We start from the raw sequence: 107,334 nt of genomic DNA, 5'->3' as shown, positions 1-107,334 counted from the left end.
TTTTGATAAAGGTATATTTTGAAATTCAAAGGAGTCAGTCTCGGGCAAAGATAGTAGATATCATCATAAACAAATATTTAAACATTGTTTTGTGAGTCTATTTTACACCAGGCAAATGTCGCAAAAGCCAGAATATATCTTGCTCTTTCTAATGCAAAGAAACAGATTAATGCTTCCTCCTGTCTTATTGAAAAATCCTAAATCATATGCCAATTTCATCGATTCAATTTGTTGTAAAGCACTTTGAGCTGCATGGTATGTATGAAAGATGATAAGGTTTAATATAATCATCAGCTGTAAATGGAAACTAATAGCTGAATCATTTTAAAATCATTAAACATATGAATTGATTCATATTCACTGCAGTGTCAGTTTCTTACCTTTAATATCACAAGACATTACAATCATGTAAAATGACTTTACATGATCAAATATTACATTTGGTCCAAACAATATTTCATATACAATACTGTCACATGTACACGTATGTTAGTAAGTTTCCTGTATTGTAAAGAACGACCATCATTTCTCTAATTTTTCGACACTTAAGCCTGTGAATGTTCTCATGTGTCCAGGTCATCGTTCTCCTCAAAGCAATTTCAATCAAAAGTTATTTATCTAGGAATACGTTTCACCTCTCATCAAAGAGGCTTCATCAGTTCATGTAAGCATCTGACCAGGCTGGGACTGGACCAGGACCAGGACCCGTACCAGGCTGGGACTGATCCAACTAACTGGTTTGGAGATCCAGATATTTAACCTCTAACAAGGCCGATGATGTCACTGGAACTCTTTGTGCTCCAAGTGCCAAAGACCGTCGTTTTTCCCCACTACTTTCACTGACTTGTGATGATTGAAGTGTATTCTGACAGTCCGTATTGTAGGACTGAGGACAAGTGAGGGCCAGAGGCTAGCTGTCACTCAAGAGGCCACGCCCCTAATAACTCATAAACTTTAAACTCCAATAAAACAAAAACTAGCCTGGTACAAAAAAAATCACCCTCTCAGTGTTGTCATGGAGATATGACCCAAACATACAGACTAGAATTTTTTTTTGTACCAGGCCTTAAACAGGTTTAATGATGCTGTGAAAACGGCTGTTTAACATGGGGGTCAATGAGAAACTGCTCTGTTATGAAACCTGAGAACACTCAGAGAACTGACGTTTTTGGCACTTCTTGATTGGATCAACCAGGAAGTGGCTATAGTGGGGGCTTGGATTGTTCACATCTTCAAACATTAAAATGAGGGGAGTGGAACTAATGCACGTGCATGATGGGCCATGCATGATCTCATCCTGTTTACTCTCAAATGCAATGCTCAGAATTTCTTCCAAACACTTGACAGGCTGCGGAATGAGCTGCATGCTTGCGCGACATTTGGCACCTGGTGTATGAGAGGGAGTGGGGAGCAGAGAGGCAGAGACAGAGGGAGAGACACAGAAGTGTGAGTTGGAAAAAAAGTAACGAAGAAGAACTGTGTCTTCTGTTCTTTTACTGTCTCCATCATTGATGCTGCTTTAGCTTAATTAATGACCATTGTGAATTGAGGAACGCTCGCCACTGTTTGTAACACTGGCACTCCTTTTTCACATCAGTTTCATCATTTAACGTTCTTAGACACTGCAGCAAATTCTGCTTTATCAAAGTGACCTTTTGAGCAAGAGACAATGACTGAGCTTTATTGCATTGTTCTAAGAGGCTGGTACAAGATGTGCATTTCACGTATCTCTGTATGTGAAGGTAAGAAGCTCACTAATTAACACGTTATATCTAATTTTTTATCTTTACATAGATCCAGACTGGCTGTTTCCCTCTGTTTCAGGTCTCCATGCTGAGCTGTCACCTGTGAGACAATGGGCCCCTGGGCACAGGCATGTAAGAGGCCCCCAGCATTGTGTCATTTTGAGTCCCTTTTTTGTTGTATTACCTCTATTTTTTTCATCATTTTGCATCTCTGTGTTGGTTTTATATCTGTTTTAGTAATTTAAAAAAATTAATTGGTAGTCGTTTTGCATCTATTTCTAGATGCATCACTTTTCTATGTGGTCCTTTTGCATCTCTGTGGTGGTTTTGTGTCTATGTTTAGTATTATTTTGTTTATTTTAGTCATTTGTAGTAACTTCGTGGTCTTTACATCTATTTTAGTCATTTTGCATCTCACTGTAGTGGTTTTACATCTATGTTATTCATTTTACATCCCTCTGTGGTGTTATTTTTCTCTCTTATTAATCATTTTGTGTCTTGTTTTAGTCCTTTTGCATCTATTTTTAGATGTTTTTCCCCATTTCGCCTCCTTTTGTCGTCATTTTGGATCGTTTGCGGTTGTTTTGTGTATGAGTGTGGTCATTTAACATCCCTTTGAGGTCGTTTTGTTTTTCTCAGAAACATTTCGTGAGTCAGGGCCCCTGACCCTATATGGACCCCTGGGTATGCCCAGGGGTCCATATAGGGCCAGTTCAGTAATCCATCCATATAGACGTGGTAAGTGCTGTCAATCTTTTTTCATCTAACTCTTGCCAACTAAACACATTTCCCAAAATGTTAAAACGATTCCTGTAACTGTTTCTGTACTACATCTAACAAAACATGTGCTCTTTTCCATAACTCAGGGTTAAGTAAAAGAATAACACGTTGTTGATAAAGCATGCCATGGAACAGTGAAATGTTTGGATAAATCCGAGATAACTCTCCTGACCAGCCTTGGCTTTTATAACCATGGACAATAGGATCCAGGTGAGCTTCTACATCTGCTGTTAGGAATGCCTTTGAAGCTACACACCCTAGAAACCACTCTTCTCTGGACTCAGTATGATAACAATGTGAATACATGTCAAGTAACTTATACAAGTCAATGTTATGTCGATGATGTTGTTTGTTATGTTATGACATCAGATAAATGTTCATTCTGTATGTTTGAGAGTATTACATGAGTGAGTTAACAGTCAAAAATGAAGTTAACTTGCTTCATAAATGCATCACACATAACGCCTAAATTATATATGTTGAATTGAATAAATATGTATACTGTATATGTATATTCATTCATCTTCAACCGTTTGTCCCAATCGGGGTCGTGTGGGGCTGGAGCCGATCACAGCTGACATCAGGTGTAAGGCGGGGTCCACCCTGGACAGGACGCCAGTCTATCACAGGGCAGAGACAGACAAACATTCACACTCACATTCACACCTACGGGTGATTTAGAGTCATCAATGAACCGAACACCTGCACGTCTTTGGACTGTGGGAGGAAACCGGAGAACCCAGAGAAAACCCACGCAGACACGGGGAGAACATGCAAACTCCACACAGAAGGGCCCCAGCCCGGATTGGAACCAAGAACCCTCATGCTGTGATACACCACCAAGACACTATACATACAGAGTAGGTAAAGACAACGTCTATGACATGCTACATTAAAGCTACTCTGACCAATATTCTTATTTTAACAATGGATCACATGACTTTGTGTGGAAGGTTTATCACTTGAATGTGCAGGCCATTGTCTGTTTAGCTCCTTTTTTTGTTTCACAGTGCTTAACTTTACAGTATGCTGTATGCTGCTCGCTCGTCACTACACACTCACTGCAACTTTGTGATTTATAGCTGACAGGTTTAGCCCTGGATGCTCTGAATTCCATCACCCACTCTGTGTCCTCGTGAAAACAATCTCTGCTCCATCAGCGGTGAAATTATGTAGAAAACAAAAAGGATGGCCATTCAAAAATATCTCTCAAACATGTCGATAGTCATTTTTCATCTCACTGTGGTGATTTTATGTCTATTTTGTTTCACTTCGTAGTCGTTTTACACCTATTTTCACTCATTTTGCGTCTATTTTTTAGTGATGATTTTGAGGTTGAACATCTGTTGTTGGATGTTTTACCTCATTTTGTGTATGCTCGTGATCATTTAGGGGATTTCTGATTTAAAAGACTCAGCAAATATCCATGTATCATTTTGTCAGACCTGGGCATTGTTTTCCAAAGCAACTCAGAGACTTTCATTGGGACTTAGACCATCTTAGCTGTATGGTATTTCAGCCAATGTGTTGTTGCAGAATTATATGGAAGTCTGTGAGCGCCTATTTTAAAATTAAATAATTTAATTAGTTGGACATTTTATTTTCAGGTTCTGTGTGCACTGGGCAACAAATCTTAAACTAGGCCATGGCTGTAAAAAAAAAAAAAGAGGCCATTTCCATGTCATTAGCTAAAGTCAGGATATAATTTGAATGCAACAGTACAATTTATCATTTTATTTCAAGTTTGAGGTTTAAGTTTCTTTTTTTTTTCAATTTGAAAATTTAAATGAAATTTCACACTCAATTACGTCATCATTCAAACATGGATATAATAGAATATTATATATATATATTTATTTTTTTTCTATGAAAATGTATAAAAAATAAGAAGGGATAGAAACTTCTTCTTACCCCTACATGGGCAATATTATTTGAGTTGTTTATTTGTTTTTTTTCTTTTTTAAATGATTGCTTAAAAGTTTTAGTTTGTGTTTGTATTATTTGAATATGTTCAATAAATCGACTAAATTGAATATATATATATATTTAAAATTGGGTAATGATTTGGAAATTCACTGAAAATGATTTGACAGTGGAGTTTTTATTTTCATTCTAATTTTACCAGAATTTTTGGATGGAAATTGCTTTTCATTTTCATTTTCTCTTTAAAAAAAAAAAGATTAAATGTTTAAAAAACAAAAATCCATTCAGCTAATGTCTCAAAGCGACTTGTGATTTGCTCAGATATTTTCCAAACCCCTCTTTGACGCGTCAATGTAAACAACACCAGAGCACAGACGTATTTTAGAGCTGTAATTTGTGGCATTCTGATGATTTAAATTTTGTAAAGCCTGTAATTTACCCCAAAAGTACAAAAAAAATAATACAACAAGGGCAAATTCAGCTGGAATGAATTGACTTTACATTTTTGCGTGTGTGTAAGTGAGCGCGTGTGTGTGTGTGTGCTATTGAATGCCACGCTCATTACATCCCCACCCACACAGAGTCCGTGGTTTCTGTAGGTTTTGTGTGAAAAGCCTCAGGGTCTCAGGATTGTTTCTGAGACAGGCTGCAGGAATCCCTGCCTGAGCATCTCTGCCCTGACTTATTACTGCTCCTCAGACTCAGACTTCAGTCTCCCAGACCTCCCCCGAGAATCCTCATGTTAGCATTACATGATGAGGTTATTGCAACATTCCTGGGCCCTTAAACCAATGGCCCGTCATCAACGAGAAAACGGCTTTCACCGTCATTACTCACAGTTATTCTCACTTGAAATGTTGGTAAAAGGACAATAAAAGGGGACATAAGAACACGACTTCACTGCTAGTATTTCTGTTTTTCTGAAGCGTCACTTCAGCTGAGCATGTTGTTGGCTAAACTTGTTAACCATCTGACTCTGACTCCTCCCTGCCCCTCCTGGTGGCTGCGGTCATCGTTTACCGTAGGTGATTACTTTCAAGATCTTACATAACGTACAGACGTGAACGATGATGTCAATGTTATATTAATATTTGTTGACGGATACGTTTTGTTACAATGAGCATAAAGGGGAATTTCAGTATCTTTTTTTAACTTGGACCCTATTTTCCTATGTATTTCTCTGTAAGCATGGCCTCTCTCCAAAACGCCTGCTTAAATGCCCTCTAGGAGCCAGAATGTGTGCTAAAGGGCCCTCTAGGAGCCAGAATGCGTGCTAAAGTGCCCTCTAGGAGCCAGAATGTGTGCTAAAGGGCCCTCTAGGAGCCAGAATGCATGCTAAAGTGCCCTCTGGGAGCCAGAATGTGTGCTAAAGTGCCCTTTAGGAGCCAGAATGCTTGCTAAAGTGCTCTCTAGGAGTCAAAACACATGCTAAAGCGCCCTCTAGGAGCCGGAATGTGTGCTAAAGGGCCCTCTTGAAAGACAAAATGTGTGCTAAAGCGCCTCTAGGAGCCAAATCGCGTGCTAAAGTGCCCTCTTGGAGCCAGAATGTGAGCTAAAGTGCTCTCTAGGAGTCAAAACACATGCTAAAGCGCCCTCTAGGAGTCAAAACACATGCTAAAGTGCCCTCTAGGAGCCGGAATGTGTGCTAAAGGGCCCTCTTGAAAGACAAAATGTGTGCTAAAGCGCCTCTAGGAGCCAAATCGCGTGCTAAAGTGCCCTCTTGGAGCCAGAATGTGAGCTAAAGTGCCCTCTTGAAAGACAAAATGCGTGCTAAAGTGCCCTCTAGGAGCCAAAACACATGCTTAAGTACCCTCTAGGGGCCAGAATGTGTGCTAAAGTGCTCTCTTGAAAGACAAAACGTGTGCTAAAGTGCCCTCTTCAGTGGCGAGGACGTCCTACATGTGCCCTTTTTTTCCCCTTCTCGCCCCTGCCCTTCAAAGAGTCTGTGGACGCCACTGCTCAGACTGTTATTAGAAGTGTCTGACTTTATTATGGAAAGATTGAGGAGTTGCAGTTATTCTGCCACGCCCTCATGTGTAGCTACTGATGCAGGTCAACACAGTAACTTTAGCTGATAGCCTTAGCTCTGCTCTGTCTGCAGAAAGTGTCTCCACTCCTGAAACAACATTCTTCTTTAGTAAAATGTGCTTTGGCAGGATGTCTTCTCCTCTGTGACTGGCATAGAGTCCTGGTCAAACTGCAGACCTGATGTTCTGTAAGGTGCAGTGTATCACGAGGAATTAGGATCCATCTGTAGCACATCTACAAAGGAACATTTATGAAAGCTGTGCAAAGTGGAGCTCCATGTTTTGTTGGCACAATTCAGAAATGCACAAACAAAAAAAACCTTATTTATATTGCAAATCTTTTGGATAACACTGGACATAAATTGTTGTTGCCCTGCTTGTTCCCTGCTTTGATTTTTTCACTTATGTCCTATTACAATGATTCTAATACTGTATCTGCTCCCACTTTATCTTCCCAGGGACTACAGGCGGAAATTAGCAACTGTTGCTAACCTGGCTCAAAGCATCTCTTCTTGTTTCACTGTTTTAAATAAATAAAATGCATTCATTGCAGTTCAGTTCACAGCAGCCAGGCAGCAGCGCTCACACTCAATACTGGAAGAATTTTTTTTAAAGTTGTTGTCATTAGTGACTTACACAGACATAATGGGGAAATAGGGTCCATGATGAGAAATACTGAAATTCCCCTTTAACTTTTTAGTCATGTGCGCCTGACCTCGTGCAGACTCAGACAGGCTCACAGGAGTGCCATGGAATTTCCTCCGCAGACTCTTGCTCACCTGCAGATCTACTCTGTCCATTTCACACTCTCTGTGATGTTTCCTCTTGCTCCAGCATCCACGGTGCACAGAGGATGACTCCTCATGACTTTGGTCATCGCCTGACTATTCATCCACCTTCACCATCACCTCACAGAAGATAAAGCTTGGTAAAACTCTGTGTACATGTGAAATTGTGCATCCACACTAGTGTTTCAGGCGGTTTAGAAATAGTTCCGCACACGCAGAAATGCCTGATAAATCTCATTGTCTGACAGCATCACTGCATTGTCTGCATGCATTGATTAAACCACTGGGAGTCACTAAAGTCACACTTCCTACACATAAGGGCTTTAGCTCAGCTGCCTCAGGCTAACACCGCAGCATCATCAACGCGTCAGTGATCACAAATGATAAAAAGTACACTCATCACACACAACCGTCTGACTTCATCAGCCCAGCCTTTTGGCTATCCCCCTTGTGTGTTGTGAGGTGTACATTTCCATTCTTATGCTTGGTGTTAGAGCTGCCCCTGCTGAACATTGTATTGTCACGAGATCTGTTGGTTCTGTGTGTGCCGTCTTTACAGGCTTTATTGTCTCTTTGTGTGTGTTACCTGCACAGAGACCACAGATGAAAAGAGCCTCACCTAAGAGAAGTTATACTCCAAGTTCATTTGATCAAGTTAACTTAAGGTTCAAGTATATTTCCCTAAGTATACTCAAGTATACTAATATCAATGTACTAGTAGTATACTTATAAATGTACTATTTTAATACTGCTTGGGACTTACTTGGCCCACTTTTTAGTTTATAAAAGTAAACCCCTTATAAGAGTAAACAACTAGTATATTTCTAGAATTTATTTTTTACATTATACTATAAGTGAACTTAAGGTATACTTTTAGCTTACTGGTAATAAACTTCTAGCTCACTTTTTGGTTCATGAAAGACAGCATACTTTGGAGTAAACTACATGTTAACTCATAGGTACACTTTTCTTATATATAAGTATATCTCTATGAAAAGATCAAGTACAAGTATAAACCAAGTTTACTTAGACATTTCTTTACACTTGTAAGTTAAGTATATTATAATTGTATTAAGTATATATTTGATAAATAAATAAAAAGTAAACTGAAAGTATACTCTCCTATTTTTCAGTTTAAAAGAAGCATACTGATAGCATACTTCTTTATACTGATAGATACTGATAGCATACTTCTTTTTGGTAAGGATAAGTGGCACACTTTCAGAAATGTTATTAATATGTGCTGTCCCTGACAAATGATGTAATAAACTAAACTCTGCACCTTCACTGTAGGCTATCATGTGGTAGATGATGATGAGTTCATTACTTTACCAGTGATCTCACTTACACGAGGTCTTTTCTAAACTTCTCATGACCTGTGTAGACACACAAGTTATCAACCATCACTGGCGTGCACAGGGGCGGGGCCCCCCACCATGGCCCGATTGTTGAAAAACTTGTACTAAAGTGCCCTCTAGGAGCCAAAACGTGTGCTAAAGTGCCCTCTAGAAGCCAAAATGTGTGCTAAAGTGTGCTCTAGGAGCCAAAACTTGTGCTGAAATGCCCTGTAGAAGCCAAATGCGTGCTGTAATGCCCTCTAGGAGCCAAAATGTGTGCTAAAGTGCCCTCTTGGGAGCCAGAATGTGTGCTAAAGTGCCCTCTTAGAAGCTAAAACGTGCTAAAGTGCTCTCTTAGGAACTAAAACATGTGCTAAAGTGCCCTCTTAGAAGCTAAAACGTGCTAAAGTGCCCTCTTAGGAGCTAAAACATGTGCTAAAGTGCCCTCTAGGAGCCAAACGTGTGCTAAAGTGCCCTTTTCAGTGGCGAGGACGCGCTATAGGTGCCCTTTTTTTCCCTTTTCGCCCCTGCCCTTTAAAAAGTATGTGCACGCCACTGTCAACCATTAATATGGTAAAACAATGGCCTCTCATCTGGGCACAGACAGTGAAACTATATATTTTCACAATAGTTCCATTAATTCAAACATCTTCATATTGCTATCTTTATACTGTGACTTAATCGTGTGAATAATGCTGTACTTTAACTAAACACACACACTGTGGTGTAACACTTTGTCAGAAAACAAATAAACAACATTAACATCAACATTTGATGTTCATTACCAACATTTGAGCCATTGTAACAACAGTGGGAAGGTTATCTTTGTCGATGAGAAACGTCATTTGTCGGAGACACATGTCCTGACCGTCACTAGGTGGGTTTTGTTTGCCCCCATCCCTGGAGGTCCCGCCTCCAGACAGCGGGGGTGCTGCTGACCGAGCTCCATTTCGCAGCGGACACACAGACAGCAGAGACAGTCACGGACCGGACGAGCCGCGCCCGCCGCACAAACCTCCTGTTGCCCCGTTTTTCTCCCTCTGCCCGGGTCCACCCGTTCATTCCCGCCGTGATCATGAGTGCAGCGGTGGCGGAGAGCTGTTTTCTGTCCGCCCTGCAGCCTAACTCCTCCTGCACCGCCTATGTGGTTCCCTCGGACGGTCCGTGCCCGGACCCGGTGGCTAAAGCCAGGAGGGTCCGAGAGCAGGTCCGGATGCGGCTGGCTGAGAAGAAGTCCTCCTCCCTGCCCCGGCTGGACGACTCTCTGATCGGATCAACAGGTGAGCCACATCACGCTCAGAAGCGGGCTCCAGATGAGCTCCAGCTGCTTCGATCCATGTGTTGAGCTGTCAATAAACTACAGGCTGAGGCACCTACTGCTGCTGCTGACAGACCAGTGACTCCATATGATACAAGGTCACCAGGGACATACTGACAGGAAGCAAAGGCTGCTGACTGGGGTGGAGTGATGTAAAGTTGTTTTTTGTTCTGTTTACACTGATGGGCCAGAACCAAAAGTTTCTGAAGCAATAGTTTCACTACAGGAACCAAAGTTGAAAGCTGCATTGATTTTTTAAAAATTATTTTTATCACTTAGTGGAACAACAGCAGTGACTTCAGGGGTGTTCAGAGGATGTTAGAGGGGCGGGGGCTCAAACTCAGAAAGGGGGTTTTCTCAGCAGCATGAAACATTTGGAGCATTAAAGGTTGAATATGTAGAATTTAATTAAAAGCTATATTTAAAAAAATATAATATACCCACGGGGCGTTTTGAGGGGTAAAGAATGAAAGTGTTGCTTTTCCATAAAAAAATTATTTAGCCTGAGGGGTTTGACAATGACTTTGTGTCATGGTAGCAGTCAATAGCGCTGGGCAATGCTGGTTGCCAGGGTTGTCTGTTGTTGGGTGCAGCTACTGTAGGCTGGCACTGGCTGAAATGGAGTTTGCCAATCCTGCAGCTGCTTGGGAGTCTCAGTGAAGGGGGCGTTCTTTGTCCCAGCAGCTGAGTGAGCAGAGACGGGCAAAAACCAGAGTCACTATAGGCCAAAGCATTCACTCCATGGACTGAGAGAAAGGAGAGGAACGCCATTCAAACGCACGCCCACATGCAGGGCTCCAGACTAACTTTTGTCACTAGGAGCACTGTGGCCCACAACAAAAAATGTTAGGGTCACACACGATAAAACAGTAACAGATGCAGAAATTACAATGTGCTGTTTCAAATTCAGTGTCACATTTTCATTGTGCTCTTTTGAAGATGCAACATAGAAGGTAAACCGACAGCACCATCGCTGTCATGACAGTACATTATTAAAAAAATGTACCATACATTCAGAATAAGGGGTGTGACAAGAAGGTCCAGGAGACGCAAAAAGATTTTAACACTATTTTAAAATGTCAGTATTTTCTTTACAGGGGGGTTGATTTTAGCAGAGAGCTGTGGTGGTGCTGCAGGTGTCTTTGCATAGTTCTTGTGTTAGCCGCAGTGTTGCCTACAGTTCTGACGACGGTCCCAGCTCGTCACATATGGAGGCTTCAGGTCCGTCAGGTCCCGATACTGTGACTATAACTTGTAGCCTGATGTTAAAGAAGCTGCGGGAGCTCATGTGTTCCGTGTTTGTGTTACGGTACTGACGGCACTATATCCTCTTACATATTGTTCCTGTCTTTCCTGTCACTCTGTTGCTGTTTAGCCTCTCACATTATTGATATGTAGGGACATCTGGTTGCGCATGTGCGACTAGACGTAAAATTCAGTCGCACACTCTCAAGTTTTGGTCACAAAACGCAACCATTTGGAGGCAGTCTGGAGCCCTGAAAGGACTACGTTTCTCCTTGGTCGCTAACATCACTTTCATCTTTACTTAGCTGGAACGGCTAACGCTTATGGCTAACGCTAACTGTCAGTCAAACTCCTCTAATACTTGTTTTTATGGTGCGATTTTCCGGAGGGGACGGGTTCAAACTGACTCAAACAGACTCTTGTCTCCTGTAGGCTACTGGGCAACAAACCTGGCAACCCGACTGCTAGAATTATTTTTTGTTGTTGCTACTAAGATCTTGAGACACTAGTTGGCAGTGTTCTGCTCATTCTTCATATTCAACCTTTAAACTCTTGATTTTCTGCTCCAGTTTCTACACTTTCTGCATCACTTTAGGGTGGAAATGTCTATTTGTGTAAGTAAAGGAAAAGACAAAATTCAGGCGCCAGGTTGCATCCACAGTATAGAAATATAGTATAGAATATAATGCAGTAAGGCTCTCAGGCATTCTGTATTGCTTTCAAATATTTTTTCTACTGAAGTTCAGCTTTTCTTATTTATCTCTGTTGAGTCAGCACACGTGAATGCATGATTTACTCTCCCCTCCTCTTTCTGTCTTTTGTTTGGAGAAGTAACCTCTTTAAAGCCGGGGTAGACAGTTTTTTCTGCATCATTAGGAAAATAAATATCCAAATAAATCTTTCAGCGTATTGAAATTCCGGTGGTCTGAGAAAAACGTCTGTTCAGACTTTTGAAAATTTAGCATTAATTTGCGTACATGTCCCCTGACAGTGAAAACCTCATTCAGCGGCAAGATTACTGCTCATGGTCAAAACTTTCTGCACACACTTTCTCCCTCTTGGGAGCCAAAACGTGTGGTAATGTGCCCTCTTGGGAGCCAAAACGTGTGGTAATGTGCCCTCTTGGGAGCCAAAACGTGTGGTAATGTGCCCTCTTGGGAGCCAAAACGTGTGGTAATGTGCCCTCCTGGGAGCCAAAACGTGTGCTAAAGTGTCCTCTAGGAGCCAAAGCGTGTGCTAAAGTGTCCTCTAGGAGCCAAAACGTGTGCTGAAATGCCCTCTAGGAGCCAAAACATGTGCTAAAGTGCCCTCTAGGAGCCAAACTTCGTTTAAGTTCCCTCTTATGAGGAGCCAAAACGTGTGCTAAAGTGCCCTCTAGGAGCCTAAATGTGTGCTAAAGTGTCCTCTTAGGAGCCCGAACGTGTGCTAAAGTGCCCTCTAGGAGCCTAAATGTGTGCTAATGTGCCCTCTTAGGAGCCAAAATGTGTGCTAAAGTGCCCTCTTAGGAGCCAAAACATGTGCTAAAGTGCGCTCTTACGAGCCAAAATGTGTGCTAAAGTGCCCTCTTAGGAGCCAAAACATGTGCTAAAGTGCCCTCTTAGGAGCCAAAATGTGTGCTAAAGTGCCCTCTTAGGAGCCAAAATGTGTGCTAAAGTGCCCTCTAGGAGCCAAAATGACCTGCCCATTAGTCTGCTATGCTTTATGATATTGCTCTGCTGATATGGTAGTATTCCCCCCGTTTGCGTCTCTGCATGAGACAAAGTTTAGGGAAGCAGCCTTTTATCTCCCAACTGCTGAGGAAAACATGGTTTAGCTATGTGTGTGTGTGCGTGTGTGCGTGCGTGTGTGTGTGTGTGCTGTTTAGTGCTGAGCAGGTAGCATACAGTGGCTTTATCAGAGCTTTTGTGCTAAAAACTGCTGCCTGCTGCTGAGAATGAGGTCGAAGAGAGTAAAGTGTGTAGAAGCAGAACAAAATGTTTGCTGTAGCCGAGGGTGACTGCAGTTTGGCAGTTTGACATTACACCTGGTCACATGATCTGTTGTTAATATAAAATATTGATTAGTGCTGCTATATAAGTAACATTTTTTTTCCAATGAGCAACAACACTTTTACCTAAAAACCTTGATACAGACGAGTCATTTAATCGATGAAATGTCTAAACAACTGCACAAAAGTCCCAACAAATGTTCACATGTGAGAGGCAGAATTGTTTAGCACCAGTACAAATGAAATAATGGGTTTGGTGAACCACTGTCGGCTCTATAACACTCTTTCTACACTGACTTCACCACAATGTTCCTGTTATAACCCCACAGCATACCTGACACTATGTTTACTGTAACCCTATCATACTTGATATGATTGTGTAATATTCTGCAGCCCTGGCTTTTGTTACAATTATATTCCAATGAAAGTATATATACGTTTTTTTATCATGCTATTATTTTCACGTTCACATTCTTACCTGATTTATTGTGTCATTACTTATCCTCACCATTAACACCTCATTGGTAATTGTCTCATGAAACACGACGTAACATCTTTTCTTAGAGCTATGCTTGTGAGTTTGGTGTTCATTTACCAATAGGTTCATTAAATATTAAACATAAACTCATGCAGGTTAATACGATTTTCTGTCCAAGTTCGAGATGGAACAGCAGGTATCAGTTTTAGGCCAGTGTGTATGCCATTTCTCTTTTCTGACAACAGTCATCTGAGTGGTAAGCATATCTCTGTATGGTGCCATCCTACTCCACTTTCTTCTGTAACTGTGCACCATTTAAACACAGGGGGCTCCAGGGTTTTGGGGTTATGGTTTGGTTTATTTTCAGTAAATGTGACCATTAAACTGTTGCTCATTCTTACTGTAAAAGACAAGCCACAAGACCACACTCAAGCGCCGGAGTAGGGTTTGGCAAAGTGAGACAAAGTGCAACGTAGCAAATAGTTCCAATACTACTTTTCCTTCCTGGTACCGATTCCGATACCTGTACTCGTGCTACCGGTGATAGCGAGTTCTAATCAGATACCAGTGGAGCTGTATCCTATTAACCTGTATGGATGTGACATCATTGTTGCCATTGTTGTATGGCCTGGCTCAGGTTATACCCTTAACCTTTATACATGAACAAATACACACAGAGAATAAATGCCACACACTCTTCTTCTATTATCTACTGCAGTATGTCCGTCAGTCATAACGGAAAAAGAACATAAACTACTTTAAAGTCCCACTCCAGACACATTTTAAAGTATTAAAAAACTGCTCTGCTATGAGTGGTATTTTGTTCAACATGGTTTAAAAAAAAAATCTCAGATAAGGGGCTGGAAGCACATCTACTCTTTCTCCCTCATTGAGATTTTCTGCATCTGTCCTCGCCCCGCCTACTGCTGCCTGCACTTGTGCTCGGTTGAGACCAAGCCCCCACCACAGCGACAGTTTGCACAATAGAGCAGTTTCTCATTGACCCTCATGTTAAACAGGCTGTTTTCACAGCATCATCAAACCTATTTAAGGCATGTTTACATAAAAACACTCGAACCTGTGGCTGCTGCCTCAAGGACCTTCAGCCTCTTTACATGGGGCGACTGCACTATCTGCTGTACCACCGGCCACCCAACTAGTCTGTATGTTTAGGTCATATCTCCATGACAACACTGAGGGGGGTGGATTTTTTTTGTACCAGGCTAGTTTTTATTTTATTGAAGGTTAAAGTTTATGAATAATTAGGGGCTTGGTCTCTTGAGTGACAGCTAGCCTCTGGCCCTCACTATTTGTCAGGATTAGCATTAGCACGCTAACTCCGTCATCTCGACCTGGACTGTGGTCATTCGTGTGGTGGTGTTACCATAGGTGACAAGATGGTTTGCTCTTCGATCGACTGTACAAACAGATGGTTTAGGAACACATAGTGTTAACGTTAGCTTTGTTATGCTAATTAAATAGCTGCACTTGCACCAGGACTTGCAGTACAGCCTGCTATCTATGACACATACACTAGATGCTAATCTGGAGCAGCGGGAGGATTTGGGCCATGAGGGTCGGTGTTTTACAGTCTATTAGCATGGTACTGTTTTGAATATCAGTTTAAATCATAGATCAGAAACGCTGCCTGCACTTCACTCCTTGAGCCGGTGTAATCTCTGCTAGAGAGACGGGACTCCACTCCTGTTTATCTAGTAACGTGTTCTGTTAGACTAGCTCCCAGGCGGTGGAGCTAATGTGGCTAATTCTGTAATCGTCACCCAATCGTATCTCCCTCCCCCCCAACGACACATACATGCCCTTTTTTGGTAAGAGGAAATGAGGAGGAGTCTAAGTCTGACAAGATGGCGCCTCCCAGAGGTGAAAATCATTGGATCAAATTGAGAGAATGGACCCCGATGGAGAGGTTACACCATTTTTTATACAGTCTATGGTTGAGACTCTTCGGTGACTACTTTCTACTAGCTTCTATTTGAGGTTGATGAGCAGGCCACCGATAAACGATAAGCGGGAAAAACAGCTATTTGTCTGGTATAGGAACAGGTCTTAGTGTGTTTTGACTTTCGTTTTTGTCTTTAGAAAATCTTACTCTTACGGTCTCTTGACTCAATCAACTAAACAGACATTTGTGTTAAATTCTATGTTGGGCTAACTTTTGCTCTGACTATAGCTGCAACACATGCACACGCTGATTTTAACGCCTTTTAACACTGATTAATTTATCCATGAGGGGATTGACCCTTAATATGAACCTAACCATTAAATTGTCTGATTTAACACAGACTAGCACGCTAACAAGAACATTCTGGCAATCCGCTACAGTGAGTTGGAAAAACATGAAAACCATGATTCCTTTAATTTTTTTGTCATTGCAACTCCCACCCCGCTCCCCCAACGCTGTAAACCTGGGGGAAACACTGTTGTGTATTGTTGGCCTACTACCCACATTCGTATGTGTGAGCTGTGAGAACACAACGAGTGTGTTACTTCCTGTTCATGTCCTGTTGTTTTCCTCTCTATCGGAACTTTGATTGTTACATCACAGATTCCAGTCAGAAGGTGGTTCTGAGTTATAACTGTTCACATGTTGAACTAGAACTGCTTTTCCATTCATTAAGAAGTATGACCCATAAGTGATCATTAAGCACACAGATCCACCTCATGGTCTCTGTGTTGACATGTGCAGGTTTATAATAGTGGCCGGTCAGCCTGGGAACATCTGTCTCATCTCAGGTCGTGGCCTTCGTTTTTCAAAAGTAGAGTATGGGAAAGGAAGGAGAAATCCGTCCTCCTTATGATCGCTACTCCTTCTCCTGTCTGATAAGACAACAGCCAACAGGGAGTCAGTTAGGATGTTGCTTGAAAGTTGCACGTAATCCTATGTGAGATCTTTTTTCATTTGTAAAAGGACTGCATATCTCCAAACAAACAGTTGTAATTTCCATTATACATACACAGTCGGCAGTGGTTGCACAGATGCAAAACCAGAAGATTATACAATTTTAATATAATTTGAATAATGCAGAGGGAATTTAAAACATCATTTTTCCATTCTATTCACCCACTGACCTTAAATTGTGGAATAATGATAAATAGCAGAAACTGAGGATGTTTTATGCCATGCATTAATCTAAAATTATATTGATTTCTAAGTTACTCAAACCACTAAAACCACACTTTTTTGGTAATGGAGCTTGGCCCCATTTAACCCAAATGACCCATCACCTCAGCATAAAGATGTTTTGATGTTAAAAATAAAATAAAAAATAATACCAATGAGTTTGCAAGTTTAAGCTCCTTAACTACAAAACATGTATAACTTACAGGGCTGGCCCTGTACATCTGGGGGCCCGAAGTAGGATACGTTTGAGGGCCCTATCCTCACAGCGGACACACAGTTAAGTGTATCCAGTATTCAATAACCAGCTTTCCGATGCACTGAAGTGTTTTTCTGTAGCATTACTGTCTATAGTGAAGGCTCAATATGTGTGTATGCCAGTGCGCCCCAAGTGTGTGTGTGGGCCCTGTACTGTTACATTCCTAGCACGTAAGCGTGGCACTAAATTACTTTTTTCTGGGACAGCATGATGAGTAAGAGGGGGCCGCCCCACAGAGTAGCTATCTGTTTTGCAGGGCAGTGTCACTGCATCCAGAGCTGAGCACCACCTAAGATGATTGTGATTGGTTTAAAGAAATATCAACAACCCAGAGCATTTTTCCCATATCCCAGAATGTTAATTCATGCAGCCAGACCATACTGCAGCGCTGACACAGCACAGTGGAGATAGGTCTGACAATGCAGGACTGGTTATTTACTCATGGACCATCTCCAAATCTAGACCCATAAAAGACAGCTAACGCTCACTACACTCCATATTTTGTATAACGTGGGACAAACACAGTGAAACAATAACAATAATTATTGTAGTTTACATTTTCTCACACAAATTATAAGGAGCATAACATTTGAGATGGACTTCAAAACAGAGCAGAGCAGTATGTGATTTGTGGTAAATAGGCCAATATGAACAACTGATAGTGTTTTAAGTTAAACTAGAATATTTTTATTTAAGTAGTTTATGGTGAAATAGGTCTCATTCCCATGTTGCAGAAATAAGTACAATTCTCTCATGAGATCAAAGACATTGTGACCTAAGTTTGGAATTGGTTTTAGTAGTCATTTGAAGCTGAAAGGAACCGAATGGGCCGAAAAGTTTCTGCAAATGGGATGAAGTTCACGCATCGTGGTCTGAATTCAATATAGCCTGGATGTGTTCCAACCACAATAAAAACGAAAACAAAGGGAACAGATGGAGAGGGTGTGGAGCAAAATAATGCAGTCACAAGAGATGCTAGTGTGAATGAATAGGTTAGGTTTTTAAAAAAAAAAACACACATTGAGAGAAATGCCAGTGAGCCGATGTCTGCGCTAACACCCCTCCTAAGCTCATTGACCACCTTGTGTGTGGAACATTCCTTTCCAATCTCCTCTTCACAGTACGTTATCAGAGTCTATTTTAGACTGGTTTGTGCTGGGGCCAGTGGGGTCAGGCCTGCTGTCATTGTCTGATATTTGCATCGGCTGTACAACCTGAAGGCTAAACGTCAGAGAAAAGTGGGAATACTCAAATCTGATGACATCTGACAGTTGGGAAAGGAATATTCTTCCTCAGAAATAGCAGATATAAATGACCTGAGGGAATAAAAACCACTAAGTTTGAGATGTCGTCAAAACACCCTTATCCACAACAGTTAAGTGAGATAAGAAGAAAAGGGCATAAGGAATGTAACCATCCCAACCACCAAGGCCAAGGTTGAACTTTCAAGCTGACATAATGATAGGAGTCAATTCTATTCATGCAACCCTGAGGTAGGGCTATTGGCGTCAGGACAATATAAGAATGTCTATTGTATATACAGTTTTTTTCTATATTGTTTAAATCACAGTGTCTGTGTCACGGCCAGTGTTGGTTACTTCTGAAAGTTACTAGTTACGTTACAAGATTATGTTGCTTATCCAGAGGACGATCTTACAATCTTCCTTTGAATGTGTGGCTGTTAAGTCGGGACCTAACGCTCTTTCAAAATATGATTTCCATGTCCAAGCCGTTCCGAGCCTCGTTTTTCTACAATGCCTCAGTGCCGTGTTCCCTGATGTTTGGACGGATCTGAGTTTTTAAAAAAACAACGTAATTGTCACTTTACCTCTTTCTTAGCGATGAAAAAGACGTCTAACTGACAAAAGAGGTGATCGTAATTGTCCACATATTCGGCCGTTGTTGTCCGTTTTTTTTTCAAAGGAGTGTTTGGACCCGGAAATCGTATTTTGAAATAGTTTGCAGTGGTGATTGCAAAGCCCATCTTGGGCTGCAAATCTGTAACTCTGCAGCCTAATAACATGAATGACAGATGCAATGTCCCCTTCATATCTCTTTATTAAAGAGATATTTAACTGATTTAAATGCAGCTCTGTCGTGGCAGTGCAGGCATGTGTGAGATGAACGGTATGTGTATTGCTCTGTGGCTGCAGCGTGTTGGAGCAGCGGAGGTCCTCAGTGCGCCACAACTTCCATGTACTTCCATGTACATGGAAGGCTAAATAGAAAACCTCAGGGGGTAGCAATCTGACAGGGAGCTGGGAAAAGCATACTAAGCTATTTCACTGTGCACCTTGATGTCTGTCCTCTACCTCAAATGCAAAAAAGTCACCCTGGTGTCAAAGTCTGCTCTGGTGACAGCATCAGGTGGTGGTAGTTCAGTGGTTCTTACAGGGAAAGACTATAATTATTTAAAAGTAAATTATTTATAAACATAACTTAGTAACTGATTACTTCAATTGCAAAATGAACACGTTGCTTTACTCGTTACCATAAAAAAGGTAATCTACTTTACGTACTCTAACTTCTTTGTAATGAATTACGCCCAACACTGGTTACAGCATATCACTTATGTTAACGCCATTTTTTCATCTTTAGACAGCACGTTACGTTCTGATCCTTGTATGTTATGTTAATTTTGCGCTAAAGTTCTTAATAAAATAAGACAAAAGTCTTTTCATCTGTCAAGTATTTAATTCACACAGGCATATACAAAAAGAGGCTTTACCATGTGGTTATTTTATATAGGCTATTTTTTTATCGAATCACTAGAAACGGGCTACATTGTGATTTATGTGGTTTTGGAGTTATAAAATGACCTCTATTGGAATAGAAGATTTTGGCCATATCGCCCAGCCCTACTCAGTGGATGAACCATTTCCATTTTGGCTTTCTGCAACACTCAGGGTGTTAAAGCAACAGTTGGACCCTTTTGGGAATAATGCTTTGCACTCTCTTACCAAGTTAGATGAGAAGGTTTACACCACTCTCATGTCTCTTCACTAATTATAAAGCTGCAGCCAGCAACCGGTGTGGCCACAAAAGTTCCCTATTGCATGTCTATTTTGATCATAGGTCCTTCTTTTAGTGCAAGACCTTTAAGACCTTTTAGTCTCAACCCACACTTTTGCTTTGTGGGGAGTGATTAGTGTTGCAGAGGGTTAGAAGACAATGTTTATAGTGTGGGGAGTTAAGACTAGTGTTGGAGACCAATATGTTTTCTGGACATCGTGCGACAAGGACTGTAGGTTTAGTGGAAGATGAAGATGAGTTTGCGATAAAGAAGGACTGAGAAAACGTGGTGTTGAGAAAGGTTTGGCTTGGTACCATGACCCAATAATGGCTCATGGTGAATGAGAGGAGCTGTGCACATTCCATCCGCAATACAAACATAAATCACTGAGTGGCTTCTTGTTTTGAAGAAGCCAAGGAGAAAATCATCTGGGCTTAATCACAGTCATAAAACTGTGAGAGAGGAGTTGAAAACAAATAGAAACACTCCCATATTCTGTATTTCTTATGGCAGTGGGTGTGTTTTGTTCACAAACACTATTAGCCGGCTATCTACTATTTGGCTATCTTTCTTATTTGTTTTAGTACTATTTAAAGTTGAGACATACCAAACCCAAGGAGTAAGAGATGAATCAACATCTTCTTATTTTTGCCATGGTATCGAAAAAAGTATCGAGTATCGTTGTTTTTACTAGTGTCGTATGGAAGGATAACACTTTGGTATTGTGACAACCAGCCCTCCAGTGAAGATCTAAAAGACATGTCTAGGGTAGAATGGAGTCGACACTAGACACCCTGATAGAGAAGTCTGGATATTTGCTCGGCCATGGGAACAAGGAAAGGGGAGTACCAACAGATCCACTGCTGGAGACGCGCCCCCTCTCCTGGATCATTGCCAAGATAGATAGCTTCTTCAGAAACAACCAAAGTAATGCTTGTGTTATGCTTGATCAGAATTAGTTTGTGTGACGAGTCGTCTTACCACGTCTCAAATAAGAAGTGTTTTTTCTCCAAGGAAAAAGTCATGTCCATCCAAATGTTAAAAGAGCCCCAGCATGAGACTGAAGCATGGCATTTTGTTTAATGTGTTTATTTTTGTGTTTCATTGTCTAATGCTCTGGTCATTGCGTCTCCATAGATATCAATCCTTAAACCTACTAACAGATGGGCCATCCAACATTGTATAAGTAGACTCAGAAGAAATTATTAACATCCAGAAGCAGCATATTCCAGGAGTCTTGGCCAACATGACTCAAATAGCACACCTTAAGAACTACTTTAAATGGTTAGGGTTAAATACTAACAAAATAATCATTATACCTTTGATAAAATGATGCGATATTGGTATGGACAGTAAATCCTAGTTTCTACCACTCCACACATTAATAGCTTAAAGAAGACTCTTCCAATCTTTAAATATGTTTGACCCAATAGTTCTGTTCTGTGATTACGTAAGTAGTAATGATGGATGCTGTGAATTGTTCTTAGCTTTCCTCTCATTATGGGCTAAAGTTGTTTTTGCATGACCCAGACTAAAATGACCACTAGCCGTTCCTGCTCTGACTTGACTGGGATTTTAGATAAGCATCATTGTTACCCCACGCCCTTTCTGTTCCAGAGCAGTGGAGATAGCTGCCGGACGTTATGATGTTAACAAAAATGTCACTGGGTGGATAAACCTGGGTGCTCTTGATTTCTTGTTTCAGAGACAGCATGGATGGACTTTAAACCACAAATTAATAGTTAACTCTGGATGAGATAGAGATACGTTCTAAAACAGTGGAGCATTCCTTTAAAAGATTGCTGCATCAAATCTGATAAAATGGCTTTTTTTGTGTGTGAAAACTATTACTATGAATGAAATAAGAGTCATTTAAGGCTTTATTCATCTGTGGTCCTGTTGCTGTGTAATAGGAGATCCAGATTACATGTGCTGTGTGTCTTATTGTGGTGGTGGTCGTGTATGAGCGTACCTTCCCCCACCCCTGACCTGGTGATGCAGATGTTTAGGCATGCAGGCCAGGTCCCCTCCCAGCAGCATCTCCTCCTTCCTTCCTCCCGTCCTGCTGGACTGGATGGCTTGTGTTGTTTTTCGAGCCATTTACTCTACTTCAAATAATGCTCCTCCTTTCCTCTGTTCACCTCATGGCACCTTATGTGTGCAGTGTTTTACAGTAGTATGGGCTCTTGAGTCTGAGAGGAACATTAGAACATTATGAGTAAAATGGAATTTGGTTTTTAGTAGTTCTTGAATCAAATATCACTATATCTTTGGCCAAATAACTCAATGTAGATATTGCGAAGGTATTGCAGTTTTGACTTTTGTAAAGATTTTAGTGCTTTCGCAAAAATATTGACACAATGAGATTTTTGATAAATAATCATCAGGGGCCATATTCACAAAACATTTTAAGGCTTAGAGCAGGTCCTAACTTTCTGATTTAGGAATAACTTAAAAATAAGGGCCGTTTTTTGGAATCCTAATGTTAGGACTCCTAACTTTTTAAGAAAGGTGTAATTCATGAAGCCTTTTAGTGCTAAAAGTAGCTCTTAAATCTATAAAAATGAAGGAACTAAGACTAAATGCAGTCAACATTTTGGAGCTTAGGTGGTCAGTGATGCCATCACATAACCGACAAATAAAAACCACCAATATCACCGCAGATTAAAGTTGGTACCACTCTCAGGAAAATGCAGCTGTGCAGCTCAGACGATCTTGGCGTCTCTCGGCTGTCGGTCAGGAGGATTCTGCTCCAGACGATAAATGTCCTGTCCAGACCTCACATAGTGCTGCAGTTCATTCACTTCCCATTGAAGTGTTTCTATCATAAATTCACTCTAAGGGACTCATTCCCTCTCAGCCAATCACTGTGGGCATAGTAGGGATGAACATGATGTCATCCATAGCAGCGAGGTCACCCCTCTAGTCTTCTCTCAGGAGTCCCTCCCACTCCTTAGTAAAAGTTGGTCTCAGAGGCTTTGGGAATAGGTTTGAAGAAATTACTCTAACTAAGAAGTTTTAGTGCTCCTTTGCAGAACTCTTAGTGCTGCGAGAAAGTAATGTTCATATAAAGACTAAAGGCAAACAATAGAACAGCTGCAACAGTCTGGTCAGTTCAGAAAAAAGATCTCACTTTACTGTAATGCAGCCTTTAAAATTAGGAAAAGACAACCCTTACGTCATATTACAATATCCAAAATACAAGACAGTATCTCGTCTCATATCAGTCCTTTCATCCTAGAGCTTTGATTCTCTATGGAAACCCGACTGGGCCCAACCTGACCCACTGTGTCGGGGCCAAGCTGCAAATGTCTTGGTGTTTTAAAAATGTTTTATTTCCAGTTGAGCAGGAGTGCTTTGTGCTATGATCAATAACGTAATATTATACATCACTTGATTATCAACATTTGACTATAATAGTCTCATTAATGTTTTGCTGCTGTTTGAAAACCATCACTGACAGCAAATGGTAAATGGACTTATATAGCGCCTTTCTAGTCTTCTAACTACTCAAGGGCGCTACACTGATGGCAGTGGACATCTATATACCATCTAATCTAACCATTCACACCACATTTACACACCCATATGCAGCACAGGGAGCAATTCGGGGTTCAGTGTCTTGCCCAAGGACACTTCGACATGTGGACCGGGGGAGCTGGGGATCGAACCGCCGATCTCTCAAATGGAGGACGACCAACTCTCCCACTGACAAATGTAAAACAACCACTGTTCAATATGGCATAGGACAGTTTTTGGGATGTGCTGAACATTCAAGTAGGTACAAGCCAGAGATTGTGTCACAAATGTGGTTCGGGCTCTGGTCAGGGTTGAACAGAAACTATGCAGAAAATATTACTTTCATTTAATGCCATGAAACTGTGACACAAAATGGTGACAGTTAGGTTTAGGCACCAAAACAACTTGATTAAGATTAGAATAAGGTGGTATGGCTTAGTACTTTTGGACCAAGAACACTACTACTCCCTACATGGAAATTAGCGATCTTATACTACAGCACCTCATTTTATAATGTGAAATACACATGAAAAAAAAAAATGTGGAACACACACAAATTGCATCACTGTGCATTTCAGTGGTAGTCTAAATGTATGAACGGTGAATGAGAACAGTCTGCTTAAAGAGACACCCCGTACATATGGACTATGTAGTGGAGGGATAGTCTGGATGCGACAGAGAACGTGTGGTTACATAGTTCTCTTTAGCTTGAGGCTGCTCAGAGACGGGTTCTGATCAAACTATCAGTGAGTCCATGATGCCAGCACAGGTGCTTTATGGATTGACTGTAGGGTGTGGCTGGGCAAGTTGGTGTCTTAAAATACCTTCCCTTAAAATGTCTCCTTTTGTTTTGTTCTACAGACACATCTGTATCCGCTTCACACACACACAACAACTCTCTTACACACATTCCAACTCACTTACACATCACGTCAGTGTTCCTGTATGCCCTCCGTCTGTTTAAGGTCTTGGCAGTGTAATTGTTGTCTGGCTGTATGCATTTATTGTAAGTATGTCCTCATGAATATTTGTTGTATCACTGTCTTTTGAAGTGAAAGTCCGGCGTCCAGGGTATTTTTTGTCACTTTCACACATTAAATAAGCCATTGAGACAGTTTTTTTTGTGTATAAACTATTAACGGAGATATCCCGGAGAGTCGCTAACAGCTGAACGTGGCACAGCTGAACACTGATTAGCTTGGGGCAGTACGGTGAAGGCATTAAAATGTCTTTTTTAACCACTTATACTGCTCAAAATAACAGCAAACCTCTGCAGCAGCATGAGAAGAGTCCCTACACACAAAACAAAGCACCAAAAACGTAGTTAGAGAACCCAGAGTTTATTAAAAGAGTGTTTTAAAGACTTACCCACTGGCCCCTGTACCAGCTCCTCTCATAGTAAAGTCCATTCAAGTGGATTACCAAAGTCAATCCACAAGGAAGGAGCCCATTGGTGCTTTGTTTTATGTGTAGGGACTCTTCTCATGCTGCTGCAGAGGTTTGGTGTTATTTTGAGCAGCACTGCCCCGAGCTAATCAGTGTTAGCCACATTTGGCTGTAAGCTACTCTCACGGATTTTCTCAGTTAATAGTTTACACAGGAAAAAACTGGCTCGATGTCTTATTTGACGCATGTAAGTGTCGACAAAGAACATGGGATGATTTTAAGTCCCCCTTGTGTTTAAACTTTACACATTTAGAAAAAGAAAAATCTTCATTGCACTGTTGAAGGATTAGTCCAAGTGTCTCTCCATGAACCCTTTTTCATCTGCACGGTACACTGTATCCATCAGTGCAGCTCAGCATAACATGAGGTGGCATTCTGAGTATGAATCTTTTTTTTGACACAGTGGCATAATAATCAAAAACACTAATATTTGACCTTTCTTCTCTTTATCTAGACTACAGCCTTCCTGAGGCAAAGAGCTTCACACACACCCTTGGTTTCAGTTCCAGATCCATGATAAACACACCCAGTCGCGTCATGGCTGTGAGTACCGCCTGTCAGTACTGCATTACACCATAATACACGCAAGAAAATGTTTAAAAGGAGTGTCTTCTACAGAGCAATGTAAAACTAGTGAAGGTTGAAGATAAATTTAGTGTGGCTTAGCTCAAAGACTATTTGGTGGTGTGTTTTGGTGTTTTATGCTGTGTGATGGAGCGTAACAATGTTAAAGGGATAAAGAGGGTTTTTTTGAGGTACCTAACCATAGTCAGTGTATTACCCACAGTAGATGGCAGTCAGCACATCCTCAGTTTGGAGAAGCAGACAGGAGTACTGACAAAGAAGCTAAGCATATATTTAGAACCTTTTCACTGCTTTACCCTACTGTCAGACAGTCCTTTCCAACGGGGAACTAAAGCCATCATACTAGGGGTCTAAGGATTCACTGATACGAATGGGAAACTGTCTTTAGCGTTAAATATGCAACTATGATCGATACACGGACCCCTGTTCTGGTCAAAACGCACCATGAACTGGCCGACGCCCCGTTTATAAAGTTATGAATCGGTTGACTGAAACTTTGGTGACACTCGCGGAGTCTCGCTCCACTCTCATAAAAGATAAAAGGTCAACGCTAGACACTGCTTGTGAGGAAGAACGACATGGTTGACAGCGTACACAGTGCACCATATATTTTAAATATCATATCGAAGCTATGTATCTAGATGGAATCGTCTTATGGGAGAGATGCACTGCCCTATGTTTTATCCATACATGCTCTTGACAGAAACCTTCATTTTACCTCGTTTTACACCTAATTTCAGGACTCCTAACTTTTTAAGAAAAGTGTAATTAGTAACATAAAGCATTTTAGTGCGAAAGGTACCTTTAAAAGGTTTGGAACCAACAAAGCTAACAAACTAACTAAGGCAGTGGTAGACCAGCAACTCAGTTTTCTCTTAGGTAAAATTACCGTCTGGTGGCTTTGAAGAGAGCATAGATAACAGCGCTAGTTCCCCGCCCTAAAGGCCGTCCGATGGCTCCTGCCTGCTTCTCCAAATTGGGGCCGTGCAGACCGCCAATCTACTGTAGGTAATATGCTGACTATGGAGAAGTACTTCATACAACCACACTTCAAAAATCCCAACTGGCCCTTTAAGCTCTGTGAAGATTCACTGTGGTCTCCGAGCCAGAGCCTTGTGAGTTTGACTGATGGTTTTCTTCATGGAGATTACTCTTGCAGTCCAAAGATACAGTCCACTCAGAGATTGCACTCACCAAGTTAATTGCTAAACTCTGGTCTGTAGCCAGGATTTTAGAAACACTGGGGTCGTGACTCCAAGTCCCCTAAATGCCTCCTGCTTAATCATTTTATGTTTATAGCACTGGGTAACAGAACATAGCACTGGATGCTTGGTGAGATTCTTAGATGTTTCCTGATTAGATAACTTGTTCTTCTCCTAACTCTATAATTGATTTAATCCAGGCATCTTTTTTATTGAACACTAATGCGTCCATATACTTTGTTACATGAAAAAAAGGGTCAGAACATATCTGTATTACCCAAAGCAAGGCATCATACAGGCCAAGTCTCTAACACATTTTAGATAAGATAAAATGCTTTAATTTGAATGCAGTTAAACATAAATGTTTAAGCAGCATATATAGATAAATACAAATAATAATATATATGTACACATATATAATATATATCTCTACATATATAGAACTATAGTTCTCTAGTTATTATTTGTTGTTTGCCTAACATGACCTCAGTGTCTCAGTAATAGCTACGACCCTGGCTGAGATAAGTACCCAGGATAGCTAAAATGAGTTGGAAGACATAAGAAAGACACATGGTAAACGTATTAGCCATATTGTTAACATCATCCAACAGTTGATGGAATGACTGGTTTAAACTTTGACCTACTGTATTGAATTGTGAGCGCAGGTTTCCTGTACAATTTTGAGCAACATTCCAGGTTTACTCCCTTCCAGTTTTACCTCCAGATAAAGTGGCTCAATCTGAATAATCTGGATAGACTGTTGGCTTGTTTATGAGAAAGACAAGAAAAAAAATCTGGTGTTAATACACAGCCCTGGCTCTGTAAATGTAACTCTGACCGAATCACACAGGACCACTCCATTAGTGCTGATGCACTGGACAGAGGAAATACCATGGACGTATACAGTGAAAGGCAGTGGCAGTGAGAGGGACGTTAAATCACCTTCTGAGGGATCAGTGGATCATACGACAACCACTCATACGACAGATCTGTTCTGTATGGGTGATTTAGGAGAACTTGGTGCATTCGCCAATTTTCTCATATTCTGAATTTTCTCTGATGTACAAACTCAAGTTATGATTAGTCCAAAGTATTAATTCTTGATTTATTCTGAAATATTGTTATTTTTTATTGTTCAGAACTTGATAGAATATCTGCTGTGTCTATACCACTGCTGTACTAGCTAGCAAGTTTTTTTTTTTTAAATAAATAACCCAAATCCTTTATTTGGGGAAAAAGCAGTGATCAAAATGAGAGAACAGTGACCCTTGTGTCAGAAGAGAAGATTTCAACAATGTTTTCTTCTGTAGGATTCAAAAAAGAACAGGAAGTGTAGAGGCCACAGCTTTGAATGACTTCAGCCCATCTGCTCCCACAGGACATCACTAGTTTCTCAAACAGTATATACTGTATATATATATATATATATATATATATATATACTATGTAGATATACATTTTTCCAAATACCAAAATTTTAAACCAAATACCTACCTAACGAACAAAGGTGACTATAAGACTGTAAAATCATCATTGAAAAATATAAATACAATTTCCCTCTGGGAAAAAAAGCATGCAACATTTCTAATACACCATCATTTAAAGAATCGGAATCGAGTATCGATAAGAACAGGAATAGAAAAGAAGAATTGGAACCGTAATCATAATTGTTAAAATCAAATCGATGCCCAACTCCATCCACCTTAAAGTATAGTGAACTTAAACATGACTTTTTCCCTAAGGGTCTTCTCACACTGCTCAAGCATGATTCACAGTCTAGTTCCTTTGATCGTTGTGAGCAAACTGTACAGGGCTTATCCGCTGCCCAGTTGAGAGAGGTGGCCATCAGCACAGCTCGATTGTACGTGTATGAGCATGAGCATTGACGGCGGACCTGAGGACTTCTTATATATGTCTGTTCCATGTGAAGATGCCAACGAAGGGTTTGCGGTGGTCTGATACTGTTTACTACAGTTTTTGCCAGATGAAAATATTCATAAGCAGTTGGACAAAAAAAAAACCTTAAGGGGGGATCACGTATAATTAAGTAAAAATTGTGTAGCGGCCTGGATCATTTGAAGTAATGTGAGCGCAGGCCAGGTCGTGGGGGAAGGGGGGGGGGGGGGGGCAATCACGCTAAAGCACGGGGCATGGCTCAACTTACAGTATGGATGATAAGTGTGAGTAGACCCTAGAAGAGCAGGGCAAGACTGATCATTTTCTTTCCTTGATTGGAGGCCTGTGAGTCACTTGTAAACACATACACACATGCATGCACACACGCACACACACACACACACACACACACACACACACACACACACACACACACACACACACACGTACACGCACACACACACACACGCACACACACACGCTGTAAAGCAATGAGTCAGTATTGTGTATGAATAGTGTATCCTCTCTCGTCTAATCACCAAACACTGCTGACCAAATTCCGCACAATGTAAACAGGACACTTGTCTGCTGCTTTGTACTGCCCAGTCTTAACAATGCAAAGGCAGCGGTGAGCTTCCTGTCACATACAGTAGCCAGGCTTTAATGAAGGGAGAGCTGTTGAACAGGAAACCTCTTAAGAGCTTTTCTACTACTAGTAGTACTTTTTGCATTACTGAGGAATTTGTATGAACATTTGCCTTACAATATCAGTAATTCTGAAAAAAGAAAGGGTATTTGTCCCTGCCTTCTGCAGGGTTTCTGCTAACTTTTTACTTACACCACCCTTCCTGCAGATGCCCACAGCACCACTTCGCTCCTCTGGTTTCTCCTCTCGCTCTGCTGTGGAAACTAGTTCCAGAGTGAGCCATAGAGGAACCAGGATGGCCCAGAGCAGCTTCCAGTCCTCCCAGTCACAGAGCAGAAGCAGACGCTCTAAGTCACTGTGCCAGGCAGATCAGGACGCACATCCTATCACTGTGTTGGTTCCTCCAGAGAACCCCTCCTACCAGATCACTGTGCCTCCTCCCGGCAGCCTAAGGCGCAGCCTCAGTGGGACACTGGCCCAGGAAAGAGGCCACTGGCAGGAGGAGGAGCTGCCGTGTCAATACACCTACAAAGGCCCCTCCCACCGCACCATCAGCCGTATCACCAACCGACAGCAGCACTACCAGCAGCAGCAAGGCTCTGCCCTTGGCCAGGAGGGCTGGGTGGGGACTGGCAGGGGGGTTCCCATGGCAGGGGATGGCTGGGGGACGCAGTGGCAGCAGCATGTGTCCAGGGCCAACCATGTCATGGGGACAGGGCAGTACCAAGCCTCTCTCCACCGGGCTGCCTCGCTCCGCAGTGTGAGGAGTGTCGGGAAAGGAGTAGATATCTTGGATGGAGCATCGATACACAGCAATGACCCCCTGGAAGAGTGAGACATGTTATTTGCTTACGTCCATGCATTGATGTAAAACATCTGGGCCACCTCTGGCCTGGGTCAGCTTTATTTCTAGCTCTGTCAAATATAAATTACTTGTAGAGTGGTATGTGACATATTATTACTGTCATTCATGTTAATTTTTTCTGATTTTGTTACAGACAAGATGGATAATTGAAAATAATCAACAGATGAATCAATGCTGAAAATGATCATTAGTTGCTGCGTAATGTGATTACAGTTGCACATTGACGATTGAGTGGCTGTTATCAGTTGTTATCACTACCATAGGTGTGAGGCAGTATGGCCATACTCTACCTCCTACATGGCTCAGTAGGTTGTAATTATCTATTCTATTGGTAAGCTGAATTCAGCGACAACAGTAGGAAGTATCAAAAGACCAAAACTCTGCGTAAGGAAGAAGGTTGAGGTGGTGGATGGCTCCAATAAACACAGGACTTTCACGCAGAGCATCTGTGGCTCTGGAGGTATTTCGATCCCCAGCTCCTCCTGTCCACATGTTGAAGTGTCCTTGAGCAAGACACTGAACCCCAAATTGCTCCAGATGGTTGACCAGCACCTGCCGTCAGTGTTTGATTTTGTTTGTGAACGAGAGGCTAAGTTGTAAAGCACTACAGTATTTAAATTGCAGTTCAGTTACAGTCCATTTACTTACTGTGATGTTTTTAAAATTATTTAAGTTAACTTTCTTAAGTAACATTTACTCAACATTCTCAACTAATTCCATGAACGTTAGTATTTTAAACCTAATCAGGATATTTTCCTTAACTTACCATGTGGTTCTGTTGCTTTAAAGTAAGGTTAGTTTTTTTTTTTTAATTCACAACGGGAATGCCACGGTCATGTCTACAGCAGATGGTAACCAAAGATTTCCAATAGTCTCACGGGATATTAAAGGTTAGGCATAGATCTGCAATAGTTCAGGTGTCTTGCAAGAGTTTTTCTAGGGTCACCAAGTAGTCCAAACCAAGCTAACGGTGGCCCTTACCATATGAATAGATGATAATGGCCTTCTGAACCTACTGGTAGGTGTAGCTCCTCCTAACCCATCTCTATGAGGCTGATAACCACTGATGAACACCCATTCAATCAAAAAGGGTGACCATACATTACTTGTTATGGCCACAGTTAATATACAGCTTAGTGTGTGTGTGTGTGTGTGTGTGTGTGTGTGTGTGTGTGTGTGTGTGTGTGTGTGTGTGTGTGTGTGTGTGTGTGTGTGTGTGTGTGTGTGTGTGTGTGTGTGTGTGTGTGTGTGTGTGTGTGTGTGTGTGTGTGTGTGTGTGTGTGTGTGTGCGCAGTGTGCAGGGGCTGGACATGGCTACAGCTGTCAGATATCTGTCTGAGTCAGATGCTGGCCTGCAAGTTCTGGGAGCTGCATACATACAACACCAGTGTTACCATAGCAACGATGCCAAAAATCAGGTTGGTGTTTGGTCATATATCCCCTATCTGCTGTATATCTATTTATGTATGTTATTGATTGTCCACTTGTCCATCACCAGCAGCTCTTCCCATATACAGTATGTTTGTTTTTACAGTAAGATGTGTGTTGTTCACCATCTCCTCTCAGGTCCGTGCTCTGCATGGCGTCCCAGCTCTAGTTCAGCTTTTCTCCAGTGACAACCAAGAAGTGCAGCGTTACGCCACTGGTGCCACACGGAACCTCATCTACGAGAACGCTCACAACAAGGCGGCACTCATAGATGCTGGTGGAGTGATGCGTCTCGTCAGCATCCTGAGCAAACCTGACGAGGAGCTTCGGAAGACCATCACAGGTAGCTACTGTCTCTGCCTTCAGACTGGTTCGAACCCTGCTTACGTCCATGCATTGATGTTTATCTGTAATCCAGTCACATAATCCAGGCGTTGTTACTGATTCATCTTTATCCATTTGTTGCTGGTTGAATGACTCAGTCCTGTTTGTTGTGGCTGCAGGTGTCCTGTGGAATCTGTCCTCCAGAGACAACCTGAAGGAGAAGCTGTCCAAAGAAGCTTTATCGGAGCTGACAGAGAAAGTACTGGTTCCGCTGTGCAGCAGCATCCCACTAAGCCCATCTGAGAGAGACATCTTCAACAACACCAGCGGCTGCCTCAGGTGACTCCACAGAAGGCCCTTGTTTGCTGGTCTGTGGGCAGTCTTCGACATTGTCTTCATTCAGTATTCCAGCGGCCTGACTGTAGATGCTCCTCCTGAGCCTCTCAGTGCTTCCCTGGTGTATCCAGTACCTTCTTACCGAACTCAACATGGGAAAAGGCTGATACCAGGGTGGTTTGGATCTTTAATGATTATCCTAACCTGGTGTAGATATCCCTCAGACAGGGTAGGGCACTGCCTATTGTATGTTCACAGACAATGATGAAAAGGTGTGCCGTCAGCAAACTTGATGATGTACAGCTGAGGTTGATAGGAAAGTCATGTTTTACAGATATTGTTTATCAACCAAGGTAATGGAAGAATCCCAATCTTTACGCAATGCTGAGAGTATCTTTAAACTTATTTCAGTTTATCCTGACAGAGATGTGAACTTATTTACTAAATTTCATGGCAATCCATGCAATAGCTGTGGAGATTTCAGACCGAACCAAAAACGACAAACCTGCTGGTGTCACAGTAGGGGTTCCTGATCTTCTTAGGACACTAATGCCAGGACACTATTTCATGGCAAACCACACAATATTTGTTGTGATATTTCAGTCTGGACCAAGTGACTGACTGACCAAATAGAATTGGTTGAAGAGATTGAAGAGTAACAATCTGATCCAAAACCAATGTTCCTCCGTGTTGTTTCCCTCAATTTGGTCTGCTGAATGGCACTAAATACAGCATCCATGAACCCTATCTGACATCGCTATGGAGACAGCAGGCAGAGGCACACACCCGAGTTAAGAACAGGGGCAGCATTTGGTTGACTCTCTTTATGCTGACTTTACAGAATGAAACATAAAGCATTTACTGCTGCTGTTATCTCAACGGTGGAATTTGGTCAAGATCATAAAAGCAGCATTCTTCATTTCCACCACATGGAGCTGACGTTAAATTCATGTTACACCTTGTAAACATGTCTCTGAAGAGTTTCTGGACAGAGATAGAATTACATGTAAGAGCTGTGAGCTCCAAAGAAACCTTACTTTTTCAAAGTAATGACGGTTCTGCTGAAGGGTCTTAAGAGAGCTAAATATAGCTAAAATTAGTCAAATATAAATTTTGAGTAAGACAGCTTTACTACACTGTGTTCTGATAGCATAGCCTTGGTTTAAATGTCTCTATCTGTGTGTGTGTGTGTGTGTGTGTGTGTGTGTGTGTGTGTGTGTGTGTGTGTGTGTGTGTAGGAACTTGAGTTCAGTGAATGAGAGGACGAGACAGAAGATGAGAGACATGCGAGGCCTGGTGGACTCCCTGGTGTCCTACATTCAACAAGAGGACAGGGCAGATGACAAGGTAGCTGTGACCTGCACTGTAATAACCTGTGACACTTTTAGACACCGTCAATATATTATGGTCATTATGGCAACAGCACACCGCGCTGCAGGCCTTGCAAAACACCGGTTGCTATGAGCACCAACCACCTCAGCTGGAGATAAAAAGACCAGAAAAGCCAAGATTGCACAAAATGAGAGATTTCACAGCATCTTATTACATTTAATAATGTATTCACAGTGAAGGATAAGGTTTGTGTTTTCTATATTTTTCTCATTGTCAACAAATCCTATGACTCAAGACCAAAACCAACGCTGTTATAAAATCATTCCAGTCTTTTGGGGGAAATACATTCATCAAATAAGCCATCGAGAATTTTTTTGTGTAACAACTATTAACAGAGAAATTACGGGAGTCGCTAACAGCCGGACGTGGCTAACACTGATTAGCTCGGGACATTAAGGTGAACGCATTCAAACGTCTTTTTTAACCACTAATACTGCTCAAAATAACAGCAAACCTCTGCAGTAGCATGAGAAGAGTCCCTACACAGAAATTGAAGCACCAACAACGAAGTTAGAGAACCAGGAGTTTATTAAGAGTGTTGTGAAGACGGCCGGTGGCACAGTGGTAAGAGCAGCCGCCCCGTATTCTGGGGCGATGGAAAAAAAGTATACGGTGCGGTTGATGAGGGATGGGGAATCCTCCATAGCAGTCACACAGCGTGTTGTGGTATTCAATGATTCCAGGCCACGGCGATAAATGTCCATCTCTTGTTAGCATAAATATTCTTTTTCGGTGCCCACGGGCTCACAGTACCCACAGGCACACCGAAAAATGCCAGCACAGCGAGACTGCTAATGCTAACACTATCTGTAGCCCCTTCCAGCAACACACGCCCCCACCCCCTCGTTCGACATTCCGATGCTGCGGGGAAATTTGCTGTCTGACTTTTCCAAACCTTTTACATCTACTATTAATGACTTATATTTCACCAAACTGCCACAAACCACAAAATGTACGTGTTTTTCTGGAATAAATCATCTATGGGCTCATTCATTTTGGAATTGCATTTGGTAATTGACTTGAATGGACTTTACTATGAGAGGAGCTGGTACCAGGGCCAGTAGTTAAGTCTTTCAAAACATTTTCTTTAATAAACTCCAGGGGCCAGTTGTTCAAAGCATTTAATCTGGATCAAAATTATCCGGATTTGGAAATCCCATTTTTTGCTGTCCAGAATCAGGTAATCTGTCTTACTTTTATGCCGGCTTTTCAACATTGGATTGGATCACTCTGATCCAGATACACAGTTTTCAAGATTACTACTATATTATTACAAACAGCCACTTCCATTCATAATTTCTTTTATGACCCCTCATCTAAGCCACAAGAAATACAAAACAAATATGCAAATGCATTGTGGGTATTTTAAAAAAGGTCTTAAATGAAAAAAAAAGAAGAAGAAGAATGTTCCGGGTTCTTCGTCATTTGAGTAGGAGAGACCAGCATTTTCAAGCCTTTCTTTAGGAGGCAGATCTGAAGTTTCACTTTGGTTTGCTGCAGTTTGGTCAGCTTGATTTGTTCCTCTGCTAGGAGGATATGTGCTTCTGCTCTTTCAGTTTCTCGTTTGAGAAGTGATTGATAGGCATCATCATCATTATTATTTGGCAAAGGACGCTTCAAGCCTCTTTTCTCAGCTCCTATGACTGCTGAAGGACCAGACCAACCTCTGGCGTTCTGTCAGAATGAGAGACTGACTGGACGTGTAGTGAGGGATGCCATTGTTAGACATTATGTTCATCTGTGATGATTGTTTGTTTGAAATTAATATACAGTGATGACAGAAAAATTGAATATTATTTTTGTTTGTTATTGAAATCTGGGGGATTGTTTCATTGTTTTAACAAGATCATTTTTATTTTATTTTATTTCGACTTTACTTTACTGAAAGGCTTATTTGGTAGCTTATGTACTTTATTTACTTTCTCACTTTAACGGTTAAACAAGTGCAAAATATAAATAAAAGTATATACTGTACACTAAATGATACAAAGATCAAAGTTATCCAAATCCTACTGAAAAGTTTTGAACAGCACAAAGTGAAGATTTGATCCAGATTCAAACTAGGATTGGATTCCGTGATCTAATCCGATTTCAGAATCCTTCTTTCCCTTTTGAACAACCCATTTTCAAGATTTGATCCAATCCGATAACCATAATCCGATCGGATTACCTTTGAACATCTGGCCCATGGTTCTCTAACACTAACACGTTGTTAGTGCTTTAGTTTCTGTGTAAGGACTCTTATCATGCTACTGCAGAGGTTTGGTGTTATTTTGAGCAGTATTAGTGGTTAAAAAAGCCATTTTAATGTGTTCACCTTACTGCCCTGAGCTAATCAGTGTTAGACACATCCAGGTGTTAGCGACTCCCGTAATATCTCCGTTAATAGTTGTTAGACAAAAAAAATTGTCTCAGTGGCTTATTTGATTAATGTGTTTGCCGAAAAAGATACTGGGATGATTTTACGGCGGAATTACACTTTAAGTTTAATCTATTTTTTTTTTTAGAAAAGCCCTCAGTAATTTACTATTACAGCTGGACAATGTCACTTTTAGCAGCCGTTACTTAAACAGGAGGAAACAGTGCGTTTATTGGGGACTATTTTAGGTGGTGGATTTATTTGTGGCAGCAGGATTGTGTGTGAATAAACTACAGTGCGTTGATGGTAATGAAGGAACAAGTCACGCAGCGCAACAGTGTGGCTCACTGATGTGTTTTTAATGCAATTGAGCTCTATGGCACAGAGGAAGAAGATATAGCAGGATTTGACTACTGAGGTGGATCAATGTGTTGTCTCTCTGGGTATTTTCATGAGATAAGTTGTAAATAAGAAACCGTTAGAATAGCACCAGCATATAGCACTGCAGGTTGCATTATTCTGTGTTGTAGCTTCACTGGCAGCTACACTGGAATTGCACTGAATCACTAAAGAATGTTCGCTTGTAACCCAATTCAGACCTTAATCTCTCAGTGGCTCATTTTGAAATGACATTCTTCTTCGCTCATTGTGGTTTGGCACGTCACCCAGCATTGACTCTGGTTAGGAGAACTGTCTTTGCATACACTTGGATAAACCTTTAACCAACTGGCAGATGATTAACAACTGCTCTGCTTCCATTAGACATCAACATGAAGTTGGATTTAAATCAGCCACATATATCTTTAATGTCATAATCCATAAGAATTGAGATACGTTGTTTCTGAGTCTGTTCTTTCAGAGCCTCCATTCTGTCACGTTCACAGTCAATATGTGTGTTGACTTTAAATTTTGATTGATTTTTTTTTTTGCTCTTTTCTAAACTTTATTGAAACCCATTCACCTCTCTACTTCCTGTCTGTCCCCTATATGTTCCCCTCTTCAATCCATACAAACACACACACATGTTCCTATCACACTTCTGCCCTTACTACAAGCCTGACCCAGAAGTCGGAAGTTCAGGATTTCTGATTACAAGTGAACGCAGCATGACTAGCTTCATATGACAATACAACTGCTGTCAGCAGCGTCACTAACACAGCGATGCATTTGCATTCAGAGAGGGAATGTCACCACAGACACAGCTCAGAACACTCGGCAAACATTAATGCCTCCCAGACAATGAATCCTAACTTTGTATTTACTTAAAAAAAATATGATGATAGCTGAAAGATGCCAGCTATGTTTCTAGGCCAAGGTAACTTGGTCACTTCAGGTGTTGCTTTCAGGGGTTATTTCGTTAAGCAACAGTGTCTTCCTCCTGATACATGAGATTAAATCCAGATCCTAATGCCCCAATGTGTTGCTGACTGTCATATTTTTGTCAATATTAAGATGTACTCATAATGCTGTTGGTTTGAGTTTGACAAACCAAGAGGTCAAGAAGCAAGACGTTTTTATGCCTCTGTCACCTGTTAAACATTAGGACATCAGATTTCATATTACTCCCCACAGGAGCCATTGTTTGTAATAAATAATAAATATGAGCTCACTGTATAAAATGAGCTGTTGTGATAATCACAGCCTCATCAAACTTTACAGCCACAAACTAGAGACATTCGGGCATTCAGAGGATGGCTGGCTTTCCTAGGAATATTGACGATAAGGGGGTTTCTGAGCAGTTTACACAACAAAGTGTTCACCATCCAATCGCCCTAAAATAGATCTTTCTTAGGAGTTTCTCAAGGTCTAGGTCTAGGTTCTTGTCAACCTCTCTGTTTGTTTCTTGTGTCTGTCTGACTTCATGTTTAGGGTTTGGAGAATTCGTTATGTGTGATGAGGAATCTGTCCTACCAGCTGTACACGGAGCTTCCTCCCTCAGTCAGAGTCCGTCTGGAGGGCCCGACGAGAGGCTCTGCCTCCAGGGGCACTGACGCCATCGGCTGCTTCACAATGTATAACAAAAAAAACAATGAGGTAAAATGCATCACACTCATTAAATTACACACTAGAAACACGACTCAAAGCTAACAGGGGTTGCAGAAGTCTGCAAAGTCTGAAGGTGTCAGCATGGGAAGAGCAATGGCTCTTTATTTAATGTTAAAATTTTAATTTAATTAAAAACATGCTTAAACGCATAATCCGTAAGAATTGAGATACATTTAGCGGCCTCTTTGGCAGTAAGCTTCCATTAGTGGGTCATATGATCATTTCCCCATTGTTTTAACCATAGACTGTATGAAAATCAGAATCAGAAATACTTTAATAATCCCAGGGGGAAATTGTTTAAAAATTGACGTAGCTTCTCCGTTGGGGTCCATTCTCTCCACTTGATCCAATCGTACTCGCCTACGGGATTCACCATCTTGTCAGACTTTGACTCCTCCTCATTTCCTCTTACCAAAAAATCGCACGTATATGAAGTTGGGGGGAGGGACATACGTCCTTCTGGCTGACGTATACTGAATAAACAACATTAGCACAGGGCAGAGACTGACACGGCACTCCGTGTCTCGAGTGGAGATTACACCGACTCCACGAGTTAAGTAGAGGCACTCCCGTGTCAGTCTAGTGGAAAACACACCGGCTCCGGGGGTGCAGCCAGCATTTATGATCTCTGATTTAAACTGATATTCAACACAGTACCATGCCGATAGACTGTAAAACACCGACCCTCACGGCCTGAATCCTCTCGCCAGATTAGCATCTAGCGTATGTGCCATAGATAGTAGACTGTATTCAAGTCATGGTGCAAAAGTGCGGCTATTTAATTAGCATAACAAAGCTAATGTTAACACATTGTGTTCCAAAACCATTTGTTGGTTCAGTCGATCGAAGAGCAAACCATCTTGTTACTTATGGTAACACCACCACAGAAATGTCCACAGTCCAGGTCAAAATGACAGAGTTAGCGTGCTAATGCTAATCCTGACAACTAGCCTCTGAGGAGAAGTCTGGGCCAGAGGCTAGCTGTCACTCAAGAGACCACGCCCCTAATTATTCATAAACTTTAAACTCCAATAAAATAATAACTAGCCTGGTACAAAAAAATCCACCCCCTCAGTGTTGTCATGGAGATATGACCTAAACATACAGACTAGAATGTTTTTTTGTTCTTAAACAGGTTTAATGATGCTGTGAAAACGGCCTGTTTAACATGGAGGTCAATGAGAAACTGCTCTGTTATGAAAACCTGCTCCTAGTGTGAACTCGGAAAACTGCAGTTTTTGCCACTTTCTGATTGGATCAACCAGGAAGTGGCTGTGGTGTGGGCTTGGTTTTAAATTACTCTTTGATAGATAGGAAAGACAATTAAATAGATGAAAATATTACAGATCATATCTTTAAATGCATTTCAGCAAAGTTTTGTAATGGATATTGTGTTATTCTAAATTTTGACACTAACGTCTTTATTTTGACAGCAAATATATATCAGTTTCAAATATCGGTCGACTCCTACAAGCTAATGCTAATGTTGCTCTGTGTCTACAAGATTTGTCAATAGCCAACTGTTTGCTAGAATATTCAGATTTAAATAGAAATGATCAGCATGGTTACATTCAGAAACATTAAGTAGTTGCATGCAGGCGAATCTGGCATTATGTCATATGCCACTTTTGAACATTTTATATGTTTATGTATTCATTTTATTTTTACTTACATTATTTACCCTTGAAGCCAATCATAAGATGTCCCAAATGCATGTCCATGTTTAGATCCAAAGTTTATATAATCAGAAACTTGTTGGATATTATGTCATTATGTATTTGTCTGCCACAGCCACACCCATCACATGCCTCTAAGTGATGTCACTGTTACTGCTATTCCTGCTGGTGATCGTCCAAAGCTTTTCATCTGAATGCTCCTTTGGCAACAAAATCCACATACACTGTTTAATGAAGGATTGAAAACATATACATGCAACTATATTTACGGCTGCTCGACCATTTTCTGCTGATTATATACCCCTCCCATTCTCTTCTGGAGTCTTACAGACAACATAAACACTATCCAACCCTTTATTTATCCTCCTCTGGCTCGAAAACATACTCATTTTGCCACTGGGAGCCTCTATTATATCCAGGTCATCTAACTGCCTGTCTTGTAAAAATGACGTCACCAGATCAACTTCAGACCACTCTGTTAATCTGCATGCATCTCACCCCATCTCAAGTTCTGCTTGTCAGATGCACCGCCATTATCAGATATTGATATGTGCTTGAGTCATTTTTGTACAAGTGATTTTAAAGATATAGAGCCTCAAAAAGTTAAGCTTTAGGTCAGCGTTCTCTCAGGTATCTCAGTAATAGCCAGTTAATAAGTGGCCCCACAGATAGAAACCCTAGAAGTGGACTTGGGTCCACAGGGAGGATCAGTTTCCAATATAACAAACAACCAGTAGATCACATTACTAATTTCAATAGCAAGCAGTGGAGGCTGATGGAGAGTAAACATCAGGCCTACTGTTACATGTATGTTCCATAGTAAAGTGAGGATAAAAGGACTCGTTTAAATATATTAGGGTCTTTTCCATGTGCTATGCCCTTGCTTAGTGCAGATCATTTGGCAGATCATGTGGAGGGTGAACAGGGAGGATTTATATCCTGCTTTAGTGAGGCCTGGGGATAGTGTCCCTCTGTTTGTTCATCTGGCACTACACTATAGAGACAGATCTTGACAACTCCTGGCTAGACTGTTGAGAAACCAGGTTTATTAATTCAGAGTCTCTGAAGACAAGATTGTTGTTTTTGGAATTTTTCCCTTGACCTGCATTTGGTCCATGACAACCAATAACCAGATTGACTGTTACACACCTCCTCAGAGCAGTGAGCTTAGCAACGGTAACAGGCGCTGCAGGCCTGTCAAGCTTTGTATTTCCTCACCTACTGAATGACAATGTACAAGGGTCTGTACTAAGAGTGATACTCTGCATTTAAGTATGGAGGATATATTTAAGCCTTTCCATAACCAAAAACACTGAGCCAAAAGTGAATGAATTAAACAGTGGGTTAGTCGGTTAATCTGCTAATGTTCTGTGAAACATACATTTTAAAAATGTGGACAATAAAGCATACGTCTAACCTCGTTCCTATTTCTCCAAGGGGAGCGTTCCTTTGTTCCCAGGGTCCTATGTTCCCCGCTTTTCACAGAAAGGGTCCCATGTTTCCCGATCTGTTATTTTTCCCACAATCACAATCATTCCCCCGCAAATAGGTCTATGTAGACCCTAACACTACTCCCTAACCGTAACCCCTAACCCTAACAAAATGCTGAATTAAATCAGCGGAGGCAGAGGCTTATGCGACCGGGGAACATAAGACCCTTTTGGGGGAAAAGGGGACCCGGGGAACATAGGGGTGACCCCTCTCCAAGTATGTAAGCTAAGTAGCCAAACAGGGCTAAGATACACGTATAAGACTAGCTAGCTTTACACTTCAATACCAAAACAATGCTCTTTCTTTGTTTCTATGTCATCTACACGAGTCAGCAACTGGAGGAAACTGACTTTTTGCCTGAGACATGATGTAGCTTTAGCATCGGTCCTTTAGCATGTCACATACCATGAGCATAGCCATCAAGTTCATATTTGAAGCGAAAGTAAATGTCTTCCTGTGCTTCATTTTAACAGGCTATGTACCATTGACTGTAAAACTTTGATGGGAAAATGTAGACTCTTCTGGTCTGCGTGCTGGAAATGGTTCTGTCTGATTTAACTTTAAGACCTTTTTTGAAGAATAGATTTTCATTTCTAAAAGGAGTCAGTTACAGTAAACAACATTACAACATTAAATGAGTCAGCCAGAGACAGGTTTTTCAGCTGGCTGATCAAGCTAATATTAGCTTAAGCTAGCTACAGCTAATTAGGAGCTAATACAAGGGAAAAACCGATATAAGTAAAATCTAACTAAATATACTTACAGCTGTGTAGCTACAACGGAACATACTGTATGTAACTATACAATAAATTAAAAATGTATATTTCTTTTCATCTCCACGACAGCGTAACCAGGATCTGTTCATACTGTCGGAGGTGTCCCGTCAACCGAAGGGTGCTGAGTGGCTGTGGCACCCTAACGTGGTGGGAGTGTACAAGCTTGTCCTGCAGAACAGTGACTGCAGCTCCACAAGCCGCGAGGCTGCCATAGGAGCCCTGCAAAATATCACTGCAGGAGAAGCCAGGGTAGGATCTCACACACCATATAAAAATCAACTATGCACGTTTATTCATATTCCAGAATAATTTGGATATATTATTATTATCTATGATTTTTGGTTGCTTTGGCTTTTTTCAGTTTTTTCATGTGATCTTTGTTCTTCTGTGCCAGTGGTCATCAGTGCTGAGTGGTGTGGTGATTGAACAGGAGCGGATGCTGCCCATCCTGCTGGATCTGTTAGACACCAACAGTGACATGGAGCTGCGGCCTCTGACCGGCCTGCTGAGAAATTTGGCCAGACACTCCCGCAACAAAGACCACATTTGTAAGATGCAAACTACCGGAGATCCGTTAGATGCGTTCTTACTTACTGGAAATACTCTGGTTTTGGTTAGGAGGGTGGTACCTGGGCAGAACATGCAGGAGGCAGGGTATGACGCAGACTAGAGCGTATTTTACACAGTCTATGGTCTGGTCCCATGAAAGAGAGACAGCTAATGCTAGTAAGGCCCCTCCTTTGTGTCATGTGGAACCAATATACAGCAACACAGCTGAGTGTGTGTGTAGTTGTCATAATAACATGAAGGATAAGTACCAGTCCAGTGCAGGGGTTTTCAGAGTGAGACGCAGACCAACCCCAGGGGGCTCCAAACAGTTTCAGGGAAGGCTCAGTAAATGAAAGTGAAACTATATAACATTAGTTATTATTACAATAGTCTTTAAAAGAAGATCACATTGAATAGCCGTGGGGTTTGGTTAAAGACATAGTTCAGAGATAGCCTCCAGTAGTTGAGGAATGTGTTTCCCTCTTTCCCAGAGTCGGGAACTAGTAATTAGTTATAATTAACTCTTATTTATGTATTTGGTGAAGTCTGAAGTTATGTCAAACAAAATATTAGGCGGTCTTGTCTCAATTGTTGAGTTTTATCATGATCCCAAAGGTATTCAGTAATTGAGTGAAAATAAGAGGGGGTGGGGTGGGGGCTTTTTCCAAGCTTTGTCTGAGGAGAGGCCCACGGTCTCACACTTTGAAAACCCCTGCTCAAGTTTGAATCAGTGCTAAAGTTAGTAAGGCTATAATCTTCCACTTCCCAAGTGGAATAGAAACGTAATACCATAATGGGTCTTCCCAAATGTTGAATGTTATAAAAGGACGGAGGCTGTATTTGATTGCTAATGCTTTATGGACACTTATATGCTCTTCTAAAGGAATTCCATATAAATAAGTCCTGAAACAACAAGCCGGCAGAGTTGGACCTTTTAAAAGTCAGAGCATTAAACAGTCCAGTAAGACAACCTCCCTTTTCTCTTGTCCTTGCAGCTAAGAACATGGTGAACGTTCTGGTGTCTAAGCTGCCTAGTGACGGCCTGCAGAAATCGCCCTCCAGCGAGGTGGTGGTCAATATCTGTGGAGCCCTCAATCACTTGGTCACCTGCAGTTCTTTGGCAGCCCGTGACATCTCATACTTCAGTGGCCTGCCCAAACTGGTGGGCATCAAGACATCCCATGATAACAGGTAGGATGGATCTGTGGTACAGTAAGAACAGTAAAAGTAAGAGTAAAAGTTATTCAGTCACCATAAAGGCTCTGTGTGTAACTTTTTACATGTATTAATCCTTTTTCATTAACAATGGGAGAACAGGTTATAACATAACTTAAAAAATGAGACCTTCCCCGACTTTTTCGGTTGCCCATAATAGCCTGTGGACTGTCTTCTATGTAAAGGACTTGGGAACAAATTTTCCAGGAAAATCGAAAATATGTGATATTTTGCACACTCTAGAGTCCCTTGCCTCTCTACAGCTCCGCTACACTCAACAGTGGGCAACATTAGCTAATGTGAGCTTAAAAATTAAAGTCCGCTAACATGAGCGGCACCCACCACAAGTGGAGTCCACACATGCTCTGTTTCTGTCAGATCCAGTGGGGAGTCGAACTCTGGGCGGTCTGTGATCAGACCCCAGGGGCTGGGGTTCGGGTCATCCCTATGTCCCCCGGGTCCTATGTTCCCCGGGTCCGGGGCTCGGGGAACATAGGACCCTTTCTGTGAACAGCGGAGAACATCAGACCTTTTTTTCTTGGTCCCATACAAAGCGGGGAACATAGGTATGCTTCCCTGGGGTTTACCATGGCTGAGGGTATTGTATGAATTGCAAGCTAGCAGACATAGCAAAATACTCCCTTGAGTGGATAACGTAAACTCAGTAATTCCCGGGGCTGATCTGACTAGCTTGCTGTTTGCAAATGACTTTCATCAGCTAATGTTACAAAGCTGCGTAGCTAAATTACATCTAGCTGGCTAACCTTAGCTTACCAGGACCTAAGCCAAGATTGGATAGCTGGCTGTGGCTCGGCTATGCAGCATGAATCTGTCATCAGTTGCTTTGTGGCGTTGGTGGATGGAGTCATTTTTAAACATCAAGCTAACGTTATTCTAAATGTGATTGTAATGAATTTCACAAGATTCTTTCAACATGACAGCAGTCATTCATGTTCAATCTCACTATTTTGGCTGATACTAGCTTGCACCTAAGGAGTGCAAGCATGCGCGCGTAAGGAACAGGATTCCAACTGCAGTTCACTTAATGGCCACCATTAGTAATTAGTTTATTTATTTTCGGTCCTACAATCTTTCAGCCTCTGTTTTCTGTCAATGACTTTACATATTTTGGAACAGTTACTGTCCTCCCCTCTGGCCGTTGACCACCAAAAAATAACCTTTTGCTAATTTGCAGGTCAATTTAGAGTGTTCACTTCCCTTCTGTTTATGCTCTGGTATTTCCTCCTTGTTTCTAACTGTCTGACCCTGTGTCTTGGTTTAGCTCTGGGAGTCTGAAAGCTGCCAGAGCAGCCTCAACTGTCCTCTGCAACATGTTCCAGTACAACAAACTGCACAAAGACTACAAACTGGTGAGACACACTGCTGATGCACGGACATTATAAAAAATCATCCAAATATTGCATACATAGCTACAAATGTGTCACCTATAATAAGAGAGAGGCACGTGGCTAGACAGGAACAACAGGAACTTGAAAACAGAAAATGAGGGCCGCAACTATCTTTTTATTGTCGATTCATGAGTCAATTATTTTATTCTTTTTCTCCATAATTTCTCCCTTTTCCTTCCTCTTGAGTTCAACAAGATAGATATCCAGTGTTTATCCAGTAATGCTGATAAAACTCAAAACCAATTCGTCTGTGAGCTTCAGTTTGAAAATGTGGTGAAAGTGCAAACACTCACGTACTAAGCTTTGAATGAACTGTCGCTGCATCCCTGACTTACAGTATGTGCCTTTTTCTTTGGGGCTTGGAGCAGGGGCTTTTAGTGCCTTTTAAACTGAGGGCTATTGTATGTTGAACTTGAATGACTCTGACTCCAGTAGATCTGCCACTGCTCAACAGCAAAAATAAAACTTTTTTTTCCTCCAAAGGGGCCGCTCCGCCAAATAGGGTAAATGGGCTGTTGCTGCGGCAACCTTAGTCCAGCCTTGTGCATGTCCTTGCCTTTACATTGCGCCAACCAGAACTCTAATTTACTCAAACTGAATGCTTGTCCAGCTTCTCCGTAGGCTAACTGGGGCAAGCTACACTTCTATGTGAACTCAGGTCTTGTCTAAAGAGCTGTAACACAAGTGCAAGTCTGGGGACACCTGTGGTGGGTTTGGGTATAAATATGGGTTTTATCAATGATATGATAAGATATACTTTATTGTGCCCACTGGAAAACCTTTCTTGGTTTCAGCATCACTGCATCACAGTTTTCATCTCCACCAGCTAGAATAGCTGCTACCTTACAATAATTCACACATTAAAATAAAAAGGCCAAGTATGGTTCATTCAGCAGTAAAAACCAATCAAAACAATAAAACCAGCAAAAATGGAATAAAGCACATTTCATTCTCTTTTTAGCTCTTTTGGTCTCCACTAGGGCTGGGTATCATCTAAAAACTAGAATATCAGTACCAACACCAGTTCCAGTACCCTTACAGTGATACCGATAACAATAGAGTACTTAATTTGATATAGTCTACTTTTTCCTACTTTATTCAGTTCCTATCATGTTAATCATGTAACATGCTTGACTTCACCACACCACAGAATGTTTGGTGGTAGCTAGTGATGGGTAAATGAGGCTTCATCAGCTTTACAATAACCTGACTCCGCCAGATGGATTGATTCGCATGCTTTGCATTGGCTCTGCATATCCATCTGGGATATCTTGTTTGGAGTTCCTTTGGGAAGGGGTGAAAACACTGGTTGCTGACTGGATAAACCATCTCTCTATCACCAACATACAGGCCATACCAACCAATCCGATCAACGAAGCGTATGACATACTAACAGGGTGTCGGGCAAAGCTCAGAAAGTAAACAACATGTTGTAAAGGATATTTTCTGTTTGTGTAACATGAATTTACGAATAAAAGGCACAATTTCAGGAGCCCGGACCATAAAAGCCTCCAGTTCCGATTCTTGCTCTTCTTTCAGATAAAGAATACTCTCTAATTCTGATAAAACTTGCTCGGTAGCTGCTCATCTCATCACAATGTTGTTTACACTGAACAGTTGCTTCTCACACTTAAACCCGCCTCAAAACCAACACTGATTGGACGTTTGCTTGGCAAAAGGTGGTGCTGACATCGGGCGTGAGGCGGAGTACACCCTGGACAGGATGTCAGTCTATCACAGGGCAGAGACACACAACTATTCACACTCACACCTTTGGGCAATTTAGAGTCATGAATTAACCGAACATAAAAACGGGGTGAAACTTCATGATTGCCAGCCGTGAGCGACTCACTACTGCACAGACTCTGGTTGCAAAATTAAAACCCGCTGGTACCAGGTTCGGGATATTTTAGCTTTGCTTTTGTACAGTGGGAGGAAGTGATATACAGTCTACGGTCGAAAGCAGAAGATTGACACATTTTAACTTGACATTTTAAAATTAGATGTCAACTTGCATTTGAAGATAGGGCTCCATAGATAGAGCACCTACACGTACACACATTTTTGTGTGCTGTAAGTAAGTGTTTCATCTCTGGCTGACAGCGGAGCAACCACAGGAACGAAGCACACTAGAGTTAACTTGGTGCACCAGAGTTTGTTTAATCTGCAACATCTGAAGAGTTTCTGTGCGGCAGCAGCTGTGAGGGCTGTTATTTCTCTCAGTGCTTCTGGTTCCTTGCACCAGTGATTTGACTGGGCTCTTCTCTCCGACAGTGTTTTGAGCAAAGGGCCACATTCTTAAGTACATCCATCATAAGAAAGATAGATTACAGTAAAGGGGTTTGGCTTTGGTCCTGACAGTCAGAGGCAGCCAGAACATCACTAATTGGTGTCAGTGATCTCTACGGTTCTGTCACTGCCCTGTGACTTGACAGCCACCTCATTGTGAGAGGCTCTGGGTAAACTTTAGTTACGGCTCAGAAACCAGATCACAAAAGTCGTCTTTGAAAATAGTTGACCCACAGGATTGTTAGACAGGCTTTCAGGACATTCAACCATTTTGCTCCAATTAGTGGTCCTGTTCATGGTGTTTGTGATTCACCGTGTTCTGCTCAGTCATGTTTTATCAATATCTTCTTTCATATCATTTGCTATTAATATATATTGGGCCTCATGCAAAAAGAGATACACAAACAAGTGTTCTCTTATTTTTGTTCATATCCACGATTTGTTCTTGTTTTGTTAGTACCCAGGTTTCCAGGATTGACCCATGTTGGCTTATTTTGCTCTTCTCTGAGCTAAGAGAACTGTTCATGAGTGGTCGAGAGCACCAAGATGAGAAAACAACATCTTTTCACAGCCCACAGATTGTATGTCCATTGCCAGGAAAATTTGAGCTCAACACTCATCACTTGACACATTTTCATTACACTCTCACTCTCACTACCTTATAAACTTAATTACTTATTGTTCAACAAACTGATTACACTTCTGTATATACTGTATACATATAGCACTGTCGCCTCACAGCAAGAGGGTTCCTGGGTTCGAATCCCGGCTGGGGTCCTTCTGTGTGGAGTTTGCATGTTCTCCCTGTGTCTGCGTGGATTTTCTCCGGGTTCTCCAGCTTCCTCCCACAGTCCAAGGACGTGCAGGTGTTAGGTTCATTGATGTCTCTAAATTGTCCGTGGGTGTGAATGTGAGTGTGAATGGTTGTCTGTCTCTGTTTGTCTCTATGTGTCCTGTAATAGACTGCCGTCCTGTCCAGGGTGTACCCCGCCTCAAGCCCGATGTCAGCTGGGATCTGCTCCAGCCAACGGGACAAGCGGCTGAAGATGGATGGATGGATATATATATATATATATATATATATATATATATATATATATATATATATATATATATAGTATATATATATATATATAGTATATATATATATATATATATATATATATATATATATATCATATAATGACTATCATATCATCAAATTTATATTATTTTATTTATATATTAGATTATTAAATGTTAAATGAATGTTAATGATAACATTTTTTATTCAAACCTGTTCTAAAAACTTGAAAGGCAGACAACAGTTTAGGAGTCAGTGTGACAAAACGTGAGGTAAATTTTAATACAAATATGGACTTGGTGTAAATGCTTTGACTTTGTTTCACTGAAACTTTAACAGCATGTAACATTTTTGGTACCTGCAAAGCAATTAAAAAAAAATACCTAAAAACTACACTTTGGCTCAGTAAACTCTCTAAATTATACAGGTAAAGGAAGGCAGCTTTATCAAGTGAAATCTTGGTGGTGTGTTAGCCACAACTGTCTTAAACTCTATGAAGTTACTGATTTTACTCAGCTGTTAACCGTAGTTGAAAAATATCATGTAGTGAACTGACAACGTGGTAAAAAATAAGGGGTTATTTAAAGCCAGTCATGACTCCTGCTGACTCGCTGAGCAGAATGAATCAGTCTCATCTTTTGACTCTCATGGAATTCATCCAATTTGGTGAGGTTAATCTACCTTATAAGTCACATATTTCAGTGTATTAAATTAAAAAATATTGAACTACATCAATACAAATGTTGTGTTTGTGTGCTGTAAAATGTTTTGGTTACTGATTGACAACCGGAATCAGCCCACACAGATTCACTGTGTTCCGTTTACAGTGGGACATTAAAACCTGCACCACTTAACGTGTAACAATCTATTTAGGTCACAAAACCCCAAACCAAACATTAATATGGTGTTTTACGCTGCTGCGTGTGTGAGGGAAGACATCAGGCCTGGGGTTAAAATGGAGAGCTGAATGTGTGGGTGTTGGCTGATGTTGTGCTCTAAACTTTTGTCTTCACCAGATGGTTTTCTACGTCTGCACACATCTGTTTTTGATCCCACTTGACCTCTGCACCTCTCTTCCCATTGGTCTTCATCTTTCCTCCTTTTTTTCTGTTTTGAGAGTCTGTTGTCTGGCTCTGGGCATGTCTTATCTGATTTGGCTCTGCAAATGCAAATATTTTCTTTGCGGCTGATAGCAATTAGATTGTAGAGTTACAAAAAGTTCTTCCACACGTTGGGATGGTTTTCAGTCTGCCATCCCACACATTGGGAAATCAGTGGTGGTGGAACCTTTACTCTAAACATTCAGTTTTAAATCCTATCAATCATTTTGTGTTAAAAATACACATTGGAAAACAATCAGCAGGAACCAGAAAGCAGTGACGACGGAACTGCATTAACAGCAGATCTAAAGTAACCTGTAAACTATATTTAGGAAATATCTAGAGAATTTATTATGATGCAAAATCTGTTGACTTTACAGTACGTAGACAGCAACGGAGTCAGGATCCTTGAGGAAGATAATCTGTTGTTTTATTGGTTTGCTAATGAGTTACACAAGATTTAAAACAATATTAACCGATTTTTTGGGGCACTTTGCAAAACACAGCACAGCATATATGCGTGTTAGCAAACAGTGGCCTATTTTACCACTATTTATCCAGCAGACACATAATCATTCATTTAGTTGTGTAAGTCCAATATTCACTTTTAGCTCTGTTTTGGTTTCCATCTAGCCTTGTGAGCACATCCTGCTCTTGTGAGCTCCATTGTATTTTTCTCTCAGATCAGTCTGGTATTGTACAACAGAGAGAGACAATTTGGAGAAGTTTGCCCAAGTGACCGAACCAATCAGCTTTGGTTTTGAGGCGGCTCGAAGTGTGACGAAACGAGAAGTGACTGTTCAGTGTAAACAACATGGAGGCTTCCCCAGATGAGAAGAGCAGCTATGGAGCAAGCCGTTCACTAACTCTTTTTTTTCTGGATCCTTCTGTTGAATATGGACCGGGCTCCTGAAATTGGGCCTTTGATCCGTAAATTCCCGTTAAACACAAAAGGAAAATACCCTTTACCCACATGTTGTTTACTTTCTGAGCTTCACCTTGACGCTGTTAGTACATCATATGCTTCATTGATCTGATTGGTTGGTTTGGCCTGTCTATCACAAACATAGGCGGTGATAGACAGGCCAATGATGATGATTTAGCCAAGATCTCCAACCGAGAGTTCCCAGATGGATATGCAGAGAAAATGCTAATTATGTGACTCAATCCATCGGGCGGAGTCAGGACAGTCTCCACCCACTCCTGAGAAAAACATCTGGCTCTTTAGCTGCTAAATGCTCCAATGTGTTCACCAGCTAGTTGCCAACATTATCTGTCTGTGGTTTGGTGCTGAGCAGGTAGATAGGTCGATACAGTGAGCTTCTAAAGTCATGATGAAACTGCAGTTAGAGCTTTTGCTTCCATAGTTGTTCAGATTAAACGGAACTTTCAGATTTCAGTGTGAGAAAATATATATATTTTTTATATATCAGAAGATAAAAATGTATCTATATGTATCTATATATTTATTTATAATTTTTAAAAATGTATATTTTATTTCAGGGGGTCCTTAAAGTTTTCTTTTTGTTGCGTGTTTCTGTCCAACAATAACCCAAACGATGCTACAACACTGACAACACACACCAATCCGCTCTGGTTTCATCACCACCAGTGTAATTTATTCCAGACTCAATATCAAAATACTGTTTTGAGCAGCTTTAATGTTGCTACCTGGTGGCAATCTATTGTTGCTTTTCCAACAACTGCGCTGGATGAAAAATCTGACATGTTAAAATACAACTAGAACAAGTTGGTTTTCCCCAGTTTGAAGTTGATAAAGATCCAAAGTGAGTGGTTATAACAGGATTAAAGCAGCCTGGGCACGAACAAGAGCAGCAGCTCCTTTTATAGAAGGATGTTGTACCAATCTGCTGTGGAATGCCACCTGATTTTAGAGAACATGTTCTGCTACTGCCTGCTGTTAAGGATGTGTAATTGTGAATGGAAATACAGAGGAAAAACAGTAATATACTGTAATTTTAGAAGTATAATAAACTCCTTTGTTTTGGTCTAACATGGTGACGACACTCCTCTGTGCCTTCTTCGGGGGATCTCTGCTTTATCTCCTGAATACTCTACTTGTGTCCGTCACTGCCAGAGTCTGGCCCGGGTTTAAGTTTCTGAGTGAATGCTCTCAGCTGGAATGCAGAGAATCTGGCTGAGATATTTTGGGTTTGTCTCCTTTGTGCCTTCTGGGATGAATAAAGGAAGAGTTTGGCTATGTGGACTGTTATGTTCCTCCTGTATAACTCCACCCTCCCCCCGTACACACACATCAGCCCCCGCCGAACTGCACCTGACACAGCAAAGAAATGTGTTTATCTGGCTGCTGGGTGGCCATAGTGAAGTTATTACATTTGATAGATATCCTGTTGTGTGTCTGTCTTCAACCCAGTCTCATGTAGTTCACACAAAACAAGCTACACACTCTGGGCTGTCTTCACACGTCACAGTACTAACAAACTGGTCCAAAGCGAAATATCTGGAAAACTACTGGACAGAAGTTTGCTGCTTTCTGTTGCTTTTCATGGTTCCCAGAGGACGAATCCCAAATATTTCCTCATCCTAAACAAAGGCCAACATAACATTTCCTGAGTTACCCAGAGAGGAACAACATAATGATGGGGTGAGGGCCACTGCACGAGGCATTTAATCACCACTGAATGGCCGTGGAAAAAGGAGCCTGGGTGTGATTACTCATTAAAGTTGCATTCATCAATATTTTCACATTAACAATGGTTCAGGGGACTATATTTAAGGGGAATGGTGTTTCACTTAGTGATGAACCCACAGAGAATTATCACCCAGATTTTCTCCTTACGGAGCATTTTAGCATCTTTTAGCTCATCGTTTTGGTTTTTGGGCCACAACCACTCTTCTCAGTGAAGAGGCTCTCATTATTCCATCATAAACTACTTGCTCAGCCCCAAACTGCAGGTGAAGTTAGAAACTATCTAGTTGAGCTAGACAGTGGAGCGTGTAGCTGCTAACGAGCCAGATATTTTTTTCAGGAGTTGGTGGAGACCAAAGACAGAGCTAAAAGAGGAGTGAATGTTGGACTTACAGACGCCACGTGTCCAAAAACATTCCTCCAAATGAATTCTAATGTTACTCCGTATCTGCTGTATATGAAAATAAGCAACTGTTTCCAAACATGTTCGTTGAAACTACTTTGGCGATGGCTGAATGATGATAGTGTCAACATTTTAGTTTTAGCTTGTTCTAAAACAATGAATGGCAAAGGACTGCTGATATGCAGCATTGTAGCAAATCAGACCAAAAAGATGAAATAGTAGTAGATAAAGAGAATACGCTGGTTTATATGGAACACACCAACCCCAAAGCGTTATCTCTGTAATGCCTAAACATAACCTAACCTACCTTACCCTAGCCTCGGAGGGCAGTGCTGCAGGAAACACACTGGAAAACACTATTCAAAGGGGAAACACAAGGGGACAGTAAAGATAAGGACAAGACGCTGAAAGTCATTAAGCAAGAATCATGTACTGTAAGTCAGATGTTGCAGGGTCTTTACATTTGAAGTTTGATTTGTGGGAACATTTTAAAGGAATTCATGTGACGATGACTAAAGAGAATGGGAGGGAAAACGTGGTGTAAAAGTTAAGCAATGGACTATTGGGTTGTTCTATTGAATGCATTATAGGTGAAGGAAGTATCAAAGGAGTCTTCGCTTATTAAATACTCAAATATGCAGGTGAAAAGTACATTAAATAAATGTAAATGGGAAGTTAGAAAAGAAAGTATCTCATGCCGTTCCCCCCTCACACGCTATGGTTCAGTATTTGTATTGTGTCTTTATCTTTTCCAGAAAGGATTTGCCAGACGAGACTTCACAGATGTCACCATCTAGGCTGCAGCACAGCGCGTGATTCGATTCTGAGCTTTCAACCTCCGGATCAAGGAAAAGACGAGGAACAATTTTTGATGAGCAGATTCAAATAACTGCGATGGACCTACAGGAGGAGAGAAATGGTGTGAGCCGATGGAACGATGGCCTTAAAGTTTGTCCTCTTTCAGGTGGCTGTGTGTTTAACTTGGCTTAGCCCGCAGTAGATAGCCTGTGATGACGGGAACTCAATGGTGTCCACACATACAGTGGACTTCAACCCCCAAACTACCAGAGGCTCTGTGTGTATATTCGGTTTGACTGATATGTTTTTTTTGACACGGATACTGATACTAATTATTTTGAACTAATGTTGTGAATAGCTCATATATGACACCAACATTGGAGAAAGAGACATATAATAGTGTCTGGTATGATTTTATACAGGGCTAGCAGATTCTAAATACAGTATATCTCTAGATGCGAACAAAGTCGAAAATATAACTTCCCACCAACGACTGTCACTCTAACGACGGTCGTTGGCACTTGGAGCACAAAGGCTTCCAGTGACATCATCGGCCATCATCGGAAGGTTAAATACCTGGATCTCACACCAGTTAGTTGGTCCAGTCCCAGCCTGGTCAGTTGCGTACATGAACTGATGAAGCCTCTTGGATGAGAGACGAAACGTCTTCCTTGACAAATAACCAAGTCCAGTTGCTTTTGAATGAAATTGCTATGGGGATCAGTCCACATATGTGGTCCAGACTGTAATGTCTTGACAACTATTGAATGGATAGCCAGATTCCAGCCGAAATCATTATCCCAGTTCCTGACTTTGCTGATGATCAGGTCAATTTTTTTTATTTGTCTAATACTTTGGTAAGTAACATTTGAGTAATACATTAACATCAGACTCGGCTGTGTGTTTAGTGCTTATTAGCAAATGTTAGCATAGTAAAAAAACCTTTTCTGCTGAATATCAGCATGATAGCGTTTAGCTCAAAGCATCAGTGTACCTAAATACAGCTTCACAGAGTAGCTAGCATGGCTGTTCAGTGGTCTTATTAACAAACAAATTCAGACATGTTTTTCTTTCAGATATGAACCACCTGTGGTGTAGCCGTTTTCAAAAAGTGAACAGATCAGCAGTTAGGAGTATATCAAGTCAAGTATTTAGGTAAAAATAGAAACAGGAAGCACCTTCAGAATTCATTTACGTTTAGATATCAGCAATAAATAGGCAAACGCCCTTAGGTGTCCCCCATGGGACCCTATTTCTGAAAATATATGTAACTACTGTAGTGTTTGAATTGTGCCATGAATTACACGCATGACATTTGTCAATTAAAAAAGCTAATTTAGCAAGTCAAGAAAGTTGCAGTTTGGCGTTGTTTGTTTTAGTGTGAAAGACCTCAGTGAACTACATTTCTTGCAAAATATACGTCTCCTTGCTCGCTAGCAAGCTAGATAACTTAGCTATATTCCACAACACACGTAACAATATCTAATCTAATGTGTTTATCCAGCGACTCTTTTATCAGCCAGGAAGCGAAGGTACGAGAAAAACCTGTTGCCTGTATGAGTAATATTACACACACACACACACACACACTGTTATTGTTTCTGTAATTATTACTGCAATTTTGGAGCAATCTGGAACAAGAATTTCCTTCGGGATTAATTTAGTTCTACCTTATCTTACACACACGTATCTGTAGCTTCAGCAAGGCGTAACTTTGAGGTGAGTACTCACTAATTACGTATTTTCTGTTTTATAGTTCAACAATTTTATGATAAACTGGAGTCTTGATTTGCAAAAGGATCTTTTAAATTAACAAACGTATAATTCATGGCCCCACCACTGCATTTTTCTAAATATGGTCCCATGGTGGTCTGCCTGAAGGCTAGTGACTTTGCAGCTCTATTCATATTGTTCTATTGAAGCGTTGCATTTGTTCATCTACCTTCATTTTTTTTATACTTGTATCTTTCCTGGAAATGGGAATGCTCTTAAGCACAGAAATGAATGTATTTAAGGCTCTGCTTGGTAAAAGACCAGAAAAGAGTACATGAGGGGCCACCAGGGCGGTCTGCGACAGGAGCATCAACTACCCTTCACCAAACATCAACTTATTTGATCTCGGGACAGCTGTGCCCAAATACCACTAGAACTAAATGTGGAGTCAAAGGGCAAATGAACCCAAACAAGGCAATTAGCATGTCTTCACAATACAGTATCTTGTGCTCACAGTGAGGTAAACCATGACCTTGGAAAAACACTGTATTTGCAGTAGAAAAGGATCAAAGATCGCAGCAAATACTGTGTAATTTGAGAACTAAATCAGATACTGTCCTATGTAATCTACAGTTTATAGTCAAACGAAATTTGATGATAAGGAGAAGCCTCACAATAATTTCTGCTGAGGGGCCGGTAGGAGCCAGTGAGGGGATTTCTCTGGAAGGATGTGTGGGGGGAGTGCTGTAACCTCCAGACCTGACGGAGGAAACAGCGAACCAGCAGCAGCCTCACAGCAGATGGAGGAAGGGAGGGGCTCGCCCTGGCTGTGGAATAAAAGGTCTGGACCTACGGGGGGGGGGGGGCTAGGGGGGGCTGGAGCGGGCTTCAACAAAAAGACCACCCACTCCCTGAAACACAGACTGAGAGAATATAAGAACAAGGCGAAAAAGGTCGACATTATACTGCTGAACTTTAACATCCATTCTCTTCCCAATGCAACTGATTTAATGTATCTCCCTTTACTTTCTCTTATCAATTGTATCACTTGTACTCCACTTTTGTAACCCACACATGCCAGCTTGCTTTTCACTGTTGTTTTTCTCAGCGCTCTTCAGGCTGTCATCTATCACCATTACCCCCAGATAGTGTTGTTTACAGCTTGTTCTGCCCTCATCGAGCAGCCAAAAAATCAACTGTTGCTGCTTTTAGTTGAGTGTGCATGGAGTTATGAACATGATAATGAGCATAATAAAAATGAGCACTGTTACTAATTGGCTGCTTAAGCTCAATTACTGTAATTGTATTCATATGGGAGCTGACTGGGACAATCTCCACAGTGGGGGACAGAAACTTTGTACATGGCAACAACTTAGCTGAAGTAAAGCACAAGTACCTCATACCTTACTGTGAGTGTTTCAGTGTTACGCTACTTTAAACTTCCACTTCAAGGGAAATCATTGTACCTTTTACTCCACATTTATATGTTAGCTACTCATGGGGGCCCATAAGGTCAGGGGCCCCGACTCATAAAATGTTGTCGATCGAAACCCAAAATGGTCACTTAGAGAAGTATACACAAAATGATTATAGGAATGCAAAACAATAACAAAGAGATGCTTAATTACAGACAAAGACACAAAACGACACCATAGACAAAAAAACGATGACATGGACAAATGGATTAAAAATAGATGTAAAATGGCCACAGAGAGAAACAAAACCACCACAAAAAGATGCAAAATGTTCAAGGAAATTGATGCAAAACCATCACAGAGATGAAAAACAATGACAAAGACATACAAAACTAATAAAAATGGACGTAAATTAACCTAGAAAGAGAAACAGAAACTGCAAAACGGCTAAAAGTAGACCCTTTGACTTTGGGTGTCTTGATTGTAGATAGAGCCGGGGGCCTCTTACATGTCTGTGCCCAGGGGCCCGTTGTCTCATAATCCGCCCATGGCGACAGTTACACATTTTCAGATTGTAAAAAACATGTTTATGAAATAAGTATTATTGTAGATTAAACTACTCAACAGTATATGATGGCTTCCCTGGGCACACTGACCTCTTGACGAGCTCATCTGCAGTAACAGGCAGTTTGATGTTGACGTAATCTGTAACCTATCGACTGTTGCAGTGTTACCACCGGCAGCAGCAGGCTGGGATACACTGCACGATATACCAGCATGAATCTGTCCTGACTGGACCCAGTCTCCCCTCAAGGAGCTTCAAAGGTCCTTCCACTTTATTCACAGGCTCACAGAGCAGCCTGTGGATGTGTCTCTCCCCCCCCCCCCCCCCCCCACCACCACCACAGAAACCTCGGCCTCAGACCGAGCATTCCTGACCTCAGTCACACATTCCAGCAAAAACACCCCAACCTGCTTTTGTGCACTAAGGCTCTTGACTGATACCTATAGAATAGAATAGAATCAGTGACCAAAATATCACATCCATCCTGAATGTGTGTTTTCTCCTTAGGACTATTTTACTTCATTTAATTTATTTTTTTCAGGACTCAAATCGACAAAACCATGCCTTACAGAGTCTATTTTTAATTATTTTTAATCTTTTTTTGTAGACTTGCACAATGTGGGAAAGACAGACATGACATGCAACAAAAGTTTTACTCACATGCCAAAGAAAAGTAATTAGAAACTACCACCTAAGTAGACTGCTGTGGTTCACACTTTAGATCAATAGGTGGCAGCAGCAGTAATGGCAAAAAGAAACAGAAGTGGCACAAAACAACCACAGAGTTACAGGGAGAGGAAAACACGGAATTTGTGGAAAAAGAAGTCTTTTCGAGTTGTAGTCCATAAGAGTTCTTTTTGAAAGCAGCTAACTGTATGGCACATTCAATTTTAGTGGGGGAACCACACACACTTAGATCATATGTCTTGGCAAAGCAGGGTCATATCTCCATAGTTTTAACTCACTCACTGATAGATAGTAACTTAGCAGACAATTAACTAGATACAAATCTTACAGATTATATCTTTAAGTTTGTATGATTGTTAAACAAACAAACAAACCACAATACATAGAGTTGTCTTAAGGGTTCTGATGTATTCACAGAAAATAATCTGATATAGATCATCCAAATTGCACACAAACTTCCTGCAGTGATTACCTTCACTATTTGGGTTCATTGTGCAGTGTATCAGTTGTTCTGTACTGTTATTGTCATGCATTTAATATATGAATGTATATATGAATACATGAAGTATCCATAAATAAGTCACTTAGGGGTCATCAGTTCACTCAGTTATAGAAAAGGAATCAATTAAGGAAAAAGGTTGTTCTGCATTATAAATATCCAAATGAAATGTCATTTATCTACAGGGCACTGGTGACAATAGACCATAATGCCATTTTCCATGCCCTGCCACAAGACCATGACACACGCCTGGGACAGTTTAAAGAAAAAGGTGTGATGAATGGTATTTCAGTGTGCTTTCAACTCTTTGTTGAACGTAGAGCGCCATCTAGTGGACTCAAAGTAAAGAATGCGTTATAGACCTTTTTAAAGATGTAAACATAAACATTCTAAATGTGTCCATGTTGGATTCCTGTTGCAGTGAATGTGAAGGACATCAGCTCACAGGAAGTTCACAAGGACCAAGGCTGTTGCCTAGCAATGGAATTCCATTCAAAAGATCTATATAGCTTAATGAAGCCTCTATATGATCTTCTAGATTTTCTTGTCTTACGTTTTGAGATGATATTTAGATGATTTTAGAATTGAATGCTATTTATTTGATTACATTCTGAAATCTGTTTAATGTATCAATTTGGCCTGGTTCTTCACAAGTAAAAATCCTATAGCCTGAAGGTAACAGGATTCAGATAATTTAGGGATGATGCTTAGCGAAAGACATGAGCCTTCCCTAAAGGTTACGGGTCTGCAGGGAAGACATCTCATGTTCGGGTTTTGACAGAAGCAGAAGTTTTATTTAGAGAAATACCTTGATCAACATCTTTCAGTGAGAATTTTCCCCACTTCACATCTCCATTAACATACCTGCCATTTTAGTGAATAAATAAATGCTTAGTTTGCACACACACACACACACACACACACACACACACACACACACACACACACACACACACACACACACACACACACACACACACACACACACACACACACACACACACACACACACACACACACACACACACACACACACACACACACACACACACACACACACACACACACACACACACACACACACACACACACACACACACACACACACACACACACACACACACACACCAAGCAATGAATGGTACAAGACATTTTTAATTCATTCACAGAAATGGAGTCCAATCAGATCATTTTCCTAACAATAAAATAATCATCACATTTTTATAAAACACCATAGAACAGCAGATAAATAGTGATATCCCTCTCAAAAGCGCACGATCAGTTTGGTAGCAAAAATACCCGACATAAGCTCACATGGCACTAGATAACAGCACCTGACTGTTCCCATATAAATCATCTGACCCTTACACATCGCAATAACCAAAAAGCATGACTAAAAACAATCATTTATCTATAAACCAGATTTCCTAAAGTGTGGAAAAGGGTTTCCGGTACTCTAAAAGTCTTTTTTACTCGTGTTTTACAAACTTAGAAACTAAAGGACATATCTTGTTTTTCGCAAAATGTAGAACCAGCACAGTCAGCTCAGGCTAACATGATGTGGGTACGTTTGAAATCCCTGCTTGCATGTGACCAAAAACAGAAAGAAAAAAAAGAGTTTTCTCCTACAATGTTCTCTAAAATATTACCATTCATAGTGTTTCTCCGTTTGTCATCAGCAGATGAGAGAGATAGCTGGGATACTTTGAAGTGTGGGAGTATGAGGTACTTATCTTAGTCAGTGTGATGGCGCACCCCCAGTTTGGAGAACGGCCATGGAACTGCTGCAGATGGGGGCTGCAGCTAAATGTGTTTTAGACACCTGAAAAAAGGTCCACCAAAAAAGTTGGATTTCTGTTTGATTGTGTGCTATATTTACAATATCTTCACAGCTTTACCTCGCTGTCAGACAGATGCTGGGCTTCCGCTGCCTTGATCGTTCAGTTAGTAAGTTTTATTAGGTCCTAACCAAGCCCCCACCACACTGACTTCCTAGTTGATTCAATTAGGAAGTGCCAAAAACGTCAGTTCTCTGAGTGTCCACAGCAGTTTGCATAACAGAGCAGTTTCTCATTGACCCCCATGTTTAACAGGCCGTTATCACAGCATCATTAAACCTGTTTAAGGCCTGGTATAAAGAAACATTCTAGTCTGTATGTTTAGGTCATATCTCCATGACAACACTGAGGGGGTGAATTTTTTTGTACCAGGCTAGTTTTTATTTTATTGGAGGTTAAAGATTATGAATAATTAGGGGCGTGGTCTCTTGAGTGACAGCTAGCCGCTGGCCCTCACTTCTCTTCTGAGGTAAACGTCAGCCAGATGGATGTATCTCCCTCCCCCAACGTCACATACATGCCCTTTTTCGGTCAGAGGAAATGAGGCAGAGTCAAAGTCTGACAAGATGGGTGTCGTCATTGACATGTCTGTTTCTGTTGTGGGACGGCAGTGACAGTGATTTGATGGTGGGTCTGTTCACCGAGGCTACTCAAAATCACTCTAATGCAGGACACATTTATCACATGTATCAATGGGACCATCCACATTCACTTACAACAGGGAGACGGCCGCAGAAAGACAGAAGCAACAGAAATGATCCGAACAGTGCTGGTACAGAGACATTGTCAGTGTTTTTGAAAACTTTCTGTAGTAGCCACTTTCAACTAGTTGGGCCAGTGTGCAATTCAAGTGCGTTTACAGTACAGTGATGGTCGCTCTCTACAAACCCTGTATGAACAGCAGAAGCACCTCAGAGTTGTGTTGTGGGAGGACTTATTCCCAGTGTTCAGAGTTTTGGAAGTTAAAGTCCCCTTCATTTTCTGCATAGACAACAGTAGATGTTTAAATGATGGGCATGAAACCCTGGCTGAATCTTCATAGAAACGTGATGCAACTGTGTTAGAAAATACCTGTATTGTGTTTTTAAAAATAAATAGTCAAAGGTACATAAAAACCTATGGCAATATGCATTATTTTCCTCAAAAACAAAGTATGAACTAATACAAAAGTAGACAGAACTTGACATGACCCACTAGAAGGGATGTTCGTCAACTGCTGCTACTTTGTCCCACCTCTCTGCATCTGATCCTGACACACAAAGTATCCTTTAGCTAGCCTGTACACCAGCTTCATTTGCTCTGGCCAGTATGTCTGGCCCCTCTCACGTTCAGACGGATGAAAAGGAATGGGGAGTTTATTTTGAAACTTTGACTTGGACTATTGTGTAATTGGTAAAATTAACAATGTAATTACACAATGCAGGGGCCCAGGAACGGGCAAAACAAAATGGTATGTGGCTGTTGTTGAAGAATTAATGAACCAGTGCTTCTTGTGCTATGACATGCCAAAATACTGCTGTGAAAAAGGTCTACTGCAACAATGAAGCGCTCTGAATTGGCTACAGCTCTGATTTGTCCCTTTCGGCTTCCTTTCAATCTGCAGAGAGGCTGAGGCTCATCCCCACAATGATGGAAAAATAGGATTTCTTAGAAACAAAACTGAAACACTCAAACTGAAGGCCATAATATAAACCGATGGTATCTTTACATTAGCCAAGAAATTCCGGGTTCCATGTGAAGGATAATATAAAAATAAACCTTTGCAGGTTTATTATATATACAGTATATATAGTTTGGGAAACCATGACAAGTCTAAAAAAAAAAGGACAGGCCATGGCTGCCTCTTTGCATAAAGATATTAAAATCCCCTGTAGAAGCTAGCACGATGGAACTCCAGGACATTCAGCTGGGAAATTTGTTGAATCTTGATTGGCTGATGCAGCACGTCTTTTTCAGGTATTCTTATGTCCTCTCAGGTCTTCTGCAAAATATGCTTAGACCCAAGATCTGGAGAAATTAATGTAGGACCACACCCCGAACTGATGCGGACCTGAGAGCTGCTGGATCTGCCGACAGCCTCCAAAGTGGCTGCTAGAGGTTGTGTTGCAGCAGCTCTTGTTCTTCCATACAGCTGCTGCTAAAAGAATGGTAGAGATGCTCCAGTGAGCAGCTGGCTGTAAATGTACTTTCTTTCTTTTTTTGTCTTGGAATCCTGAGAAGAGAAGAAAAGAGGAGAGAGGAGAGGAGAGGAGAGGAGAGGAGAGGAGAGGAGAGGAGAGGACCCCCCCCCCCCCCCCCCAGTACAGTACTTGACCTCCACTGGTTGATGAGATGGAGGTTGAGGAGTGGTTGTAATTTATGTCCAGAAACTGTCTTTACTAACAAGCTGCGTTTATCCAGGAGCTTGTCAGGTCCGATGCTCTCAGCGTGTCTTCCTGTAGTAAACAAAAGCTGCCACCAATGCTACTGATGCTAATATGGCTACTGTCCTCCACTGAGAAAAACCATGGATCACCCCCTCCTAGAAAGACCGAGACAACAAGATTAAGGGCTTTGGATCCTACTGATGAGTCTATACATGACACCATAAAAACCTTGGACCCAGTTCAGACCAAACATTTGTGGAACTGTTTCAGAACGTTGCCGACCAGTGTATTGCAAGTTTCAACTGGTCTCTCGATGAGATCTTTGATCCGAACTGGGCTTTAAACCAACATTTCAAACGAATAGAGCACACAACTGACAGATCTTTTGGACGATGCATCACTCACCCAGCCTCCCTGCTGTTGAATCCAGGTGTAGAGTTGCTCCCTGATGACCTGGAGAACCCAGCTTATGATGAGTCGGATGTTCTCTAGGTGGTTGGTCGTCAGTGCCTTTCAAACAAAAAAAGTTGTCAGCTATTGAAACCAGATTTCTGTGTACAATGTAAGTTAAAGGTTTTTTTTGTTTCTGCACAGTGTGTAAAATGTCTACATCGAGAAATTGAGTCATTGCAATGTGGACCAAGGTATCTCTAATCAAAAGTAATGTTCATGACAGCTGCCTGCTCCGTTAGCTGTCTTGAGTCTAGGGCTGGAGCCGACTATTCAAATATAATAATATCGTTGTGTGGGTTTTCGGATTTTTGGGATTTGGATATTAATTTTTTGATATAAAAAAAAGATATATTTCTTTGGTGCTTAATGTGAGCTATCAAAAAAGGCTAACTGCAAAATAAGTTTTTCCCGTACATTATTGTACTATTTATTCTGTTTAATTGCTCTTTTAATTTGTGGAAATAAACCATCTGATCATCTGCTGTCACAGCAGTGCTGTGTAGTTAGCTGGGTTAGCACAAATATCAAGGAAATGTGACAGGAGAATGTTCTGCTGTTCCATCCTTGAGATTAGCCTACATATAGCCCGGCGCTAACTGGCACGAGAGTGAGATTTGTTTTTAGATATTATCATTCTGAAGTTGTGCTCTCTTTTGAACTTGCTTTTGGTCACAGGGCGTAGGTTTAGGAGATATCAAAAGTCTCCTACTGACAATATTGCTTTAAGAAAAACAAAGATATTTGTATTATATCATCCAACAAAAAAAAAAAGCTCAAGAGCGATGCACATAGACAATTCTCTCTTGCCTATGACCAACCATTAATTATTTTTATTTGTTTTTATGTTTCTTTTATTTGGTTGGTATGAATTGTCTTCATTTGTTTGTATGCATTCTAAACACTGCTCTTAATTGTTTTTAAACCACTTTTACTGGCTTGATAGTGGGTGCCCACTTCAATCCATCAATATGGGCTTGTGAAGCCCATTGGGACATGTAATGCAATTTTGGTCTATATAAATAAATAAACTTGATCATGGAGTGATGATGGTGCTGCTCCAGAATAGAGACTGAATATAGCACAAAATGCATTGCAGAAGTTGCATCATTGAATACTGTTCTATTATCACGGACATGAGGAGAATTATCATGGCTAACAATATTGTGTTGAACTATACTCTTGTTATATTACCCAAGCATAACAGAGAGCAGGGTACAAATGCAGTAAAACTCACCAGTTGAACCCCAATGGGCAACCATTGAGCAAACCACTAGTTATCAGCATCTTAGGCCTAGTCCACACAAACACAGGTATTTTTGAAACCAAACTTTAAATAAATTCCAGTCCACTCCACCGGTGTGATAAAAAATATCTCCGTCCACATGAAACCGTCATGCACATGGCAAAGTAGGTGGCGATAGCACTCCTAACACGAAGGCCATTTTAGCCAATCACAAGGCTGGAAAAATTCACACCTGAAAAACAACAATGTTGAACAGAGGCTGGGCAGATTCCTTCGTGTGAGACACACACAAAGTGCTGATGAGTTGCTAAATAGCACCATTATTTTGGCCCAGTCTTCCATAAGAGCAACTCTGTCAGCTGGTCACGTCTAGAGTGCTCCACACGTCTCCATGGATACAACTTGCTGTTTGCCGTCGCACAGTGTGCTGTCAAACAATGTCAACAAGAAATGGCGGTTTTCCTGTCCACACGACACCGCTGAAACCGGACTTTTCCAAAAAGTTCCCTCTGGACTCCAGTTACAAAAAAACTCTGGTTTCAGGAGCCCACAACTGTGGTTACATGTGGATGAAAGGCCCAACTGTGCAGAGAAACACATGGTTTCAAAAATACCCTCGTTGGTATGGACGGCCCCTTAATAAACACAAATTGCAGCCCTGATGAGAAGCACTGCTCAGTGAGGTATCTGCTTCTGTGTGTTACCTTGTGTATGAGCCTGTAGGCCAGATGGAAGAGAGCCACCACTCGACCCCAGTTGATGCCATCAGCAAAGATTTCCCTGGCCACCCTCATGAAGATTTCCTGAGCACAGTCTCCCTGAACCTGGCTGAGCAGTCTGACAGGGAGAAATTGTAACAATATTTTGATTTGATTTCACTTGTGCTCAAATTTCTCTCAGTAGTGTTCATAGTAGGTGTTCTGGTTCGGTCTTTTTACTCTATATTGTGCTGAAACTCAAAACAACTCTAGAATTTCTATTTTCATCACTACCGTGACTACAGTAGTATACCACCAAGTGTTTTATCGGACTGACACGCCCCTTTATTCTTAGTCTGCCAATGATTGGTTGCTTCAGCTAATTGGATTGCTCCGTTTTACCACCGCTTTATACCAGAGCAAATAACACATTCAAGTCAGGTGAAATCTCACTGACAGGTTTAGATTTTATTTGTCTTCTGATTCTCCATTTAATTTAAATAACTGGATCTGTGGTAACTGTGGGTCTGATTCATAAAGGGAAAACAACCCACTTGACAAAAAACACACTTACAAACAGATTTGCATTTGAGTGTTAGTGTGAACAAAGATCATCCCTCAGACAAGCAAACAATGGTTTGTGTATTATTTCAAACATCCAACATGCCCGCAGCTGTAGGTATACTATTAAAGAGTTATTGCAGACTGACATTCAGACTCTGTGATTAACTAATAAGTGAAGGATGTTGACTGTTGACTGATTGATGCGGTCCACAAGTTGTGTTTGTACATGATGTTCAGCTCACCGTTGGAGCTCAGCGTTCCTGTTTATCTCATCTGCAATCTTGATCAGCTGTTGCACCACTTCTTTGACATGTGGCTCCCCTTGTTCATTTGGTCTTCCTCCCAGATGCTCGGAGGACACGTGTCGATCGGGTTCCTCTTCGTTTAAACGTTCGATCACGTACCTAGGGCGGAGAAAAAACGTTTCACAGAGAAAATACCACATATCTAAACATTCAGGTACTAAAAAGACTCAACATGGTACAACTAATTGCAAAAATCAAACGCCATTGTATAAACATTTCTTTTATCCCTTCATATGAAATATGAAAGACCCGGAGATATTGAGTTCATTACCGCAACACATTTTAAATAAAAAATATGTAACAGAAACCCTTTTTTTTTTTCACTTTTTGACACTCTGAATTTAGTTTATAATATATTTCAACTTATTCTGATAAGTTGTCATGGTGAGACTTACCCTCTGAGAACCACTGCTCCTTGCTCCAGGATGTGATCATCAATGACATCTGGAACAAGGAGAAGACAGAAATTCCAGAATATTATTCAAAACATAAATAGAAAATTAGTCTACAGCTAAAATACCATAAAAGCATTACAAGGGCTCGTCATTGCGACTTGTACAATTTCCATGTGATGAGGACACTCTTTACTAGGCATTACTTTCAATAAGCTTTGTAAAGAGACAGTTAAACATTATTAAAAAAATGTTTATGATGGTATACTTTTCCCAGCAGTAGCACAATTACTCGTTTCTTTTGAATGGAAGAATACAAAGTATGCAGTAATGCCTTTGTTACTGTCAAAGGAATTATAATAGTGTAGGATTAAAAAGGAAAATTGGGCGTCACCCATTGGTTTGTGGAATACTGTTTTGGAGCCAGAAGTGACCTAGGGGCACAGCTATGCAAGTGACGTGTCAATGGCGCTGTACTAAGCTAAACGCCAAAAAGGGCTGATGCCAATCCTTAGGTCGACTTTTGCTCGGGGTGAGCAGAGAGCTTGCAGGCCTGGCTTCGTTAATCCGCATTTGCTGTAAGGGTTATCAAGCTGGTTGAAAAGTTACCAGCTAGTGCTAGCAAGTTTGGTTAGCCTAATTCCAATGAAGTTGGGACGTTGTGTAAAACCTAACTAAAAACAGAATACAATGATTTGCAAATCCTTTTAAAACTATATTCAATTGAATATGCTACAAACACAAGATATTTAATGTTCAAACTAATAAACTTTTTTTTTTTGGGCAAATATTGACTCATTTTGAATGTGTTGCCTGCAACATGTTCCTAAAGCTGGGACAGGGGCAACTAAAGACTGGGAAAGTTGAGGAATGCTCACAAACACCTGTTTGGAACATTCACAGGTGAACAGGTTCATTGGAAACAGGTGGAAACAGGTTTAAAATGAGCTTGTCCTGTGTTCCTGGTCCTGTGCCTGCACCACAGCCATCACCGCCTCACCAGCACATGGCTCAGCTGAATTTATGAAGCCTAAAAACATGAACATTGTGTAAATATTGTAAATTGTGTATTTTTTTTGTATATAATAAATATTTGGTTTGGAAGAGAAACAGTTGTAATGCTATTTTTCTTCATTTGCACACATCCCATGGAGCTAGATCCGCAGTATGAAGTCCCATTTCATCCCATGGTGAAAATAGAGTGAGAGACGACCCTTTTTCTCAAAAAGCGATATTGACAAAATTCATTTTACATGTATCTACTATTTTATTCATATATAACACTGCTTCTGTGATCCTAAGACTTTGGGAAACTAATTTCAAGCACTAAAACACTTCCTCCACATGAGTAAAGGTATGTTTTCATAAGAGATAATCTCTTTACACATTGCTCTAGGACAAATTTGGGCCTCACTGTACATAAAGCAGAGTTTGTTCTGAACATTTCCATATAAAGCACTTGGGTATTATGTTACATGCAAGTATGCAAAAGGGAGAAAATAGCCTTAGACCTCAGAGGGTTAAAACTAACTTTACTACGTGAGTGATGTGGTTAGCATTAGTTAACAACATTTCACTTGGCAGAGGGTCACGTTAACCTTCCCTTAGCTAACACAATCCTCACCAGACTGCAGACCTGAAAGTCTCTGTGTAACAGCTCTCAGGACTTTTGTAGCTTCAGACTGAAACTCTGTGGTCTCTGAAACTCTGTCTTAGTTTCTATGTTAGTACTTTTAGAAATCGTCTATATTCAATTTAATTACCATTTTGTGTTCTTTCAGCTGAACCCTTTTAGCCTGCTGCTAATAGAAACCTGACATGTACTGATTTTGGCGCGTCACAATAAAAGCTTTAAGACAAAGTAATGGGGGACTTTTATTGTGAAGAATTTATTGGAAATAATTCTGAAATGCCGAGAGTCACGTGATCGCCTGGACAGAGATGGCAGCTTGAAGTTTCAGCTCCCGGCTCAACTTATTCATTTACTAGCTTTACCTGGGAAATATCATATTATAACTTTACTGCGAATTGTGTAAACTCTTTGAAACTGACATGTCTCAAAAATCCAAGACCAAGGCTCAAGATGTGGACGCTATTGCGGAGGCTTTGCTGGCAAAATTGGAGCCTCGCCTCGCTCAGATTCAACATGTGGGGGAACACAACGAGCGAAAGCTAACTGCTATCCACCAGCAACTAGCAACGCTAACCGCTAACCTCAATGACGTTAGATCTGAAGTCGACACTCTCAAAGTCACTGCGCAAAGTAATTCTGAGACCCTGGATGAACAAGCCCGGTCTCTGCGAGACTTGGAGGAAAAAATGGCAGAAATGGAGGACAGAAATCGGAGATGCAATATCCGAATCATTGGATTAGCAGAGGGGCTGGAAGGATCGAATGCAGTCCAATACCTGACGCACTCCCTCAAGACATGGTTCCCTAAGCTGGCAGACGACGGCATCGAGATCATGAGAGCCCACCGAATATACAGAAACGCTACAAAGAAGTCAGATACCGCCCCAAGAACCCTGATCTTCAACGTACTTCGTTTTACATCGAGGCAGGCTATCCTACGGGCAGCGCGTGGAGTGGAGCTGAAGGTTGGGGAGCGAGTTTTACGATTCGCCGCCGACTACAGTAACCACACGGTGAAGCGTCGCCAAGCCTTCCGTAATGCCATGGATTCGGCTCGCAACAAAGGTCTGGAGTTTTTCCTCCTCTACCCTGCGATACTGAAGATCAAAGAGGGCGGCCGTTTCAGTTCGTTTACATCTGCAAGACAGGCTGAGGACTTTGTGCGTAAACGTCGGGCTCCCTCCCCTCTCCTCTTGGAGGAGAGGACGCCCGCCTCTGAAGAGGATGCTTCGGATGCGGCTGGTAACGTACAGGATGATGATTGACATGTCGACCCAAGGACATGATATGCTCAGGTTTCTTATTCGTATTACCCTTTTGATGCTTAATGTTCATAACCGTTGCAACAGCCCATGATTTGCCCATTTCCCCCTTGCCGTTAAATGATGCTGAGTAGGCTACACTCTGGGCTGTATCGAGCCGTAGCAGTGTTATGCTCTAGCATGTCCTTACTCTGAATACTCTTAGAACATTGTAACCAGGTATTTAGCTGGAATATTTTACCTTCATATTGTAAGTTGGGCCGGTTCCTCTCTCGCTGCCCGTTTCCATTGCTGGTCACAGACCCACTTTCAGTATTTGCCGTTTGGCTTTATATGTTTTCCCCTTACGTGTATTACTCCCCCGTGTATCTCCGTCTCGTCTATTTTTGTATGTTCGCGCTCTACATGTTCCGTGTAACGTCAAATCACAATGCTCTTCTGAACTGTTCTGATGATGTAAAAGGCGGCGTTGGCGCGTCTATTTGTGCGCACTCTCCGCTAATACGTCTCTTTTTTGACAATGGGTGAACTGACAACGTTAGTCTGGAATTGTGGTGGTTTAAATGCCCCTCATAAAAGGACTAGCACTCTAGGATTACTGAAAAGGAAAAATGTTGACATTGCTTTCCTACAGGAGACACATTTACTTCAGGCTGACAACAGCCGCCTGGCTAATAGATTTTACCACACAATTGCATCATCTTCTGCCAATACAAAAACAAAAGGTGTGGCTATTGTTGTTAAACGGAATCTCTCACTTAAAATATTGTCGACATGGTCGGATAATTCAGGCAGAATTGTGATTTCTACTGTGGAATTTTCTAATAGGAAAATTGCTCTGATATCTGCTTATGCCCCCAATAACTATGACAAAATATTTTACAATACACTCACACATCAAATGTTAGAACAGGAAGATTGCTACTTCATGGTAGGTGCAGATTTTAATGCTGTGTGGGACCCCTTGGTAGACAGGTCGGGTGCGAGGGCAACAGGGGATCAGGCGCAGGCCACAAACGCTTTGAGGTTTTGGGCCAATAATTTAGGGCTTGTAGACATCTGGCGTGTAATGAACCCCACTCACAAGGATTTTTCTTTTTATTCTGGTAGGCATAAATCTTTCTCTAGAATTGATTTCCTCTTTGTGTCTCCCCATCTTTTCAACACTATAGAAAAATCAGAGCTACTTTGTATTGCACTCTCTGATCATAAAGGCGTTCTATCTTCTACTACCCTTGGGAATCTATCCCAACGTGCTGTTAGATGGCGTTTCAACACTTCATTATTGAAAGATGGAACTTATATTTCTCAGTTTATTACTGAACTTGATATGTTTACAAGCTTCAATGTTGGGTCAGTGGAGGACCCCAGGATTTTGTGGGATGCATTAAAAGGCTTCATTAGGAGCAATACTATTCTATACTGTTCTAGCAAACATAAAGCCAAGTCTCTTCATCTTAAAAATCTTGAGACTGAGCTCTCCAGGTTAGACTCCCTACTACAAACAAATTTCACAGATCAAACAGACCTTAAACGGTCTTTAGTCAAAAAGGAAATTAATAACATTCTAAAACAGAAGTCAGAATTTCTAATTCACAGGACAAGGCAACGCTACTATTTTCAAGGCGCTAGACCTAGTCATCTACTTGCCATGAGAATCAGGGCCAATGATCACTTTGCAGATATACCTATGATTAAATCTGAGGATGGCGTCATCAAGACTGACCCTGTCGAAGTCAATGCTACCTTTCAGAGTTTTTATACCAACTTATATGAATCTGACGTCACTCTAGACAGAGCCCAGTGTGTTTCATGGTTAGAAAACCTTAACTTGCCCCGGCTCACAGCAGAAGATTCGGCCGCCTTAGACAAACCAATCACGCTAGATGACCTGAAGGAGGCAGTACAGAGTATGCAGAAAGGGAAATCCCCGGGTTTGGACGGGATCCCCCCTGAGTTCTATGTAACGTTTTGGGAACAACTGGGGCCTTACCTACTTGACATGATTCTGTTCTCTCTTGATAAAGGGGAACTCTCAAGGGATGTTAACACTGCCTTGATCTCATTGCTCCTGAAAAAAGATAAAGATCCCTCTGATTGCTCTAGTTATAGGCCGTTAAGCCTCTTGAACTCTGACCTAAAAATTTTTGCCAAGCTTTTAGCCCAACGCCTAGAGCCTTTCATGCCCAATTTAGTCGACCATGACCAAACTGGATTCATAAAAACAAGAATGGCTGCAGACAATGTTAGACGTCTTCTGCACATCATTGATGCTGCAGAGTCATGCGATACGCCAATGTCACTCCTATCTTTGGATGCCATGAAGGCGTTCGACAGATTGGAATGGCCCTTTCTATGGTCTGTGCTGGAGGTGATGGGCTTTGGCCGATCTTTCATTGGGATGATTAAAGTTATGTACTCTAATCCATCGGCACGCGTCTTAACCGGGCGTACATTTTCTTCTCTGTTTCCTGTCTCTAGATCCTCACGACAGGGCTGTCCTCTGAGCCCCGCACTGTTTGTTCTCTCGTTAGAACCCCTTGCCCAAGCTGTTCGTCTGTCCCAGTTGGTATCTCCTATAACACTGCATGACACACGTCATCATCTCTCTTTATTTGCAGATGATATCATGGTCTATCTAGAAAATCCATCTCAATCCATCCCCCATCTTCTGTCTATTTGTGAGAATTATGGCAAAATGTCAGGATTTAAAATCAATTGGTCTAAATCTGCACTCCTCCATTTGAATGAGGCCGCCTGCAACTCCAACATTTCTTCGTGCATTCCGATCGTCAAGCAATTTAAATACCTTGGTGTTGAGATTTTCCCCTGCCTAAATAAGATTGTTAAACACAATTACTTAGTAGCCCAAAATAACGTTTTGAAGGATATGGAAAAATGGGTGCTTCTCCCTATGTCTATCCAAACCCGTGCCTCAATTGTTAAAATGAACATCCTGCCCAGGATCAATTTTGTCAGCTCCATGCTTCCTCTATCGCCTCCTATTGACTACTGGACTAAATTACATTCAGCCGTTTCTAAATTCATCTGGAAAGGCAAACGGCCGAGACTTAAACTGGCCACCCTTCAGAGGGAAAAGGAAAATGGTGGATTAGCTGTTCCTGATTTTAAACTGTATTTTTGGTCCTTTGTTTTAAGACCTTTCCTTACTTGGCTTAATCCAGACATGCCTGCTTCTTGGCTTACTCTAGAACGCGCTATGACGAAACCATGGCCATTACAGGATGTTCTCTTTTCTAATATTTCTAATAAGCAGTGCCAACTAAGATTTGGGCCCATCATCTCTTATCTCATCAGGACCTGGCGGGTAGTAGAAAAGTTTTCTCGCATAAACTGTAACTGGCACTCACATTCCCCTGTATTTCACAATAAGTCGTTACTGATAGGTGGGAGTCCTATAACAGCACCGCATTGGGAACAACGAGGGGTTCATTATTTAAAGGATATATTCAGTGACTCTGGCTTGTTACCATTCTCTGACTTACAAAATACATTCAATCTGCCACGTTCTACCTTTTTTTTCTATTTACAATTAAGATCTGCGCTCAAAGCATATGGTGTCCCCTGGCAAAGTTCCTTGCCTACTCATCCTATCCGTAAACTGTTTACTAGTCAGTCATCATCAAAAGGTATGGTATCTAGGCTTTACCACTTCTTGGTCATACCCAAACATATTGGCCTTCCTATAGAAAAGGTCTGGTTACGGGACTGTCCTGATCTAAGCGAAGGATTTGATTGGGACGATGTTTGGTCCAGCATCTCAGAGGTGTCGCGTAATCCTGATCACCAACACATTCATTATAACTTCATCCATAGAACCTATCTGACCCCTGTAAGGATGCACCACATGAAAATAGTCAATAACCCTCTATGCACGTTTTGCCCAACTCAATCCAACGGCACCTTTCTCCACATGTTCTGGGCCTGTGGCCCTGTCTCTCAGTTTTGGAGTGATGTTGCATCTTGTCTGTCTCGTTTGTTCACTGTCAATGTGCCTGTTCACATGGGTGTTTTGATTTTGAATGACTTGTCGCCTCTCGGTGTTGCTGGAGTAACTCAGAGGGGAATCTATGCTGGACTAACCGCTGCCAAGAAGATGGTAGCTACACGGTGGAAGCCACCCCATGACCTCTCAATGCGGCATTGGAGCCTCACATTTTTAGACGTTATATTCATGGAACTATCCACAGCTAGAGTCAATGGAGCTTCAGAAAAGACTTTGGACTTTTGGCGTAACCTAACAGACTCTATCAAAGACTTGATGGGACACTAGAGCCTTTTTTGTTTCATTTTTAGTTTTTGTCTTGTGTTTTATCTTTATGTTTGTCTGTTGTGTGTGTCATGTTTGTCGAGTCTTGTCTCCCCTGCCCCTCCCTTTTTTCCCCCTACTTTACGTGATTTGTAATTCTGTTATAACAAAAATCATAATAAAAATTTGATCAAAAAAAAAAATTTGATTGGAAATAATGATTTTATTCGTGTTACAGACCTTCATAGCATATGACAAGCATTGCTGCCAAACCTTGTATCTATAATAGTAATAATAATAATAATAATAATAATAATAATAATAATAATAATAATAATAATAATAATAATAATAGGCTAATAACAAAAAGAAGTATCAGAAGAATAAACTACACCATCATATCAATAAAAAGCTTAATCTGTGAAGGCATCATTAATGCTAAGGTACAAGCCATAGACTGTGTAATGAATGGACGGAGCTACGGTGACGTCACTCATAGATTTGCGAACCTCCGAAAAGAAACCTACTGTACCCGGACGCTGCCATCTTCTTTTTTCCATGTCCATGGGGCGCTGCCATCTTTAAATTTTGCAAGTGTCAACAACATTAGCTTGGATAATCTGAGGTAAACTGTACAGCTAACTCAACCTATATTACTGCAGTAGTACTAAGTTTGATAAACATGAAAAATATCCGTTAACCTTGTATTGTTATTGTAGCTGAAGTTACACTGTGTAAACTGTCACTGCCCTTACTTGACGGTAGATGACGTGAATAATGGGAGATAACATTATATTACACAATTATAATATTACCTCCAGTTTCATAATGACTGTTGATGGCTGTTTGTTCAAGACTCAGGATATCGGCAGATGAAATGAGCTCATTTAACTAGTTTACATCTCATAATACTGTGAGTACAGCTCAGCGTTATGCGAGTGTGTTAAGAATTGAGGTTCTTTGAAGTCCTTTCAACTGCATTGTTAATAATGTTAATGACAATCAAAAATATTCAGCTTATAAGCCATTGATACTAATATTTTCTGTTTCAGGAATAAAAACAGTGCGACAGTCACCATGGCATGTAAACCCGCTCTATGTGAGTAATAAGTTACATTTCCATTGCTATTTAATGTAAAACAGTACAGCAGACGTTTTATTATTTCTCTCCCCATTACACAATGTTTTCTGTCCACCCAGCCAATGTGTGGATTATAGGAGACTGTCCGGTGCTGGGCTGACAGGGCTACAGAGACCATGGGCCTTGGCATTGAGGGAGCTGACATACTGCATATCTTTTGTATTTACTGTATGTATTTTTACATAGATACACTTGGATGTGAATTGTGCACTGAAATCTTATTGTATTCTTCTGTACACATTTAAGTATTATCTTGGGGATTTACATGGATAATATAATTGTTGAAATTAATTCAGACCTTAATGTGCAATAAAAGTTTCATGTTTCATGTTCATGGACGCATGTGACCAGGCTGGGACTGGTCACATGCGTCCATGAACTGATGAAGCCTCTTGGATTAGAGGTGAAACGTCTTCCTAGACAAACAACCAAGTCCAGTTGCTGTAGACTGAAATTGCTTTGGGGATTACTATAGACTCTACATTCTTCACATTTACTGAACAAAGCACTTGGCAGTTGGCAGACACACAATGGTTGGATTGGAGCTACTCCTCAGAGTTCTCCCTCATTATTGACGGTGTGTCCTTACTCTCTGATACCTGTGGATCCGTGTCCATCGTTTGTGGAAGGTGAAGAATACTCTTTACTGTCATTTAATGATAATGATTACATTTTGTGGACTGGTTTGGGTTCCAACAGCTACACTTTGACAACCGATCTGTTCTTGCAGTTTTAAGTTTTTTTATTTCTGCTTTTGTCATTATCAACACACCTGCACATCTTGGAAGAAGGTCTCTGTTGTGTAATTCCTCCCCAAGATATTCTGCAATTTTACCAGACTGAAGGAATTTTTTTTGGGAGTTTTTTTCTTGTTCACTGGAGAGTGGTGTCGTAATAGGCTTTTTTTTTTAGTTTTTTATTTCTGTTTTTGTCATTAAGACACTTGCACACCTTGGAAGAAGGTCTCTGTTGTGTAATTCTTCCCAAGATATTCTGCAATTTTACCAGACTGAAGGAGTTTTTTTCTTGGAGAGTGGTGTCCTAAATAGCAGCAATCTTTTTTTCATTTTTTGCTGTTGTAAATGCATAATCTTTCCATTTTCAAGACAGCTGCACACCTTGGAAGAAGGTATCTTCTACTTAAATCTTCCCAAGATATACTCCAATTTTTGTATGATAGTACTTTTGTATATATTACATTACATTTCATTTAGATGACGCTTTCATCCAAAGCGACTTCCATTCACAACCATGCACAGCACAGGGGGCAATTTTGGGGTTCAGTGTTTTGCCCAAGGACACTTCGACATGTGGACCAGAGGAGCCGGGGATCGAACAACTGATCTTTGGTATGGGGAACACCCACTCTACTCTCTCTGTATATATTGTTGTTGTTAATATGTTGTTTGTATACCTGGAGTTTGCAACAAAAATTATTTTCCCCTGGTATTATTAAAGTATTACTGATTCTGAATTTTACCTGACTGAAGGAGTTTTTCAGAGTTTTTTCTTGTTCACTGAAGAGCTTTTTGTTAATTTTTTATTTCGGTTTTTGTCATTGTCAAGACACCATGTGTCACCATGTGTCTGTGTCTGGACATGGGGAAGAAATCAGGAATCATTTAGGGCAGCTGTAACAGTCTAAAGCAGGGGTGGGCAATTCCGGTCCTAGAGGGACACGGTACTGATGAGGATGACTGATATTATTAGGATGGGGATGTCACATACTTCAGACAAGGGGTAGGCAATTCCAGTCCTTGAGGGCCACTGTCCTGCATGTTTTAGGTTTCTCTCTGCTCTAACACACCTGAGTCTAATGATTGCTCGTTATCAAGCAGCTGAAGCTCGTCAGAGTTTGATTATTGTTAGACTCAGGAGTGTTGGAGTAGGGAGAAACCTAAAACATGCAGGACAGTGGCTCTCCAGGACCGGAATTGCCCACCCCTGGTCTAAAGTAAAGTATGTGACATCCCCATCCTAATAATATCAGTCATCCTCATCAGTACCGTGTTTGACCCCAGTATGAAATTGTATACAATCAGATCCTTTCCTCAGACTGTTGATCAAATAAAGTCTGGACTCTGGTCAGCCCAGCAGACCTACTCTGACTCACCGGCCTGACTCAGGCTAACATCGGCCGGTTTTATTACCTTGTTTGTCACAGGCAGCACTTAAGTTAAGTTACCTGGTGGAGACAGACATGAGGCCTTCGCTGCTCTTTATAACGCACATATTACATCTGCATATCCAGTAAGCGAATGTTAACACCTCTTTATCGACGGTAGGTTAAGTCACACCATCACGCCGACATCTTGCTTATACATGTAGGGCTTTTTGAGTCTACCACACGGCAGAGGAAGCCATCACCTACACCATAAAAGTCTCTAAAAGCAGGTAACGTCATAAACTTTAACTTAAAGTTCAGTCTGAAATGCTCCTCCTGAGTTCCAGGAGTGAAGCCCCCCCTTCAGATACTGTCGTGGTTACCCATAGCGCCACCCTCCGCGGTTGAGGTGAGGGCTGAGGTGAGGGCTGAGGTGAGGGGGTGGTTAGTCGTAGCACGGATAACTGGTTAGGGTTAAAGTGAGGTTCGGGTCACGTTAAGCACCATGTAAGCCGACTTTTAGTGTTAAGGGACGGGGGGACGTTAAGGGGGAACACACGTCGACACGTCGGCCCTTTCTGACAAGAAACTGTGCCGTTACCTTGAGCCGAAATGTGATGCTAATATTCAGAGGAATTGAAAAAACATTTTGTTTTCACAGAGAGAACATGTAGCTTAGCGTGTGCAGGCTCCACCTGACTTCACGGTTTCACAGTTCACATACCTTCCCCACCCACGGCGCCCTGGGGCTCCTCTTCTCCTTCTCCTCTCTCCTCTTTTCGACTGTCAGCCATAACTTCAGCTTTCTGTCAGCCCGGGGCGAGCTCACAGCGAGGAACGAGGGGTTATCTGTTCGGTGTGAGCATTGAACGCTAGCTCGGCCGGAGAGAAAAGTCCCAAAAGTCCGGACGTTTGCGTTCAGTGAAAAGTTGTCGCCTCCACAGGAACAAGGAAGTGAGACGGAAGCGCGCAGTGTTCACCGGGTGTCGTGTTACGCCTCGTTCCCTCGGTGTGGATCAGGCATACAGTGTCTATTGAAAGTTATGATCCCCTTTTGAAATAGTCGCTTTTTTTGTTTTACAGCCTGAAATGATAATACATTAAAAATATATATATTTCAGCTTGATTTACACGTTTTTCCTTACAACATTCAAGTTTTCATTCATTACAATATTCAACTTCTTCCCCGGAGTTGTTTGTGCTTTGTCGTCTCTCAGGTCTCTGCTGATGGTGGTGGTGCCTGCTGCTGTGGTCCTGCATGGCGCTTCCTGCTGCTATTATAATCTATAACCTTAGCTGTGCTTGTTTCTACTATTCTGCTGTATTAACTGCCATAACATATAAGTCATATTCACATTACTATATATATTATTATAGTTACTGGAAGTGTGTCCGTCTTTGCCTTCCTCTGTCCATCCGTTTGTCTTTTCTCTCTTTCTCTCTCCTTTTCTTCCTCCAGATTTTCTTCCACAGATGTCCGTCTGTTATAGGGAAGGTTTTCGTTGCCACCGTATTCTACTGGGGATTTGTTGGGTCTATGTTAATCATAAATAAGTCATAGAGTGTGGTCTATACCTAGTCTGTAAAGTGTCCTGAGATAACTTTTGTTAGGATTTGGCACTATAACTAAATTGCAGTTCGGTGGGCTGAGGATCTTGTCTGTGCTTTTTGCAGATTACGTGGTCCTGATGGCATTGTCGGTCAGTGACCTTCAGCACTCACTGGATCGTTTCGCAGCCGAGTGTGAAACGGCTGGCATGAGGATCAGCACCTCTAAATCTGAGCTTTGCCTTCTGGCCTTCTGGCTCTCAGCAGAAAAAACGGTGGATTGCTTACTTCAGGTAGGGAATGAGTCCTAACCCCAAGTGAAGGAGTTCAAGTACCTTGGGATCATGGTCACGAGTGAGGGGACGTTGGAGCGTGAGTTTGGCCGGAGAATCGGAGCAGCAGGGGCGGTGTTGTAGTCGCTCTACCGCACCGTTGTTACTAAAAAGAGAGCTGAGCCAGAAGGCAAAGCTCCCGATCTACCGGTCAATCTTCGAATTAAACATTCAAGGGATATTTTTTTTCTAAATTTCTGAAAATCTAAAAAATGAAAAACTAGAACAGCAGTGTTGTAAAAGTGATGAGTCCCCAGATGTAATCCATTGTGGAGGCACCTTTTTTCTTTCATTACAGCCATCAGTCTGTTTGGATCTGTCTCTACCAGCTTTGTGCACCTAGAGTGGGAAATATTTCCTGCAGAACTGTTGGAGTTCAGTCAGATTCTGTGGTGAGCGCTGATGGACTGCACTCTTCAAGTCCATCCACAGATGTTCTGTAGGATTCAGGTCAGGGCTCTGACTAGGCCACTCTAGGACATTCACCTTCCTGTCCTTTAGCCACTGTGTTGTTTTTATGGAGGTGTGTTTTGGGTCGTTGTCATGTTGGAAGGTGAACCACCTGCCCATTTTCAAGTGTCTAACAGAGGGACAAGGGTTTTCCTTGGGACTTGGCAGCATCCATTTTCCCTTCAGTCCTGACCAACTGCCCAGTCCCTGCTGAAGAGAAACAAGCCCACAACATAATGCTGCTGCCACCATGCTTCACTGTAGGGGCAGTGTGTTTTGGGTGGTGTCCTGTGTTTGGTTTCTGACAAACATAGAGTTTGGAGTTCAGCCCAAAAAGTTCAATTTTAGTCTCATCTGACTGTCATCATATCACCTTTTGCCACATGGCATCAGAATTTTCAACATGTTTTTTATGAGACTCAGTGTGACATTTTTTCAGAAGAGCCTTCTTTCTGTAGAACTTTTGAAATTGTAGTCACAGTCTGAACGGTACCTGGAGGGATAGTTAAAGCCTTTGAAATCTTTTTATATCCTTCTCCTAACTTGTGCCTATCCACAACTTGTTGATGTCAAGTGGAGGCCAGTTAACTTGGTGTGTGATCTGGAAGGTGATTGGTTATACCTGAGAATATTTATAAAGATTATTCTAAAGGGACTCATCACTTTTCCAACCCTGCTATTCTAGTTTTTCACTTTTTATTAATTTTCAGAAATTAGAAGAAAAAATTCACTAGAATGTTGACAAATTCGATGGCTACGTAGACAAAATGGCGGTGCCCATCAATCCACACTCAACCGTTTTTGAGTGCACAGCCAGATAAATGCAGTACACTGCATTTTACCAACTTCCAGCCCTCAAAAAAGGCAGTTTGAGGATGGAAGTGCGCGATTGTAGACAGCAAATATCACAGGCAAACGCCTCAAGCTAGGCATATGCTACATGATGTTAGCAGTTGCTATCTATGAGTACTAAGGGTAAGAGTAAGGTACTCCATGCTGTTTATCGATGAGAGAAGACACGGGCGCGTTCACAGGAATCTAGTGCACGCACACTTACGAGAACTCGTGGAGAGCGCAGAGCTAGCACGGAGGAGCTTGGTGGTAGAGGGGGATGGGGCGTGAGAGTTGTAAACATTTGAAATTTGACTGAGTCAACTTGATCTGCCAGACTTACAGACTGCAGCTTTAAGCTAAGGTGGGCTACAAGTATGCACATAAGTCCTTTTGATTTTTTTTAACCTCCACAACTGCATTTTTCCCAAATAAGAGCAGCTTTTCTCTTTACCGGCACCTGTTTGTATTTTGATGATTTGTGCAGTTAAGAAGAGACACAAGCCGTTAGTGTCACTCGTGATACATTTTGCAATTTAGGTGTAAAGATCCCAGTTTTGCACTTTCCACCACTGCCTTGGTCAAAATCACACTCCATCAACCCACCTGTCTGTTCTATTTTCATCACTTTCATTGAGATGCACACCCACACAGATCCATTGTATGTCTCTTGCTTGTCTGTTTCACTTTTAATATACATTCTTCAACTCAACATTCTACCGTCACATAATGAATACAGTTTTATTGTGTAGACAGTTGTGTCCACAGCAACTTGTGTTCATCTCTTTAAGCTTATTAACGTCCTTTGCTTTCATCTGAAGCCAGCAGGTACACAAGGTCAAGATCCACTGGTTCCCCTGATGAAGTCAGATTCGGGGGCATTGGTTGATGAATATAAGCCCAATATTCACTCTCCTTTCAGCGCTGTTCTGCTCGACACTGAACTCCTGAGGGAAATCAGGACGGAATCAATCTTTGTTCACTGGCTGCTGCACTTACTTGGTCTGCTTGCTGTTTGGTGCTGGACAGGTAGTGTACAGGGGGGTGTACATCAACTTTCTCATTGACGTTGCTGGAAACCATTCTGATGAAGGTGAGACTGCATCAAAACAGGAAAGTTATGGGCTGTGAAACCAAAACACTCTGCAGGTCTGATGAATCTGACTTATCGATAATTCTCTGTAGGAACAATTTCAGCATCAAACACTTCATTTTCTGCATTATTGTGATTTTTATGCATTTAATTCCTTTTTTGCATTAATCGTGGAAATGCATTTCTTTATTTTAATTGTCTCAAGTTAATATCCAACACAGAGTGAGTTAAAACAATGGTGATTGATCATATGACCCACTAATGAAAGCACTTGTCGCGTTTTTGTCGATTACAATATCCGTGTCTGTGGTGACAGTCCGGGGCTAGATATAAATAAGCTGCCATGTTAGTGACCTTGCTGACGTTAACACTAAGAGTAATGCGGTGTTCACTTATATTCTGTGTCTGGCTTATAGTAAGGGCAGAAGTGTAATAGGAACATGTGTGTATGGATTTAAGAGTGTAACATAGGGGTAAGACTGGAAGTAGAGAGATGTATGTGTTTCAATAAAGTTCACCAAAAAGCAAAAAAAAAGTCAGACAGGGACCATGAACATGACAAGATGGAGGCTCTGAAAGAACAGGTTGAATGCAATGACATCTTACCGTCACAAATGCCGGTAAAAACAACGCATCTCAATTCTTAAGGATTATGACTAAGTAAAGGAAAACACTTATTTCAGATGCCAGGTGGCAATTCACAATATAGAAATATAATGCTGTAATGCTCTCAGGTATTCTGTATTGTTTTCAAATATGTATTCTTCTGTAGAACAGTTTTTCTTATTTAATGTTATCTCTGTTGAGTCAGCACATGTGGAGGCATGGTTAACTCTTCCCTCCTCTTTCTGTCTCTGCTTGGAGAGGTAACATATTTAAATGTGCATGTGGCACCTGCTTAAAACAATACCCTCATTTATTTTGAATTATCGTATAGACCTTCTGACTTAAATAGCTAATGTATTTCAGCAAAATTTCTTCTTATGGTTCCTGTTAAATACGATTTTGAGCCCTCAGTCTCTCACACTCAAAACTTTCCAGGGGACTGTGGGTTCTGGATGTAGGATTAAGATTAGGCCAGGGTAGGGTACTGATTGGGTAGACAAGGAGGACTGGCAAAACAGGGCAGGCTAGACACAAAACACATGTATAAGGGAAGACTTGCTGGAGAGTGCAACAGGAACAGATAAGGGATTGGCAACAGGAAAGGAGGGATCCACATAAAACTTAATTCTCACAGACAACAGTGTTTAGCAAGTACAACAGCAGAAAAACAACTGCCCCCTAAAACAAACTAAATACCAGCAGAACCCAACATAAGTCTCAGAATATGACCTCCAATACACCTTGAAGACTGGTGCACCTAGAGCACAGGACACCAATGGGGAATCTGCCAAATGCTAATCGCGTTGCACAGTGTTGGGCTGTGAGCACAGGCCCCACTTGTGGACGTCAGGCCCTCATACCACCCTCATGAAGTTCCGTTTGAGCAGAAACATGCACATTAGTGGCCTGCTGGATGTCATTCTGTAGGGCTATGGCAGTGCTCCTACTGTTCCTCATGCACAAAGGAGCTGCTGCTGGATTGTTGTCCTCAGACATCCCCCTCCACATGTCCTGATGTACTGGCTTCCTGGTATCTCCTCCACGCTCTTGACACTGTGCTGGGAGACACAGCAAACCTTATTGCCACAGTGTGCATTGATGTGCCAACCTGAGCAACTTCTGTGGGTTCCAGACACCACCTCATGTTGCCTGTAGTGGTAAAGAAACTGGCAAAATGCAAATGTGGCCAGAAATCAGCCAGAAAGGTGAGTTAAGGGGAATGGTCTGTGGCCACTAGCTGCAGAACCGCTCCTTTATGAGTTGTTGAGGATATAGGGTTCTAACTGGAGCCACAAACCACCAGGAAACAATGGTTGCAATCATCCGTCGATATTTATTTAACAGGAATCATAATGAATGGGGATTGCTGATGATTGTCACGGTTCTAAACAAAGACAAGGACAAAGAACTCATGAAATCATATATCCAGCCTTTTATGCGTGTTAGATGTGTCCACATTAAAGTACAATACATTTCAAATAATGATTAGCCAGACATCTGTTTAACCATAATATTTAACATATCAGATCAAACTTATTGACCATTATCCTTCATTCTTAAACACAATATGTCGACAAGTTGAAAGAAATGCTACTTACATTGAAGGTTTACTCAAGAGCCACATGGCTAAAACCTACAAACACTCAGTCAGGGCTGAAATGTTTGGAGACAAAGAGGAAAAAGTGAGGTTCAGCCCTCTATTTGTAGCCTTGGATGGGGGAGAAGCTACCAAAGTAGGCCAAACTGAACCACCACTCAGTTTCTCATTTGGGGATGTTGGGGGACCAAACTTGCAGTTTTGAACAGCCGCTTCTGGATTTGTGCAGCAAATACATCTCATTTAGTCCTCAGTGATTTCAGGGAGAGGGATGAATCTAGACACAGGGCGTATGTATTCTCGGCCTTTAATAATGACCTTAACACTGCAAACCTTTCCATCCTTTCAAGAGTAGGTTTCAGTTATCCTTCCAACAGGCCATGCTGCTCAAGGATGTTGGTGATCAACTATCGTTACAACCTGACCTGCATCCAAGTTGTCCTTGTCAGTCTCCCATTTTTGCCTGGTTTGAAGATTTGGAAGGTAATAGCGGATGAAGGCTGTCCAAAAGTGATCAGCTTAGATCTGACTGTGATGCCATCTTCTCCTATCAAGGAGTTCACTGTCACAGTATACTGCCTACGGAAGAGAGGAGTCGGGCCACCCCATCAGCAACGTATTTGGTGTGACTGGGTCTGGATTAGCAAGGTCAGAGGAGATGTATCCGAGAGGTTTTGAATTTAGAATTCCTTCACCTTCTATTAGGACCGTGTGTATGACTGTTTCTGTTGTTGGTTGTTTTCCCAAAGCAGGATTTTATGTCTCGTTCCTAGCTTCCACCAAAATGTGGGGCAATTGGAGGATTGATCTGGAAAAACACTTGTGTGTGAGCCAGTTGTTGCTTTAAGTCAGGTGGCATGGCCTGGAGGGCATTTTTCAGCTGTGACTCTCCTGCTTTGAAATTAGTTCCACAGTCAGAGAGAAGTTTAAAGGGCTTTTCTCTGTGTGATACAAATCTTCTGAAAGCCATCAGGAATGTATCCTCATCCATACTGTCAAGCAGCTCAAGATGTAAGCAACGTGTTGTTAAGCACTTGAAGAGTATGCCCCACCTTTTCTCAGTGCGTCAACAAACTTTCACAGTGAAAGGCCCAAAACAGTCTATGCCTGTGGACCAGAAGGGGGCTTAAGCAGTCTAAGACGGGCTGGAGGAAGGTCCACCATTTTTGGAATAACTGGATTGGTTCTTCATTTCAGACAATCTTGACACTGTGTTGATGTTGGCGAATGGCTTGGCGACCACGCAGAATCCAGTATCCGCGTCTGATTTCCTCCAGGACCCGCTCAGGGCCTGGGTGGAGCAGTTTCTCATCATAATGCGTGATAACAATATAATTGGATGGATATCGTCTAGTTCAAGGGACTCTGCCCTTAGCAGTCGGCCTCCTACTCTGATGAAACCGAGATCAGGGTAATTTCTGGAGACAGGGAGAGTAGTCTCCTGCTCCTCAATATGGGTTAAGTAGTTTGCAGGGCATTGAATTCCTCAGGAAATTGAAAAATCTTGTAAATTGCCTCTTATTTCCACCCGTTGACTGTTCCATTTGCACCACAGCAGTTTTAATCGATTCACAATCAGTGTTGCTTCATAACATGTCAGGTCAATATCCCAGAAGAGTGATTGACCTGGAGTTGCATCGTAATAATAATATATATATATATATATATATATATATATATATATATATATATACTGTATATATGGGAGCCATATTTGCTCTGCTGCTGCTGCCTTTCTTTCTGATTCATCTCCTGCTGGCGTTTGTATGTGGCGGCGTCAGAGCTGATTTTCCTGTATAGTGTTCGATCCACCCCTCTGAACTTCACGTCCTCCTTTCTGAGGACTGCACGGCTGTCTTCTCCCTGGACTGCAGGGTGTACTTGACCTTCTGGATTGCAATAAATGTTGATACATTCATGTTGCCACTCCTTTGGTCAATTACGTCATTCATCAAACTAAAAGAAGACTCTACTCTTGGTCCGTAAAGATGGAGAGGCAGCATTAAACCATCACACTCGGGGAGGGGTACTTGTCTGGCTTGCCAAAGAAATGACCCCACCACTCCACCATGCTCTCTCCCTCCTTGTAACTGGGGAGGGTCAGGTCAACATTGAACCGCAAGTTCTTTTTGGATGTCCTGGTCTGCTGGCAAGAGGCGCCTTAGAATACCACTCTAATAGAAAATAAATAGAAATAGATGATAATTTGAAGTCAGAAAAAGGACATGAGGTAACAAAAATCCCTAAGTACCTGGTTATATGGCAAAAAACTTTACATTTTATTCTTACCTCCTCAGCTGAATGGTTGCCTGCCTCTCAGAAGAGAGTCCAGACCAGACAGGACTGTCAAAGTCAGACCGGCCAAGGGGTGCTTTTTCTGCAGTTGGTGCCATTCCTGACGTCAGAAAGTGAGTGAGACTGTGTTGGAGGGAGGGAGGGAGAGAGGGAGTCTGTGTGCATGTGTGTTTGTAGCGGAGGGGGCCAGTTTAGCATCTAGTGTATCCATAGATAGCAGGCGTTATTGCAATTCATGGTGCAAGTGCGGCTATTTAATACGCTGGCATAACAGAACTAACACGTGACACCAACACCTTTTAATTTGTTCTATGAATAAAAAAGTTCTATAATATACAGTTTAGGGTTGTAACCCAAAATTTCACATTGGCCTTATCAATAGACGCGCTGTTATTGCTGATGCTGAATTAACTTTAGTATACATTACATTCATTACATATGTAGCCTAACTTAGGCTACTTAGTCTAACAGGGGCAGCTCAGTCACTCCACTCTTTGCCGGGATGCAGGGCCACCGCAGCAGACTGGTTGTGTGTGGGCCAGACTGTGAATGCCGCACTGCATGTTTAATGCAGGGCTGTAGCTGAGTGGGGCGGGGGCTCAAGATTACATTTACAATTATTAACTTTGGGTCAATTTATTGTTTGTTTCAATGCTTTGAGAATCTTATGGAAGTAGTGGCGGTTTGTTTTTTCAAGTACCGTTTTAACACAAAGGTTCGGGGGGGAGAAGGCTCTACAGTTGGGGGTGGGGGTGGGTGTCAGCTGATCCAAAGCCTTTCCCTTCTGGGTAAAACAAGGAGATCCCTGATTGGAAATTCAAAGAATTTTTTTTGCAAAATGAAATATGTCAATATCTGAAAGAAAACACAGTATGTTTAGTTATTTTCAGTACAGTAACAATCTTAAAATTATGTTTTTTTATGTTTGATAGGAATTAAGTAGGGACAATTTGTGTCTGTGTACTGTATATTGAAACACAATCTTCTCACTGTTTCTTAATAGAACAGGTTATCTTGGGAGAAAATCTGCTTTATTTTTTATAAAGCCCCCACCGAAAAAACCCTAACAGCTGCCACTGCTAAGAAACTCCTAAAAACTGAAGTAGCTGAAAACACAAGGAGTCCAACAGAAAAAGCATAACCATGAAAAACTGTCTTTATTAAATTTAACAAGCTGCGTTTATCCAGGAGACGGGACAGCAGCCCAGGCTGTGAGGTTGAAAGGCCCGATGCTCTCAGCGTGTCTTCCTGTAGTAAACGATAGCTGCCACCAATGCTACTGATGCTACTATGGCTACTGTCCTCCACTGAGAAAAACCACAGATGACCCCAACCTAGAAAGATCAAGACAACAAGATTAAGGGCTTTGGATCCTACTGACAAATAGGGCTGTGTCGATGTAGATTTTTTTCTCACTGCCTAGAAAAGAAACAAATCTCCATGGTATGAATGTTAACCACATCCCCCTCACGCAAAGCTTAAGTTTTTTTCTCTAGAATCCCAGACAGTCAACAATGATAACTGAAGAGTGATTATTATGTGTACAATATTTTATATTACACGACATATGCACTCCTGTAACTTGCGATGGCAGGATAAATGAAATCCCCCCACAGCCCTACTGACAAGTCCATAAATAAGACCATGAAACCGCGTCAAATGAATAAAGCACACAACCCAAAGATCGTTTTGGACAATGCATCACTCACCCAGACTCCCTGCTGTTTGAGCCAAGAGAAGATTTGCTCTCTTAAGACCCGGACAAACCACTTGATGATTATTCTGGTTTTCTCAAGATCGTTGGTGATCAATGCCTTTAAAACAAAAAACAAAAGACCTGTCAGAATAACTAAAGTTGTCAGCTACTGAAGTCAGACTTTTGTGTATAATGGACAAAATTTCACACTTGATTCAGAATTTTCTTTCACTATGTTAGCAGTGGCTAGCTACTCTGGATATCTCATAGCTAATTTAAAGGTCACATCTGAGGGGGACAGACTGCATTCCACAGTTGGCCAAAACATCTGTTGAGTAAACCCATCACATAGGCCGGCATACTGAGACATTATCAATATGCAAGTTAAAATCACCAGATCTAAGAATCTTATCATAGTAAAATAGACTGACCGTAATTCAGAGATTTCAAGTAAGAGTGAGGCTGTATGCTTTAATGAGCTGATAAATAGTAATGAACAGAATTGAAGTTTGAGTTTCCAATATAATAGCTTGATATTCAAAGGATGAAAAACCAGCCAAACTCAAACGCTTTTATTCAAACCCTAATTCCGGTGTAAAATCACCCCACATTCTTTTTTGGCACCTACATACATCAAATGACCCATCAAGACAGTTTTTTTCACTAACAGTCGCTAACAGCCGGATGTAACTAACGCTGATTAAGTCGGGGCAGCACGGTGAAGGCATTAAAAACGTCTTTTTTAACCCATTATACTGCTCAAGATAACAACAAACCTCTGCAGTAGCATGAGAAGAGTCCCTACACAGAAAACAAAGCACTTACAGCAGAGTTAGCAAACCCCGAGTTAATTAAAAGAGTGTTTTTAAAGACTTACCTTTCAGCACCTTTCGGTGCTGCAGGGAAAGTTCGTGTCTGGGACTTTTCCAAACCTTTTACATCTATTATTAATTTATATTTCACCAAATTGCCACAAAGCACAAAGTTTACATATTTTGGTGGAATACATCATCAATGGGATCCTTCCTTTTGGATTGCATTTGGTAATTCACTTGAATGGACTTTACTATGAGAGGAGCTGGTACAGGGGCCAGTAGGTAAGTCTTTATAAACTCTGGGTTCACTAACTACGCTGTTGGTGCTTTGTTTTATGTCTTAGGACTCTTCTCATGCAACTGCAGAGGTTTGGTGTTATTTTGAGCATTATTAGTGGTTAAAAAATCTGTTTTAATGCCTTCAGCGTACTACCCCGAGCTAATCAGTGTTAGCAACGTCCGGCTGTTAGCGACTCTACTGGGATATCTCCATTAAAAGTTTATACACAAAAAAAAACTGTCTCAATGGCTTATTTGATCAGTGCCGAAAAAGAATATGGGAGGATTTTATGCCGGAATTACACTTTAAGTGTCTGAAAAAATAGCAGCCAGTCCTCCTCCTCTCTTCCTTCACATATCAAGTAGATAAAACTATAATTTGGAGGTGAGACTTCAACTAAAAGAGATGTGCTATCTGAAGCCAGCCATGTTTCAGTCTGAAAAACAAAATGTAACTTCTGATCAATGATAAGATAATTTATGACAAAAGTCTCATTTGTTAGTGCCCAGATGTTTAACAGAGCCATTTCTACAGCACAATTTAGAGCATGTGAGGCACACCTGGTGTATGAGGTAGTATGATTGAGTATGTATGATTAGCTAAATTCTGATGTAGCAAAACGCTAAAGATGCTAAAACTGAAGCAAAACTTTTACTGTTTTTCAATGATTTTCAATCAGCATGCATGGCAGTGACAGAGAGATGGTTGAAAAGTAGTGATGGCCAAATGAAGCTTCATGAAGCATTTTCTGAGCCCACTAGATGGTGCCCTTGGTTTAAAGAAAAGGGCTCAAGGAATGGCAGTGGGCTTTTAACCCTTTATTAAACATTGAGCACCATCTAGCAGGCTCAGAAAATAAAGAAAATGCTTCATGAAGCTTAATTTGGGCATCGCTATCGTTGAGTTACGTATAGTGCCTGAGCTACCTTGCTAGCTTGGTTGGCAAAGTACAACAACTGAAAGCGAAACACAACATTTTTAGGTAACCAAAATTTTACAATCAACTTTAATGAAGTGAAAACACACTGTGCAAAGAAGTAACATAAACAACATCCAGAAACAAGTTCATGGCAATTTTAATGTACAATCGTTACTAAACCTTGTAGAAAGACTCATACGAAATGTTTCCTGAGATAATAAATCAAGTGAGAAGTAGGCTCATTTTCTCATTGATGTCTATACAAACAGACTTCCTTACCAGTGGAGCCGTTCCCTGCTGGACATTAGATAGAATTCAGGTTTAAGGCACTTCACCATTGGCTTCACTTTTCAGATCCAAAAACAACGTCCATTATTTTACAGTTGATGGTTATAACAGGAGGCAGAAGTACTGCAAAGGGTTTTAAAGTGCTGCCCACCACAGGCTGTACATAAATATAAATCAATTTGTCTGTTCAGACCATAGCGGTGCGGAGCTCCGCGGTTGGCTTGTGATCTAGATTCTGTGCTATGTGAGCGCAATTTAATCTGGCAACTAAACACACCAATAATCTAACATGGACAATATAAGTATACTGTATATGACATAAATGATCAGATTCTGCACTTTTGCTTTAAACTTTGATACCAAAACCTCTGCCATCGTCTTGTTGGTCTCATCGGGTCAAGAGTAAAATCTCACTCGTGCTACTTTGCTGCTGCTGTACGGACCAAAGCAGACACTTTCACGTCTGCATTGATATACAAAAACAAACTAAATTAGCTTTATTTCTATATAAAAAGCAAAATGACAGTGGGAGTGATGGACAAGAAATTGTAACCTTGTGTATGATGCTGTAGGACAGATGGAAGAGAGCAACCACTCGACCCCAGTTGATGCCATCAGCAGAGATTTCCCTGGCCACCCTCATGAAGATTTCCTGAGCATAGTCTCCCTGAACCTGGCTGAGCAGTCTGACAGGGAGAAATTGTAACAATGTTTTCACTCCAAAATTTGTCTTGCATCCCAAGTAGGCTTCATAGCAGGTGTTCAACAGTTTCGCCATATACTGTGGTGAAACAAACTCCATTCCACTTTCTTTAAGCCTGCATCTCTGTACACCTCTAATGTATACTATGGAAGAGTTCCTGTAGAATGGCATTCAGGCACTGCAGTTAACCAATAACCAATGGATGTGTTGACTGGTGCCATTCACCAGTTATGATTCTAACATAGAGGGAGTGGGGGGCCTGGAGATAGGGATACCTAGCTGCACTAGCATTTCAAGTTGAGGCAGCACAAACCACAGCACTTGGGGTCACAGCAGCCTATAGGCCAGCAACAGTGCTGAGTCTAACCTGAGTACGACAGTCCAAGATCAGAAGTCCGACCTCCATGTTGTGGTTTGTTCTGAGTGAATTGGATGCTTCTGCAGCTAAGTGTCAGTCTCCTCCCCAGTCAGTTCCAATCACAAACAGAATCTAATATACACTTAATGCATGTCAAACAAAGATTTTAAAGAAAATCAATTGAAAATCAATTGAATTTAGGTTAGAATAACAGTAATTTTAATGAAAATAATCTTTAAAATATTATTTCCCTATACCACTGCTGCAAACAGTACACACATTTATCGTTTCGACACTGACAGAAGTCCATGGAGGACTGAAATTAATATGTAACATTACCAATAGAGCTGTGTGAGATAATGATCTTGATTGTGTAGAAATAATAATGCTAACATATAACATTAAAGTCATAATCCGTTAAAGTTGTACTCCATAAGATTTGAGATAACTTGTTTCTAGCGGCCTCTGTGGCGTTTAGATGTAACTGTAGGAGAGCCTGTTCTTTCTGAGCCTCCATCTTGTCACGTTCAGGGTCGCTTTGTCTATTTGCCCTTCTTCACTTCGATATGGTTTTGTGTTTCTTTTTCTTTGGAATGGAAGTTGAATGATCTTCTTTCTCTGTCTGTTCCTCCATTGTGAGTCAGCAGTAATGAAATGGACCTGCACTGGTCAGACACATTAGAGCGAGCCTGACTAGAGTTTGGAAGTTCCTGTTTTCCAATTACAATTAAATGCAGCACTTCAGTGATGAGCTTCACCTGGGGCAGACCCACCGCTGCTGACTAATTTAAACAGCTTCACTAACCTTGGGGGACATTTGAAGGTAGCGAGGGAATGTCTCCACAGACACTCAGATTAGAATAATCGGAAAAAAGACTAGTAGATGTGCTTTCATTAGTGGGTCATATGATCAATCACCATTGTTTTAACTCACTCTGTGATAGATAGAAACTTGAAAGTAAATTAAATAGATGAAAATCTTATGAGTTATAACTTTAGATATCGATTTAGTTTAGCATCCATGGACCAACCCCACAAACACGGTTGAGACACTGAGGTGTATATATTAAGTTAAACCTTAAAATAATTGATTATATTTATTCAATTTAAATGAATGAGTTATAAGAAAAAAAAATCCCTCAGTACAGTTGAATAGTGAAATTAAAGTTACACTTGGTAAGATTTCCATTTAATTGTCTTTTAAGTAACTATTGAATTGCCTTTTAAGTAACTATTTAATTGCCTTTTAAGTTAATATCTATCAAATAGTGACAATGGTCACTTGAAAACAATAGTGATTGATCATATGACCCACTGATGAAAGCACTTCTACTTAACAATCTGAGTGTCTGTGACGACATTCCCGGCCTAGATGTAAATAAGTCTCTATGTTAGTGACCCTGCTAACAGCTGTTGGTCTGTCGCCCCAGATGTCACAGTTATGCTGCGTTCACTTGTAATCGAAAACTGGGAACTTACAACTTCTTAGTCAGGTTTGTAGTAAGGGTAGAAGTATGACAGGAGTGTGTGTGTGTGTGTGTGTGTGTGTGTGTGTGTGTGTGTGTGTGTGTGTGTGTGTGTGTGTGTGTGTGTGTGTGTGTGTGTGTGTGTGTGTGTGTGTGTGTGTGTGTGTGTGTGTGTGTGTGTGTGTGTGTGTGTGTGTGTGTGTGTGTGTGTGTGTGTGTGTGTGTGTGTGTGTGTGTGTGTGTGTGTGTGTGTGTATATTTAAAAGGGTAGCATATAGGGGATGGACTGGAAGTAGAGAGGTGAATGTGTGTCAATAAAGTTTACAAAAGAGAAAAAAAATACAATTGTCAACACACAGTGAATGTGAACGTGACAAGATGGAGGCTTTGAAAGAACAGGCTCACCTACAGTTACATCATACCGCCACAGAGGTCGCTAGAAACAATGTATCCCAAATCTCATTGAGTACAACCTTAACTATAGAGACCAAAGGGTTTTTGTATCAGGCTGTAAACAGGTTATTTTCTGCTGTAAAGTCGGGCATTTTAATATGGGGCTCTATGGAGATTTGTCCTGTTTTAGAGCCTCAAGCGGCCGCTCGATGAACTGCAGCTTTTGACACTTCCGCATTGACAACATTTAGTTTAGTACACGATGAACAGCTTACCTTTGCAGTTCATCGTTTTTGAAAAACTTAACTGTAATCTCAACCATCTGCTTCACGATTTGTTTGACTTGTGGATCATCTTGTTCATCTGACCTTCCTCCCAGAAGCTCAGGTGACACGTGTCGACCGGGCTCCTCAATGTTAAACCGTTCAATCACATACCTAGGACAGAAAAACTGCTTCACCATGGAAATACCACATATCTAGATGGGAATTTCATAGCAGAAAGACTAACTTTAAAGGATTTACACTGATGAAGCCTCATATTAGCTTGAGCTGAACTTCCGAAACTTTACACAGAGTGCCCTGTTCATTTGCATGTACGGCTCACGCTGCAGTGACACAGAGCCGGAAGTCAATGATGTCAATAATCGATGCATCCAAACAGGTCCAAGATGTAGATGAGCAAGATTCCATTCATCCCACTTGCTCCAGCAGTGCCTTGTTGTCCAGAAGAGTTTATGATATCCAATAATTGATTATTGGTTTAACTAATTATGAATTAATAATTATTATCCAAGTTATAATTGCAAGACTTACCCTCTAAGGAGCACTGCTTCAAAACTCAGGATGGGATCATCATCGACATCTGGAGCAATAAGTTCCTGATTAATACCCCCAATAATTTCAATCATTGACTGAAAAGATATGTCATATTAGTACTTTCATATTAAAAATATATTCTTGGCACTTTGAGCTTATTTCTCCCAATGAAAAAGGACGTAACATTATTACAGATGCATTATGTTTGTTTAAAAAAATTTAATTTTATTATCATTTCTTTGATCCAAAGTGTTCATTGTGCTCAAAGGAATTGGTTTACAATAACATTTATCCTTGCATGAGAGCAAGGAGGGAAATGGAGGTGGACCCAGCTAAGGTCGGTCATTAAAAATATTATGATAATATACTGTTTCAATTTTAGCATGCTGACTTTTGTCACTTATCATGCAAATGAAAGACAAGTATCAGATCCTGTATTAACATAGCTTCAGGTGTGCAGGTGTATAGGGGTGCGTGGATAAAGCAAGAGTATTTCTATATTACATTTAACAATTAAGCACTGTTTTTTTCTTTCCTTTAGGTCAGGGGTCTGTCACCTTAGGTGTGGCATGCAGTAGCTTGACCGATGGCACACTGGCTCTTTCACCGCCACTGGAAGGGCAGCCTATTATTTTATGGTGGTGTGACTGACTTTATCCCAAGCCCCAACCACAGAGACTTCCTGGTTGTCAGCCGGATGGATGAATCTCCCTCCCCCCAACGTCACATACATGCCCTTTTTTGGTCAGAGGAAATGAGGTGGAGTGGCGACACCCGTAGGTGAGGACAATTGGATCATGTTGCAAAAACCGACCCAGACGGGTATGCTACGTCCATTTTTTATACAGTCTATGCTTTATCACCATCTTCATTCTGCAAAGACCCGCCCTACTCTGCCTCTGATTGGCTACTACTCATTGCTTCTTCTCAGATGTTGGCAGTTGAGAACAAACAAAACAAAACCCAACACTGCAGAAGGGTCTTGGTAGATGATGGCTTAATATGGCCAACTGAGTAACATGAGAATGTAATATATAAAATATATATATATATAAAAAGTTGCTGATCCCTGCTTTATTTATTCACATATAAAGTTTAAAGTTACAGAGACAGTGCTCATTAATGGACATTTCTGTAAATAGGCCAGTTTAGCCATCTTGGCTAATTTTCAGCTGTAGTCCCTGTGCAGGTGTAATTGGGTTATATAGGCTGCGGTGGAGACGAAATATAGCAAATCAAAGGAGAAGGCCAAAGCTGAAGTGCAGAAGGGGACTGTAGTGAGCCTTACATCTGAAGTAACCTTACAGATGCTGCTGCTGCTGCTAATATGATTGTCTGTGGCAGGGAACTGAGGCTCTGTCACACAATCGTGCACGCACCAAACACCAAGGCAGAGTCTTTTATGTGAAAACCGACCTGGCAATAAAACCCATTCTGATTCTAATTCTTAATGCACATACTTAGGTTTGGTGTGCCATTAGTTTAACTTTCCCATGTGTGTCTCATACAGACACTAAAGGGTGCAAAAACAGAAACAAGAATGAAATGTTTTCAGAAACAACACCAATGTTTTTCTGGCTACTGGTGCAATATACATTTCACACGGCTGAGTTCATCTGTAATAAGCCATAGCCTCTGTTACACTCTTGGACCAAAGTTCTAATGCTGCATGAATGTTTATCTCCGTCTTATCTACCTCAGAACACTTGACATAACGTACCTTCCCGACTCCCGGCGCCTTCTTCTCTGCTGTTAGCCATAACTTCTAGCTTTCTAGTCCGGATGTGTCTGTTCCATGAAAAGTTTTCACTTTCACTTAAGTGGAGCGTGAAGCAATTTTGCCAGAACTGTAGCTTTGTCGATTTGTTTCCTCTTCAACTTTCTCTCTTCCTCCCTGTCCGAACAACATGAAGGCACTGCTCTCACTTCATATGCACTGACTGTATATCAATGGAGCATTATTTCAACTGAAACACCTTATATTCAATACATTGAATCAAAGTAACCTATACATGTGAAGCATTTTTGTTTACCTTATTTCAACTGATTGCTACACTTTAACTTGTTCACAGCATTTTTATATATATATATATATATCATTCCCTATATACATTTCTGTGTACATATGGCTGTATATACTGAATTAAAATCATAGAGCTTACTTGTTTAGATGCTGGGAGAACCCTCTTGGTCCATGTCATACTTGTCTGTAGCCTATTCAGTGGCCTAAGCAGGAGGATGCTGCTGCACATTTTAGTCTTATGTTTACAATGGAAAGGGATGAATCTCCCCTGACTTTATGTGTATAATTAAATAAAAAAATGTGCAATTATAATATATATATATATTTTTTTTTTATACAAATAACTCATCAGCAACAACATAGCTAGCAGAGTTTATTAAGGAATGTCCTCCTTGAACTGAACTCCAGTGCAAGCAGTAATCGACTTATATGGACTACCTGTCAACGTGGACCTACTGGTAAGGCACAGACTTGTAAACGGCCTTTTTTTAAAATAAACTCTGGTTTCTCTAACTACGTTGTTGGTGCTTTGTTTTATGTGTAGGGACTGCAGAGGTTTGGTGTTATTTTGAGTAGTATTAGTGGTTAAAAAGCAGTTTTGGATGCGTTCACCGCAACGCCCCAGGCTAATCAGCGTTAGCCCTTTGGGGCTGTTAGCGTCTCCCAAGGATTTCTCCATACACGGTTGATCAACGAAACAATCTGTCTCGATGGTTTATGTGATGTATTTTCATGCCAAAAAAGACGATGGGTTCCATTTTTGCCAGACTCATACTTTAAAGTCATCAATGCATGTTACTCAACTTCTTCCCCGGAGTTATTTGTGCTTTGTCGTCTCTCAGGTCTCTGCTGATCGTGGTGGTGCCTGCTGCCGTGGTCCTGCATGACGCTTCCTTGTACTATTATAATCTATCACCTTAGCTGTACTTGTTTCTGTATTAACTACCATAACATATAAGTCATATTCACAGTACTATTATAGTTACTGGAAGTGACTCTGTCTCTGTGTCCGTCTTTTCTCTCTTTCTCTCTCTTTTTTTTCATCACAAAACCGGTGCGGACAGATGTGCGTCCTCCACAGAGCTGGGTCTGTTCGTTCCTGTCTGTTATAGTGAAGGTTTTCAACACCACTGTGTACTCAACGGAGGAATTGTTGATTTGGCACTATAAATAAAACTGAATTGAATTTAATTAAAGAATACAAACTGTATCCTTCAGTAGCTTGTGCTACTGTGTCCCCAGTTTCTTCAGTTTTTTTCTTAACAAAAGGGTAAAAAAAAATATATTTTACTAACTTTATCAGGAATGTTAGTAGAAACGGTTCACATGTTCTATCCATTATTACATTGGCTGTTTAATGTTGGTGTACTGGCACTGTATGACTGATGAAGAGGGGAGAAGGTTGTAACTAGGGTAACAAGGCTCTGCAGTTATGTTTCTCTGCTGATGTGTAATACCTGAAATATTATTAACAATAATACTTTTAACAATAATCTCATCCAAGGTTTCAGGAAGAATTGCAGACAGTTCTTGTCTTTGTCAGATTTCTTTTAAATTTAGGACAAACTACATTATATTTCTTGATTTGTCGAGTAACTGTATTCTTTTCCCCCTAAACCACAACAGCGTCCTCTGTCCTCCTCTAAAACAAAATATAATATGATACCATTAGAATTTAAGGATGAGTGTTGGTTCAGCTGATCCAAGGACTTGTTGATCTGAAAACAATGAAGCTACCTGCTTTGGAAAAGCACAGACCAATATTTCAACATACCACTATGATTTTGTGATACAGTATGTTAAAAAGGAGAATGAAAGAAGTTTGATCTGTTTTAAAAGCCACCACATGATGGCGACGATGAACCACATACACAACTCTCTCCAGTCATACTCTGCAGACTTTGTTTTGACGGGATGAGGAGCCAGTAGCCAGCTAGTGGGTGAAGGTGGAGTAATGTAATGAGGTGTTTTGACGATCCCGCTCCCCTCACCACACCCACCCACCACACAACTAAAACCTGTCTGTCAGGTTTCTGTTCAGCCTGCCACGTCCCAGTGAATGGACTAAATAAAGAAATGCGTGGTCCCCACAGACTGGTAGTTTTCCACTGACACTGATCCCAAAACAAGTCGCCAAAACGACGACTACTCTGATATGGAGATAATGCCTGGGGGAAAGAGACTAGTCTAACATCAGTCATCAGGTAAAATGTGGGAATTTATTACGGGTACTGCAAAAAACAATTTAAAAAAAAATAATTCCACAGTGATTCTAATGGGGCAAAATGAATTAGTATTGATGGTGTTGTTATCCATGACCCGATCAGGGATACGCGGTTGAAGATGAATGAGTGAGTGAGTGAGTGGATGTTATCTTCCTCACCATACAACTCTGGATTGTATTCACATATACAATTTAACATGTGGGGTTTTTTTTGGGTAAAAATATATGTTTCAGAACTCAGCATTACTTACAGTATACGCAGGTGTTCCAAATCTGAAAACAACTGGCTGAGCTCTCTCCAAAGTGAAACACTCACCTAAATATATCTGTAAAACTCACTGATGCGTCGTTGCTCATGTGCTTAATTGGTAACCAGAGAGACAATTTGTGATTTTAACGCTAGTTAGGTGCTGCAACAATTTCCGACACCTGTGTGCAGTGACCGTGTGTGCCGCTTCTTTCTCGTCACATTCAAGTTGCCACATTTGGGAGAGCAAAGCTAAACCCTGTGCTCACAGAATGTATCTGGAAACATGCACGGCAGTAAGAAGCGTATAGCAAAACTGTTGCTGCTGTTGAAACTTCAAGCCAATGACTGACATCGATTTTACATACTGGATTGTTAAGTAAATTCCCTCACTCTCAGTACAGTACATTCCATAAAATATAATTACTACAGGTAAACTCAGGTCAAATGCATTATGTTAGCCTTACCTCTGCTCTTGGGTGGGATGAAGACAGCTTTATTTTGTAAAAACAGACTTAAGAGCACAGACTGCATGGCATCGACACACTCGAACTGGAAACCTTTGCGAGGGGATCCAGAAAGATGACCCCACTTTCTTGAAGCAGCTGTTAACCTGCAGTCTAAGTGAAAATGTGTGTGCTATGTTAAATCTATAAGAGGATTGCCTGTCGGGGCGGCAGGGCGTGCAGTGGTTAGAGCAGTCGCCCCATGTAAAACGCTGAAGGTCCTCGAGGCAGCGGCCGCGGGTGCGATGCCGACCTGTGGCCCTTTGCTGCATGTCTCCCCCTCTCGTCCCATTTCCTGTCTGTCCTAATTTATAAAAGGCTTGAAAACTGTCAAAAATCTTTAAAAAAAAGAATATCGCCTGTCTTAATGTTTACATCTGTTTAAACAGTACGCCAGTACCTTTTTCGACAGTAACCGCGCACTGGCAAACTTTGCAGTGAACTGCTGATAACTGCCAGTAATCAGGGAAGTTTGCGGGAATTATCAGGCATTCACAGGGCCAATAATCTGGGTTTCCATGCAGTGTTGTAATCCTTTAATCACCATTTGTGGCCAGAGGCGCCACTTGCCAGTAGGCAAGGCATGACCTGCTTGGGGCCCTTGAAGGCTGACAAACTTAAACTACAGCAGGGACAAGTTTGGTATAGACAGTACACAGTATATAATAGACAGTAGACCTAACCTACCTAAAGGGGCCCCACCCGACCCCACCCACTCCTGTTGCAATTTTTTTGTTTTAACTCCCGCTGCAAGTGACGTGCATCATTCAGTTTAAACAAACCTATAATGGTGAAGGGGCCCCTGGAGAATTTTTGCAGAGGGCCCCATCAGTCTCTAGAATCACCTCTGCTTGTGACTCTACTACTCTGACACTGTCACTTTGTGACCCGTTCCCCTGCCAACTGATGATGATCCATTTGGGACTCTATTGAGTCTCTTGTTACATGCCGAAATGCTTTTTTGTCAATCAATTTTATTTTTTTCTATATTTACTGTGTTTTTTGGTATTTTAAACAACCTTAATTATTATTTTTGGCCACTTGGGGGCAGTGAAGAAAATTGTAAACATAACACTGACCTATTGTCCCCTGATAAAGTTGTTAGAGTTAAATGTTAGCAAACCTTACATTCAGCACACACCCAAAGCAACAATAGCATTCATTTAGAGTCATGTGTATGGTTTCCTGAAGAACCAACACTTACTTTCCTTTGTCTGGTCTTCAACAAATGTGTGTATTTCATATGTTCACCAGCTAGTCACTAACAAACAGTGGGTTTTAAACATGTGCCTGGTGCTACAACCGGTTCTGATCCCTTTGGCATCACTTGTCAATGCACTGGGTAGTCCTGCTAAACAGCTGCAAAACTGTGTATTGAAATGCCGTTTTAGAATGAAAAGTATAAGCGTGGGTGATGTAGCCTTAGTGTCGGTATATGACGCTCTGAGAATGAGAATGGGCTGCTGCTGGAAACGAGGTTGATTAGAGCTGAGAGTGAATCACAGCAGTGAAGAAACTGCAAAGAAAGCAAATGAGGGAAACCTTTCACTTGACCCATCATTAATATACAATTATTGATGAGTGCAGCTTCAAACCTATAACTCTTATATTGTGAATACAATAAAAATGTCAACATAATGTCCTGATAAAGCCTGTTGTTAACTAGGGCACCATATCATACTCGTCTGGGTACCGCTGTCGGATGCTTCCACTGCTGATAAGAACTCCTGTGAAGCCTGACTAATGAATGACTGCGCTCTCTTCACACACCCACAAACACACACAGACGTGATGAAACAAGTCTTTGTTTTATTGGCTTACAGTAACTTTGTCTTCAAGGTGTGATTTAAACGGTGCGTGTGAAAAAACAAACCAATAAAAACCCAATCTGAACATTACAACCTGGCTGCCTAGATTTGTTTTTTCATTCAAAGTTAGGGAAGGAGAAGCTTCTTGACTTTAAAACCATTATATCTTAATCCCAATTGGTTTTATTGTGAAAAAACACACTGACAAAGTTGTCAAGTTTTATCCCATCACTCCAGGCTGCCACTGTTTGATTAAGACTGTGAGAAAATGTCCCTAATCTCACTGTCGGCTGTGGAGGGGTCCAAACTAACAGCCTGTTTTAATTTCAGCCTTGTCATGACAGGAAGTGTGTGTGTGTGTGTGTGTGTGTGTGTGTGTGTGTGTGTGTGTGTGTGTGTGTGTGTGTGTGTGTGTGTGTGTGTGTGTGTGTGTGTGTGTGTGTGAGAGTGTGTGCGTGCATGTGTGTGTGTGTGTGTGTGTGTGTGTGCGTATATTTGTGTGTGTGGGAGAGAGACAGAGAGCTTGAGAGTGTGTGTTTGGAGGCATGGGGGGACAACAGGAAGCGGAGAAGATGGTGCATGGGAAACAGTTAATGGAGTTATTTTTGCTGGGGACACTGGTGTTAGGAGGGCTGCTTGACCTAGGTCCTGTTCACACTGATGCTAAATTTGGCAACCAGGACTAATATTAGTTCTACAAGTCATCTGTCACTGGATGTTCATAGTTCAGTCAGAGATGAAGATCAATGCAAAATAAAGACACAAATACTATGTAAAATAAGACGTGAAAAGTTGAAGTAGTGCTGAAAAAAAAAAGGAATGTAACAAATATGACTACCCCCTGGGCTCTTTCCAGGGGATACTTAGAAAGATTGTGGAGCATTAACTTATTTGAACAAAAACAACCAAAAAAACTATATATAGACTGTATATACAGTATGAATACAGTTTGAATAAATAATATGTTAGCTGTTACACCTGTACATGAGGCTATGTGTTGCAACTAGCAAGCAAGCGAGCAGAACTTAGGGAATGGATATGGTAGAAGTAAATAGCTAAAAAGTAATTGATAAAAGGTTGAAATAATTAGAGTTAATGGATAAATGGTTGAAGTACTATGCTAAAAATAGACTGTACAGTTCACTTACTTAGCCTTACTCAACTTATCTAATTTAAAAACGTAAATGGGGAAACGATAAAATTCTTAGCTTACAGATTGCTTAGCAAAAAAGTAGGCCCTGGGTATTAGATAATAAACAGTTGAAAAAGTTAGGCTAGGTAAAAGTAATGGATGAGCAAATACAATAGTTAGCTAAAAGTATCTAATAGATAAATGGTGAAACATTCATCCTCACTCAAAGGGGGTCATCCCTATTTCCCGGATGGGGAACGATGGATAACATCAGACCCTTTTTCCTGAAAAAGGTCCAATATTCCCCGGTCGCATTTGCCTCTGCGTTTGCGGATTTAATTCAGCATTTTGTTAGGGCTAGAGATTACGGTTAGGGTTAGGGTTAAGGGGGGTAGGATTAGGGTCTCCATAAACCTATTTTCTGGGGAATTTGGCACTGAAATAACAGCCAGGGAACATCGGACCCTTTCTGTGGAAAGCGGGGAACATTGGGCCCTTTTTAAGAAATGGTCCGCTGTTACTCGGACACAAACAAAGCGACCTTTTTTGAGAAAAGCGGGTCATATCACATCTTTTTCTATGTCCTATATTTCCCTACCATATACAAAGCGGGGAACATGGGACCCGGGGAACATAGGTTCGCTCCCACTCAAAGTAGTAGTAATAGTAGTAGAATTGCTGACCAAACCACATAGTAAAAGTCTATGAAAAAAATGAACACTATCAACTTCTACTGTATATACCGTAGGTTAATGTTATACATTTGGAATATACATTGAAAATAAATGAATGGGTAACCACATGTGTTCACCTAGCAGGGCTGTGGGGGTAGTATCATTCCAAAAATTACACTGTATGTTTCTGTTACTGACTTGCATGCAGCAAAATAATTAAATCAGGTAACAGGAACTAGGTTGAAAATATGTAGAAGAACTACCCAGACCAATTTTTCGTTCCTCTTTCAGTACTTGTGCATATATCTAAACAATGCACAGAAAGAAAAAGGGGAAACTGTAGGTCTAATATTATTATGACCGCAAATGTGTGCCACATATTTGGAAAGTCACTGTAGTTTGTTATCAATGTCAAAAATAAGGAAGACTGGAGTCATGCATTCATTTGTGCTTATGCCAGAGCAGAAGTGTAGACATGGAAAGAGCCTTTCTTCCTCTTCTTCTTGTTTATGAAAATATGTTGCAATGTTTTTGGTTTTTCTTTTAGCTTTTATGCAAAGAAAAATGAATAGGGAGAAACATGTTTCTTATGCTGATTGAAAAAAAAACCCAGTCAGCTGATTTCAGTCTAATGCAGGGATGTAAACTAAGAACATTTCGTTAGCAGTTTACAGTACAAGTATAATTTTGAGTAACTTTTACTTCACTTGAGTATTTCAGTTTCATGCCACGTTACACACCCCTCCAATTCAGAAATCTGGTGGAAAATATTATTCTTTCTCTAAGTTTGGTTTGGTTTAATGACAACATTCAAATATATTTAAAACATGTCAACAAATCAGCACTTTACACATTTAGCCTATACATACAAAACATACGACAAGCTTATAAAACATCACTCCATCCTAACTTCGATAGTTAAATGCTGCTTCTGTATTAACGCAATAATAATTGTATGATATGATACGTAAACATGTAACGCTCACAGGAGCCATTTCTCTGAATTGTGCATTTTCGCCCTTGACACTTAAAGCTGCACTAATCCAGACTAGGATATTAACAGTGTTACTAATGTGGAAGTCTGTTGGGAAAGGGTTCAGATAGTGATGAATCCACAGAGATATCCCCAGTTCCTGTGTGTGTCTCTCAGCTCACTGTTTTGTTGTAAGGAACCCCAGCTTTACTGTTTTAGTTCAGTCTCAGCACTCTGTAGCTTTTCATAGACTAGCTGGTGAATATAATGGAGCATTAAGCAGCTAAAGACAAAACTTATGTGCCCATACTGCGTGAGCCATGCAGACCATTTGCCTTTGCCACACAGCTCACACCTCACACCCCAGTGTTCCCGCTACTTCACCTGGGTCTGTGTCAATACCTAAAGTACATTTATGTAACACATGTCTTTATTTTGAACCAAACCACAATAGGCTCGCAATTGGTTCATGGAAGGGATGTCGAGGAGTCCTGAAAGTGCCAGTATGTGGTGTGACAAGCTGTGAAAGGGAACAGGGTGTAAAATGACGCGCCAAAAGAACACTCAGCAGTAACTGGGGTATGGTCTTACCCTGATATAGGGAATGACCAGGTTATGCCATTTCTCCCTGCATACATGAGCAGGGAAGAATGGGAAGAACGACAGGAGTAACTCTACGTCCCTTACAGTAGTTGGCGCTCTGCCAACGTACAACTGGTTGGAATATGGCTTTTTCTTCCCGTTGACCTTTGTCAAAATTTACAACAACTTAAGAACATGGACGGGGCGATATTCTATTTCTGGGTAAAAAAACACTGCCTGAGTGGGGAGGGGCAGTTATAACCTATGTAGCATGTGCAGATGTATAACCCGATCTTACCCTGGTTAAGGTGTTTACATGCAGACCCCAGTTTCTAAAGGAGTTATCTAGGTCTGTTAACCGGGACATGAGAACTCCGATCTTAACAAGGGTAAGGTGTTTATATGTATTGCTTTAAACTGAATAAAATTAGGTTTTAAACTGAATGCAGGTATGCTAAAAGGTTCTGTAGAGATGAGGGGGACTTCAGAGCCAGTGGTTATTTCTCTGTGGGTCCTGACACTATGAAAACAACTAATACATCTCCTTAAAACTTAGAACATAAACACAGGCACGTAAGTAGGTGTCCTACAAAGATATACCACAGATAATGTATCTGGAAAGTGGGACTAAGCGGTAAACTTTGGAGGGTGTTACGGAAGAGTAATGCTAGTTTTGCGTACCCTCTTGGTATTAGTGTTCCTGCCACTTATCTTCAGGCGATGTCTAACCTGGCAAACAAGTGTTGGAAAAGAGAATCTGCATTAAGAAAACAACAAAGACAGTGATCAATGTGTTCTACAATTATCTTTTCTTACCTCACATACCCACACCTTTACACCACACCTCCACACCCATTCAAATGCTATATGGTGGACATTGCACCATCACTGGAAAAGCCAGTTTGATGCAAACAGCTATAGGCACGAACATACAGGATCACACACAGATTTCTTAGTTAATGACTGTTTCACGTCAGAAAAGTTGCCATATTCTGACTTTAAGACAGTTTGCTCTTTGGAGTCACAACAGGAAATGGTAGTTATAGATCATCAGAGGCAGGGTTAGGGGTCCCTCCTCCCCCTCAATCTCGCCTCTCAGTGCGTATCATCTGGTGGCTGCTGCTTCCAAGCTTTTTTAAGACCTCACACACAAACCCACACACAAACCCACACACATACACACACACACACACACACACACACACACACACACACACACACACACACACACACACACACACACACACACACACACACACACACACACACACACACACACACACACACACACACACACACACACACACACATATAGCAGATGATTTGGTTCACTTGTATTGGAGCAACCAAAGGGATCCTTACATTTTCATTTTACAACTTCTTATAAAGTCATCATACTTAACAGCCCTGCCATAGAATCCTTTCATTATTCATTTCACTTAGGATGTCTGAACTTCATCCATTTTTAAATTATATGAATCCAAATTATATGAGTGAGATTTGTGACACAACACTTGTCCAACTCATTGATGTTCTAGAACTGAAGACGGGAGGCAGTGTGAATTACATCCGGACTCGAATACAGGCCTACAGCAGGAGCATCTGCATATTGATGTAATCCACGTACAAATGTCCTCCTTGAAGCTTACCTCAGAGAGGGATCATGATAAATGTTTTCACCTGTTTATGCATATCTGCGTCACACTGATTTATGCAGTCATTTGAATTCAGAAGGCTGCAAAGGAACACGTGCAGCATTTGTATGATATCCTGTTGGAATTTGTCACCAGTGTATAAATACAGACAAAAAATATAAATATAACACCTAAGTAAAATACTGCAATTGAATTTAAAGCTGCAACTAAATCGTTTATTTCACTATTGAATTATCAGTCAATTATTTTTTTCTATGATTCTATCATCTGCTCTGTAAAATGCCAGAAAAGAATAATAAATCACACATTCTTACAATCCCAATTTCCTAAAGCACAACAGGGCATCTTTGTATAGTTTGATTGGTTCATCCAACAGTCAAAACCCCTCAGATATTCAGTTACTGTCACATAAGAAAATCAGTGAATCCTCATAACTAAGAAAGCTGGGACTTAAAGATAAAAGAGTTAAAACAATGGTGATTGATCATGTGACTTGCAGTTTGCCTCTTTGCTGAGACTTACCATCAGAGTGTCTGTGGCGACATTCCCTCCCTAAATGCAAATGTGTATGTTATTCGAAGCTGTTTACCTCAGTCAGCAGCCGCTGGTCTGCCCAGGCGAAGCTCTTCACTGCCGATTATGCCGCATTCACTTGTACTCAGAAATCGTGAACTTCCAAATTCTGAGGATTGTAGTAAGAGCAGAAGTGTAAAGCTGCGTTCACACCAAATGCTATAGATGCAAAAACAATTGCTTGAAACACTTTTATCGCGCCGCTTTCCCACATTTGTCCTATTTTTGATCATTGCTTCATCGCTTCAATCGCAGCTAACAGCCGAAGCGGCTAGTTAACTGAAGCTAACCCTCGGCTCAGCCTACTCTGCTGTTGTGCTACATGGGAAGTTATGCTAGTACTAACAGGGATCTGAATGCTTCCAAAAAGAACAGAAATGAGCTCTCAGATGAGAGCCGTTGTGTTGTAGTGAGATCAGGCCGTCAGCGATTTAACCTCCGAAGCTGTACAGCAGGGCTATTCAACTGGCGGTCCCCAGCCCGCGAGGGAATATTTCCTGGCCCTTTGAGTAGAAGCCTGTGTGAAAAAGTAATTCATGATTGCTGTCCTTTCCCGTATCCATCTCAGTGTCAAATACTGGCACACTGGGAGACTTGCTCCATGTAGACGCGCGGCCACAACGCTCTGCTACGCTCTGCTACGCTCTGCTAGGCTCTGCTACGTTCTTCTTCTTGGGTTTCTGAATCCTCTCCGTAACAGCTCGCTAAGCTCCACTCTGTTGTTGTTCTCATTCGTTTCTGTCTGGTTAAATCCGTGGTTAAATCACCCCATCAATGTCTCTTTCTACTCTAAAAAAAAAAAAGGTTGACACAGAAAACCGTCAATTCACCAGAGAACGGACAGAGAAGTTTATGTTTCTGTCACTGTAAAGCCTGAGTTTACTCTGCAGCCATATCTGAGTGGAAAGATGATAAGTTGATAAGGCATTTTCAGAAAAACCATGCTACTCTGCATTTATGTTAATTTGTGTCAGTCCAGTTTTTGATGAATAAACTAATGTTTCATATGAACTTGTCAGCCTGGTAAAGTAACTAGTAACTGAAGTAATCAGATAAATGCAGTGGAGTAAAAAGTAGAATATTTCCACTGATTTGTAGAGGAGCAGAAGAATAAAGGAGCATGTAAATGAAATACTCAAGTAAAGGAGAAGAACCTCAAACTTTACTTTAGTCCAATAATTGAGTGTAAACCTCTGGTTCACAGGTTTGGTCATTTAACAATGATTGTTTTTTCGACGGTTGTTGCACTTTGAGGTCATGACTACTACTTACATTGATAAATTAAAGAGAATATATACACTCCTATGTCGCTGCATTGTTTTACAATATCCATTAATGTGATGCTCATTTTCCCGGCCCCTCATTTTGGATAATTTTTGTCAACTGGCCCCAATTCCAAGTTAATTGAATAGCCCGGCTGTACAGGGTGCTGCCCGGTCTCTGGTGGATCAGATCAGCTTCACTCTGCACTGACGGATTTCTTCTTCTTCTTCTGCATTTCTGGCAGACTAGATGCCTAAAGGCATATCACTGCCATCCACAAGTCATAGTTATAACCATTATATTAAATCCATAGAAACAGTCTGGTTTCCCCCGAGGACTGCAACAATGGCGGCGTGGTGATCCCCTGGATGTGTCATGGAAAACTTTGATGACGCATACCGCAACATCAATGCTGATTGGCTGTTGCGGCGCTATGCCGCCTGAAAAGTTTGATATTTTCAAATATTCAACTTTATTTGCTTCGCTTCAGACGCTAAACGATTCATTTGCGTCTC

The 107,334-nt window shown here is 41.2% G+C and overlaps 2 protein-coding genes across 2 annotated transcripts; one reads left to right on the top strand and one right to left on the bottom strand.

Moving 5' to 3' along the window:
- Positions 1-9,559: 9,559 nt before the first annotated feature.
- LOC310949624 (plakophilin-3-like) lies at positions 9,560-56,033 on the top strand. Its single transcript, XM_083917123.1, has 13 exons — positions 9,560-9,880; positions 25,459-25,547; positions 29,542-30,164; positions 31,493-31,616; positions 31,765-31,969; positions 32,130-32,289; positions 33,525-33,633; positions 37,907-38,071; positions 42,096-42,275; positions 42,421-42,574; positions 43,571-43,766; positions 45,073-45,160; positions 53,481-56,033. The coding sequence occupies exons 1-13, from the start codon at positions 9,676-9,678 to the stop codon at positions 53,520-53,522; spliced, it is 2,340 nt and encodes a 779-aa protein (XP_083773249.1). The 5' UTR covers positions 9,560-9,675; the 3' UTR covers positions 53,523-56,033.
- Positions 56,034-59,545: 3,512 nt separating this feature from the next.
- On the bottom strand, positions 59,546-77,581 carry LOC310950056 (apoptosis regulator BAX). Its single transcript, XM_083917720.1, has 6 exons — positions 77,396-77,581; positions 66,265-66,313; positions 65,807-65,968; positions 65,007-65,139; positions 63,012-63,116; positions 59,546-62,761 (listed from the first exon to the last, which is right to left on the bottom strand). Exons 1-6 carry the CDS (start codon positions 77,463-77,465, stop codon positions 62,663-62,665), a joined length of 618 nt encoding a protein of 205 aa, XP_083773846.1. The 5' UTR covers positions 77,466-77,581; the 3' UTR covers positions 59,546-62,662.
- Positions 77,582-107,334: the final 29,753 nt, after the last annotated feature.

Source organism: Echiichthys vipera (assembly GCF_963691815.1).
Source record: "Echiichthys vipera genome assembly, chromosome: 1".
In the NCBI taxonomy this organism is placed as follows: domain Eukaryota; kingdom Metazoa; phylum Chordata; class Actinopteri; order Perciformes; family Trachinidae; genus Echiichthys; species Echiichthys vipera.
The sequence above is the reverse complement of the archived record's forward strand: the minus strand, read 5'-3'. Positions and strand labels throughout refer to the sequence as shown.

Coding starts and splice junctions, on each gene's coding strand:
- LOC310949624 (XM_083917123.1), top strand. CDS start 9,676: ATGAGTGCAGCGGTGGCGGAGAGCTGTTTTCTGTCCGCCCTGCAGCCT. Junction 32,290..33,524: donor AACACCAGCGGCTGCCTCAG/GTGACTCCACAG, acceptor GTGTGTGTGTAG/GAACTTGAGTTCAGTGAATG. Junction 42,575..43,570: donor CCGCAACAAAGACCACATTT/GTAAGATGCAAA, acceptor TTGTCCTTGCAG/CTAAGAACATGGTGAACGTT.
- LOC310950056 (XM_083917720.1), bottom strand. CDS start 77,465: ATGGCTGACAGTCGAAAAGAGGAGAGAGGAGAAGGAGAAGAGGAGCCC. Junction 65,969..66,264: donor GGAGCAGTGGTTCTCAGAGG/GTAAGTCTCACC, acceptor TCTCCGCCCTAG/GTACGTGATCGAACGTTTAA. Junction 65,140..65,806: donor AGGAACGCTGAGCTCCAACG/GTGAGCTGAACA, acceptor TCTCCCTGTCAG/ACTGCTCAGCCAGGTTCAGG.